Source organism: Monodelphis domestica, chromosome 1 (assembly GCF_027887165.1).
Source record: "Monodelphis domestica isolate mMonDom1 chromosome 1, mMonDom1.pri, whole genome shotgun sequence".
Lineage (NCBI taxonomy): Eukaryota > Metazoa > Chordata > Mammalia > Didelphimorphia > Didelphidae > Monodelphis > Monodelphis domestica.
The window spans coordinates 571,522,410-571,666,588 of record NC_077227.1 but is presented as its reverse complement, the minus strand read 5'-3'; the positions used below and the strand labels follow the sequence as shown (position 1 = coordinate 571,666,588).

The following is a 144,179-nucleotide window of genomic DNA, read 5'->3' as shown; positions in this document are numbered from 1 at the left end:
TCAACAGCATATGCAGTGAAATCTCACCAGAAGGATATTGGGACAGTTATCCATGAAAGAGACAGTTTTTGATCTCGTGTGTGTCTGACACATTCACAAAGGAAAGTGTCCATTGTTAACATAGCTCACCACCAGAAACAGATGGTATAGTCACTGCTTTCTACGTCCATAGCTCTTTTCTAATTCAGGAATACAGCTAATCACTAAGTCTGATGGCAAAAGGACACCTCCATAGACCAATGGCAGCTAAGTTCTCCTGGCTCATTTTGATGCCCCAATTCAACACTGCATTTCTGACAAAGAAACAAGCATCCATGGTCTGTGGCTGGAATTTCTGGTCCCGCAAGTTCCAGGTCAGTACTCATCATTGGGGAGAACTGGTCTTTGGAGAAGAAATAATGGAGAAGACTTTTTACAAAATTGTCTCTAAGTGATTTTAACAGGAAATACCTCTGAGTATCCTGAATTTTCTGCTTATTATCATTATAAAAACATTAGCTTACAAAACCAAACCTTAGAAGAACAATGGGTTTAACTTAGGCATCATGCATTCCATGCCAAAAGGAAGCTATTTCTTCAGCTTTTGACCAGTTGTTTATAGTAGTTTCTCTACATTTTCTATGTACTTCGTGTTCTATGAAGATTAGATTCCTATAAAGATCTGAAAACCCTTTCCCATAGAGTCCCTGGAACCATTCTTCATGGATTCAATATTGAAAGGGAATAGCTAAAGGTTGTCGTGGCCATCTTGTCACCTTGTTGTGTTGATTGTTTACACAACCCTCCACCAAAGTCCTCCTCTGGTTCCTCCTTTATCCCCATTTGGAGGTGACCCTGCGTTCTCAAAGGCAATTTCAGTGGAATATATATCCTAGTGGATCCTCTGAAGTTAGAAATTCTTCCAGTACAAGCCAGGTGGCAGACTGTGCATCTGTCACAAGACGCTTAGCCTAGCTGAGTTCAGAGAAGCTCATTGGAGGAGGCTGGCCATTAGCTGGTGAAATGTTTGGGTTGTGAGATCATTTGGTAAACTTTAAAGGTTGTAGAAATGAAAATTATTGTTATCAGGAATAACCCTGAAGGGAGAAATATGGAGAGATGCTACAATATGTCAAGTACAGTTGAAGAAGGGATTCCTTGTGGGTGAAGGGAATGGCAGTCCCACTGTTTTTGCCTTATTGAGGAAAATTATGGGTTGGTTGTGAATATAAAAATCCTGAGGTTTTTTTGTTTTTTAGATAGTTAGTTATTTTGTTTGTTTGTTTTTAAGCACCTGCTGGAAGAGTGTCCTTCCCCTCTCTGGTTTCTTTTACTCACTGATCTGATACAGCTTCCTTGGAAGAACATAAGAATGGATGTGGGAGTCAATTACCATCATTCAATGTACCATAAAGATAACCCTGAACACCATGACAATAAATCTAAACCAGAAAATAACCTTAAACTTGATCAGTCCCCTTGTTTTATAGATGTGAAAACTGTAATAACTTCCCAAAGGCCATATGGGTATTTTAAGGGTCAAGATCTGAGCCTAAGCCCTCCAACTCAAAACCAAATACTTTCCACTCTATAATCCTGCCTTGTCACTCTGGTACCTCTTGGAAATGAAATCATTGAGCTTTCACTTTCAATTAAATGCAAGCCAGAGTTATTATATCCATAACCTGGCTTTTGGTCATTGGTTTTCTCAAATCCTTTAGGGGAAAGAAGACTATTCTTGAAAGAGAAGACTATATTCCTATCCTTGATGTTCTCTTACTCTGTGACCTGGGCCAAGTATATAACCTCCCTTAGTCTCAAACTTCTCCTCTGTGAAATGGAGGCAAGAATATTTGCACCATCTTATAGGATTATTGTGAATAAGGTACTTGTTTGCAGCATTTCAGAGATGCTTGGGCGAGGTCCTGTAATAATTACTAAGTATTTATCTTGACTATTGCTCCTACGACCCTCTCTACACCTGTTAACAGATAGTAGGTTAATTCTTCTCATTTCTTTCAGTCCTTAAACTTTTGTGATTGACTTAAGTACTTAAATGGTGTCATAATGCCATTGATTTGGAAGTTCTTCCCAATGATGCAGACCATAACCATGAGATAACACTCTTGTCAACTCTGTTTACTCTCTCCTTGAAATCAACTTCAAGCTAGCTAATGGATACAACTAGAGGTTGATCTCAAAGGTTTGTTATCTCCTTCAGGAAAAACCATTACTCTGCCACCTCCCCACGTGCAAGGAGAGGCTGGATACATCTTCTACTTTTCCCAGACTGACCAGACTCCACAACCTCTCTTTGTGGTGCTGACATTGATGAGAAAACAAGGGTTTGTGGTCACTGATTTCTTTTAAAGAAAAGAGAGCAGACAACTCAGTGACAGGAGGGGAAGCCAAAGGGCAAATCAAATGGGCACCGTTTGTTGAATATAACAGTAACTAGTGCCAGTTGCTTTTGACAGAGGCAGAAAATTACTTTTCTGCTTGGATTCCTTCTCTTATCCTTAATCAATACAGCAAATACCCTCATATTGGTCTGCTGTTTGTCACCATCTATCTGAAGGAAAAAGCTGATGAGGGGCAAAACATCTGAGTCTTTGGCATCTACTCACATGGTGCTAAGGTAGAGGATGCCATATAAGCTCCTTCTTTACTTCTCTCTATCCAGAATTTTTCTCCCAGAATTCTACAGGCAAATCCCTTCATCTCTCAGTTCTGCATCAGTGTAGATGCATTCTGGGAAAGTGTCACACACCTGTTTGGCAATTTCCATGCAAATTTACATTATTACAAATTGACAATTGTATTACGACAGCAATGGCTTGAAGAAGTCTATGGTGAACATTATAAACAGTGAGTATAATTTTCCAATCTTGCCTTGTTCCAGTTTTGTTCAAAGCCAGATATTGTAGAATCTTGCCTTGCATTCCTATCTAAATAGGAGTTTCCCAGTGGGCAGTTTATGTGCTAAATTTTTATAGGTAATTAATGCGAAGAACCACATTTCATTTAACAGCATGTTCTGTACAGTTCAGAAACGTGCTTCACTGAGTTGTGGCCTAATCTCCTACATTAACCTGCACATGCACTCCCAGGGAGAACATTTCCATTGCCCCTTCTTTTTTCCTTTGGGGAAAGAGCCAATGGAAATGCTACCCCAGGGTATGCCTGCCTATTTGCCCAAACATGTATATCTGTGGTCACCTAGAACTTTGCCCAAAGAAAAAGTCTATTTTACTCCCAATCCCACTGGGAATAAGGTCATAAATGGTAGATTTATCCTAACCACCACCAAGTTTTCCTTTTAAATGACTAGACCTCAATAAGGATGGAAGCTTCCAGTTCAGAGAAAAAAAAAAACACACATAAGGATTTCTAGTCCACATCTGGCTGTATTATTTTGGGACTTCTCTACTATTCCCCAGGAAGTTTGTTATTGGGAAAACTTCATATTGCAATGTCCCATCAGCATTGGTACGCCATCAATACCCCCTTTCTCTCTGATTGGATGACGGGGCCATAAACTCCAAAACCATCACTTAAGGAACACACTCAGCTCAGATCTTATCTCTCACTTGGCTTTACCACTTTGGGGCTTCTCTTATTTCTCTATCATGTCCCCACTTCAAGTACCTATTCCTACTCTTTTTCAGCTTTCTTTTAACTATTGTCTTCCCCCATTTGATTGTAAGCTCCTTGAGTTCTCATTTTCCACCCCCAAATTTGTATCTTTCTTTTCTTTCCAAATTTATATCCTTAGCACTTACTACAAGAATTAATAAATATTTATTGATTGAATGAATGAATTCATTCTTGACATAGAAAGTCTGCCTGTCCCTCCCTGGATTGCTCCCTTTTTCATGCCCCTGGAACTGAAAGGTATCTTAGAGATTACCCAGTTCTATCTCCTCATTCTACAGATGAGAGAGATGAGGCCCCAAAAGGTGCATGACTTACCCAAAGTCACATAATTAGTCAGTAGGAAATCCGGATCTTCAACCCTTGGTCCCTGTACTCCATACATCCAATATTTCTTCCACTTCATCACATGAAAGCAGTCTTCGGTATCCAGGAAACTCACCTGACATAAGCTTAGTAGTATGTTTCCTAAATAAAGCTATCAAAGGAGTAGGTTGTGAGCCCAAGGCTGAGGCCCCAACTGTGTTGTTAGAAGCCATTTAAAATTCCAATTCTGTAGAATCTTGATTGTATAGCAGGACTCCACAGAAGGATAACCCTTGATATCTTCCTATTCACTTGACAAAAAAAAAAATTGAGTTCTAGATTCAGAGATACAACTGGGAATTGTATACTCCTGAGGTCCTGGCAATAGTGCGAGAGGGATAGTCATCTGAAATGCCAAATACAGGACAGATTCACCAAATTGAACAAAGATCACAAATGTCTGAGTGATAATAAAATCCTATCCAGAGTATTCTCAGAATGTTTAACAATTGGCATTCTAAAAAAGACCAAAAAGTATCCACAATACACTTTTAAGTTTAATTTATATTACTGACATTTTTCTCCATTACTTTTTTAAAATCTAGATGTTTGTTACATTAAAATACTTGGTTAACTGACTCCCTCTTTTTCTTCCACTAGAGAAGGCATCATCTGATAAAAAAATATATAAATATACATATTTATAAAACTTTGTCTTACTTATTTCTATTTATCAGTTCTTTCTCTGGAGGTGGACATATGTAAGTCATTCTTCAAACAATATTTATATATAATGTTCTCTTGGTTCTACTCATTTCATAATTTCATATAGGTCTTTCCATGTTTTTCCAAAGTTAACCTGCTTGTCATTTCTTATGCACAGTAGTAGTCCATCACAATCATATGCCCCAACTTGTTTAGCCATTCCCCAGTTGATGGGCATCCTTTCAATTTCCAGTTCTTTGCTACCACAAAGAGAGCTACTATAAATATTTTAGACTATCTAGACCTTTAACAAAACAATAATAAATCAAGCTCCTTAACTGTGGCCTTTGCCTGTCTCCAAGGCAATTTCTAGTGTGCTCACAGAGAAAATTTAACAATTGGCTCTCGAGAGCTATTTTCAGTACAACCTTGACCTGTCCTAATCTTAACAAATCCATTAGTTTGGAACCCAGAGAAGAATCTATATTTCTACCCTTCTGCCCCAGCAGCCCACACCAATGATATTTTCAATGCACCTTCTAAATACAATGTTAGCATTTTAAAAAATTGTTGTTGTTGTGAAGTCATTTCAGTTGTATCTGACTCTTCATGATCCCATTTGGGGTTTTCATGGCAGAGATCCTGGAGTGGATGGTCATTTCCTTCTGCAGCTCCTTTTACAGATGAGGAAATTGAGACAAACAGGATTCAGTGGCTTTCCCAGGATTACACAGGTAGTAAGTGTCTGAGGCCAGACTTGAACTCAGGAAGATGAATCTTCCTGCTTCCAGGATTGGCATTCCAATTACGAAGCCATCTAACTGACCCATTTAAAAAAACAACAACAACAGATCATTGGAGGCAGTTGGGTGGCTCAGTGGACTGAGAGCCAGGTTCAGAGATCCTGGGTCCTGGGTTCAAATATGGCCTCAGACACTTCCTAGCTGTGTGACCCTGGGCAAGTCACTTAACCTCCATTGCTAGTCCTTCCCACTTTTCTGTTTTAGAACTAATATACAGTATTGATTCTAAGATGGAAGGTAAGGGTTAAAAAACACACACATACAGATCATCATCAGTATGAATATTTCTGAAAGATCAATACATTTCTGAATGATAATCTAAGATTCCCTGGAGTGTAGAATCTCTGAGTTTAAAGGGACCTTCACATCATGCACACTCTCACACTCACTCATCGACCCCCTGTCTTTGGGTTCACTTACTCCCTCTCACCCCAGTTGCTCTCTTTTCCTGGTTAATAACTGCTGAGGGCTTGAAACCATGTCATTCTCATATATCATTAGGGCTCTGTGGCTGCTGATCTCAGATTCTGGAATACCCATGGCAAGGTCACTCAACCCAATAAGCTAGAAGGAGAGGGAACTAGGATTAAAGGCTGTAAGATCCTATTGTCTCTTGTATAGCACAGCTGAATCATGGGCTTCTGAGCTCTTCCTTGTTTCTGTTTCAGAAAGACATCATGGTGGGAGGGAGCCCCAGGATGATGTGGGTGATCCATGGGCCATTGTGACAGTCACCCTCCTCTAAATACACTCTAAGTACTTCCTATAGTGAAGATAACATTCTCGATCTACTTTGTCCAGACATGGGAACAGAGGATCTATCACTTCTCTCATTCTTCCTCTTTTGATCCAGCCCAAGATAGCATTGATGTTTTTGGTCTCCTCTTCATGTTATTGACCTAAGCAATGCTTGCAGACCACTAAGCCTCCCCCCGCCTGGGGCTTTTTCACATGAACTAGAGATGCTTCCTTTGCAAAAGTCCCCCTCAAAGAGAATCATGTGAAATACATATTCTTGCCATCAATCTACTTTTCACTGATATGACCTACCAATCCCTCATGTTGCTCCTGTTTTTCATCATTTACAAAGTGTGCCCATGTATATTTTTTCAACGAATGCTCATTAGTAGGAAGTAGACAGGACAGAGATTTATAGTCATTTATAGCTCAGACATAGTAGTTGACTTGTTCAAGATCCCACACAGAGTAAAATGGCAGAGTCAGGACTAGAACTAGTCTTCCATTTGAAGTTGGATCCTCTTTCCATGGAACACTGAGCTCTCTGACCCTTTACCATACTGGGCTGACTCTAGAAAAAGCAAGCAAGTGGATGCCCTCATGTCTATGACTTTGTTGAAGTAGATGCCTGTTTCCCATGTTAAGGTAATGGCCTTCCTGGCTTCAGACCTCTTGCCTATGCTTTGACTTTCCTTTTCTGTCTGCTCCTGTTGTCCTCTTTAAACTAGTGCCCAGAAAATTAAAATAGCAAGAGAATGTTAGCGAAGTAGCTTCCTTAGTATTGTTAGATAATGCTGTGTGGAATCCATAGCTCTAAGAGTCTGAAGGTTCTTCCCAAAGGTGACTTCGCTCCTCCTAATGTATTTTTTTTGTAAAGAGATGAAAAGTGCTATCTTGAATATTGCCAGGAGGTCTAACTAACATCAGGGAATGAGTGACCAATGATATGATTATTAATTCTTTTTTCTGGGTGATCACCATATTGCTCATGAAAAAAACCCTGTATCAAAGAGTGAAACTATTCATTCTTACCATAAACCCTAATGGTGGGAGTGGGAAACACAAGAATTAGAAAGTGAAGACATTTAGTCTTTTGAGGGTGAACTGTACCTGATTGGGATCTTCCCATGCAGCCCTACCCCTTTATTAAATACTATATCTTCATCCCACCCACCTACACCAAAGATGAACCACCCAGTGAAACTAAGAACACCAAAAGACTGCATGGATAAGAAGTGATAGGAATACCAAGAATCTAGGAGGGTTTCATGTGTGGCAAGTGGGGACAATTCAAAATCCAAATCTGGCTGAAACCAAGAAGCAGAAGAAGTGTCTCAAAAATTGAATTTGTTAGTTTGTTCAAATATTTGGATCATTCATAGATCAGTGATTTTATCAATATGGATATACCTCCTATGAACACAGGTCATAGCCCCTTCATGACTTGGCAGATGATTTCCAATCATTGCTGTGGCCAGCCATCTACAGATGAACCCCTTCACATTTATTTAATTAAGCTGATCTTTGGACAACAGATCAAATTCTCTACCTTTCCCTTAAATGCTAGGTTAGGCACATTTCCATTGCTGTGACTGAAAAAAAAATCCAAATCCATCCCCTGTTGGCCAAACTTTGGAGGACAAGTCTATCTCTGCACATAAGTTGGGATTTTAGTCAATAAACATTCAATGTCTGTCACTGAATATAGTCTAGAAGACTTTTCACTTTGATAAGACCTAGTAGAGCCTGGGATTTAATGATACAGCTGTAGAGAATCCAAGACCGTTCTGGTACCATGATGAAGATTTGTGAAAGAACTCCATTACTTTCTGTAATACAGATTTATTTTTAGATTTTTAGTATCTCATAAAGGACCAGCTAGAATGTTTTAAGCCATACAACTCAGTTTGCTAGTTGAAATTCAACCCGAAGTATTGCATATCTAAAGAAAGGATCACAAAAAGAGCAGGAGGACCAAAAATAACTCATTTTTAATTATATGCTGTCTTTCATTAAAGAGATTAAAGGGTTTGAAGGGTAGCACTTAATTCATCTCTATCATATCATAATATCACAGAGACCTTAGTATTACCCCGAAGGCCCAGACTAAAACAATTCACCCATGTCATAAAGCATGAGCACCCCAAGGCTGGGAATAGGGTGTACATCTGGATCTCTGGGAATGAAGCAATCAAGACTTCTTGTTGCTTCCCTATGCTGTATGGGTAATGCTGGGTCATTTAGTCACATGTGTATATATGTAATGTGATTATTTGGATTTGTATTGTTATAATACCTCCACTAAAATCCTTTAGTGCCTCATCAGTCATGAAGAAGATGACTCTGGGTTCTGGAAATCCAAATAACAGAAGCAGAAGCTCTGAAACATCCTACCAAATTGAGAAAGCTTCTTGTCCAGGCAGTGCATATGTATCAACAAAGGTCCCAAGTTGAGTATAGGATGAGATTCATCCCCAAAAGGTTGGCCACTCCCTGATGATTTTGTTTTTTAGCCACAACAAATGGGAAAGTGATTCACCTAGTCTTTGGCGGGGAAGGAGGAGGTACTGGTTTTTAGGTACCTGTAATTGTAGCTTTTTGCAAAGGCACATGTACACTATGGGGAACTAGGTGGTTCAGTAGGAAGAATGACAAGCTTGGAAACACAAAGGCTCAACTTTTGGACAGCTAGGTGGCATAGTGGATAGAGAGCCAGACCTGGAGTTAGGAGGACCTGGATTCAAATCTGGTCTTAAACAATGCCTAGCTGTGTGATCATGGGTAAGTCATTTAATCCTGTTTACTTAGTTCTTGCCCTTCTGTCTTAGAGTTGTTCCTAAGACAGAAGATAATTTTCTTTAAAAAAGGTTCAACTTCATGAGTTCAAATCTGGCCTCAGATATTACTAGCTTTGAGCAAGTCACTTAACCCTGTTTGCCTCAGTTTCCTCTGTAAAATGAGCTGGAGGAAGAAATGGCAAACCACTCCAGCATCTTTGCCAAGAGAACCCAAATGGTATCATGAAGAGTCAGACATGCCTGAAATGAATGAACAACAAAATGTACACTATAGTCTTTGTGCTTCATGCATTCTTGTGCTTTGCCTCTCTGTCTTTGCTCCTGCCATCCCTATCTCTCCTCTCATGCTCAAGTCCTCCCCACCTCCTCCTTCAGAAGGGCTCCAGATTACTCTAGACCAGCCTGGGCCCATCCCTTCCTTTAGGTTCTGGCTAAGGACGTGCCTTAGCTAATGGAAGGAGTGTTCCCTGCCTTTGCACTTGGGCAAAAATTGTTCCATATATCATTTTAATTTGATCAGATTCCTTAGTTATTTCTTAAACATCTGTCATCTCTTCCAAATAAGTGTAAATTCTTTGCTGACAGGGAACAAAGAATCCAAGTGCTGTGGTAGACAGAGTCCTGGATTGAGAGCCAGATTGAGGGTTCAAGCCTCAGTTCTGTTATTTATTACCTATGCCTCCTTGGGCAACGTCTTTTATAGGTCTTCGTCTCCTTATCTTTAAAATGAGGAATTTGGATTAGATGATCTCTAAGGTTCCTTCCTGCTCCCCTCCTATCTCTCTGGTGTTCTTATACTTTACTCTCCTCTTCCCACATACTCTGTGGTCCCATGACACTGGCCTCCTTGCTGTCCCTCAAACATGGCACTCCATCTCCAGACTCTGAGCACCTTCCCTGGCTCCCCCATGCCTGGAATGCTCTTCCTCCACATCTCTGCCTCCTGGCTTCCCTAACTTCTTTCCTACCTTCTACAGGACACCTTTCTCAACCCTTTCCCCTTAATTCTATTGCCTTCTTTCTGAGATGATCACCAGTTTATCCCTTTACATATCTTGTATGAGCATGGTTGTCTGCATGTTGTCTCTCCCATTAGGCTGTTTGCTTCCTGAGAGTAGGGACCATCTTCACAGTCCCAATACTTAAAACAGTGCCTAAAACCTTACTATTGTTGTTTCTCAGTCATCTAGCATACCAATACTGTCCACTGGGGTTTCTGTAGCAAAGATACTGAAGTGGTTTGCCATTTTCTTCTCCAGTGGATTAAGGCAAATGGAGATTAGGTTACACTTGCCCAGGGACACACAGCTAGTCAGTTTCTGTGGCTAGATTTGAATTCAGGTCTTCCTGACTCCAGACCCAATGCTCCATCTATTGAACCATTTAGCTGCCTCTACCCAGAACATAGTAGGTGTTTAATATTGACTGACTTCCATCTCTAGGACTTCTACACCTTCTTGTCATTGCCTTCAGCACTCAGGATCCCTCCCTTCTCTAAACACAGAGTTGGAGCTATTTGGAGAAAGAAATAAAGACTGAGTGATCAAGTGAAGTAAATGAAGGAATATTTTGTAAGTCACAAATACAATAAAACCCCTTTCTCTTCTGCTGCCCCTATGTTCTGTAGACATCAGCATTTCAGACATCAGCCCTTTAATCCTGAGCCAGAACCACTGAGGCATGATGCAACTGGATTGGAGGCAATCTGCCTCCATCCATTTCTTTGACCTCCCAACCACATGAAAAGCACTGGAAGATACAGTCAATCCCCAACCATTGGCTCAGATACACTTCCAGAGCCAAAAAGTAAGCCACGATGAGTATTTACAGGTATCTCCCTTAATTGTGTCAGAATCAACCAAAGGAAATTTGGACAATGTCAAAACCCTAAGGCATCATGGAAGTCAGACAACTTATTTCTGCAGCATTTTCAGGCTTCCAAACCTTTCTACCACAATGAACAAGTACTATTCTTCCCATTGTATGGAGGATGGGGATAAGCATTTATTAAGTACCTACTATGTGCCAGGCACTATGCTAAGAGATTTACACATATCTCATTTGATCCTTACAAGAACCCTTAGGGGTAGGTGTTATTGATGTTGTAATTTTATAATTGAGGAAACAGAGGCAGACAAAGGTTAAGTGACTTGTGTGGAACCACATAGCTATCAAGTAGCTGAGACTAAATTTGAACCCAAGTATTCCAGATTCCAAGGTCAGTGCTCTAACCACTGTACAACATAGCTACTTCACAAAGAAACTAGAGTTCAAAAAGTTTGTGATTTACCAATAGTTAATCACACAGCTAATAAATTTTGGGGCTGAGATTGGAATACAGGTCCTCTGATAGCAAATCCAATGTTCTTTCCACTATATTCTTCTTCTCCAAGGACAACAAGGGGTAAACCCAGGGGCAGCAAAGCAATCCGGTTGATAGAGGACTGGACCTTGAGTCAAGAAGACCAAAATTCAAATCTGGCCTCAGACACCTTCCTAGTTGTGAGACCCTGCTCAAGTCATTTAACCTCTGCCTGACTCAGTTTCCACATATGTAAAATGGAGATCATATATTACACCTACCTTTCAGGGTTATTGTGAGAATTAAATAACAAAGTGCTTTGTAAACTATAAATGCTATATAATAGTGTTATTATTACTATTATCTCTTTTCTGGTTCTGTTTCAATTCAAGTTTTCAAACCTTGGATTCCAGACCTGTTTGGTACATATAAGGCAGATGAGATTTTCTGACCCTCTGGAATCTCTGAGCCACGTTTAATGCCACAGATCAGTTTAGCCTTTAGGACTGAGGTGGTCTAATTGGGACAGAATAATAATGCTCAAACTGCTTTGGCTTCTGCCCCTTCTGCCCAGACTGTAGCTTGATATGGCCCACCTCCTGAATTTCTTTTTCTCCAAATCTGATCAATCACAAAGCTGGGCTGGAGATAAAGCAGAAAAGAAAAACTGCCCCCTTAAGACAGATAAAGCATTTAAGCTTTTACCATGCACCAGCCACTGTGTTAAACCCAGAGAAAGAAACATGAGTCAACAAAAAAGTCTTTACCCTCAAAGGACTTTCATTCTAATAAGAGAAGATAACACAGAAGGGAGATTAGAGGAGGGGAAGAGGAGATAGCACCTAAAAAGGAATGGGGCACAGTGAGGAGACTGCAGAAAGTAATGTAGACAACAAGGAGACCTCAGGAAGTCTTTAGCCCTTGTTTCAGACAAAATGCTTCTTGATTCACTGATTGATGACAATTTTCCAAAACTCAAGCTCAGCTACCATGTCCTTTCTCAGTTGACGGGCAGGACTAAGTTGGGATGGATCATGAAGGAGCTATGGGGATGAGAAGGAAGAGGATTTTATCAATTCAAGGACATGGAATGGAGACTGGAACCAAGAAGACCCAGGTTCAGTTTCTGCCTCTGACTTCTGCTGTCTGGTATCAGATGATTCACCACATGTCTCAGATCCCCCAGATAGTTCTTGTATTGATGCAGAATAGGTGCTGAGCTGTATTGGTAGAGGAGTTTTCTCATGGGACATTCCCTACATTAATTAAAGGTCAGGTTTTTAAAAAGTACAAGATCTCAGGGATGCTGGAATGAGCTCTAATTAACTTGAAATTCCAATTAAATTTTCTGTTAGATTTTTAGCAGGAGGCTTAACACCTCAGAAATCTGCAAAAGCTACAAATGAGAGCTTGATTTATTGTTTTCTTGATAGCCTAAACTTAAGAAAGTAAAGGAGAAGATGTTGATAAAGCAGATTAAACTTAAAAGTATTATGAAAATAAAATTTAAGAAAACAATGCACTATGTAAATGATAAGTTTTTCCAATTATCCTTATTACATTTCACTTTATTAAATTTGTCACATTGTTTCAGGCTAAAAAAAAATCAATCATTGTCTTGTATCCAGGCCTGGAGACGGGAAGTCCAAAGTTCAAATCTGGCCTCAGACAGTTCCTAGCTGTGTGATCCTGAGCAAGTTACTTAACTCCCATTGCCTAGCCCTTACCACTCTTCTGCCTTGGAACCAATATGTGGTATTGATTCTAAGGTGTAATGTAAGGGTTTATAGATAGATACAGATATAGATAAAGACATAGACAGACATAGATATAGACATAGATATATAGACATAGATATAGATAGTCCTTGGGAAGTCCTGTGATCAAATGTGACTTCAGATATTTCCCAGCTGTGTGACCCTGGGCAATTCTCTTAACCCCCTTTGCCTATCCCTTACCACTCTTCTGCCTTGGAATCAATACACAGTGTAGATTCCAAGATGGAAGGTGTTACAGTTAAAAGAGTGGTTGCCTTAAACTGTGACCGCAAAAATATGGTTTCAAGACTTTGAATTGCCAAAACTATAAAAATAATTTTTAGTATCTTGATTTTATATTAAAAAATAAAGTGGTCGCCATGGGAAAATTCCCAAATATTAAATATACCCAAGTCAGCTGGGTTTTATAGAGATTTTAATTAATACAAATTAAGGAATTAATGAAAGGGAGAGAGAGAATAAGAGGAAATAATGAGAAAAGGGCTAGGCCAGCCTAGGCCAGCCTAGGCTTTAGCCTTAAGGGAGAGATCAGTCAGTCTTTTATCAACTCACCACAAGATCCTTCCAAGCAAAACTCTAGTGTTCAAAGAGACCCTTCAGTTTAGCTCCTCAGCTCAACTATTCTGAACTCCCATTCAGAGGCCTTCTGACCTCCTTTTAAAGAGAATTTTCTCCTATGTCACCTCCCCTAAGTTTTCACATCTATCAATCACAGTAGACATTTTCCAAAGGACTGGTATAGTATAGTGGTAGTCTCTCGGTGATCGAGAATGACTATTGTCTTTGTGAAGTTTCATCTACGGTGTACCCTCATGTGGCTTTGGAGTCCAAAGGCTGAGGCGCACAGTTTGTGGCACATGGGGCATGGGACGCCAGTTGTTACAGGAGGTGCGGTTGTGGCCTGGTGTCGGCGTTCACGCGCAGCGGCAAGACGTCGACGTCGCTCATCTTCAAAGGTGGTGGCGGCATGGTGAATGTGGGTACGCCAGCTGCTTCTGACAGAGGCAGCGAGTTCTAGTTGCTTTGGTGTAATGCCAGCCCACTTCAAGTTGGACTTTAGCTGATCCTTGAATCTTTTCTTTGATCGACCTTGTTTCCTGAGTCCAGCTGACAGTTCACCATAGAATACCTGTCTTGGTATTCGCTGTGGGTCCATGCGGATGACGTGTCCAGACCATCATAGCTGGGTTTTGAGGACCAGGACTTCGATGCTGGTGGAGTTGGCTCTGTCGAGGACTTCCTGGTTGGTGATTCGGTTCTGCCATTGGATCCTCATGATTGACTGGAGGGAGCGTTGGTGGAATTGCTCCAACTGCTTCATGTGCTTCCGGTACAGTGTCCATGTCTCACAACGGTACAGGAGCGAGCTGAGGACCACTGCGTTGTACACTTTGAGCTTCGTCACAGTGCTTACACCGCTGTGTTAGAGGACTTTGCAGCGCAGCCGCCCAAGTGCCTGGCTGGCCTTTTGGATCCTGGCATTAATCTTGTGGTCTAGGGACCCGTCGTTGGCGATGGTGCTGCCCAGGTACTTGAAAGTGTTGACGTTAGAAAGCTGCGTGCCATTGATTGTAATGCACGGCTGGTTAGTTGGCCTCCCTGGTGCAGGGTGGAACAGCACCTCTGTTTTGCTGAGGCTGATAGTCAGGCCAAACAGTTTTGTTGCGGTGGAGAACCTGTCCACAATGGTTTGGAGATGATTTTCTTGGTGGGCCATGAGAGCACAGTCATCTGCAAAGAGAGCTTCCAGGATGAGTCTCTCTGTTGTCTTTGTTTTTGCAGTCAGGCGGCGAAGGTCGAATAGTGAGCCATCCAGTAGGTATTTGATGTAGACGCCCAGGTCTAGATCCATCACAGCATGTCATAATACTTGGGTGAAGTATAGGTTGAATAGTACCGCAGCGAGGACACAGCCTTGTTTCAAGCCATTGGAGATGTTGAAGTGATCGGAAGTCTCTCCACCAGATAGGACTTCCCCTGTCATGTCGACATGAAAGAGCTGGATCAGTTTGACGAATTTTGCTAGGCAACTGAGCTTGCTGAGGATCACCCACAATGCATCCCTGTTCACTGTGTCGAACGCCTTTGTCAAGTCTATGAAGACAATGTAGAGACTCAGGTTCTGTTCAAGGCACTTTTCCTGCATTTGCCTCACTATGAAGACCATGTCGATGGTGCTGCGATCTGGTCAGAAGCCACATTGTGATTCAGGCAGATTCTGTCATCTGAAACAGATGACAGGAGTCTGTTGAGTATAATATGGGCGAGGATCTTTCCAGCAGTGGAGAGTAGTGAGATGCCTCTGTAGTTGTCACAGGCTGCTCGTGCGCCTTTGTTCCTGTATAGGGCTACGATGGAGGCATCTCTGAGTTCTGGGGGCATGTCTTCCTCTTCCCATATGCTGGTCAGCACTATGTGGAATGCCTGGAGCACCTTTCCATTTAAGGCCTTGTACACCTCAGACAAAGGACTGACCATTCTTAATTCATACCTTCTTTAGTTCTCAACTAAAACTTCACAACTCTTTTGTTAAGCTTGTCCCTTGCAAGTTTGCAAGTTGCCTGACCTTCATAGGTACTTAGCACCTTTTTGTATTAGATCTAAAAATAGACTTAGCTTAAGGGCTTTTGACTCACTAAAAGTATGAGTTAAGTACTTTTTCATTGTTCAGTAAGGAGTTTACAACTTTATCTTCCCCTAAAGTATGCTTAAGTATGGGTGGAGTAATGTTAGAGTTCTCAAATTCCTGATCAAGTACCTTCATTGTTTAAAATGGGTTTAGCTTAATCAAATCTTCTGAAGTAGAGTCTGAGAAATTTTCATTCACAATTCTGAGAAATTTTAAGATTCACAAAGGTAAGGGTATATATATATACATATATATACATATACATATATACAGAGAGAGAGGAGAGAGAAGAGAGAGGAGAGAGAGAGAGAGAGGAGAGAGAGAGAGAGAGAGAGAGAGAGAGAGAGAGATGTAGATATAGATATGATCCTTGGGAAGTCCTGGGTTCAAATGTGACCTCAGTCACTTTCTAGTTATATGACCCTGGGCAAGTCCCTTAACACCCATGGCCTAGCCCTTACTACTCTTCTGCCTTAGAATGAAAACACAGTATTTGATTCTAAAATGGAATGTAAGGGATTTTTTAAGTATGTCTTGCATACATTGAAAGTCTATTCTTAAATTTTACCAGCACATCCTTGAATCATAACCACTCACCCAGTACCCCATTGACATTCCCTATTTTTTTATTTAAAACTCTTACCTTTTGTCTTAGAATCAATACGAAGTATTGGTTCCAAGGCAGAAGAACAATAAGGACTAGGCAATTGGGTTTGAATGACTTGCCCAGGGTCACAAAGCTTGAAAGTGTCCCAGATCAGATTTGAACCCAGAGTCTTCTGTCTCCAGGCTTGGCATTCTATCCACTGAGCCATCCGGCTGCCTGCACATTTTCCTTTAAAGATAAAATCAGCTGGCTTAAAAATCTGAACAGTAGTCCTATAGAAGAGGGATTAGCTGTGTTCTGCTTGTCCCCAAAGGGCAGAATTAGTCTCTCAAGGTAGAAACTGCAGAGAGATTTTGGTTCCAAAGTAAGGAAAATTTTCCTAATTAGAGCTCTAAGAGTAAATGAAATCCAGGGCAGTGTCAGCTAGAGATCTTCAAGACTGAATAGCCCCCTTGTGGGAGGAGGGATTACTGCCCAGAGAGCCTAGTTCTTGCTCTTGGATTCTGTGACATGTTTATAGTTCCCTCTGCTGGAAAAAGGGTCAAACAGCCTCATAGATTGTAAATTCCTCTCCTGTGTTACCAGTCACAAAACCACATCTTTATCTTTATAGTGGCAGTAATGCTCTACACAACACCTTGAACTTTTGGGGGGTACAGACTTGATTTCATCAGAGTGGGGTATCCCTCCACTAAGGCAGATCAGCATTTCCTCTATAACTTGTGGTCCTAGAGAGTTGCCTCTCCCAGAGATGAGGGGTAGCTAGGTGGTGCACTAGAGAGAGCATTAGGCTTGGAATCAGAAGAGTCATCTTTGTGATTTCAAATCTGAATCAGACACTAATTAACTGTGGGACCCTGGGCAAGTTGCCTAAGCCTGTTTGCCTCAGTTTCCTCAGTTGTAAAAATGAGCTAAAGTAGGAAATGGCAATCCACTCCAGTATCTTTGCCAAGAGAACCTCAAATGAAGTCATGAAAAGGCAGACACAATTGAAAAAGGATTCAACAAAAACATGTACTTACTAAAACATATGTCTGAAGAGTTTCCTGGGATGCTGAGAGGTTAAACCAATATGTATTATGGCAGTGGTTCTCAAAGTGTGATCTATGGACCCAAAGAGGTCCCCAGAAATCGTTGGGGCAATTCTTGATGTCAAAAATGTTTTCTGAATAATACAAAGATTGGGAGCAGTGAGGTGGCACAGTGGATAGGGTGTCAGACCTAGAGTTGGGAGGACCTATGTTCAAATTTAGCCTTAAACATTTCCTGGGTATATGATCCTGGCCAAGTCACTTAACCCTGATTGCCTAGCCTTTGCCACTCTTTAGTCTTACAATTAATACTAAGACAAATAGTAAGGGTTTAAAATAATAGTAATAGTAGTAATAATAATAATAATAATAATACTATCAACCCCATTTGTCTTTTTGATTCCCATTCTCTCCTAAGTGTATAAAGGAGTTTTTCAGAGGCTACTTGGTCTGTGAATTAAAGATTTAGCCAAAAAAAAAAAAGGGCAAACTGCATTAATAGCTCTTCTGTAGAATAGAACTTTTACCTTGCAAATGGATGAACCTGCAAGCCTGGCTGGACTTGCTACTTTGCTTTCTATTCATCTGGTATCAACTCCAACTAATCATCAAGATCTCATATAAGAATGCTTGGTGACAAACACAAGAGGTGCAGAAAGATTAACTTTTTGGAATCTCATGGTTTTTCCTGGGATAATTGTGTTGATATTTGCATGGATGGTATAGAAGCAGTGGTGGATAAAAACTGATGGCATCGAGGCAGTAACATACAAATGCAGTTGTCACTGTATTAAGTGCAGCAATAAATAGAGAGATAAATAGTTGGATGGATAGAACACTAGATAGATAGATAGATAGATAGATAGAGAGTTAGATAGATAGATAGAGATGGATGGATAGATAGATAGATAGATGATAGATAGACAGACAGACAGACAGATAGATAGAGAGTTAGATAGATAGATAGAGAGAGAGAGATGGATGGATAGATAGATAGATAGATAGATAGATAGATAGATAGATAGAGAGTTAGATAGATAGATAGAGATGGATGGATAGATAGATAGATAGATGATAGATAGACAGACAGACAGATAGATAGATAGATAGATAGATAGATAGATAGAGAGTTAGATAGATAGATAGAGAGAGAGATGGATGGATAGATAGATAGATAGATAGATAGATAGATAGATAGATAGATAGATAGATAGAGAGTTAGATAGATAGATAGAGATGGATGGATAGATAGATAGATAGATAGATAGATAGATAGAGAGTTAGATAGATAGATAGAGAGAGAGATGGATGGATAGATAGATAGATAAATAGATACATAGATACATAGAGATAGATACATAGAGATAGAGAGAGAGATGGAGAGAGAGAGAGAGATGACAGATAAATAGACAATAGATAGATTAGATAGACATATAGACGGATTAATAGACAGCAGGCAGATAGACTGATAGACAGACAGACAGAGAGAGGCAAAGAGAGAGGGGGGGGATGGCTAGATGAATAAACAAATGAATGACACATTTTTTAAAAGTTAGTTTCATTTAAGAATGTCCTGGATAGGGGCAGCTAGGCAGCTTAGTGGATAGAGTACCAGGCCTGCAGATAGGAGGTTGGTGACTTCAAATTTCCCAAGTGTAAGACCCTGGGTAAGTCACTTAACCCAAGTTGCCTACTCTTACCACTCTTCTGCCTTAGAACCAAGATTTACTATCAATTCCAAGACAGAAAATAAAGGTTTAAAAAAGAAAAAAATGTCCTGGATAAAGCAATAAAATTCTTAATATATTAAATCTTGACCCTTGAGTTCAAGTTTTTTTTAATATTTTATGTGATGAAATGATAAATATGCATAAAATATATAGTAAGTGCTTAATAGTTACTAATTGATTGATGATATTTGTTCTATAAACCTCCCATTCCTTACCACATTTACTCACAGCCAGAAGGAGGGTGGACTTGAATCCGAGACTTTTTGGTTCTGAAGCCAGGCCTCTCTCTACTACACCACACAGTCTCTCTAATTATATCACTATCATCATCATCACTTAGAAAGGAAGGAAAAAGATGAATAAACTGAGACCCAGAGAGATCAAGTGACTTCATCATGGTCACACAGCTAGTCAGTCTTGACTTCCATCCCAGTGGGAACTAGGTCAGTTCATCTGACTTCCCCTCAGAGGCAGCTAGGTGGTACAATGGATAAAACACTGGGTTGGGCATCAGGAAAACCTGAGTTCAAATCTAACCTCAGACCCTTACTAATTGTGTGATGTTGTATTTAATCTTTATTGTTTCAATTTCCTCAGCTATAAAATGGGGAAAACAATATCTATCTCTCAGGGTTGTTTTGAGAATCAAAAGCAGTAATATTCAGAGGTTTTTTTGGCAAAGACACAAGAAGATTGCCATTTCCTGCTCCAGCTCATTTTACAGATGAGGAACTGAGGAAAACAGGGTTAAGTGACTTGCCCAGGCTCACACAGCTACTAAGTGTCTGAGGCTGGATTTGAAGCTTCCTGATTTCAAGTCCAGGACTATCCAGTGGACCGGACCACCTGGCTGCCTTAGATAGAGTAGGTGCTTAAAATACTTGTTTCCTCTTTCTGTCAGATGCAGGAAGTTCTTCTGTAACATCCAGCAAATGAAATTATCCTGATTTCACTTGAATTCTTCTAGTAACAGAAAACTTGCACCTCGTAATATAAGATCTAGCTCCCACAATTCCATGAACTTCAACCCATCTTAATAAGGCTTGGTTTAAAGGCTCATCCTATTCTCCTGGTCACCTTCCTCTACACTCACATTCGTGTGTCAACATCTTTTCTAAAATATGGCGCCCAGCATTGAACCCAGGACTTCAGGCGTCAGTTCTTCCTTATTTGGGGCACTGCTTAGTTTTTTGCTTGCCAAGTCGTAGCATTGACTCATGCTGAGCTCGTCATCCTCTGGGCCCTTCAAGTCTTTTTCCTTTGAACTGCTACCAAGCTAATGCCAGTAAACTTGAGTTTATGTCCCTGAGCACATGACTTTACAATTGGCCTCATTAAATGTCATCTTATTAGTTTCCACCCACCCTTCCATTGTGCTGATTCTGAAATTCAACACACTAACTATCCCAGCTTTAGGTCATCCCCACTTCTAGCATTCTCCCATATTATATAAGAGGCGTTGGACTAAATAGTCTTTTCAAGACCCCAACATCTTTAAGATACTGTGGACCTGGGGTGGCTGGATATCTGAGTGGATTGAGAGTCAGGCCTAGATATGGGAGGTCCTAGGTTCAAATCTGGCCTCAGACACTTCCCAGCTGTGTGATCCTGGGCAAGTCCCTTGACCCCCATTGCCTAGCCCTTATCACTCTTCTGCCTTGGAGCCAATACACAGTGTGGACTCCAAGACAGAAGGTAAGTATTAAAAAAAAAAAAAAAGATACTCTGGACCTAAATGTGGCCTATAGAGGATTGAGGGGAAGCTATGTGGCTCAGTGGCTAGAGAGCCTCCCTAGGAATGGGAAGCCCTGAGTATCCTCCTGGCTCTAAAATCCAAAGATCCTATAAAAGCCATTCCTAAATGGGTAAATTTGCAATGCAATTTGATTTAAGTTAAACTGGGCCAACAGATAGAAATTCAGTCTCCATTACCAATACATGCACACACACACCTTTATTTTTGCCATTTCTCTTGGGCCTGTTCTTGCAAGCTCATTCCAATCATTGGCAAATATTGGGCATTGTATGCCCAGAAGAAACATTTAGCAACTATTTTAAAGAGTTCTGTATCCTCCTCCCTCCACCCCAAGAATTTCTAGGTCTAAAGGGGAATGGGGTTGGACCCTGTCTCCCTTTAGAAGGATGATGTCAAAGGCAGACACCAGAAGGGAAGAGCCCCAGGGTCAACTGACACTATCAAAACTTTCTGCAAATGCAAACAGGCCACCCTGCCAAAAGGTGAGTAGCATGGGTGTGGATCAGAAAAATTAAGGGGCAATTTCAGGCTCTCCCTCAGGCTCATGAGACCTTACAGGCTAAGACCCTAGATATGGGCATGGCTTCCTCAACTGCCAAGCCAACACTCCCCTTGGGCAAGCTCTCACTCCAGTAGGTACACCCATGATCTCTGGAGAGGAATCAACCTCCATATCTGAAATGTTCGACAGTGAAATGTCAACCAAAGGTCCCAGAGACCAACTCACTAATTGCTGGAGATGAGAGGCAAGTGATTATTTATCTGTGCACACCACAAGGTGGCAAGGTCGACTTACCCACATAGTAAGGAATGTGTGGTTCTTCAGATGAGCACAGAACATGGGTTTCAGAGACAACAGAAACCTGTGTTGGTCTGGGTTACTTAAATTCAATTCTCTGTATTTTGTCTTCTTGGTTCCCCCAGTTGGCCAGATCTCTTCCATATTTCAGGCCAGCATGTTGGCAACAATCCTGCTCAACTCTGTTCTAGATTCACATCATAGACTGGAATCCATTTCCCCTGATTCTCCCTGCTACTACCATCACTTTGGATTATATCTCCCAAGTTCATCTTCAAAATGGACTTCATGAGGCAGCTAGGTAGCTCAGTGGACAGAGTGCTAGTCTTAGGGATGAGAGGTCCTGGGTTCCAATTGAGCCTCAGATATTTCTAGCTATGTGAACCTGGCCAAGTCACTTAATCTCAAGTGCCTAATCCTTCTGTCTTGGAAATGATACCTAGTATTAATTATAAGACAAAGTAAAGATTAAAAAAAAGTGACTGCCAGTTGGCTACCATCTTATCTCCCAACACAACTTCAATTTTTCCCATGAGAAAGATTTCTGGAAAGTAGCCAAGGATGTGCTGGCAAGTCTTTAACAACCAGCTCTGGAGGAGAGGATGGGAAGCATACACAGGTTTAAATTTAATCTAAATTATTAATTCTCTCCATCATTTTCTTCAGTCTAGACATGTAACAAAATAATAAACAGAGCCCTAGTTTGTATTTGTTACTCTCTGAGGTGTAAATGATTGCCCTGAAAATTTAACAATAGTCTCAGGAATTGATTCAAGTACATCCATGAGCTGGCATCACATTCTGTTTTGTTGGGCAAAACAATGGGAAAAGTAGCATGAACATGGTTAGTCAGAGAAGGCAGCAATGCAAAAAATGATCTCTGACTTAGTAGAGATTATACTCCATTTGAGGAGGTGAAAATAAGAAAAATAAGAAATATAAAGAAAAATAAGGCAATGATTGAATAACACAAGATGGTGAAGAATCAGGAGCTAAATTCTGGAGCTAATGACATATGATAGGGAAATCCCAGCTTCCTGCTGTCCTGGGAGATGTTAATGACTCAAATAGCTTAACTAAAAAAGGTTTGAACCCAAGTTCATTCTAATCGCATTCTACAAGAATCCCACAAGTTTACAATTACTGAAGAGATAGAGACAGCTGTCTCTCTGGGGATGTGATTGAGGAATGTAGAACAAAAAAAGATAAAGCATGTAAGACTGAAAATCTCCATTATTTCCTGTTTGCTTTTCCTTTTAAGTATGGAACAAATTCAACATGTAACTTACTTCCCCCCACCCCCTTCTCTCTCTCTCTCTCTCTCTCTCTCTCTCTCTCTCTCTCTCTCTCTCTCTCTCTCTCTCTCTCTCTCTCTCTCTCTCTCTCTCTCTCCCCCTCCCTCCTTCCTCCCTCCTTCCTTCATTCTTTCCTCCCTTCTTTCCATAACTCTTACTTTCTGTCTTAGTAACTCTAAGACAGAAGAAAAAGGCTAGTCAATGGGGGGTTAAGTGACTTGTCTAGGGTCCCATAGCTAGAAAGTGTCTGAGGTCAAATTTGAACCCAAGTCCTCCCAGCTCCAGGCCATCCACTGAGCCACCGAGCTGCCCTCAACATGTAATTCAAAACTGTCCTACTTGTCTTTGTTTACTTGTGAGAAAGTAATTTAAAGATCATTTAGAGCACTGTTTTTGGAGTACAAAGGCAGGTAGTAACACAGTGGATAGAGTGTCAGGCTTGGAATCAGGAAGACAGAGTTCAAATCCAGACTCAGATACTTGCTAGCCATGTGACACTGGGCAAGTCACACCCTGTTTGCCTCAATTTCCTCATCTGTAAAATGAAATGGAGAAGGAAATGGCAAACCCCTCCAGCATCTTTGTAAGAAAACCCCAAATGGGACCACAGTGAGTCAAACCCAACTGAAAATGACTGAACAACAACACAAGATGGTGAAAAATCAGGAGCTAAATTCCACAACTGATGATAAATGATGGAGAAGTCTCAGCTTCCTGCTATCCTGGGGGATCCTAATGATTCAAAGATGCAAGTTGGAATCCTGACTCTTGTCACTCACTACCTGTGTGAGTTTGGGCAGATTATTTAACCTACTGAAGTTTCAGTTTCCTTAAAAAAGGTAAGATTTCCCTTAAGTTTTCTTAAATTATACATATATGTATAATTTTGTTGTTCAAATTAGGTCTACGGTGTTTATATATATATATATATATACACACATATATATATGTGTGTGTATATATAGATTATATAAAATACAATATAGAACAATATAGAAATACATACAATACATACAATATATTTATATAAATAATATATAACATATCTATATAATATAATAATCTATAATCTATAAATATATGTGTATCTAAACATCATAGACCTAATTTATCCACCAGGGGTCACTCCTGACCTGGCCTTTTTAATGTGTGCAGAGCCCAGGTCTTGGTAATCCCTACCACAATCTTTGGAGTTTGTCGTTTCTACTCAACACCGCTGGTGTTTAAGATCATGAAGTCCTTCTATAGTTCCTAGAGAGCTGCTACCTTTGTCCTAAACCTCATTAGTTTAGGGCAGCAGTTCTTACCTTTGAGTATGGAACTTAAACATATATATATATAGTTACATTGGTATATACACATAAATATGCATACAGATATAGATATAGATATAGATATAGACACAGAGAGAGAGAGACAGGTGGGTGTTTTCTTTATTTTATTGCACTTAAAAACTGAAAATGGGGTCCATAGACTTTAGCAGATTACCAAAGAGATTCATGACACACACAAAAAAAGATGAAGAACTCCATAGTCTAGGGACTATGGTTAGTGTTAATTTATTCCTTTATAATCTGGATTTAACCCCCTACCCAATAGGGAAATGTCATTCTTCTCCACGGTTGGCCATAGTTCAGTGAACACTAATCCCATGAGTGTAGCATAAAGGAATGTCATTCATAAGTATGACTTAACTAAATATAGTCTTTACTCATGGCAGAACCAAAGGAACAAAAAGAATACAATAAAAAGATATGAAAACAACTACCACGTGACCCCAGCTGCTTCCAGATCACGTTCTGTGAGCATACCCCCAATCCCGGAGTCCCCAGGCACAGTTTCCTGGCCCAGCCTCAGTCCTCCCCACGGGGAGCTGAAAGCATCCCAAATGTTGGATTTAACAAACATTCCTGTTTTCTTATTTGTGGGCCCAGTGACTTCTCCACTTAGAGCCTCCTAGATGGTCACAGTCAAATTAACAGAGCAGTTCCCAATGTCATGGCTGCTCTGCTCATGTATTTGTTACTTGCAGCAACTTCTGAATCTCTGTCCAGCTGCTGCTGGGCGCTTCTCTTCATCAGCTGAGCTGTAGAGATACTGATCGTGTTAGTTATCCTTAGGAGAGCGATGCAGTGTAATCAATAGGTGTTTCAAGGTCCAGGGAAAGTCAGATAAAGAGAGAACTCCTCTGACCCTTCTCCCTTCTTGACTTCGAAACACCAAACTGGACAACATTCATGCCATCCATTGTTCCTGTCGTTTGCACTCCGGGCTCCTCTGGTTTTTAGTTCCCTTTGGTCTTGGTTATTTTATGAGCTGGCATGGCCAGAGACAAAGGCCCAGGACTCACAACTCATTAGAAGTCTAGATAGAAGCAGAGATGTGCTAGAACCAGCTCGAGCTGGCTCTTGAAAGCTGATGGTCAAATTTTCATGTGAGCACTTGTAGCTTGGAAATTGCAAAATGTCATCAATGAGGGCTCCATTTATTGTTTCGTGGATTGTCTAGACTTAAGAGAAAATGTTAAGAAAGCAGAATAAACTTAAAAGTATTGTATGCATTTTTTTTTCTGAAGAGCTGGATGTTTAACATTTACCAGAATGCTCCTGGATATAAATCCTCTAAAGGAATGGTCTTACTCCAACATCTTCACTTTTGCAGATGAAAAAACTGAGGCCCATCAGTGTGAGCACCTTGTCCAAAGACATAATACTCACTGGCGGTGCTGGATGCAGGGCCTTCTTCTCCATCCAGGTACCTAGGGTTTTTACTTTTCACCTAAGTTGGGAACCTACCAAATTTTCAGCGCATCCCTAATAAGCCATAGCAATGAGGTCATCTGGAAGACAGTCCCTGCCCCAGGGCCTGCTGGGGTTGTGTTGTTTACATTTCCATGAAGGATATGTTCTAAGCTATTGGAAAATGGAGAATAAGAGGAATTGATGCAGAGATCTTTCCCCAAAGTGAAGCTTCTGTGGGGTGCCAAGTGGGACCTCCCCAAAGAAGCCAAGCCAGCTCCTGCTGCAGCACCCACTAATGCCCCCTGGGACACAGCTGTCTTTGCACCCAAGGAAGTGCTGCCATGTCCTCCAGGTGTTCCAAAGCTGCCCAGGTGGAGTCGACCCCTCGTTGCTAAGCCATATGGTCTTCTGGCTATTCCCATTCGAGGCCTTGGGGCACTGTTGATGGAGGCTACCATCAACATTGCCCCATAGCACCAAGCTGCAGGAGTCCATTTCATTCTCAAGAACCTGTAGAGAGACACCAGACACCAAAATGAGCCCTCAGATAAAGAATGATAGGGAGATCAGCTCAGGCCCTGCTCAATCTGTGTGGGATTAATGGGAGAAATAAGTCAATTTAAGAGAAATAACAAAGAAAGGAGAAACCAGAAACTTGACCATCAAAATCCAGAGGAAAAAAGTCACTCGGTCCAATAGGTAAATATGGTCACAAGATCATAATAACAAGGGATTTGGAGTCAGATGACTTGGAACTGAATCCTGGTTCTCGCTACCTGTTTGACTTTAAGCATATCATTAACATCTCAGGGACTTAATGTCCTTGTCTGTATTAGATAGGACCACGGACCTTTCACCTAATTACCAAAGAAAGATGCACATTCTCACAACAAGATTTGGGATGGTGAACTAATTATTCCCTCTGGCTACACAGAATATTTAGACCTGGAAGATATATTGGAAATGACAAAGATTTTAATCATGTTTGGTGGAGAAAGGAGTAAGTTTGTAAAGAGAGGGTTTGAATTCACATCTTGATTCTGCTACTTGCTACCCTCATGAATCTGGACAGGCACTTCTCTGAGCCTCAACTTCTGCCAAGTGAAGTCAGTGAAAAAAATAAAATGAAGGACTTGAACTAAAGGATCTCTAAAACCTCTGAGTTAAATTTATGATCATAGCTTCAAGCCCCCTTATTTTACAGGTGATGAAACTGTGAACTAAAGAGACATCTCCAATGTCATGAAGTTGACATTCAAAACTAAGTCTCGGGGCAGCTGGGTAGCTTAGTGGATTGAGAGGCAGGCCTAGAGATGGGAAGGTCCTCAGTTCAAATCTGGCCTCAGACACTTCCTAGCTGTGTGATGAAATAGAAAATGTAAACTGAGGAAATTATTTCTTGATGCAATGACTGCTGTACTCTGACTAGCTGTGCCTGGAGAACTGTTGGAGGGGAACCTGAGACTGCTTTTTTGTAATTTGAGGTAGGAATGAGAGATGCTGAGGGATGCTAGTACAGGGATGCTGCCACACAGGGAAACTGCTCTGGGGTTTGCTTACTAATCCCTACTGATGGCTGATGGATCAGTATATCTTTCTAAACTCCTCCCCCCTTCACTCCCTCCCTTCTCCAACCCTCTCCTTCCTGCCTCCCTTACCTCCCAGTTCTTCTTGAAGCCTTTGGCCTCTTCCCTTCCCCCTTGAGTAAACTATAAAGATACTCTTTTCTTTTCCTTTTTCAAGTCAATGGGTTTATTGGGATAACAGGATAGGAAACTGAGGTAAAAGGGATGAGGATGTCCCTAATATAAAATGAGGGAGAATTTGAGGGTTTGAGAAAGTAGTCCAGTCACAAACTGTGACTCTAAGACAGTTAGAGAGATGGGGGACAACAGCTGTTTAAAATCTTCTTTCTTCTTCACAAAGTCAGCAAGGTCTCTCAGCTTAACCCCAGAGAGAAAACAAAGTCCAAAGTCTCTCAGTTTCTCCTGGCCAGCTCAATTCTCAAAGAGACAACCAACTCTAAAGCCAAGTTTCTCCTTCTCTTCTCTGTGGCCAGAAACTCCCAACTGCCACTCCTGGGAACATTCCATTTGGAACCTTCCTCTTGATTGACAGACATGTTAGGTCCCCAGCTTGTTTCTTGCATCTTGGCTTATGAGTCCTCTTTCTCTCTTCATGCCTCTACCACAGTGACCCTGGGCAAGTCACTTAACCCTCATTGCCTAGCCCTTACCACTCTTTTGCCTTGGAACTAATACACAGTATTGATCCCAAGATGGAAGGTGAGGGTTTTAAAAAAACAAAAACAACTAAGTCCCCAGTATTTCAGACCCGCCCCCACCTCCTCTAGTGTTAGATTCAGTTCTGGGTACCATGTTTTAGGGCAGTTAGGATGGTGAAACAGGACTCTTATCTCTCCTCTCTCTATCTCTTTGTCTGTCTCTCTCTGTGTCTCTGTATCTCTCTGTGTCTCTTTGTCTCTTTTTCTCTCTCTCTCCATATATATACATATGTATATATATATATATTACTTTTACATTATTACAAATACTTTACAATAAAAAATCAGCTTTAAAAATTACATTTTCCTGGATTTGTCATTGTACAGTTTAAGCAAAAGAGTATGATACTTAAATATGAAGGTCATTCTCCAAATATCACAACAGAATACTTATGGACTCACTTCATCAAAATACACATATATGTATATATGTTTATTGATAAAATTTTCACAATTAACCAATAAAACACATCTACCTCTAAAAATACACACACACACACACACACACACACACACACACACACACACACATACCTTCACCTGTCTTAGAATGGATACTAAGTACCAATTCTAAGGCAGAAAAGCAGTACGGTGATTGGGGTTAAGTGATTTGTCCAGTGTCTTGAGGCCATTTTAATTTCTTGTACCATCTTCTGCTGGACCCACTCAACACTTGATATCTCTCTTTGCTCCTTCCCACCATCCATTGAGCCTCACCTTCTCCTCCCTGGGCATTACATTATTCCATGACAGGCACCTTGTCTTAGTTACAGCTGGTCTTCCACTCAAGTTATTTAACAACCACTAGAGATACTATGACTACAGCTCTTTTCCCAGGTCTTTAAGCTGCCATTGGCCCTGCGGCAGAAACACCACCTATTCTACCTAAGCTAAACCAGTTTTCCCCTTAAAAAGCAATGAAACCATCCTTGGAACTTAACTGATTCAGGGGACCAAGGTTCAAACCCCTGATACCATTCCCAGTCTCCTAAGCAAAGAAGCCCAGTGCAGAAGGAGTCAGGGCTCCTCAGCTTTAAGGGACTCCCTACTGCAATGCAAACTAGGCATGTCAACAGAGCAAATTTAGAGGTGATGGGAGCCAATCAATCTCCATCAGTGCTGTATCTTTATTGAATATCCTTCCCATGTTATTGTTAAAATAAGCTTGCTTTTAAATATTTAGTCTGACACTATTGTAAATTCTATTTTTACAGAAAAGTTTTTGTTTATTATAGATCAAAATGAAAACTGCAACATTTTGCAGAATTTGTCTTGATTTGGGCACTGTTTAAAAAGTAAACTGCCCAAAATAATAGTGCAATATTATGTATTTTGAAAAGAAAAGGTAATAAAGGGTGGAATTCTAATGTTTTTCCTATTACAAGTAATCCAATTAGTGTGTAACATAAAATGAAATAAAGTTATTGTTAACCTTGAAAAAAATAAGCTAGCTTTTGTAAAACATTGTATGAGTCAAAAATGTTTCTTTTCATACTTATCCTGAGCCTAAACCCCTGAACTAGCTTGAGTCAAGCCTGCCCTAGAAGAGCAGCCCACTGGGAAGCGTGATCAGTAATAAGCCTCTCATGAAAAGGATGAATCCTTTAAGCCTCCTTTTGTGTCCCAGTAGAGATGCTATCTTCTGGCCCACCTGCAACCTCAGTCTGCATGGAGTTCTCTGATTAGTAAGCAGTTCTGCTGCAGAGAGAGCTACCCTTAGCCTCAGCCAGCAGCCTCGTTTAATAGCTATAAAGCTTTCTTCAGTCTTCACCAGGAGCTATGAAGTTCTCTTTCCTTCAGACAGATTATACCAGAAGGTACCAGAAGCCAGAGGCCTAGGCTGAGGTCCAGCCTATGCTATAATCTTTTCCCTTTTTTTCAGTAATATTTTCCCCCCAATTACACATAGAAGCAATTTTTAACATTCGTTTTCTCACATTCGAGTTCCAAGTCCTCTCCCTGCCTCCCTCCTCTTTCCCCTCCCTGAGAAGGGAATTTGCCATAGATGATACATGTGCTGTCATGCAATATGTATTTCCATATTTATCATATTGTGGAAGAAGACCCACGTCCCTAAAAGAAAAAGCCCATAAAGAAAGTGGAGTGAAAAATGGAATGCTTCCATCTGCTTGCAGTCTCCATCCTCTCTTTCTCTGGCGGTAGATAGCATTTTTCATCATGAGTCCTCTGGGGCTATATGGCTGATAATAGGGAAGTCATTCCCAGGATCTCTTCTTAAAATTCCTCTGTTTTCATTCTTCTGTAAACTGCTACATTTTTAATCTTCGTCCTCTACTACTTGCCCGAGTCTCTCAGTCCAAATATCTCCTAACCTATGTATGGTCTGAATCTCTTTTAATTCTAACATCTGAACCCCCTGGTGGAGTTAAATCTCTCTAGGGCTCAACTTTCTCAAACAGGAAAGGGATCAGGAGACACTGTGTCAAGGAAACATCATCTGCTGCGGATCTTTGTCCTGGTTCTTTCCAGCAACACGTCCACAGCCTTGTGGGATTTTCAGGAATTGTGAGATTCTCAGGAATTCCTCCATATATGATATTAGCTGATCTTTCTGTTCTCTTCTAGCTCTTAGTTCAAGGATCATAGGGAGCCAGTTCTATGCTTAATAAGAGCATTTGTAAAGAGTTCCTTTAAGTACCAGATACAATTTAAAATATTTTAATTAAGATATGATTTAGAATGTAATTTTCAGAGGGAAGAGGCTTGGAGTAACAGAACTTGAATTAGGGAGAAACCTAGGCATGAATAGCATCTTTGCCATTAACAAAACATGTAACCTTGGGCAAGTCAATTAACCTCAATGAACTTCAGTTTTTTCACCTGTAATATATGGGTGGGGATAATATTTGCACTCTGAACCTTTGTTGTTGGAAAAGTGCTTTTTAAACTTTAAACTTGATTCTTCACTGGATCTGTGATCCCACTGGGATGTGTGTGTCCACCATACGTGATAAAATTATGCTTCTACTAAATATTATATTTTGTTAATAAAATGAGAGCTATTTGATGGCAATGACAGTGTAAATTACATATAGTAAGTTACATAGAGTAGGTAGTTAATAGATCAATCTAGTAACCATAATCATGTTGTTGTTTCATTCAAAACCATTTCTTTATTTGTTCTCCCCAAACCTTTGAAACCCTAAAGTAGCCAGGCTATGGAGAATTGGAGTGTCTCTTTCCTACAGTCTCCAAAGGAGTCAACAGTAGAGTTTCTCTGCATCCCTATTGTCTTTGGGGCAAAATACAAACGAATTAGCCAGTTAATAAAGACGACTTTCTGATGGGCTCCTTTCCAGACTTATTTTGCACCAGTCTTCCTTCAGAGATGCTTTACTCCAGCCACATTGGATTTTCTGGTGATTTTCCAAACACATCCCATCCTTTCTTAACCTTCCATCTTAGAATCAATACTATGTATTGGTTCTAACGCAGAAGAGCACTAAAGGTTAGGCAATAGGGGTTCAGTGGCTTGCCCAGGATCACACAGCTAAGAAGTATCTGAAGCTAGATTTGAAGCCAGGATCTCCCATCTCTATGGCCTGGCTCTCTCTATCCACTGATCCACCAAGCTGCACCCACGCCTCACTTTGGCCAATCCTTTCCTACTTTCACAGATTTGTACAGACCTTATCCTGTGTTTTGGTGCACCTCCGTCACACTTTCACCTGTTCCTACCATCTCCATTAAGCTTTTGTTCATCTTCCTTGCTGAAAGTGATGTCCCCCTTCTCAAATATAATTTGCACTCTTTTCGTATCTCTGGATCTCATCTTTGCCTCAATCATCCCTTTCTACTTTGGATCTTATTTGCATAATATATGTTCATGTAAACATGAGTACTCACTATTTGATATTTTCTGTGTTTGTTAATGTGTCCCTGTGAACCTCTTACTTTGTATGCAGTTCCCGTGGCAAGGAAAGTAATCAGCTACCCTATACCTGATGCTCAGATTGTGCCAGCCTTCATACTCCTTGATTGTACACTCCCCTTTCTGTTTTTCAGCACAATGCTTCGCACACAGTAAGATGGCAAGCAGATGTTTGTAGGATCGAATTTCTGCTCTTTTTTAAAAACACAGTTACTAATCAACACAGCGACTAATGAAGGTAACGGAAAACTGACAAAGCAACCAACCAACTCTTGGCTAAGAGGCTCATGGAGCAGATAAGTATTTTTTGATATGGCCAATGAATTTGTTTCACTTGACTCTGCACATTTTTTAAATGGTTTCATTTTTCTTTAATTGGCAAAGGATCCCTGGGAGGAAGTAAAAAATAGATTTTATTCATTGAAAAACTTAAGCTAATTTTTAAATACCTCAGGTACATGTCTACTTCAAGATGAAGTAATTCTACAACCATTTATAACAGCAAGAGAAGAGTTATTACAAGACCATTAAAAAAAGAAGAAAGAAAAGCAGAGTTAAATCTGTGGTTTTCCTATCTCCATTTTCCACTAAAGTGTGAAGAATTTAATGTCCTTTTTCTGGTATTGTGCTTTTTGAAAAAAAGGACTGTAGGGCTCTGCTGGATAACAATGTGGTTCTGGCAATGGTTGGTGACTTTGTAATGAACTGGAAAATGACCAAAGATACATAAGAAATCCGTGCCAAGTACCATTGGGTCAAGTATTGCATGTTAGCCCTCAAGTTAAAAGGGCTCTGGGTAAAGGGTATGTGATAATTAACCTTTTTTTCCCTAATAAGAAACCTGGGAAGGAGGAAATAGGTGGTGGGGGGAACACAGTCTTCAAGTACTTGCAGAACTGTCAAGCAGACGTGTAACTGAAGACTCATTCTACTTGCCCACAGGACAGAAGTAGGAATGATGAGTTGACTACTGGCTCTGACCTAAGCCCAAGAGGAAGACAGCCCTGGAAAGGTTTGCTATGGAGGAGAAAAGAAGGCTGGAGCACAAAGTCCTACCCAGGGAAGACAAGCCTGGGAAATAGTGTGGGATGGGGGTGTGGATAGAAAGGGCTACAGGGGTGGGGGAATTCCAGGTAACCAGAGAGCACTAAAAATCTTGAATGTCAGAGAGAAAGAGACATCCTTTTCCCCTCTTTTCGCAATTCTGGAAAAAGAGCATGTCAGGCATCAACCGGGAGAGATACATGTACCCCATAGGCACAGGCTGGCTAGCCAGGAAAAGAACCCTGAGGAAACAGGCCTGGTGCAGGGAAGGCATGTAGAATCAGGAGGCCTGTGTTTGAATCTCCATTCTATAACTCTGACAAGTCACTTCCCCTCTCTCTGTCTCCATTTCCACATACATAAAATAATTGTAAGGATTCCTGCATAATTTATTTCATTTGTCCCTCACAGCACCCTGTGCAATAGATACTATTATTATCCCAATTTTTCAGATGAAAGGACTGACTGAAAAGTAAAATGACTTGGCCAGGATTACACAGCTAAAAAGTTTAGACTGCCAGAAGATTTGACTTCAGATCTTCCCGACAAGCCCATTATTGAACCCATAGCACAACGTAGCCAGTGTAAAATAGAGATTTTACCACCTAAATTCTCTAGCTCACTGGTTTATTGGAAGGAATATAATATGTTCCTTAATATAAATAGTTAACAAATATTATTAGTAGCAATTAGTAGCACTTCCCATACCCTGATGATGGTCTTGAATTTCTATCTGTGACTACCTCCTTCTTTCTTCCCTTCCTCCCTCACCTCTTTCCCTTTCTCCCTCCCTTCCTCCCTTCCTTCCTTCTTTCTTTTCTTCCTTTCTTCCTTCTTTCCTTTCTTTTTTCCTTCCTTCCTTCCTTCCTTCTTTACTTCCTTTCATCCTTCCTTCCTTTCTTCCTTCCTTGCCTTCTTTCTTCCTTCCTTTCTTCCAGATCAAGGCTAATTCCATTGTTCTGTGAGGAGACCCTTCTATACCTCTGTTTCCTTCTTTATAAAATGCAGCAGTTGAACTAAATGATTTCTAATGTCCTTTACAGATCTATCAGTCCAAACAATACCACCACCACCCCCAGGTGTAAGGACATTGCAGGTTATCTACATACCTGCAACATCCAAGCCAGGCAAAACACTTTCTCTTTGAGAACCTACATTCCCAAGACCAGGAACAAAGATTGCTTCTTCCCTCTGGAGGGAGGAAGAGGGAAGGGGGAAAGGACTAGCTGGTGTGGCCTTTGCTCCAAATCCCCTCCCTTGCCTCCATTAGTCAAAGCTGGGATGATCTCGCAGCCCTGGACCCTCCTTGGCCAAATCTGAGCAAATTCAAGTTACTTACTGTACTTAGGACAAGTTGGACAGTAGATATGGCTCTTTTCAGCACACACATACAGAATCTGGCTAAGGAATTACTGAAGGCTGCAAGGTTCTTTGGGAAATGAGGTCATCTTCCCAGTAGAACAAGAGGATTGGATTTATTTATAATCACTTTACATACCTCTAAGTCCCCCATAACTGTGTGATTCTCTATGGGTCAGATGTATTCAAAGTCTTCTCAAGTTGTGCTGGAATTTAGAAGGCTGCTAGAAATTCTCTGATGATGTGAGGTCTCCCTACCATTATTTTTGTACCTGAAATAACACATATTTCTTCCTGAGCCTATCAACACAATGCCCAAAAGCAAAATGGCAGACTTAGTCGCGTAAATGGCAAATTTCTCATCTCTGCACCTCTACAAACAGCTTCCAAAAGGGGAGGATAGAACATTTACTTCTTATTGCTATAAGATGGCAAGGTGTTCAGACTAGATTCAGATTGTAGGATGTGGCTGAAAGAATGCTAAATTTGTAATTATGAGACTTGAATTCAAATCCCAGCTTTGCTACTAAGTAGCCTGTGTGACCTTGGATGAATAATAATTTTTTAAAATAATAATTAGCATTTACAAGGGACTTCTAGGGGGCACAGTGGATAGAAGGCCAGGTTTGGAATCAAGAAGACCCCTCTTCCTGAGTTCAAATCTGGCCTCAGACACTTTTTTCTATTTTATTTTATTTTACTTTTACATATTAATACAATTTTTAATCATTCTTTTCTGCTGTTTTCAGTCCATATTCTCTCCCTCCCTCCTTTTGTTCCTCGCTCCCCCTGAGACAGTAAGTAGTATGATACAAATAACATGTGCTATCATGTGATACATATTTCCATGTTCATCATGATATATTGCTTTTATAAGAAAAAAACTCATGAAGGAGGTGAGGTGAAAACTGGTCTGCTTCGATCTGCATTCAGACTGCATCAGTTCCTTCAGTGGTGGTGGGTCCCTTTCTTCATCATGGGCCTCTTGGAGTCATCTTGGATCCTTGCATTGTTAATAACAATTAAGTTATTCACAATTGATCATCATACATTATTGCTGCTACTGCATATGATTTTCTCCTGGTTCTGCTCACATTGACAGACTTTAGGACAAAAAGCCCCACAAACACCTGCATGGCAGAACACCAGGACTCTGTTCCTCAGCCTGTCATCTCCAAGACATACGCATAGCATGTACCTAACTGCACTCTGCATGGCTGAGCAGCAGAACTTTCTGTTCCTGAGGCCTGGACAAATGTATAACCAGATTTCAATTCTAAAAATCCTGTGAATTCAGCAAAAAGCATTTTTAAGCTCTTCTAATAGGCTAGGCTCGGTGCTTGTTGTGGGAGGACAACAGCCAGAACAAGACACAATCCCTGCCCCTCCAGAAGCTTACAAATCTGTTGGGAGGTTGCCACATCTTTACCAAATAAAGTATGCTATAAGGTCGAATGTTCTAGGGACAAAAGAGAAATCCAGGCCAAGTGTTTTACCATAGAGATGTAAAGCCAGCAATACTTCCCATAAGAGTAAAAAGGAATTGGAAAATGGTTAACAAAATAAGTAAAAATACAATGGAGCGTAGACAATGTTCATTTGTGTTTTTCTAATTCAATATGTGACTCACAGGGATTAGGGAGGTGACACCTGAGGTGGACACTGAACAAACACAGAGAAGAGGAGGATGCTTGCCAAGAAAGGGAGGGAGATTGCCAGATCTGTTTATCCAATCATTGTTTCTATCCCTAACCCCAGAACCACATCACCAACTGCCTATTGGATATTGAACAGGGTATCACATTGCTAACTCAAATATCCATTTTCCTGTCTCTCTTCCAAAAGTCTTTATTGCTGGTGGCACCATCATCCTTCCACCTCATCCAGTTTTCAACTTTAGTACCTTCCTTATTTCTCATTTTCACTCGCTCCACATATTTACTTCATTACAAAATCTCTTCATGTCTGTCTCTGTGATCTCTCTCACATACAACCCACATCACCTCTTTCCTAGACCTTAGCAATATCCCCTTAATTTCCTTCTCTAACTCAAGTCTCTCTCCTCTCCAATTCATCCTCCACAAAGTTGCCAAAGTGATTTTCCTAAGTAGCAGTCTGATCATGTCACTCCCCCACTCAATAAACTCCACTGACTCCCTATTACCTCTAAAATGGAACATTAACTCTTCTTGGGGCCCTTTGCAACCTGGCCTCAAACTATCTGTCTAGCCATATTACCCACTGCTCCTTTTCATCATTCCTATAGTTCAGACAGACTGATTTCCTTACTGGTCCTCATGTATGGCATATCTCCATGCCTTTGGACTACACTGCTCCCAACCTGGAATGTGGCATCTCCTCCCTGCTACTTCCCCAAATTCTAAATCATCTCACCTTTTACATGAGGTCTTTTCAAGCTCCCCAGTTCTTCCCCTCTTCCTTCCCCCTAAATCACCTATTTTGTACATCCCTCATATGTCCATGTTGTCTCACCTGAAAGAATGGAAGTTCAATGAAAGCAGGAACTCTTCCACTTTTGTATTTTTATCTCCAGTGCCTGGCACAAGGTAGGAGCCTGATGAATTCTTGTTGATTGTTTACTTGAGAAAGAATATATAAGGGTGGCTCAGTGGATAGAGAGTTAGGTCTGAAGTCAGGAGGACCTGGGTCCAAACTGGACCTCAAACACTTCCTGGCTGTGTGACCTGGGCAAGTCACTTAAACCCTGTTGCCTAGCCCTTATTGCTCTTCTGTCTTAGAACCTATTCTTAGTATCAATTCTAAGACAGAAGTTAAGGGCTGGATTTTTTGTTTTTAAAGAATAAATGAGTGTGAGGTTGAGTAACAGTAGATAGCTTAGTTTGTTCATTACAGTGTGTGAAGGAGCAGAATCAGAATGAGGATCCTGGCACTTTGGTTGCATTGCCACTAAATTTGGAAGGTGATGAATTTAGAAGGTTCATATTAAAATCAATGCTTCTCCCACTCCCATCCTGGCAAGGCAAGTGTCCAGGGGATGACTTAGGGATGGATATATTGGAGAGTAAAGGCAAAAGGAGAAGGACAGCCAACACCTGTGGGTCCTCCAGCAAAAAGGTTTTATTTGCCATTGACATCCCACCAGATCTTAAAGTCAGAGCTATTTTTTTTCTCTTTTATTAAGTACTCTATTACTCTAATACCTTAGGTGCCTGATACCACAGATACTCCTTAACAAGCACTTGGGTGGCAAGGTATCCAGCAGAGAATAAGTTTTATTTACATGATGAATACAGAAAAGATTTTCACTGAAACCCACAGTTGTATCACTCCTTTTCCAGTGAGTTTCTGGCTTTTCCACGAGGGCCAGTAGAGTCCAAGTAATTTATATTTCTCGAAGTTTCTAGCAATATGTTATGATGAACACAGCCCTAATGAATTATAGAAATGTAATTCAGATATTATAGAAATTAATTCATTTGGGCTACATTGGTAGTAACTGCTAGTAACTAGTCATTTAGTAGTCATTTTTTCAGGTTACAACCTTGGAAAAGATCCCAACAAAGAAGAAGGAACTCAAGATCACAAGAAAAGTTAAGCAACCTCCTGAGACATAGGCGAAGCTGTGGGGCTTTTACCATAGTCCTAAATAGGGCCTTTGGCACACAGCTTAGGCAGCTGTCCCTTCCACATGGTGGAGATTAGGGGCTACTCAATGTAAAAGATCTTGGTCCTGCCTTCATACCAGGGAAGACTTCTGCTTTTTTTCTTTTCTTTTTATGGGGTGTTTGGCATATGAAAGAACATTTATAGTATTAAAAGATAAGGTATGATGATGTTATACAATACTATACTTATAGTTTATGTATTTCTGAGTTTCTAAACTTTTTCTGGGTCATCTGCTGACCTTAGCGTGCTGTCTGCAGCTTCCACAAAACTCCTCCAAAATTCCCACTTCATTTCTTATGCTGACCAACAATAAATATATTGAAACCATGATGGGGAAAGTCACCATGTGGAAAGGATAACTGGAATGTCTGAAGGTCCAGAGTTCTGCTGCAGTGCCATTTCTGCCCAAAGAGTCTGTCGCTTCTTAGCTGAAGGAGCTTTGAGAGCAGAAGCAGAAGGAAGGGGCACTTTGAAAGAATATTCTACTAGTGGAAGAGAATTTCAGTAGGGAGAGATAGAGAATGAGGGTAGCACTTATAATAGTGGAAACATCTGAGCCCAATTCAAGGAACAGCTAAATTGTGTTCCATTCATCTGTGAATGCTCCAGAGTCTACATAGAAGATTGCATCTGACCAAGCACACTGTGAATGCTTATAAGGTCAAGAATCTCAGTGGTCCACGTAATACCCAATGAAATTGCGTGATGGCTGCGGGAAGGGTGAGAGGAGGGGAGAGAGGGAAATAATGGGATTCTTATAAGCAAGGAATAATGTTCTAAATTGACTAAATAAATTAATTTTTTTAAAAAAGAAAACTCCTGGGGCTAATTTGGTATGAGAAATTGAACAATAGATTTAGAATCAAAGCAATTTCTCAAATTATATTTCTTTTTTAAAAATTGTAACAAATGTTTATTTCTTCAGATTATGTCAATATGATTTCTTAATATTCATTTTCTGATATTTTGTGATACATGTTCTCTTCCTTCCTCCAAATCCTCCCCCATCCCCATAAAAGCAGTTACGATTTAGATTTTAAATATATTTTCATATAATGCATCTTTCCATGTTTGTCATATTGTGAAAAAAACACATATTGCTTAGACTAGAGAAAAATTCATGGAGGGAATAAAGAAAAAAAATATGATGTCTCAAAAAAAGGGAAAAAAAGAATCTCAGTGGTCACTCCTATATTGCAACAACTTGACTTCCTATTTTGGACCCTTAACAAGAGGTAACTGAGTGGCCAAAAGTATCTGGACCTAGGTCAAGGAAACTGGAACCCAGTATGGCCTCAGATATCTAGTAGCTGTGTGACCCTAAACAATTAGTTTCTATCTGCCTATATTATATACATATATACATATACACACCCTATAAACTATGAATCATAATAGCAATGGCATCACAGGGTTTGCAAAGCACTTAGCGCAGTGCCTGGCTGATAAGTAGTAAGTATTAACAAATGCCTATTCCATTCCCTTTAAGAAAGTTTCTTGATCTTATATATTTGTTTCAGTTCCTTCTCTATCTTAAATATTAGACTTATCTTAGATACTTGGTGTGAAGTTTTCCCCAATCTACAGCTTCCCTTCTCATTTTATTTGCATTGATTTTGTTTTTACAAATGCTTTTCAACTTCATATAATTGAAATTTTCTATTTTATCTTTTGTGATAACCTTTGTCCCTTGTTTGGTTAAGAATTCTTATTCCTAGGTTAGAAAGTTCTAATGACTTTTTTTTTAAGTAGGCCCTTACCTTCTGTCTTAGAATCCATACTGAGTATTGGTTCCAAGGCAGGAGAACAGTAAGGGCTGGGTAATTGAAGATAAATGACTAGCCCAGGATTGCATAGCTAGAAAATGTCTGAGGCCAGATTTAACCCAGTATTTCCCATCAACAGGCCTAGCACTTTATCTACTGAGCCAACTAGCTGCCCCTAGTTCTGATGAGTGCTTAAAGAATGTTTATCAGAAGCATATGAATTTGTTTTGTGCTGAAAAACAGAAACCTCAGAATAGAGTGATTAAAAATATCAACACCCAAGGAGTTCAATGGAAAAAGAAAAGAACATATATATTCCAAAATATATATTTTTATATATTATATTATATATATATATATATATAAATATAGCATCTATATAGCATCATATAGTGGTGGCAAAGAACTGGAAATTGAGGGAATACTTATCAATCGGGGGATGATGTAAGGACTGGTTGCAAGAGGAAAAGATAGAATTTTGCAAGAAAAATTACAATGGCTAAACAAATTGTGGCATATGATTGAGATGGAATACTACTGTGCCATAAGAAATAGTAAGCTAACTGATATTTTTTAAAACTTGGGAAGAACTACATGGGAAAATGAACATTGAAATGAGTAAAATCAAGACCACATTACACACAGCTACAGATTTACTACTTGAAGAATAACTTGTGAATGTTACCTCCAGAGAATGGACTGAAAAATGGAAATATAAAAGATATCATCTATATATACATATCTATCTCCCATATGATGCCTTCTATGATGCAGGAAGGGGGAAGGAGGTGCTGACACTTGTAAAATAAATTCTATTAATTAAAAATATATATACATATATACACATATAAAATAAAAGCTGTAAAAATGTCAACAGAGGGTTTACAAAGTGTTGCTAACTTGGAGAGAATCAAATACTGGCAGCACAACTACCAGAGGTGGAAGAAAAGTCTAAAAATCTAGTATAAACACTTCATTTTGAAGGGGAAGAAACTGAGATCCAGAGACAGGAAGTGCCTTGTTCAAGGTCATTTGAACAACTCTAATGAATAGCAGAGCCATGAGCTCAGGTCTAACACTCAGTGTGGTGTTCTTTCCATAATACTGAGTTGTTGATGAGAGCATGTATGTTACAGAGATGCTTAGCTTGCTGATTTTATTAGAGGTTTCCCTTAGGAATCTGAAGTTGTCGAAGAGTTCTTGGCACTCATTCTTTCCCATGAAGGGAAATATGGGTACCCAAGACATTTTCTCCATGAGAGCATCACTCACCAGCAAATACTGGCAGCCTTGGGACAAAATGGTGCACAAACTGACGATTGGTCATGTCACCACAATGGTTGGCAAGAAAGATGGAATCACAGAAAGCTTAAAAAAAAAGAAAACAAGTTAGAACAAATGGTTCACTGGAACTATTATTAATTCTCCACTACATAATATCCAGAGGCAGGTGTGCCAAAAGACTGCAGATGAATCACAGAATGGAAACTCATTAAAGTTGTCAACTCCATTCATGAAAGAGGATTGAGCCATTCAAGTGAGGTCATTTGACTGTCAAAGGGAACTCAACACTGATACAGAGAGTATGGGAGGAATGCCAGGTGGTAAGCCAAGGATTTGTCCTGAAGTCATATTTAAACAGCAAAAAGGAAATACAGAGTTTTTGTTTGTTTTATGGTTAAGGAAAACAACTAAAAACATTAAAGAATTAAGTAACTGTCTATGGATAAGTGGGGGAAGGTTTTTTTTCTTTTTTTCTGATGGACATAACACAAGAAATGGCCGTTTGATAGAGAGTGGTAGACCTAGATTGGTGTGTCTTGGTCTCAAATCCCAACACCTACAAACTGTGTGACCATGAGTCAGTCATTTTGGATACAGTGGAAAGTGTGCTGGAATTAAGTAGACCATCATGTCATCCACAAAGAGTGATAACTTGGTCTCCTCATTGCCAATTTTAATACCTTCAATTTCTTTTTCTTCTCTAATTGCTACTGCTAGTGTTTCTAGTACAATGTCAAATAATAGAGGTGATAATGGGCATCCTTGTTTCACTCCTGATCTTATTGGGAATGCATCTAGTTTATCCCCATTGCAGATGATATTAGTTGATGGTTTTAGATATATACTGTTTATTATTTTTAGGAACGACCCTTCTATTCCTATGCTTTCTAGTGTTTTTAATAGGAATGGGTGTTGCATTCTATGAAAGGCTTTTTCTGCATCTATTGAGATAATCATGTGGTTCTTGTTGGTTTGCTTGTTGATGTGGTCAATTATGTGGATGGTTTTCCTAATATTGAACCAGCCCTGCATCCCTGGTATAAATCCTACTTGATCATGGTGGATGACCCTTCTGATCACTTGCTGGAGTCTTTTTGCTAGTATCCTATTTAAGATTTTTGCATCTATATTCATTAGGGAGATTGGTCTATAATTTTCTTTCTCTGTTTTTGACCTGCCTGGTTTTGGAATCAGTACCATGTTTGTGTCATAAAAGGAATTTGGAAGAACTCCCTCTTTGCTTATTATGTCAAATAGTTTGTATAGTATTGGAGTTAGCTGTTCTCTGAATGTTTGGTAGAATTCACTGGTGAATCCATCAGGCCCTGGGGATTTTTTCTTAGGAAGTTCTTTGATGGCCTGTTGGATTTCTGTTTCTGATATGGGATTATTTAAGAAATCTATTTCTTCTTCTGTTAGTCTAGGCAGTTTGTATTTTTGTAGATATTCATCCATATCACCTAGGTTGGTATATTTATTGCCATATAGTTGGGCAAAGTAGTTTTTAATGATTGCCTTAAATTCCTCTTCGTTGGAGGTGAGATCCCCCTTTTCATCCTTGATGCTGTTAATTTGCCTTTCTTCTTTCCTTTTTTTAATTAGATTGACCAGTACTTTGTCTATTTTGTCTGTTTTTTCAAAGTACCAGCTTCTAGTCTTGTTTATTAGCTCAAGAGTTCTATCACTTTCGATTTTATTAATTTCTCCCTTAATTTTTAGGATCTCTAGTTTGGTTTTCTTCTGGGGATTTTTAATTTGCTCGTTCTCAAGTTTTTTGATTTGCATTTCCAATTCATTGTTCTCTGCCCTCCCTAATTTGTTAATACAGTATTTGAATTTTAAAACCAAGTTTCAATCCATTTAATGAATACCTCAGGACTCTGGGAGATCCAGGGGTTCTTCCCTAACAGAATAAAAAGTCATCCTCCCGTAGCTTCTCATGCTAACCACCCACCCCCAAAGTCCAACTCGTTATCAAACCAGAATCACACTGGGCCACTGAGGCATTCTCCACAAAGTGCTTTATTAAAACAAGACTAAATCATGTGCTTATGTGTTACATTAACATTCACTCTTTGTTCCCAACTGAGGCAATGTCAAATCTTGTGCTAAAATACAGAAAGTAAAATCAAAGCAATGTCACTTTATAAGTTTGGGCATCATCTTTGAGGGGCAAGTTACATACAGCTACATAAAAAAGACTTCACAAAGTTAAAAGGAGGAAGGAAAATCTTATCAATTACATGAGAGAAACCACTTCTAAGACAATTTTAGAAACACGAATGCCTGACGGTCCTGCTGGGAAGATTCCAGATTTGTGCTCACACACCTCTCCCCCACTTTACATCTCGTTTGCTTTACTTTCAGAGAAAAGGAAGTAACTCATTCAGTGTCACCACCTCCATGAATTATCTTCATTGCATCTGACCAAGCAAAGCTGCATAGAAAACCTTATTTAAAGCACTCACTTTCAATGAAGCTCTTTTCTTTTGTCAGAGACTTCAAAAAAAGTGACACTCTCTCCCCTTCACCAACCACTTTCCCACTCCCGGGAATCAGTGTCTGGTCATTGGGAAGCCCTGCCATGCTGCGCCATCATTCACAAATGGCACGTGTCTCCAAGGCTCTGGGATCTTTCCAGAAGGGAGCTATTCTCCATCCACTCCTGCACTCTCTGACCAGAGTCTTGATCCTCTGGCTCATTCTACCCACTCCACTGGAACTGTCAAGTCACAATGAGAAGATTAAGAAAATCCTTAATCCTTAAGAAAATTAACTTTGAGAACAGATTAGAATGTTTATGCCAAGAATGTTGTTTGCACTGATAGAACACAGTTTGAGTTACTAGGGCAAGAGTTTTGTTGTTGCTGCTGTTTGGTTGAGGAAAGGGAAAAAGATTTTCTCGTTGGCATCGAGGAGCCTTGGAGGAACAATTGTTCTCTCAGAGCCACGTTCTTAAAATGACTTAACAAACCAAACACCCCAGCCAAGTAACCCTTTCAGGGCCCCCAACCCTATTCCCCAGTATTTGTTCAATCTTAGTTGTCCACTGTTAACTAATGTGCACAAACTCCCCCTACACAAAGACAACTAATTCTGCTTTATGCTACCTGATCCCCTCAATGCCACCCCCACTGCCCCATTAAAAACTTGGTCATTCATGTCAAACCGCAGGCCCTCCCCTGTGACGTGAGCACAGATTAACACCATCATGTGCTTTTTCCCTCAACACCTGTGGAACTGGCCCCAGCCCCTGCTCTGCCATCCGAGCTCCAGATTTTATTCTTTTGATTTGATCAACCTATAAAACAAGCTGAATCCCTATTTTGAGAGAGAGAGGCAGACAGACAGACACAGAAAGAGAGACAGTGGAGAAAAAAGAGGGAGAAAAGAAATAAAGGGATTAAAAAAAAAACGACTTGCTTTTCATCTTAACCACATTTCAGGACTCCCAGCAAACAGCTGCAAAGCCCTACAAATCAGGTTAGCATTTCAAAGCATCAAAATCCACACGATACTGGTGGGAAAAGTTTAGGTCACCTTGCAGGACTCAAGACATCCCCCTTGCCATCTGTCAGTACCAAAGGCCCAATTTCCTATGGCCAGAACAAAATCGGGATGGAGCAAATGAAGTTTGTAGTACTGTGTTTATTCCTCTCTGCCTTTCATTTCAAGAAAGCCTATTTAGAATATTTGGGGAAATGGGAATGGGAAAGGGGAGATTTAGAATAACTTGGCCAACCAAAGGCTCTTTCTACAAGTCTCATTATCCTTCATAATGCTGCTGGTTGCACCTCAGGTTAAGACACAGAGATGCCAGATGGTCCCTAAGCCCGTCAGGAAATTCGATGATAAAACCACAAAGATGATTTTTTTTTCCCTAAAGGGAAAGGAGAGAAGGAGGAGACCCATCAGAGCTGGAGATTCTCATTTTGGATAATCATACTACATTCCAGGCAAATGGGTGAGAGCTGGGTGGCATAGTAGATAGATAGAGTGGACTTGGAGTTAGGGAAGCCCGAGTTCAAATTCTATCTCAGATCCTTATCAGCTGTTTGACTTTGGGAAGTCACCTCACTTCTTTCTGTCTCAGTTTCCTGCTTTGTAAAACAAGAATAATAGTAGCATCCACCTCCCAGGATTGTTGTTGTGAGGACCAAGAGATAATATATAAAAAGCCTTTTGTTAACCATGAAGTACAATATAAATGCTGGTTATTATAACATCTGTGGCAGTTTACAAATTAACTTTTGAATAACAATCTGCTTCTAATGGATCTCCCTACTTTGTTTTAATTAAAACGATGGCTAAAGGTTTAAAGTCTGGCAATTTTCTCTTTAAGAAACAAGTAACAATACTAGGGATTTCTCATCATTCCAATAATTCTGGTGAAAACTGATTCTGTGGAGAGGTCTTCTGCAGGAGGCACTAAATGACCTCAGTCCCTTCTGCTTCTAGGTCTATGATTCTTTGAGGAAGCCATGGTATAATGGAGAGATACCTCCAAAGGACAGAAGTCAAGTCCTAGCTCTGTTAGTTATTCTGTGTGACATCAGGCAAATCAGTTAACCCTCTCTGGGTCTCAGTTTGTTGTTATTGTTTAGCAGTGTCCAACTCTTTGTGAACCCATGAGTTTTCTTGGCAAGGATACCAGAGTGGTTTGCCATTTCATTCTCCTTTTTGCTCAGGCAATCAGAGGTTGGGTGACTTGCCTGGGGCCACATAGCTAGGAACTGGAACTCAGGTCTTCTTGACTCCAGACCCAGAGCCCTATCCATTGGGACACCAAGCTGCCTCCTGGGCTACAGAGGTTAAGTGACTCGCCCAAGGTCAAAAAGCTAGCAAGTGTCTGAGGCTGAATTTGAACTCCAGTCTTCCTGACTCTAGGGCCAGTGCTCATAAGCACAGAGCCACAGTCAACAAAAAGAGTGAGGTCAGGCTCATTGTGCTCCAAGGCTTGATCCTATCCTAAGTCCCGAGGTAACAACAAAAGTTCTAAACACAGAGGAGGTATCATTTTAAAATGTTGCCTTAGGAACACACAAATGACCTTATCCTTCTGGAAAAAGGCCAGGGAAGGATTTCCTTTTTATCACTAGAAGAAGGGGAGGGGGGAGGGGGGTAAGTCACCTGTCAATACTAATTAATGATTTTAAAAGAATGAAGCTTAAATCCTGAAACCTGTGGCCTCAGCTCAAAGCCCAAGTTGATCCCTGAGTGACAGGAGGCAAAACCATCTCTGGCTTCCTTCCTTTACTACACAAAGCAAATATGTTGCCCTCTACTTGGCGGGGAGGGGGGGGAGGTGGAGAATCCTGAAGGCCCCTCCTCACAAGAACATACTGTCCATTTAGCACAGAACAAGCTGTGGCTAAGAAACTGTGATATGGATAACACCCCACAAAGAAAATAGACCTCTGCTTTGCATGGAGATTAACCCTTGTCACTAAGCAGCAGGCTTTTCGCCAGTTTTAATAATGGAATGGAGGGGTGGGAGAAAGGACCCTGGATGACTAAAAAGAGTCCTTATTTGTTTATTATAAGCTCCTAGAAGATCTAAGGTACCACTTCACACCTTCTAGCATGGTACGTGTGCTAAACTTAGAGTCCAAGGATCTGGCTTCAAATCCTACATTGGTCATGGGAGCTTGGACAAGGTCACAATCTCTTTGGACCTCAGTCTCCTCATTAATGAAATGAGGGAATTGGACTTGATAGCCCTAACGGACACTCCTACTCTAAGTCTATAATTCTTTTAATCATCATAAGGGCAATTTCTCTAAGCTTGGTGACTTTGCATCCTATCTTGGTGGCGTAGGCACTGTTTATGATACCAGTGATCTCCAAAAAGGGCCTCAGATCTAGAAATTTCACAGAGGAACTGTGCTTAGTAGCACGCATCTTGTTCTAACCTCTTTATGTTCATGTGCACTCCTGAATAGTCTCCCTTATTTGCCTCATTATGGGTTTCAAGACCCTTCTAAAAACCCTGGTTAGAATCTAAAAGTTCTACTCAAGGAAATTAAACTTTGTCTCTAAAGCCCCTGCCCAGTTCTAACGTGAGCAAAGGAGCCTGGACTATTTTACAAGTCATGCTACTATCCCTTTGGAAACTTAAGAATTAGTGGAAGGTAGCATTTTACAGGAAACTGACAGTTCATGCTCTTAGTGAGAAGATAAGGATGTGCTGGTTTATTCTTGATTTACACAAAGACCCAGAAAATACTTTGGATTAATTGCAAGGAGAGATCATTATTTCCATATTAAGGGACACCACCATAATGCATTACATACATTTTTGTTTTCAGAAAGGTCAAACTTGCCCTTGTATAAATCAAAGACAACAAAGAAAACCAGAAATAGGGGTCACACCAATAATTGAATAGGGGCAACTGTATTACACATCTCTGTTTATCTCGGCTAAGTTCAGTCAGACACACTAGGAGTGCAGACACTGACTCGTTCCTTTCCAAAGGAATCCTGTAAAGGATGCTAGAGGTGATGGGTTCAAGGAACAAAATAAGACATTTTTCAGAACTAGCCAATATAGGAATTGGTTTTTCTTGACTCTGCTTATTTGTTACAAAGTTGTTGTTTTTTTAGTGGGGTGAGACTAGGAGGGACAGAAAAAATATTTTTAATTGAAAATTTTAAATTTAATTTAAAAGTTTGTTTCTTTGAGAAATCCTGCAAGAGTTTGTCCGTCAGTCAATTTTTGCATATCTATTAGGTCCTGATCTGAATTACTGTCATATTCAACAAGTAAGTGTGATGCCATGGAAAGAGGCATAGCTTTTGAGTCCTTAGACCTGGATTTTAATCCTGTTACTTGAGTGGCCTCAGTATTGCCCTCAGTGAGATAAAGAGACCAGATCATCTTTAAATGATGGTGACATCACTTAGAAAGAAAGCAACAGCAACCAGTGTCCCTGAACAACTAGTCCCTCTTCTAACTGAACTAATCCCTCAAGTGATGGATTATTTACTTGAGCCTGAATCTATCAGAATACACAATCTAAGTCTAAAGCAATCGCTTAGACTAGTTTCATGGCCAGTTGCTGGTGGTTTGGAATTTTTAAATTGCATGTGAAAATACTCTGAATCTTCAAAAAGACAATCCCCTCCCACCCCCACCAATCCCCACTTACACACACACAATCTCTCTCTCTTCTTCCACCTCTCCCAAACATACATTTAAGTGTCCTCTCCCCCAAATGCCTACACACATACACATACACACACACACATAAGAGCAAGTCCTCTAGACACCACAAATCAAAACTCTCTCCCAGAGACGGAAAAGAGGCAATGACTGAAGGGATCCAAGAGTCGTCTGCTGGTGTGTCTGCGTCCAGATCCAAGAAGAGGACGGTGACCTGGTAGAGGTTTTGTATCTAAAAAGTTCATAGTTGCAACAAGGGGTCCCTCCGGAGACCTCCATCCTTCTCCATTTCAGTATTTCTTCATGTAAACAAAGGCTTAAGACTCATCGATTTCCAGAAGTGCCATGATTGGACAGTTTAGATCGTGGCTGGGCTTTCGGCTATTTCCTCTAATCTCTGTTGGATCATTAATCGGAGCACTGTATATCTGGGGAAAGGAAAATGAAGCACTGGTAGTGAGCTCCCTGAAAAAAATGTAATTTCAACTAATTTTTAAAAAAACTCTTACCTCCTGTCCTAGAGCCAATATTCTAAGGAAAGAGAGCAGTAAGGGCTAAGTGACTGGGGTTGTGACTTGCCCAAGGTCACAGGGCTAGGTATCTGAGGCTAGATTTGAACCCGGGACCTCCCAATTCCAGGCCTGGCATTCTATCCACTATGCCACTTAGCTGCCCTTTTGAATGATTCTTAAGTCTCCAAGATCTAGTGGCATATTTTGAAATCATCCAGCCTCCTTTGCTAGGATCAGAACTAGAAAAGGAACCTTAGAAACAAAGTTTATTTCCATATATTGAAAAAAGAGTGCCAAATATGAGGTCTAAAGAGCCCTCAGGGTGAATCTTGCCTTTAACAATGACTTACTGGGAGGCTATGGACAAAATACTTCACTCTTTCTGAGCTCCAATTTCTCCATCTGTAAAATGAGAATAGCTATATTTGAACTGTCTGTTTCATAGGTGGTTGTGAGGAGGAAAATGCTTTATAAACCTTAAAGCACTGTGAAAAAAAAAGGCTCACCTAAACTCTCTTGGTCTTATTTTTTTTATCTGTAAAATAATAATAATAAAAACAGATAGCACACACATGCATATATCACTTTAGGGTACAAATATCTCTTCATCCTCACAACAATATTGGGAGGTAAATGCTATAATTACCCCGATTTTAGAGTTGAAGAAATTGAGGTAAACTGAAGCTAAGCAACTTGCCCAGCATCCCATAACTATTAAGCATCTTGGGCCACATTTGAATTCAGGTCTTCCTGACTCTGGAAAGTAAATTGGATATTTTTACCCATTTTTGTATCACAGTTCCCTATAGCTATTTGGAGAAGCCCATATCCTTCTTAGAATCCTATTTTTAAATGCATAAAATAAAATATGAGGATTACCAAGGAAACCATCTATGCTGGAATACAGTCAACAACAACAAAGACATTTTTAACTCTTAGAGCCAATACTATGGATTGGTTGTAAGGCAGAAGAGCAAGGCTTCCAAAAAGAGGTCCTGGACAACACTTGGAGAACCACCATTGGTCTAGGGCATCCCTTTGATGAAGACAACACTTTAAGATGTTAAAAACATGCCCTATTTCCATCAGTGTGGGTATCTATTCCCTCTCCCAATGCCATTATGGCAAATCAGTTGATCAATAGTCCTCTCTTAGTATCTCCTCTCTGACACACACTATCTAGGTACTACTAGGAACACTAGAATAAAAATTAATTAGTCCCTGCCCTTGAGAAGCCTATTTGTTTACTATCCCCACTAGAGCAAGATGGCACAGGGGATAGAACACTGGGCTTGGAATCAGGCAGATGCAGTTTCATGATCCAACCTCAGACATTTACTAACTCTGTGACCCTGGGCAAGTTACTTTACCCTGTTTGCCTCAATTCCTCACAGAGAAGGAAAAGGCAAACCCCTCCAGTATCTTTGCCAAGAAAACCCCAAAATGGTGTCCTGAAGAGTCGGGCACAACTGAAATGACTGAACAACAAGAGCTAAGCAGATATTTTTCAAGAGCTGCCATGACTTGAAAAAAAAAACATTTCTCTGTAGCTGGCAAGAGGATGAGCTCCTCACCCCTTTGATAACCTAGTCTTTGAGCAAACATATGGTCTGTGTCACAGGGCCCAAGATGAACCAGAAATAAACTAGGATGTTCCAGACAATCCAGTCTCACAGAGGTGACTCAGTCTTGGGAGGAATCAGCCCTGTTTGCTACTATGATCTTCATCCCAGCTTCTGCCTAACTGCTCATTAGGACAGCTTAACTCTTGGTTTCTGGAATTCCTGACTCAGCTGATATTCTCCCTTGTTCCCCTAAGATCTTTCTCCTCGTTACATTTTCCCTCACTCTCCCTTATTAATCATTCCAAGGAAAGAGACATTGCTGGGGGCTCACTTCCTTAATTAAAGCAGTCACAGACAAGAATGGACAAGAATATTTTTAGATGGGTACATGGGAGGCGGGAGGGGAAAATATATATTAAAAGCAGTCACTCATTTTTGACACAGATATATGCCAAAACCTGCATCCTTGGTCGGTGGCCCAGAAAATAAAGAAGGCCCATTTGAGAACCTGGAGGATTCAATGCTGGGCGGTAGAAGGGGAAGGGGAAGAAGAAGCAGCCCTAAGAAATTAAATGGGAGAATTTAAAATTAAGATGACACATGGGAGTTTTTGCATTTCAGTCTCTCCTCCCTGTCTGGAGATTCCAACTAGAGTTTGCAAAGGTCATCCATTACACAATTTAGATCTAAGAGACCCAGAGCCAAGAAGGTGCAGGGGCTAAAACTAAATAGACTAAAAACTAGCATAGGGTAGTGAAAAGGGTAGTGATCTCAGAGTCAGGAGATCTGAGTTCAAATTTGGGCTATGCTGTATTGCCCAGGAATTATTAAAAGAGCTGAAGGGGTTGGATGACCTCCAAAGTCCCTCCCAGCTCAAATCTATTATTTAGGATTCCAGGATCCTCTTGAGGAAGACCTTGAATACGCTGGAAAGATCTTCTGGGAAAGAAGCCAGGGACCCCCCTTGCACAGTCTGAGAAGACATGGTTGGGTTATGAAAGGAACATCTGCATACAAAGGGCACAAAGAGTGAGGGAAAAAAGCCTGTGTTTACTAGCTATGTGAACCTTGGCAAGTCACTTAATTTCTTTCTGCTTCAGCTTTCCCATCCATAAAATAAGGATTATAACAAAAGAGCCACCTCCCAAAATTCTTATGGGAAAAGTACTTGGCAAACTTCAACTAATATAATAATGAAAATTATTCTATAATTATGCCTAATTATAACCATGTTATAATATGATGATAATAAGTCTCCATGGGTGTGTTTTTCCTGTTGAGGACTGTCCTCAGACACCTCTATGCCTTTGTCACCTTTAGCACCTACTCTGGAATATATGGCCACAAGGAACAGAGTCAAAGCAGGCTATCATCCTGGAGGATCCAGGCACTCACTTTCGCATTAGTTTCTTCACTTCCCGGTCTTCTTCCTCTTTGAGTTTTTGAATGAAGCTCTTCAGGACTGGCATTTCAAATTTTATGTACTGGGCCACCTGTGTGGAGGGGTCAGAGACAAAGCAAGAAAGTCAGGGTAGGAAAGATGAGAGGGGATAGAAGGGGAGGAGGAGATAAGTCTGACAAGGAAAACTTCTCAGTTGACACATTAGCCCTAGGCTCCCCTCTGCCAACTTCCTCCCAGGACTTAAGCAAATTGCCTTAGCCTTCCTAATCCTCTTAGCACCTCTAAAAAAGCTGATTCAAGCTACTGCCCCTCCATTAAGCTGTCACAGACTCATTTTGTACCTTGTTTCCCTTCTGACTCTTTGACTCTAAAATGAAACCTCTTCATCCCACTCTTGCTCCCTGGGCTTTACAATCTTTGTTAAAATACAAACAAAGAGGGGGCAGCTGGGTAGCTCAGTGGATTGAGAGCCAGGCCTAGAGACAGGAGGTCCTGGGTTCAAATTTGGCCTCAGACACTTCTCAGTTGGGTGACCCTGTGCAAGTCACTTAACCCCCATTGCCTAGCCCTTATCACTCTTCTGCCTTAGAACCAATACACAGTATTGATTCCAAGAGGGAAGGTAAGGGTTTTTTAAAAAATAAATAAAAATAAAACACAAAGAGATAGCTATTCACATTAAGGAAACACTATGCCCCTCAAGCAGGTATGGCATAAGGGATGTGGGAAGGGGCAGTTAGGTGGCATATTGAATAGAGAGTCAGGCCTGTAGTCAGGAGGACCTGGGTTTAATCTGGCCTCAGATACCTCCTAGCTGCATGACCCTGGGCAAGTCACTTAACCCTCTTTGCCTAGCCCTTGTGCATTTTTGTCCCAGAGTTGATAGTAGAATTGAAAGTGAGGGTTTAAAAAAATTAAAAATTAAAAAAAGACAAGGAACATGGGACAACCCAATCATGTCCAAGTTCCCAGGAAGAATTCTAACACTTTGAAAGATCTATGATTTCCCATACAATTTAGAGATAGAAAGGATTTTAGAAATCATCCAGTTCAACCCCTTGATTTTATAGATGAGCAAAATGAGTCCTAAGGAGGGGAAGGAACTTGCCCCAGTTTGCATGGCAGAGGCTGAAAGCTGGCTCCTCTGCACTCTCTGAATCCAGTATTCTTTCCACTGTGATAACCACTCGCTCCCTCCGCTCAACTCCCTCCTCTCTCCACCCCAACCTTACTAGAAAATATGAGTTGCTCTGACCTAAAAATTCATCATCCTGTGGCCTGCCTGGTAATGAGCCTTTTAAAACTGAGCCAGGTTGGTCCTCCCATGGCAGACACCCATTCTATCCTGGGGCCCATAACTGAAGCTTGTCCCGAGATGGAGGGATTTGTCAGAGCTTCTGCCTTCCTAGCGCAGCCTTCCGGAGCCCACGGCCACCTCCATGCTACCATGAGGATATGGAAATGCAGGTCAGTGGAGTCCCCAATGGGTAGAGGAAGGAGAAGTGTACAAGTCAACATAAGGGAACTTTCTGCTTCCGAGGCTCAGCATGGACACCAGGGGGCAAAAGCTAACTATTTCTCAAAAGCATCTTCTTGAAGCAACCCCATAAACCGAATCAACATCACTCTGGATTCTTTCACTGGCTGTAATTAAGGAATGTTGTTCCTGTGCTGGCTGGGGGTCGCTGCTGTGAAGATGGCGCCAGTTCATCCTGCCACCAATAACCCAACACAGCCTCGGGAATCTTAGGTCGGTAGGATAAATAACACGCAAGCTGATTTCCACCCCGCCGGTTATCCACTGGGAGCTCGAGTGCTTCATAAACCTACAAGGGCGTTAGGAATAGACGGTCCACCCCCCCCCCCTCCAAAGCATCTGCCCAAAGGCATTTCAGCGATGATTTTGCCCCAAGGAGAATCACCAAATCCCTTGGGATGGGATCTTATGAGTCCAAGTCCCAGAGGAAGCAACGAGGTTTTGCAACGAAGGAAATCTGGAAAGCCTTAGAGGGTAACTGGTGCCAAAGGGTGAGACAAAGAAAAGTTGATGACATAGAAATACATGGAAAATAGGTACGGAGCCATCCTGGCTGGGTGGATGGCAAGATACATGCGTAATTTGTATCCTCTAGCCTCGGGGCTGTTCTCATGTGCAGGCACCAACCCCAACCCCAGAGAACCACCTGTGCTCTATTAATCCTGTGCAGCTGTGACAGGCTGCTGGACACATGGGGATGGCTGGTAATGCCAGCTTGCTAAAGAACAAATGACTTTTAAAAATACAATGCACTCTATACAAACACAGAGCATTATTTTTCTTTGGAGGGAGGAAAAACTCCTTGACCCTTCTCTCACTGTCTTTAAGTTCATTTACCCATCTTTAGTCAGGGGACGGTTTTATGCCCCAACACCCTTTGCTTTTTTCTCTCCATCTTTTTTTTTAACTCTTACCTTCTATTAAATAAAAATTTTCAATAAAAAAAACTCTTAACTTCTGCCATAGTTCAATTCTAAGACAAGAGAACAGCAAGGGCTAGGCAATTAGGATTAAGTGCTTGCCCAGGGTCAGACACCTAGGACAAGTCTAAGGCCAGATTTAAATCCAAGTCCTCCAGACTGCAGTCTTCATCTTTTTTTTTTCACTGACCACAGTGGTAGATGGGAATGGATTATTCTACTTTCCTTCCTAAAGCAATATAATGTGCTGAAAAGAAGCCTGACATTGAAACCCTATATTCAAATAGTGACTACAATTTATTATCTAGGTGACCCTGGGCAAGTAGTTTTTACTAATTTGTAAAATGAAGAAATTAGGCTTGTTAACCTCGAATATCCCATCCACTTTAGAAGTCTTTGATTCCAAGTTTCTTTTCCTTAGACGACTCTCCCATCTCATGTATTCACCCACCTGGTTCCCCCTTTTCTCTCTAGTCTTCAGTCCTGTGAGCTACCCAACTTGCAACTGCTTCAAGAATGGATGGAAGGAGGAGAGTCAGGGGAAAAAAAAGTCATTCCTCAGAACCCATGGATGCAAAAACTTGGGAAGGAAACAAGGCAACACAAGGTCAGGTGGCCTATCCAAAGGTAACTTACATCATAGGTGACCTCTTCCACTTGGTCCTTCTCCATGAGGAAGACTTTAGAGACCTGTTCACAGGGACCCTGGAGGATTCGGGCAATCAGGGGGTAATCTGTGACCTTGAGCTTCTGTTTCTCTGGAATAGATAATCATAGAAAAAGTCAATCCTCTGAACAGAAAGTTTCTCAGTTCAGTTCTACCCTTCTCCCACATTCACAGCTAACACTGACTCTATACTTAGGACAATCTGAACTGGAATCCAGCTTCAGGTATTTATTGGGTTACCCTAGGAAGCATGAGGCTCTCTCAGCCTCAGTTAACTCATCTGTAAAATGGGGATAATAATAGTACCAATTTCACAGTGTTATGAGAATCAAATGAAATCATATGTGCAAAATTCTTTGTAAATATGAAAGCACTGTATAAATGTTATCTATCAATATTAATAGCTAGGGTCAGTGGTCTGACTGCTAAGTAATAAAACTTTAAATTTCTGAGATTCCTTCCATTTATTCAGTGCAGTTTTATATGCATGAGATTGTTTTCATGTTGCCTTCCCCTGTAGATTACAAGGTCCTTGAAGGTAAGGGGCTCTTTTGGCCTCTTTTTGTAGCCCCAATACTTGGCCCGCTGGCTGGCACCCAACAAAAGTGCTTAATAACTGCTTGCTGACTTGATTTTTTAAACAATCATGTATGACCAAAGCTTCTTAGAAATGAAAGATCATCACCATCCAACCTTCTCAATGTACAGATGAGAAAACAGAAGCCAAAAAGTCAAGGATGGAGAGTTGGAATTCACACTCATGTCCTCTGACACCAAACCCAGAGTTTTCTCTCCTAGATCTCCTGCACTGTCATTGGTCAGTCATTTTCAAAGAGGACCAATGACAATGCAGGGTGATGTCTTGACTTGTGCTGCAACTGGATTTCAGTGAGGTAGAATTGCAGAAAGTTGTCAGGCTCCCTCTCTGTTCTGGGGTCACTGAAGTCCAATGGCAAGATAAAAGTCAGGATGGCCAGTGATGAACCAGGCAGAATGCAGTGGATGACTTTGGCACGTTAGATGTCTTACCAGGCTCTAAGCACTTCACAGAACCTGCTTCAGCCACCTTTGCAGTTGTTGGAACAAATTGTTCTCATTCACACTCTCCACCAGGGAAAGTCTTCATATGCTTGAGGTGGGCATCTCCCTAACTCATCAATAGGCTTGTGGTCCTCAACTTAGGTCAGCCTTTCTGCCGAGGTAGTCTTGCCATGGGGTGGCCACTGCACATGTTACAGCTTCTTGGAGCCACGGGTGAGAGTTGGATGAAAAGTGGACACCAAAAGTGAATGAGCAGCCCTTGGCAAGGTTTCACACCAGATGTGCTAGTCCTCCCTGAACAGCTTCCCATGCACACAGACACCCCACATCTCACTTAAATTACTAAAGCACTGTTGTCAGCACCTTAAAGGCCAGACTCTACTGGTGCTACCAGGGCTCAAAATGTTTCTAGAGCCAATCCTTCTTTGACAAGTGCCCTCAAAAAAAAAATGTGCAAGATACAAAAGTCAGTCCCAATACTTTATTTTTATTTATTTTTCAAACCTTTACCTTCTATCTTAGAATCAATACTATGTATTGGTTCTAAGGTAGAAGAGCAATAAGGGTTAGGCAAAGGGGATTAAATGACTTGTGCAGGGTCACACAGCTAGGAAGGGTCTGAGGTCAGATTTGAACCCAGAACCTCTGGCCTCCAAGCCTGGCTCTCTTTCCACTGAACCCTCACTTTCCTCCTCTTTTGAACAAGAGGAGGGAGGATCTTTGGGTCACAGACACATAGGGGATGTAAGGTGATGGTCATTAAGAGAGCTTGTCCTCCATGTTCCCTCTTCTCTCGCTGGTATTCTACTCTAGCAACCCTGGGTCACTATATGTCCAGGAGCCTAGGGTTTGGGGTGGCATCCCCAGCTGTGTCTCATAAGGGCTGCTTGTCTGGCTTAAATTCTTTTACCTCAGGAGTGACAGGGCCAGATGTACATACAAGAACAAAGCACTATTCAGGAGCTCAAAAGGAGAAGTCCTACTAAAGATTTAGATGTAATCTTATATTCAAAGTTATATTTTGGTAACAAGCAAAGTAATGGTATTTTTAAAAGGTAACTTGCAAATATTTTCAAACTTACCTCCACTAGTATGAACAATATATAAAGCAAATTCCTCGGCAGAATTTTCAATCTGGAATATTATCAAGACAGGTCATCAATCAATAAACACATATTTGTTAAGTGTCTATTATGTAGTGTTTTTTTTAAATGAGACCATCTGATTTTAATTCTCTCTTCTCCCATTCTCTTCACATCAAAAACCCTGGACATCATTGCCCACTTTCATCTTCCCAATTCCGACAAAGATGTATACTTGATCTCATCCGCTCTCATCTTCTTCAACAGAATATAACCTCAATCGTCTCCTCTCTCAAATCTTCAACCTCTTACAACCTTATACCTAGCAGAGTGGCCAGTGTGACAGTAAAGGAAAATAATAAATGTTGGAGGGGATGTGGCAAAATTGGGACACTAATACATTGCTGATGGAGTTGTGAATTGATCCAACCATTCTGGGAGGCGATTTAAAGCCTAAAGGGCTTTAAAAGAATGCATTGTATATGTCCAGGAGCAATTTCACTTTATACCCCAGAGAGATAAAAAATAAAATGGGAAAGGTTCTGTTTGTACAAAAATATTTATAGCCGCACTCTTTGTAGTAGCAAATAATTGGGAAAATTAGGGAATGTCCCTCAATTGGGGAATGGCTGAACAAATTGTGGCATATGATGGTGATGGAATACTACTGAGCTATAAGGAATGATGAACTGCTTGATTTCTAAAAGAGCTGGAAAGACCTCCAGGAACTGATGCAGAGTTAAATAAGCAGAACCAGGAGAACATGGTACAGTAACTGAAATATTATGAGACAACCAAATGTGATTGACTCTCCTACTAAAAGCAATGCAATGATCCAAGACAATGCTGAGGAACTTATGAGAAAAAATACTATCCACATTGAGAGAAAGAACTATGGGAGTAGAAATCCAGAAGAAAACATATGATTTATTACTTGTTTAAATGGCTATGTAATTTGAGGTTTTGGTTTTAAAAGATTACTCTATTACAAAAATGAATAATATGGAAATTAGATTTGAGTGATAATAAATGTATAATGCAATGAAATTGTTTGTAAACTCTGGGGGATGGGGAAGAGGGGAGGGAGGCAACAAGAATCATGTAACCATGGAAAAAATTAAAAATATAAAAGAACCCTTCAACCTCTACCTACTGACTGGTATTTTTTCTACTGCTTTCAAATATGCTCATCTTTAAAACCTCTACTTGATTCTGCCATCCCCTCAAGCTATTGTGCTACATTCCTCCTCTTATCCTTAGACACAATACTTGAAAAAGCTCTCTGAATTTGATGCTGCACTTCCTCTCCTCTCCCTCCTCAACTCTGCAATCTGGCTTACAATCTCATCACTCAACAGAAACTTAGTTATCAATGATTTTGTAATTGTCAAATCTGTTAGTCTTTTCTCTGTTTTCATCCTTTCTCAACCTCTCTGTTGAATTTAACACTGTTGCCTACCCCTTCTTTTCTCTGAGTTTCCATGTTTCTCCTGTATGGTCAATTGCTTCTCTAATCCCTATGTTGGCTCATCATTTATATGACACTGACTAAATGTGTATCTTTCCCTAAGATCCAGCTCTCTGTCTCTGTCTCTGTCTCTCTCTCTCTCTCTCTGTGTTTCTGTGTCTCTGTCTCTTTCTATCTATATCTTTCTCTCTCTGTCCTTCCGTCTCTTTCTCTATCTCTGTGTCTCCTCCTCCTCCTGAGTTTCCATGGATTTATCATCTCTATACAGATGATGTACAGATAAAGATACAGATATATGTGCCTGTATAGATCAATATCCATACATATATAGATACAGAAATAGATATAGATATATACACACACTGTCTTTCCCATGAAATTCATGCCTGAATCAATAGTTTCCTATTGAATATTTCAAAACGGATGTCTCAGAGACATTTCAAATTCAATTTGCCCCAAAATAAATGTGTTATTTTTTCAAGAGGCAATTAGAGGCACAGTGGATGGAGTCCTCTCCTCTTAGTCCTGTTCCTGACTTCCTCCTAACTTCAAAATCATGTCCCAGCTCTGGATGCCTTAATTCACTCTTTCGACTCTTTCCCCTCCTTTCAGCTCTCTCATGTGCTATCTTACACCCATCAGAACGTAAGCTCCTTGAGAACAGGACCCTGACATTCTTGGATTTATATTCCCAGAGCATAGCATAGTGCCTGGCACATAATAAATGATTAATAAATATATGTTTCTATTTTTCCTCTCCTTCCTTCCCATAATCACTTAGTTATTCTTGAAACCCTGAGGGGAGTAATCAATTATCTGAGCAAGGTCAGATTCAAACCCTGGAAGATGAATCTTTCTGAATCCAAGCCTGCTTATTCTATCTTCTGTGCCATCCAACTGACCTTTCCTCCTATATACTCCTTCCCTTTCCACTTCTAACTCTGGGTAAATAGTCAAAATTACCATTGCTTCTGGGAAGGGTGGATCAGCTGACTGACCTATATATAGATAATCATTGGGATGATGCGTTGATATATATAGATATATAGATAGATATATATATATATATCCCAATGATTATCCAAAACAAAACTCCCTTCTCCTATTTGTTTTGCCATCCTCCATCAAGGAGGCAAGCTCCTTGAGACAAGGGTTTGTTTGTCTTTCTTATTTGTATTCCCAGGGCTTAGCACAGTGCCTAGGACATGTTAAAAGAAGAGCTTTTTCATTCATTCATTCATTTCTTTCACAGGATAATAGTAAGGTAGGTGTTGGTTAAACCTTAAAGTGCCATAGAAATAGCTATGATTGGTTTTTATTTATATTTATATATATATTATTTATATTATAACCCCCTACAATGAAACAATGTATGGAATCAAGAAGACTCAAGTTCAAATCTGGATTCAGATACCTACTAGTGCATGACTCTAGCAAATAATATAACCTCTATTTGCCTCACTTTCCTAGTCTACAAAGTGGAACTCATGATAGCACCTCCCTCACAGAGTTGTGACCAAATGAGGTAATAATTATAAAACTCTTAGCACCGTGCTTGGCACATAGTAGGTGCTTAATAAATGATTGTCTTCTTATTTCTGGATTCGAGTGTAGAATCTCCATATCTTGACTCCCTAATCTTGTATACCCATGGATCCTACTTTCCCTGCCTTGAGGAGACCACTTGACTGTGGTCCAAGAGTATCTTTTGGCAAGCCTGGCCACTGCCATGTCAGTCACTAAAAATGATCCCATGAGCCTCCTTCCGCATACCTACCCTACGCTATTGGTGACCACTCTGAAGTGATTAGTCAGGACAGCTCTTGAAAGCAACTCACCTTAAATTTATTGAGTAGGAGCTTGAGGACTTGAGGCGTTGTCATGGTACTGTTAATCCTGACATTGGTGATGGAACCATAGGCTGGGGTGAACACAGATGTCTACAAGAGAAGAGCACAATATTGCAATTCTTGTTAGAGTCCAGTGATGGGGGAAGAAGAGGAAAGGGAAAGGAGGAAGGGGTACATAGAGGGTCTAGAATCCTGGAGGCAATGCTCTACTGATAAGGCTTTTCCTTAAGTCTCTCCTGGGCCAAGCCTGAGAGACATCATCAGAGCTAAAGGCAAAATGACTTCAAACTTTAAATGTTTTGGATACAGACAAAATGACTATTCATGAAAGCAGCTAGGCAGCACAGTGCCATGCCTGGAGTTGGGAGGACTTGGGTTTAAAGCTGACCTCAGAGACTTCATAGCTATGTGATCCTGGGCAAGTCACTTAACTCTGACTGTGTGGCCCTTGCCATTTTGTCTTAGAATTAATACTAAGACAGAAACGAAGAGCTTTTTTCAAATGGCTGTTCAGATTGCCATTTCTCCCTCTTGTATCAGCACAAGGGAAGGAATGTAAAGACTGGTTGACAGAGTTACTAAAGAGGCTACATTCAACTCTAGGAATCCAGATTCTCTATGTGGCTTGCTTTTTTTAGGAGCTCAGGGAAGCCCAAGAAACCCAAACTTTGCTACCTCTTCCCAGTAGTGTTTAGCTGTTTGGTGACTACCCCAGAAGGAAAAAAAAAATAGAGAGTGCTCTTCTCTTTGGGCTAGAAAACATAAAGTTCTGTGGCTCTTTACAGACAAATGGATTTCTTAGAGAGTGTTAGGGGCTGACTCTCTTATTCTGACTCATTTTCTCCTTCTCCACAATTGCTTTTTTTTTTCACTTTATCTCATGCAAGCCAATCCTATATGTGCCCCTCCATAAACTGCCTGTCTTGTAGAGGGATTAGCACAAGGGGATAATAAATTTTTCAAACTGTTTTTATAAAGCCTTAGTGATTTTTGAGGACACCTTACTAAATACACCCAACTCTTAGGAATTTGGAGACTTCTGTAAACACAGTTGCCAAAATGGCATCCTGGGCCAATTTCATGGTGGAAAGGATCTGAGTGGTAGCTCCTTCTGCTCCTCTCCAACCCACCAGTTCCAAATTCAGGAAGTCACTGTTACCTCCCTGAACTGCACTCTCCACGGACTCCATCCCCTTTTTTCCATCTGAGGGGACCATCCATTCCCAGCCCTGGGAATGCTACTACCCCTGGCTTAGGAGAAGCCACAGTTTCCTTCTCCCTGCCCTCATTTACTTTGTGGTTGTAGAAGTGGCCATTGATGGAGAAACGGTGCCGCTTGATACGCCGCTGATCACTAGGGGTGCGCACATTGCCCCGCCGCCGAACTCCAACGTCACTGTGTGTCCTCATCAGCTGAGGGGTGTCTTCTTGAAGGGGCTTCAGGTCTCTGGAACCTGAGAGGGAAGAATAAATTATGAGCCTCACTTAAGGATCTGGTCACACTGGAGGCCACCATCCTCACTCAGTGACAGCCCTTTGCTGGCCACAGGCTGCGTTTTCCAAGCGCCATACTTACAAGCATACATCCTAATAAAAACTACACTGATCACTCCTGGACATCTCCTTCTGTCAAAAATCTCAAGGAATTATGAAGGGATCACTCCTGCCTTCTCAACAGCCTCTCTGTAGGCAAGCTAGTGGGTGACACGTAGATAGAATACTGAACTCAAAGCCAGGAATACCAAAGTTCAAACCCTCAGCAGTCAACCTGTGAACCTGTGAAGCAGTGAACCCTCAGCAAGTCATTTAACTCGACCTCAGTTTCCTCATATATAAAATGGGAATAATAATAGCATCTACCTCAGAGTATTAGTTTAAGGATCTTTGTAAAGCACTATGTTAGTTATTATTATTTTTTACTAGCTTCCACAAAGGACAGGTGGTTGGCAAAGTGAATAGAGCACTGGTCTTGGAATCAGAAAGAATCATCTTCATGAATTCAAATATGACCTCAGGATTTACTAGCTTGTGTGACCCTCAAAAACTCATGTAATAAAGGGCAGCTGGGTACTCAATGGATTGAGAGCCAGGCCTAGAGATGGGAGGTCCTAGGTTCAAATCTGACCTCAGACACTTCCCAGCTGTGTGACCCTGGGCAAGTCACTTAGCCCCCATTGCCTAGCCCTTACCTCTCTTCTGACTTGGAACCGGTATGCAGTGTTGATTCTAATATAAAAGGTAAGGGTTAAAAAAAAAAAACTCATGTAATCCTGTTTGCCTCAGTTCCTTAACAATAAAAAGAGCTAGAGATGGAAATAGCAAACCACTCCAGTATCTTTGCCAAAAAAAAAAAAAAAATACAAATGGGGTCACTAAGAGACAGACAGGACTAAAAAACTGAATAACAACAACAGAAGCTTCTATGATCCTCTATGGCCACAATTCTCCTCCTACCTCTGTCTGTTTCTTCTGACCCCTGTGCTGAGACCTCTCCCTCCTGACCTTGAAATATGAGTGTCTTCTGTGGTTCTGGAGCTTAAATCAATTCTGGCATCTGTGGTCTGGCTCTAACCTATTTTTCCAGACTCATTTCAAACTATTTCCTTCCATAGCCAAGTTAGACGTGCCCTTTTCTGTCCTTTGCCCTTATTTATTCATTCCATTCCTTTTTTTATGAGATCTACCCTCCCCTTATGGAGACAGCGAGGTGGCACAGAGGATAGGGCACTGGGCTTGGAATCAGGCAGACCTGATTTCAAATGTAACCTCATATACATACTAGCTGTGTGTCCCTGGGCAAGTCACTTAACCTGTTTGCCTTAATCTGCTATTGACATTAAATCTTGCAGTGGCAAACTCTTGGGTAAATCACTTACTCTTGTGGAGCCCCAACCAACTCTCTAAAACTATGCATTTAGGAAAGATTATAGGGATAGTTGGGTGACTCAGTGGATAAAGAGTCAAGCAAAGAGAGGGGAGGTCCTGGGTTCAACTTGGACACTTCCTACCTGTGTGACCCTGGACAAGTCACTTAACCCTCACTGCCTAGCTCTTAATCACTCTTTTGCCTTAGAACCTATATGCAGTGTTGATTCTAAGATAAAAAGTAATGGTTTAAAAAACAAAAAAGCTCTTGCCAATCTGTCTTAGTAGAAATAGTTTCCTTATTGAGTCCTTGATAGACAATACCGCTGACCTAAACCAGAAAATTCAGGCGACTCTATTGAAAATCATAATAATATGGAAATGGGTTTTGAGCAATGATACATGTAAAACCCAGTGGAATTGCTCATTGGCTCTGGCAGTGGGGAGGGGGAAGGAGAGGGAAAGAACATGAATCATGTAACCACAGAAAAATCTTATAAAATAATTAATTAAATAAATAAATTTTTATTTAGAAAAAGAAAATTCAGGTGAGATATTAAAAGCTTCTCAATTAAAAGTCAGATAAATTCAATTCAAAGTAAGACAATCAAGCTATCATGTATATCATATACTTGAAAGACCACTAGAATAAGATCTGAGTTCAAATTCTGTCTTCAATACTTATTAACTGTGTGAGCACAAGTAATCAGGACTAGAGGATCTCTAAGATTTCTTCCAGCTCTAAGTCCTAGAACTTCATTAGAGTTCATGAATCTGACTTTGCTCTAACTTGGAGTCAATAGGATTCAACTTTTCATATCCTCCTTATCCCCAACCAATTGGGAACACTTCTTGTTGCTATTAATAATAGCTAGAAGTTTGAATTTGTCATCTCATTTGATCCTAATAACAACCCTATGATGTAGGTGTGCTATTATTGCCCTTTCCATTTTTACAGGTGAGAAACTAAGGCAGGCAAAGATTGAATGAAAAAGCTAGTAAGTTTCTGAGGCTGGATTTGAACTCAAATCTTGACTCCAAGTCTAGTGCTTCTTGTGCTGGGTTACCTAGTTGCCATTTTTCTGAGTTTACAGCTCCCAATGGTTCCCACAGAACAGCCAGTGAGATCCAGAAAAGGAGAGTGAGAGGGGATCTACAGGAAGAGTCCCATGTGGGACTAGTCTTACAAAGAGGCAAAGTTGTTCATGTGGCATGATGTAAAGGGCACCTTCCTTGATGACACCTCAAGGAAGCTGGTGCCAGACTGACTTCCTAACCCAGACTCTTAGGAACTCTCCACAGCTCTGAGTAACTGACTCTCATTAAATGGACAAGGATTTAGTCATTCCTTTATCTTAAGGAAGGTCTTTCTCTAAAGCCTGCTTTTTATTTATTTATTATGATTCAAAGTAGTTCCAAGACAGAACACATGCAAGGCCATTTCCAAATATAGTCAAGAGAAACTTAGGAACAAAGAGGTCCCTAACTAGGAGGAGAATATTGAGGAAGTCTGGGCAGAGGAGGAAAAGGGAAGGTGAAGAAGAGGGAAAGGGAATAAAAGGAAACCTCATTCATTCACTTCATAGAGTTCTTTAGAGTTAATCTGGAACCCACATGGTCATGGTACCTGTGAGAGCTAGAACCCCAGCCCCTTTCTGGCTTGGGGAATTCCTCTAAACTGTTCTCATCTCTACCCATCAAGGAACATTCACCATATGTTGCATTACATGGAACTTTTTGGACCTAGACTGAAAGCAGATGTGTTTGCTATGAGCCCATATGTGTGGCCCATCTTTCTTCCCTTGACCTCCCTGCTCATATTCAGTCCAAAGGCCATGGTCTACAAGCTGATCATAAGATCAGTGATTTAGAGCTACAAAGGGTATAAAAGGATATCTAAATCCACCCCCACACACACATACACTCAGTTTATGGGTGAAGAAATGGAAACCAAGAGAGGTAAAGTGGAGAAGGTCAAGGTGGCAGAACCAGGTTCAAAACCCAGGTCTTCAGACTTCAAGTTGTACCATTATCTGGCTTGTGTACATCTATCTCCAGAGGACAACCTGATAAATAGAAGTAAGACATACTTACATATATATATATATATGAATATGTATATGTAAATCTTTCTATCAAATGATGCCTTCTCTAGTGTGGGAAGGAAAGGGAATTTTAATGGAATAAACAAATTAATGAATGAATGAATGAATGACTTTAAAATTGAAGCAAGGCTGTCTCTTAAAACCATTTCTCCTCCCCCTACCCTTAGACAGAAGAATTTGAATCCATTATGCTATTTATTACAGATACGTGGCCTAATGCCTAGGAGTCTCTATTTTCCTCACTGGTAAAACTGAGGTAATTATTCCTGCTGTAGCCCCCTCGCTGAGTTGTTGTGAAGCCTGGAGAATTGCTTTAGTATAAATGAAAGAATTTTGGATTTGGAGTTGGGAGTCCTGGCTTTGAATCCCAGTCCAACTTCTACTTACTCTATGACTAGCAAAGCCAACAGTAAAATGAAAGAACTGAAGTAGACGAGTTCTTGGGTCTTTGTAGCTATGATTAAATGAGATCAGGCAGCCAAGCCTAGAGTCAAGAAGCCCTGAATTCAAATGTGACTTCAGCCACTTAAGAGCTTTGTGACTTTGGGCAAGTTACTAAACCTCTATTTGCTTCAGTTTTCTCATCTATAAATTGGGGATAATCAGAGCATCTACCTTCCAAGGTCATTCATTGTGAGATTCAAATGGAAAAAATAATTGTAAAATGCTTAGCACAATTTCTGGCACGTGGTAAGTACATAGAAATATTAGCTATTATTATTAACTGGGAGACCCTGGGCAAGTCCCTTAACCTCTGTTTACCTCAGTTTCCTTATCTGTAAAATGAGGGTAATAATAGCACCATTTTCCAGGGTATTTGTGAGGATCAAATGAGATAATAATTTTAAAGTTCTTAGCACAGTGCCTGGCACATAGTAAGTATTATATAAATGTTAGCTATTATTATATGTCAGTTCTTATTACTATCACTCATGATTCCCACAGATCTCCAGAATGAAGTGAGCCCATTCTCTCTCCACCAAAAAAAGGCTGCTGCTATTGGGGTTACGAAAAAGAACAGGGAGGAGAGGAGGTGGGGAGAGTGAATCAGTGATGGAACCCAGACACTACGACTCCCCACAGAATCCTACCACTTTAAGGGCAAGATTATCAAAGGTAGTCCCTCCAGTTCTCTCAAAGCCGGAGATTACTTATTTTTCCAACTAACTTGAGTCATACTGAGAAAAAAAATCAGGAAAACACACTTACATGAGAACTAGTATTACATGTCTTAATGGGCTTAGCCCCATGACGTCCCCTCCTCCTTTCCCCAGTCAAAATTTCACCTGTCAGGCTAAGCTCCTCTCACCTCCAGGGGTTGCATCTGTGTCTGTTATCTGAATATCTGGAATGGCAACGGGCTTCATTAAAGACCTAAGAGACAGAAAAACAGAGAATATGAGCTCGTCGATGGAATTATTTCACTTTTGTCTTTATTCCCCCTGGACCTGGCACACGGTAGGCACTTAATAAATGCTTGCCAAATGGAATAGAGAAGCCAGTTCAGCCCATAGCAAGGCAGCTGATGTTTGGTTCCTTCAGTTCCTTCAGTGGTGACAAATCACACTCTCTCTTACTGGCTCTCAGAGTGGTACCAGCATGTGGCAGGGAGTGGAGGGAACCTTCCTACTGGGTTGGCCCAACTCCCAACACCTGAGGATGAGGGCCACCTACATAAAAGACAAGGGGCTCTGGCACTCCGCATCTGCAACAATACAATTATCCATTTCATCAAACTCCAGGCCTGAGAACAAAATCAATTTGTTGCCTGTGGTAGAGACTCTGAGTCCATTTGGGTTGTGTTGTTTATTTGGGAAGATGCTAACAGAGCTGCTTTGTTCATCAGGATGACATCCTGGAGAGGTTTCATCTCTGTGGGATTAATAATGTGGCTATTGCTTTTTGGAATTAAAAAAAAAGCAACCTGGAAAAAAATTGAGACTTGTAGGGGTAAAAAGAATACAGACAAGCATCTGGTAGGTACAATCCTGCCTTTTCTGTTTCTCAGTCTCCTTTGAGACAAAGCCCACCCACAGGGCTGGAAGAAAAGGAAGGTGGGTACCAGACAGACTCTTGGTCACCTATGACCAGGTTAAGACAGGGACATACTGAGTCATCTCTCCCCAAAGTCACGGGGGAAATGGGAGAGAACTCAGAGCAACACATTCAAAATTATCAAGGAAGCTTAAAAAAAATAGGTCAGACCTGAAAATAAAAGATCATTTGGGGATATTTAAAGGGTGATCAGAAAGCACATATCTCATGTAGTCTAGGAAGATGAAATTTTTAAAAGGGAAAATTAAGGCTAAACCTATGAATTCCTTAGTAGTCCATAAGAGTCTACTGAAGCATATCTCCCATAAAGGAAATTTCTTGACTTCATTTCTATCTCACAAGAAGTAGTGGGTAAAGAGCATACACACTATAGGAGCTAGGGGGTGGGGGTGGGGGTGGAGGGTATTGCTCCGTGGAGAAGCAATACCAATGAGAGTGGTAGGTAGGGGCACAGGCTATATACCAAGGTTAATGCTTGTGATTGGGGGTGATAACAATTATGTTCCAAATCCCATGATGATGTCCTTTTCTTCTCTCCTTTCTCATATCATCCATACAAAGCCAGAGATGTTTTGGGATGGATCAAAGGATCATAGATTTATCAACCATGACCATAAAAGTCATCAAGTCTAAACATCCTTATTGTACTGAAAAGAAAACTGAAGGCAGAGAAACTGTGATTTGTACAAAGTCTATCAATTAACAAACATCCAAGGTGGGATTTGAATCTAGGACTTCCTGACTCCAAGTCAAACTTTCTTTTAAACCCTTACTTTCTGTCTTAAGAATCAATAATAATTATTGGTTCCAATGTAGAAGAGAGAAAAGGGTTAAGCAACTGGGGTTAAGTGACTTGCCCAGAGTTACAGAGTTAAGAAGTATCTGAGGTCACATTTGAACTCAGGACCACCTGTCTCTAGCCTGGCTCTTTATCTTTTGAGCCATCTAGCTGTCCCAGAGTTCCACTTCCTCATGTTGGGAATAGATCATAAGCGAGAACAGATAAAGTCAGGGTTAGGGAAAATCATTTCGATTTCTTGACTCCAAATCTAGCTTTCTATCCATTACCCCATGCTAGGAATGGACAGTGGAAAGAAAGAACTTATGATTTCAGAGTTAACATCTTTTCTTCCCCCTTACTCAAGCCTTTCACAGACACAGACACAGACACAGACACAGACACAGACCTAAACCCATCCCTTCCACTCCACGTACACACATACATAAAGGAGTAAGCATGGAGGGTCCCATCTCCTGAGAGGAGGGCTGGTAGAATACTAACCCATGAGCTCCCAGGTTGCAGCCAGAGTGCCAGGAGGAAGAGGAGGGAGGGGGCCTGATCCGTTCATTGTCATCCTGCATCTGCAAACGGATGGGTCGGCGCAATCCCCAGAAGATGTTCAATAATCCCTCCACAATGAACTCATCTTCTTCCTGCCCCAGGAAAGTAATGAGTTCATCAAAGCTTCAATGAGGTGTCCTTACCCTCTTGACCAAGTCATCTATGCCCTAAAGTCTCACTGACCTCAAATGGAAGTCAGACTCCATTCTCACTGAAAACAGAATGGATATGTCTTATGAGCCTCAGGGCCAGGGCAAAAGGGCCAAAGCAGAACTGAAAGTATATAGTAGATGAATCTATTGTGTTCATATGAGAGAAGAACAATTAGCCATCTCATGATTCTGGCCTCTAGTTTTATATTTGTATGATGGTTCTTTGTTAATTTAAGTAAGACCTGAGGACTGATTGATTAAAGGTGGCAGCCAAGGTCCCCATTTGGGAAGTTAATCATGTTTAGGGAAATTCGGTTAATTATCATTAATTCCTGTGTAGGAATGGTTTTCAGGAAGGCAGAACCTCTTAAATAAAAATATGTAAGTAGTCAACCTTCTCTTCTGAAAAACAAATCATACCCTAAACATTGAATCAGCTAACACATATATCCTCACTGCCTATGGTTAAACATTAGCCAGGGTCCCCTCCCTTCCAAGATCAAATCCCACCTCCTATGGTCATTTTTTTTCTGCACTTTCCTGGTGTGGGAGTAATCTCTCCCTCCAACAATCTTTCAATCCACTTTGTTGGTATCTGTGTGATGGCCTACTTTGTGTTACAAGCACAGTATTTCTGTAAATGTCCTCTTCCCCATTGGTTGATAAGCAATAGCCATGGATTTTGATTCAGTGTACTTCAGCTTAAATATTACATCTGCTATTTACTGTTAACATGGGCTTAGATAAGTCACTTCCCCCTCTCAAGGTCTATTTGCTCACCTTTAAAATGGGGTGTAGTACATGCTTGTTGTTCAGTTTTTTAGTTTTATCCAACTCTATGTGACCCCCATGGACTAAAGTCCATTAGATTTTCTTGGCAAAAATATTGGAGTGGTTTACTTATTTCCTCCTCCAGTGTGTTCCCACTTTAAAGATAGGGAACTGAGGCAAATAAAGGTTAAGTGACTTGCCCAGGGTCACACAGCTAGTGTCTGATGGTGGATTTGAACTCAGATCTTTCTGGCTTCAAGCCCTGTGCTCTGTCCACCTAGCCTCCCTACCTGTAGTATTTATTTGGGTTCAAATCCTACCTTTGATAACTACTACCTTCCAAGGCTCAGAAGGGAACCCTCATCCTTTCCCTTGGTAAACTTCCCAGAAATCCCCTCTCTCCAACATTCTGACTCCCTGTTGGTCAATCATCCCTTTTGCAATGTTCCATTTCCACTCTGTATTAAAATCTCCTCTTAACATCATCTAGGTCAGATTTGAATTCAGGAAGATGAATCTTCCTGACTTTAGGCCAGGCATTCTATCCAGCACACCACCAAGTATCTCCAAATGGGAATAACAACATCTTTACCACTATACCGACCCCATGAAGTTGTTTTTGTTTTACCCAAACCTATGATTTCACAGGATTGTTGCAAAGTCCAACAGCATAAAACTATGAAAAATATTCTATATACTTTAACGTGCTATATAAATATCAGTTGTTTTATTTTTGTTGCAGTTATAACAACTATGTTACTTTGTGCTTTTGAGATTTGCAAAGCACTTTACAAATATTTTCTCATTAGATCCTCACAACCACCCTAGAAGGTAGATCCTATTATTATCCCCATTTTACCAGTGAGGAAACTGAGGCATGCAGAAGTTAAGTGACTCTCCCAGGGCCACATAACTAGTAAGTGTCTAAGACAGGATTTGAATTCAAGTCTTTATGATTCCAAATCTCCACAACTTGTCCCCTGAGCCCCATAGCTACCTCATTCACTCTCCAACAAAGGGGCTGAACTAGAAAATCTCTAAGCTTCTTTCCAACTCTAGATCTTTTAAGCCTTGTCCTCAATGCTTCAAAGATATGGGACTTCTTTAGGTTGAGTCTTCATTCCCCTAACCCAGCTCACAAGTCTTCAATGATTTAGCAGATGAGTTTAAAAAAAGTTGCTGTGGCCAAATGATTCATTACCTTGTAGCTAAATTGGTGCTGAGCCTTTCTGCATTTATCTTGACTGGTCTTCAGATGACAGGCAGAGGATCTATTCCTGGACCTGTCCTCAAAGCCTTTCTAGCTACCAAAAGTTGACACTCAACTAGTGTGGCCTCTAAGAACCCAGGGTCACTTCCACACCATCAGGAGGCATTGATGTGGGGTTTTTATAGAAGCTAAATTTTTGAGTAGCACAGTGAACAGAGTGCTAGGTCTAAAGTAAGGAATACTCATCTTCATGAGTTTAAATCCAGCCTCAGACACTTATTATCTATGTCACTTGACCTTCTTTGCCTCAGTTCCTCATCTATAAAATGGTGGCACACTGGAAAAGGGAATGGCAAACCACTCCAGTATCTTTGACAAGAAAACCTCAAATGGGGTCTCAAAGAGTCAGACATGACTGAAATGACTGAATATGAACTTATGAAATAAAAGAAGTCAAATTATATTTATAATGTGTCTAGAATTAGCCTAGGGCTCAGAATCAGCAGAATTGGTAGTTGACTCATAGGGGAACACAAGGAAGGTACCCCACTGCCCAAAATTATCTTTCATAAGGTTGTCAGAGTGCCTAAAATTCTTTAATTACAAATTTATTTTTTCATATTAAAGGATCTGTTGTTTTTCAGTTATGTCTGACTCCTTGTGACTTACCTGTGGGGATTTCTTAGCAAAATACTGGAGAGGTTTGACATTTCTTTCCCCAATTCATTTTATAGATGAGAAAACTGAGGCAAACAAGGTTAAAGGACTTGTCTGGAGTTACACACCTAATACGTGTCTGAGGTCAAATTTGAGCTCAGGATTCCAGGCCTGGTATTCTATCCATTGTGCCACCTCACTTTCCCCTCTCACAGAATTTTAAGGTTTACAAAACACTTTCTTTACAACTCTGGGAACTGAGCTAAGTCTTATAATCCCATTTTATAGATTAGTAAACTAGGTGTCCCAAAGTATAATGTCCAGAGTGGCACAGCTAGTTAATGGCTGTATGCCACTAAAATAAAAGCAGGACATGATCCTAGGAGAATGTAAACTCCTTGAGAAAAGGAACTGTTTGTTCATGGTGATCTTTCCAGTTTGCATGGGCTTGATCATCTCCATGTAAATGATTTCCAGATTCTCTATATCCAGCCTTAAACTCACTCATTAGTTATAGTCTCACATTACTATCTGCTTCTTGGACAGCTCAAATTAGAGGTCACACTCAAAATGTCTGAAAACTTTCTACCTTTTCATTCTCCTTATATCTTATTCAACATCAGAAATTGATAGGATCTCACCAGGAGAAACAACATGAAAAAGGGATATTGTCATTGGCTGTGCCTATGTGTCCTAAGGATCATGGGATCTTCCCATTTGACTTGCCGCCAAGCTCTTCAATGTCTGTTGTCTCCTCGGTTAGAATATTGGATCCTTGAAAGGAAGGATTGTCTGATTTCTCTCCTCGTATCCTCAATGCCTTTCACATAGTAAATACTAAATAAATCCTTCCATCATCCAATGAAAGGGTAACTAAATAGATGCAGGTACTTTCAACACCCATTTTTCAGGACATAAAACTTAAATCTGGAAGCGATCTTACATTATCTCATCCAACCACCTCATTTTACCAATGAGGAAACTGAGACTCTAAGAAGGATTTGCCCAGAGTCACCCAGGGACTAAATAACAGCTAGGAGTTGAACATAGGGCTTTGGATTCTAAATATAATGCTCTTGACATTGTCCATCACTTATCCCTTTTGATCCATGCACTATGCCATCCCTTATTGGAGCCAGGTAATACTTCATTCTTCAAAGAAGTCCAAATCCTTCCAATTGTCTTTTATTAAGAAACTATTGTGTTGCAAGGTATGTTTTTCTGGGTACTGTGTTTTCTACCAAAGTAAACAATATCATATGACACCATCTTAGGATTTCTCACCTCTCGATGCCGGAGCTGCAAGTTCTGGCCCTCATAATATAAATTGTAGGTCTTCAGATGTACCAGAAGTTCATTTCTTTAAAGAAAGATAAAAGATACATGTGAGAAGGTTGTCAAATGTAATATAGTAGTAGTCACTGAAGAATTCTTTTTCTCGACTCCATCCCTGCTTCAGTTCAGTCTTTTGAGAAACAGGGTCAATGTCAGAGTTGAAAGGAACCCCTGGGGTCATCTGATACAATCCAAACCTGGATAAAAGTTCTGTCTACAACATCCCAACCAAGAGGTCACACTTCCAGCTTTTGCTTGAAGACCTCCAGGGAGGGGAAAAATCATTACCACCTGAGGCTATCCATCCCACCTTTGGAAAGGGTTCATTTTTAGAAAACTTTTCCTTAAACTATTCTCATTTGGGGGCTTAGGTATCTCATTTAGAAAACACAATAATAGCTATAATAATAATGAGCATTTTAAATATGTTAACTCATTTGATCCTTAGAACAACCCTGTGTGAGAGATACAATTATTATTCCCATTTTTACAGATGGGAAACTAAGGCTAAAAAGAAGTGAAGTCAATTGCCCAGGGTCACAGAACTAATATCAGAAGCAGGATTCATATCCAACAAAATCTAGAAGTGAGAGCCAAAAAGAGAACTTCCATTTAATATAACTCTAGACAATATAAAATACAATCTTCCTTTGCTTACTACAAAGACTACTTGCCAATATAGCCTAAAAATTAAATTAAAACAATTACAAAACACTTTTTACACAAATAAAGACAGATCTAAACAAATGGAAAACTTTAATTGCTCATCAAGCTAATATATTAAAAAATGACAATTCTACCTAAATAAATTTACTTATTTGGTGCCATACTAACCAAATTACCAAAAAATTATTTTGTAGAAAAAATAATAATGAAATTCTTTTGGAAGAACAAATGGTCAATAATATCAAGGGAATTAATGAAGAGGCAAGATTCAGATGTGATTTTTTTACTCCAAGTCCAGTGCTTTATCCACTGGGACATCCAGCTTCCTTATATTATTGTAATACTAATCAACTGAAGTATTTGTTGTAGAAATCTAGCAATAAAAATAATTTCATAACTGTTTAAAAATGTAATTTCATCTGGCCTCAGCCACTTCCTAGCTGTGTGACCCTGGGCAAGTCACTTGACCCCCATTGCCTAGCCCTTACCACTCTTCTGCCTTGGAGCCAATACACAGTATTGACTCCAAGACGGAAGGTAAGGGTTTTTTAAAAAAAAAAAATGTAATTTCATCAGGATCATAGCATCTAGAACTGGAAGAACCTGAGAGAAATTCAACCTCCTCATTTTACAGAGGAGGAAACAGAGATGCTAAATGATTTGCCCAAGGTTCCACAGTTAATAAGTTAATAAGTGCCAGAGATGGGATTCAAATCCACATCTCTTCTGACTACACTACCCTAAATCCCCAAAGGCAATAAATAACACACACAAGATTATAGGCTTCAAAGTGCCACTCTTTCCCCTTTTGTAATATTCCCCCTCCCCATTCTAGATTCTACTATCTATACAGTTTCATTGTCCGGAAGGATCTCTCCTGAACCACATAGCTGGACACGTGACTCACAGTTGACCTTCCCTAAATGCAGCACCTCTAGATAACAAGGATGATGGGTTTTTATTTTTAGGGTTTTTTGAAATTTGCAAAACACTTCCCATACATCATTTCATTTGATTCTGTGCTCTCTGTGGTTAAGGGGGGGGGGGGGAACAAACTATTTTAAGATTCTTTCATTGCTGTTGTCTGCTAATATTTCCTGAACTGAAGCTAATGTTGCAACTTTTTGAAAAAATCACTCTGCTGGCATTTCAATTATCTTTCCAAACTAATCTTTGCTTCTTTGTATCTTTCAAAGTTAGTAGAACTAAGTACATCTAGGATTCTCAGTGGTTAGAGTGCCAAGCCTGGAATTGGGAGGACCTGTGTTCAAATGTGGCCTCAGACACTTCCTAGCTGTATGACCTTGGTCAAGCCAATTAACCCCATTTGCCAGCCCTTGCCCTTCTGTCTCAGAGTTGTTACTAAAAAAGAAAGTGAGGGTTAAAAAAAATAGAACTGAAAAGAGATCAAGGCAACTTTACTTTCAAGTATCATCCATCAATAGTCAATCAATGATCCATAAGTATTTATTAAACACCTAATATGTTCTGGGAACTGTACAAAGTGCACCTGGCCAGCAAATTGCTTCTTGCCCTTGCTAAACTGTTTGTCATGAGGGAAGGTTCTATTGAATGGAAAGGCATCACTAGGAAAATGACAGTGATTTTAAAAAATTTACCTTCTTTACAGAAGTCTTATGAGCATATACACACACTATAATGAGTATCAACTCTGAGGAAGAAGAGCAGTAAGGGCTAGGCAGCTGTTGTTAGATGACTTGTCCAGGGTCATACATACAGTTACGTGTCTAAGGTCTAGTTTTATCTCAGGTCTTCCTGTCTCCAGGTCTAGCACTCTACCCACTGTGCAGCCAATCTGCCTCAGCTGGGCATCTAGGTAGGGTTTATGGCACAAGCATTTTTTTTAAATTTTACTTAATTGGTCAATTTAAAACATTTTCCCTTGATTACAAGAATCATATTCTTTCCCTCCCCTCCCCTCACCCTTTCCCATAGCCAATGTGCAATTCCACTAAGTTTTACATGTGTTCTTGATCAAAGCCTATTTCCATATTATTGATATTTGCACTAGGGTGATCCTTTAGAGTCTACAATCCCCAATCATATCCCCTCGACTCATGTAACCAAACAGTTGTTTTTCTTCTGTGTTTCTGCTCCCACAGTTTTTCCTCTGGATGTGGATAACATTCTTTCTCACAAGTTCCTCTGGATTATCCTGGATCATTGCATGGCTAATAGAAAAGTCCATAACATTTGATTGTACCACAGTATATCAGTCTCTGTGTACAATGTTCTCCTGGTTCTGCTCCTCTCACTCTGCATCAATTCTTGGAGGTTGTTCCAGTTCACATGGAATTCCTCCAGTTCATTATTCCTTTGAGCACAAAAATATCCCATCACCAACAGATACCCCAATTTGTTCAGCCATTCCCCAATTGATGGACACCCCCTCATTTTCCAATTTTTTGTATGGCACGAGTATTTTGATGATCTTTGTTGAGAAATTTGACTGCTTCACTACACAGCAGATGAAAACCCTCATCTGACACTGATTGATATTAACTGTCAATGTCTTCCCTACCTCATGTTTGGGGCCATCCCAGAGCTACTGAAGAGTTCCACCTCTGCATAGGAAAATTCCTTCAGAACATCTCTACCAGAATGTCCCCCAGCATAGAGTATAATATGTGCATAATATATAGTATATTATATACTTTATCTTCTATGTGATATAATATACCATATATAATATGCAAAACATGTGTATAATATATAGTGCATTGTAGAGAATATATTAGGTATATATTTATTATATATACGTTATATTATTATATATCTATATTATATTATCTAGTCACAGGACTAGCTATGTGACTCTGGGCAAGTCACTTAACCCTGTTTACCTCAGTTTTCTCATCTGTAGAGTGAACTGGAGAAGGAAATGGCAAACCACTTCATTATCTTGCCAAGAAAAATCCAAATGGGGTCACAAAGAGTCATACTCAAATGAGATGACTGAATAACAATAGATCATAGCATTGTTGATTAAGAGCTAGAAGGGATCTTAGACCACCTTGTATCCAACCCCTTCAGTTTTACAGATAAGAAAACCGAGATCCATAGAGTTTTTTTGTTTGTTTTTTAAACCCCTTTCCTTGTGGTGATACAATACTATTGTGCTGTAAGGAATGATGATCTGGAGGATTTCTATATGAACTGGGAGAAACTCAATAAACTGATGCAGAGTGAAATGAGCAGAACCAGAAGAACACTGTACACAGAAAGCAAAACATTGTGAAACAATCAAATGTAATCGATCTTGCTACTAGTAGCAATGCAACAAGCCAGGACACTCCGGAAGGGCTTATGAGAAAAAAAAGCTGTCCACATTGAGAAAAAGAACTATGGGAGTAGAAGTGTAAAAGAAAAACATATGACATCACTTATCACATGTATATATAAGGTATGTGATTTGAGGTTTACACTTTAAAAAGGCAATCAGGGTTAAGTGATTTACCCAGGGTCACTCAGCCAGGAAATGCCTGAGACCAGATTTGAAACCAGATTCAGGCTAATATTCTATCTACTGTACTACCTAACTTCCCTGATCCATAGAGGTTTAAATGATTTGGCCAGGGTCCCTCAGTTAGTGAGTGTCTCAAGTAGAATCTGAATCTAGATCTTCCTAACTTTAATTCCAGAGATGTACCCACTAGCCCATGATGCTAATCCAACTGCATAGAGACCCAGAGATATTACATGATTTGCCCAAGGGCTCAAAGCTGACCACCTACTTACTTGTGAATACTGAGGGCAGGGACTATGTTTTATCATGCTTTCTGAAACTAAGTTTAAGGGTAGAAAGCAGGGGGGAAACTTCAGTTTTCTCATCTAATTTTATCCTCTCAGTTCTGAGAACTGTTCTCTCCCTGTCACTTTCCCCCTCCACCTTCTTTCCCTCCTCCCTTCCCCTTCTCAAACTTCAAAGACATACAAGAGCAGGAATGAAGGTAAGAGGGCAGGGAAGCAAAGGGAACATGATCAGGGTGAGAATTTGCATTCCTTCCACCTTAAAACTCTGAGGCTACTGAATGAGGGGAAACAATCACAACCTGCCAGCTGAACAGTTTCCACTAGGGTTTGGATTCTGTTAAGTGATTGGTCTGGCTATCACAGGCCAATCAAAATGGAGACCTTATCATCAAAAAGCCTTCAAGCTTGCTATTTTCTCACCAGTTCTCAACAAATGTAGTGTATTTCAAAGACCAGCAACGTCTTCCAAGATGACTAGACACCAGGACTAGAGTCATCTGATCCAAGCCCCATCCACAAGGGTGACTTGAGGGAAACAGATTGACCTTGTCTCTGCTGAGGAAGGGAGACTACCAGCCAGTCAGCATTAGACTCACAATCCCAAGATAAGGTTTCTTCCTTTCCTCCTTGGACACTAACCCAGAGCAGCTACTTACTAACATGTTCAGGTCACATGCTCTCATGGCCCCATTTTCCTCATCTAGAAAAAACAAAGGAGGATGCCCTCCAAGAAGGTCTCTAATTATTCTATATCCTATGATCTTCTGATCCCCTACAAATGTTAGTCATGAGGAACTGAAAAGTCATAGTGAATTCCTGGGGCTCAGAAGGATTCGGATTCCTTTAAAATAGTAAGATTAAGTCTAGGTCTTTGAGTTTCATTTTGTATGGGCTTGGCCTTAATACTCAATCCGGTCCAACAAGCATTTATTAATCTACGTTTGTTCCTCTTGTGATTTGATCACATCAAATCTTTTTTCAAACATAGGATGCAAGTTTATTCAGCTGCCAATTCTTACACTTCAAGACCAGTAGGTTTGGGGCTATAGATGGGTAAAAAAGGAGAGGAAGGAGCATGGGTAACTTCCCCTTCCCATTTTCCCCCAGTTGTTTATATCCCAACCCATTGCTGTGTAGTTTAGAATTATATATGTATGTATGTATGATTCTGTCTCTATATGCATATATGTGAATATGTTTTCTCCTCTAATTGGTTATAGGCTCCTTTGAGGACAAAAATGTTCACTTCTGTAAGCCAGTCAGGATAGGCATCTAATAAATGCTTTGAAGATTGACTGATTTGGTTTTTAGGGTACTCTGATGTTTGCAAAGTGGTTTCTATTTTTCCCACAATTACCATTTTTAAGCCCTTACCTTCTGTCTTAGAATCAACACTGAGTATCAGTTTCAAGGCAGAAAGTCAGTAAAGGTTAGGCAATTAGGGTTAAGTGACTTGCTTAGTGCCATACAGTCAGGAAGTCGGGAAGTCTAAGGTCATATTTTAACTCAGGACTTCCCAGTGTTCAAGCCTTTACAGAGGAAGAAACCAAGCCTAGACATGAAAGTGACTTGCTCAGATTCACACAGTGACAAGTGGGATTCCAACCCAGCTTCCTGACCATTACATCACGCTGCTTTTTCAAATAGGGGAAGGGTCTAGTCTAGCAAGTAGGGAGTTAGTCATGAGCTAGTTCTTCTGGCTTTGAGAATAAACATCTTCAAACTTGTTGACAAAACCCATGAAGTCATAACTTAACTTAAAGTCAGCTTAAGCCTTCACACTTGGTACATCCCCATTTCTAGAGACTTTGGAACTAAGGGCAGGGTAGTGACCCATTAACTCAACCATAAGCCACTCCCTAAATTCCTAAATATATGACTATTCCTAAGAATGTGATCTGTCAGAAATTTTGGGAGCCTGGAGAGTCCAACAACATGGTAGAATGGAAGAAGCACTATCTTGGAGTCAGAAGAAAGTGAGTTTAAATTCTAACTCTGGTAACTACCAGTGTGACCTGGTCCACTCACTTTTCCCCACCCTCGTGCCTCAGTTTCTCCATTGGCAAAATGAGGTAGTTCTAAAATCACTGTGCTTCTCTACAAGTGAAATAGAGAGACAGAGGGAACACAGTTTCAGTCTACCAGGTCCAAGATGATCGCATGGCCAACATTCTAGGAAAAACTCATGTGGGAATTTGATCTGGCAACTGTTTCTGCAAAAGCTGTGCCCCAACTACCCTGTTCATCAACCACAGCTACTGAAGACCCAGAAAATAAAGTTCTCACCACCAAAAGTGGCACCATCTAATGATTCAACACCAGAAAGAGTGATTATATCCTCAGTAAAAATCATATTAAAGATGCATTACCCTGCCTAAATTTGTGACCCTGGGCAAGTTACTTAACCCCAATTACAAAGTCATTACCCTTTTCTGACTTGAAACTGACTCAGTATCATTTATAAGAGAAAAAGCAAGAGTTTAAAAAATATCTCTGCTCTGCCACTGTATCCTAAGAACTATGGGAGCTTTCCATCAGAGCAGAGCTGAAAGCAACTTGTGCTATCCTCCTCATTAAAACATAATATCCTTAGGGGCAGCTAGATGGCTCAGTGGATTGAGAACCAGCACTAGAAATGAGAAGTCCTAGGTTCTAATCTAGCATTAGGTACTTCCTAGCTATGTGACCCTGAGCAAGTCTGCCTTGGAACCAATACACAGTATTGACTCTAAAATGGAAGAGAAAGAAGAGAAGAAAGGAAGAGGAGGAGGAGAAGGAGAGCTCCTTGAGAACAAGGGCTGTCTTGCTTGATTATTTTCAGTCCCTATTCCTTAGCATAGTTCTTTGTATATAGTGCTTAATAAATATTCTTTCATTCGTCCATTTATTCATCTTTATTCCCTTCTAACTCTAAAGTCCCTTAAATTCTTAAATTTCTTAAATCAATTCTCATTATGTTCAGCTAGTTAAGGTGGGGAGAGAGAGCACCAGTCTAAACTGATGAAGTTGGAATATGGAATATTTTAAAACAAATATAATTTATTATTTCTGAGAATATACAATAACAAAAAGTAGCCTTCAAGAACAGATAAGAGTTGTCTAGAGGTTGCAGGATGGATAGAGCACTGAACCTGGAGTCAGGAAGATATGAGTTCAAATTCAGATTTAGACACTAGCTGTATGACCCTGGGCAAGCCACTTAACCTCTGTTTACCTTAATCCACTGGAGAAAGAAATGACAAATTATTTCAGTATCTTTGCCAAGAAAACTCAATAGACTATTGGTATGCTACTATAGTTCATGGAGTCATGAAGAGTCAAAAGGACTGAACAAAAACAACAAAAAAAAAGGGTTGCTACAACTACCTCATATAGTAAAGAGAATTCAGATTTCTATCATGCTTTCTGGTCTATGTATAGTAAATGATACTACATAAAAGAAGAAAAGCAGTCTCCTTACAACAACCATAAAAAGTAGACAAGATCAGTGGGAAGGGCAGTAGGAGGAAACAGAGGCTGAGAGAAGATAAAAAGTTCTCCTAGGGTTATCCAGCTATTGAGTGTCCAAAGTGAGACTGGAAACCAGAACTCTGGCTTTAAGCTCTATTGGCCTTTTTACTCACTATGACTGCTTTTCACAATTGTCTATCACGATTTATAATGGAGTGCTTCTAAAGAGTTTGTAATTACTTTACTCTCAAGTCCTCTAAACATTCCTTATCCCATCTTGCTTCCATTATAAATTTGCTTAGCAAAGCAAGTCCTCTGGCCACAAATTCTGAATTAATGAGACTTTAGGATATAATTTAGTATATAATCAAATAGAAATCCCAGGCCCATCCATTAGTATCTACCTAATTCAGGCATCCCCTTACCTGGTCAGAGAAACTAAAGAATCCCCTGGAATACAAATGTATGGAGAGGTTAGCTTTCTCAGAGCTTCCCTTTTCCAAAAGACCACACAGGCAGAGGACACTATAAAGTCATGGACTTGGGCAGAGAGTAGTTTTCAACTATGTAACTAGGTAAGTCAACTCTTTAAAGTGGGAATAACCATGTGAACTGGAATGATCTCCAGGAATTGATGCAGGGTAAAAGGAGCAGAGCCAGGAGAACATTGTACACAGAGACTGATACACTCTGGTACAATCAAATGTAATGGACTTCTCCATTAGTGGCAATGCAACAATCCAGGAAAACTCTGAGGAACTTATGACAAAGAACACTATCCACATCCAGAGAAAGAACTGTGGGAGTGGAAACACAAAAGAAAAGCAACTGCTGGATCACATGGGTTAATGAGGATATGACTGGGGATGTAGACTCTAAAGGATCACCCTGGTGCAAATATCAATAATATGGAAATAGGTCTTGATCAATGGCACATGTAAAACCCAGTGAAATTGCATGTTGTCTGGGGGGGGGGCATAAGAGGGGAAAGAACATGAATCATGTAACCATGAAAAAATATTCTTAATAAATAAAATTTTTCAATTAAAAAAATGGGAATAATAATACCTACACAAACTATTTTAAAAAGTCATGTTATAATATACTATATAACTGCTAAAGGGCTATAGAAGGGAGCTTATTATTGTGTCCTTCTTCTCCACCAATACCCCATAAGCCATAATTTTGAAATTAGAGACTTGAAGAATTCACAAAAATCCATCAATCAAAATTCTATGACTCTGCCTTTTTGCTGTTCATCCTTTCTTTCTAGGGAGGACCAGTGACATCATAGAATAATGTCTTTAATTGTTCATGAATTGGATGAAGTGAGGCAGAGTTACACAAAGTCATCAGCCTTACTCTTCCAGAATCGGCTAAATCCAATGGCAAGACAAAAGCTAGGATGACTGCCTTAAGATTCTCTATTAGTGCCAAGAAGAGAGCACTAGATTAGAAATTAAGAGTCCTAGATTCTAGTCTCATTTCTATAATTCAATTGGTAGGTTATCTTTGCAAATCACTCCCCTTCTCTGGGCCTCAGTTTCCTCATCTGTGAAATGTGGGGTTTGTATTAGATAATGTCTAAGTTCTTTTCAGTTCCAACATCCTATACTCATAGTTCTATTCTATATTCTTCCTCTTTCTTTTCCCTTTCTATCTTCTCAGGTCCTTTCCCAACTCTGATATGCTCTGGTTTTTAATGTTCCTTTCAAAGTTCTAACATTCTAAAGTTCTAACATCTCTTAATTAAGAGATGATCCAAAAGCTTTGTGTATGTATGTGTGCCTTTATATGTAGCCAAGTCCATAAATTGTAATACATTTTTCTCTCTAATTATTTCTACTTTCAGCTGATAAAAAAAACCCACAAAATTGCAGGCAAGGAAAAGAAGGAAAATGACTAATGATAGAATGCCTGTGGGAAAAGAGGCTTTCTGATGTACTGTGGGTAGAGTTGTGAATTGGTACAGCCATTACTAAAAGCAATTATGCTCCCAAAAATTATTAAATGATGCATGACTCAAGAGTATTTTGTTACACTTCAAGTCAAAGGTTACCAGCTTTTACAGTTAAGGAGCTACTGCACATACTTAAGATCATATTATTGGGGGAAGTAGGAGATTGGTATAAAAACCTTACCAGAACTTTCATGGAAACATATATATTTAGTACATATTATAGTCACTCAAGAATTCAATTACCAAGCTTCCCATTACCTCAGGAAGTACTACCCATTCTTTCAACAAATATTATAGGATTATAATCATTAGTGCTCGAAGGGATTTTAGAGATTCTATAAATTCAACTCTCCTGTTTCACAAATGAGGAAACTGAGTTCTGTATAGGGGAGATATTTGCCAAAGGTCACAGAGGTAATGCATGGATCTGGGATTTTCACAGAGGTAATGCATGGATATGGGATTTGAATTCAGGGACCCTAGCTCCAAGTCAAACATGCTATTAAATTTTAGAACTATACTATACATCTATGGATTAAATTCAGACATAAATTTAATTTTATACTCCTTTAAAAAAAACTTTCTTTTTACTTTACTTTTACTCTACTCCTTATAGAGGGCAATTCAGTACAAAAGAAATCCATTTTGAAATCCAGATGGAGATCTGGTTATCAGAGAATAGAAAAGATCTAAACACTGCAAAGTAGTTTTACTTATGATGTCCTTGTTTTGGTCCCTAATAACGGTGTTATGTTTAAACCCTAAAATCTGTGTTACACAACACTTTGCTCTGGGATGAAAGAAGGGGAATGTCCCTAAATTAAACAATACAGGTTATAGAAACTCAAAAATTCTTGAGAGTCATTGGGCTAGGCCATGAGAGCTTCTCTATCCAGTCCTACAACTTGATCCCCCATGAATGTCCATAATAACATTAATATGCTCTTCCCTCTGTGAGTTATAACAGGAAATCTTACTTGGAAATGTATTTATCTTGTCCACATGGGACCAGAGTGGTCTGGCTGCAGTAATCCATTCTCACTGCCTTCTTTCATTAGGAGGAGAGATCTACAGTCAAAAGAAAAAGAGAAAAATTAGTCTTAGGGTAGGTCCTGGGGATATATAAGCACACCTCCTTATTTCTGTTCTAAAAAGTCAAAAATGCCAACCAGGAAGACTGCTGATTCCAGTCGTACAAACTATTTCCCCTCATAATCATCCTCAGAGTCCTTCAGTATGGGTAAAAGAGTCAACCATGACTCCACTATGGTCTCTGTAATTCAACAAGTCTAGGAAAATGTTCAACAATTGGACATTGTTATGATACTTAGAGCTTCAATGAAATGATCTTCTAGAAGCTTGAGACCATGTAGGCATTCTTCTCAAAAAAAATTTTTTTTTCCAAAAGGAAATGTTCAGTAGACAGAAGAAGGAAATACCTAAAAATTTGCCCACCTTGAAGAATCTTGTTCGTTGTGGGAACTTTTTTTTTTTGAAAATTTTATTTAGTTAATTTAGAATATTTTTTCATGGTTACATGATTCATGTTCTTTCCCTCCCTTTTCCCCCACCCACTCCCATAGCCAACACAATTCCTCTGGGTTTTACAAGTGTCATTGATCAAGACCCATTTCCATATTACTGATAATTGTACTTGGGTAACCATTTAGAGTCTACATCCCCAATCATATCCCCATGAACCAATGTGATCAATCAGTTGTTTTTCTTCTGTGTTTCTACTCCCGTTGTGGAAACTTTTAAAGAATAATAATAGCTCATAGCTAACATTTACATAGCATCTATATTTGTGCCAAGTACTGTGCTAAGCATTTTACAATTATTTTCTCATTTGATTTTTACAACAATACTTGGAGATAGGGGCTATTATTAAACCTACTTTATAGATAAGGAAACTGAGGCAAACAGTGATTAAATGACTTTCCCAGGTCACACAGCTAGTGTATATCTAATGCTGGATTTGAAATCAGGTCTTCCTGACATGAGGGCCAGCCCTCAATTCACTGTGCCACAAAACTGTCCAGAATATGTTCAATGTTGTCTTTTAACTGGGGCAATTCAAAATTTTGTTATAGGGGCAACTAAGAAGCACAGTGGGTAGAGGGTCAGGCCTGGAGTTGGGAAGAAAGAGATTCAAATGTAACCTCAGACACTTCCTAGTTGTGTGATCCTCAGCAAGTCACTTGTTTACCTAGTCCTTGATGCTCTTCTATCTAGAACTGATGCCAAGACAGAAGGTAAGGATTAAAAAAATGTTGTAAGTTCATATCAAAAACATGTTGAATGAAAAATTAGGCTCCTAAGACAAAATATTTCCTGAAGAGAATTCCTATTTTCAGGATAAACTCAATAATTCAGTGGGAATTTAATTTTAAGCTAAGCTTGAATCTATCCCCTTTGTTGCCACTAGTCCCCCGAAGGAATTTTCAATCAGAGAATCATGGAAGCATAGGATTTAGACTTTAAAGAACTTTAAAGACCATCCCCACACATCACTGCCACAAGTACCCCCAGGTATCAATCAGAGTGTCATTATAGTTCTGGGAAGAATCCTGAAAGAACAATTGGTCCAGCCTCCTCATTTTACAGAAGGAGGGTGTAAGGTCACATGAGAAGTCAGTGATACAGCTATGTATAATTAAGTCTCCCACACTACAAACTGTGTAACCTTGAACAAAGTCCCCAGCCTCTCCAGTTGGCAGCTGCCCAAGCTATTCAATAAAAAGAATAAATCTAATGATCTCTAAGCTCTTGACCCTTGTAATTCAGGTTTCATTCTGAAATTTGGGGCTCTTACGGTCTTGTCCTTTCTATATTTATTAAGCTGCCTAGCTTGCTTCTTGATGTTCTAAATTCAACTGATTCTCTTTTACCATAGTTTCATAGATTTTAGAGCTGGAGGGAATTTGGAATCTATCTAGTCCAGCTTCACTTTTGTTTACAGTTAAAAAAAAATATGGGAAGAGTCAGGGAGGCCAAATGACTGGCACAACATCACAAAGAGAATCAGAAATAACTGGGGTTTACTGACCTCTTCTTCACAATAATAGGAAAAATCAGTATCAACATCCATAACCCCATAAATATATGTATACAGGTATACATAGCCTGGTGGCACAGTATACAGAGTGCCAGGCCTTGAGTCAAGAACTCATCTTCCTAATTTCAAATCCAGTCTCAGACACTTAGCAGCTGTGTGACCCTAGCAAGTCACTTAACCCTGTTTGCCTCAGTTTCCTCATCTATAAAATGAGCTGGATCAGGAAATGGCAAACCACTCCAGTATTTTTTGCCAAGAAAAATCCAAACAGTAGTTATGAAGAGTCAAAAATAAATGAAACAAGTCAATAACAATAACAACTTGTATATATAAGTGTACATATACACATACATACAAATATACATATATGAGTAAACACACATTTGGACAAATAAGTATGAGTCACAACAGATACTGAGACAAGTCTCCATTAAGATTAAGAAGGATAGAGGGCAGTTGGGTGGCTCAGTGTATTGAGAGCCATATGGAATGTCCTAGGTTCAGGTCTGGCCTCAGACACTTCCCAGCTGTGTGACCCTGGGCAAGTCACTTAACCCCCATTGCCTAGCCCTTACCACTCTTCTGCCTTGGAACCAATACACAGTATTGACTCCAAGACAGAAGGTAAGGGTTAAAAAAAAAAAGAATAAGAAGGATAGAATCAGAATGCTGATCAAAGCTACAATTTTTCATTTTATTTTCTTCATGGTTTTATATGTGTGTCTTCTTCATGTCTTCTTCAACAACAAATGAATATGGAAATATGTTTTTTCATGAGAGCACATATATAATCTATATCGAATTGCTTTCCATCTCAGGGATGAGAAAGGGAAGAAAGCAGAGTTTGGAAACACAAAATATTAGAAAAAATGTTTAAAACTAGCTTTTACATGTAATTGGGAAAAAATAAAATATTACTAAATTTAAGAAAAGTAAGAGAAAAGGAGTAAACATTTATGTAGCACCTACAATGTGCTAGACACTGCACTAAGCATTTCACAAATATTATCTTGTTTGATCCTCACAACATCCCTGCAAGATAGGTGCTGTTATTATCTCCATTTTACAGTTGTGGAAATTGAGGCAAACAAAGGTTTAAGACTTATCCAGGATCACTCAGTTAGTTAAGTGAGATTGGATTTATACCAAGATCTTCCTGATTCTGAGCTAAATACTGCCTCAAAGAGAAACCAGGTCATGGGTATATTTGACCTGAGCAGAAAGTTCTTTCTCATCTCCTGCTTTTCTGTAAGACCCTAGACTTAAAGCTGTATTTTAGAAGCCAACCAGTTTTTTTGTCATTTTTATTCATTCTACAGAAAGAGAAATTGAAGCCCAGAAAGTTGTGATTTTCACAACATACTATTAAGTGGCAGAGCTAGGGTTCAAAAGCACATCCTCTGACTTAAATCCATCCCTCTTTCCACTGAAGGAAAGCTGAAGCCAAAGAACAAAATTGCTAGTGAAGAAAAGAAAGAAAATGACAAATGCTGGAATGGCTGTGGGAAAAGAGGCTTTCTGATATACTGTTGGTAGAGTTTTGAATTGGTACAGCCATTACGAAAAGCAATTTTGCTCCCCCCAAAAAATTATTAAATGATGGATGCCCTTTGATCCAGTGATACCAGTAGGAAGGCTTTTTTACTCGAAAGAGATCATAAAAAGAAGAAAGGGTCCGATATGTACTATAAACACATACACACATCAGTTTTTTTCATAGTGTCAAAGAACTGGAAGCTAAAAGTACCCATCAAATGAGGAATGAAAACAAATTCTGTTGAACAGTACAAAAAGCAGCATTATTTAATTAGGGAAACTGAGTCACTAAGCAAAAACCTAGTGGCTACAAGTAGACAATCTAATATATGTGCAATGAGATGTGCCACAAAGCAGGTCTTCAATACAAGTAGACTTGAAAAATCAATTTGATTGTTTGACAATGTTCTTCTTTCTACAGTTATAATGCATTATAATAATCAACTATCAATCTATTATTTTTCAAGACTTATTTAGAGTTGGTGTTCTTAATTCAGGTCTATGGTATTTTAGTGTTATTGATTTCCTTTGTAATCTTATGTATTTTATTTTGGCATTTAAAAACTTATTTCTGAGATGAGTCCACAGGTTTCACCAGGACTGCCAAGGAGGTCTATAAAATGGAAAAGATTAAGAGCCAGTGTTTGGGGCAGCTCGTGGCTCAATGGATGGAGAACCAGGCCTGGAGAGGGGAGGTTCTGGGTACAAATCTGGCCTCACATACTTCCCAGCTGTGTGACCCTGGGCAGGTCACTTAACCCCCATTGCCTAGCCCTTACTGCTCTTCTGCCGTGGAACCAATACACAATACTGATTCTAAGACAGAAGGTAAGGGTTTAAAAAGAAGAAAAGAAATGAAAAAGAAAATCCTGGTGCATGGGAGAAAAGCTATTAGAATGGAGATGGGCAAATGTTTGCCTTTTCCAAAAATCAGGGAGATACTTTTCAAAACACCTTACTGGCAAGAATAGCATACTGATTCCTCAGGTGTGCTATGAAAATTAAGAATTAATATTATAGCAACATTGAAATCTTCACTCTCTTCTGAATGAAGACCTATCAGTATACTTTCAAAAGAACACAATAAAAACCAGGAATGTCCTGAATTCCCTTTAGAAGGCAGAACCAATATTGACATCAATGGAAGGAGTTTATGGTAGCCAAACCAGGAATATCTTTTTTGTTGACCAAATGAAAAGAATCATTCTTTTTGAAAAGAGTGGAGAGATTCAGGAAGCCATATTTCTCCAAGGGTATGTGCCCATATCATCATTTATCTCTTAGTTTAGAAATTCTAAGGACCCTAAATGACACTATAATTTATCTCGCCAAGGTTGGGTAATTTATCTTTTGCTTAACAATTACCCTATAATGCAAGCTGAACCACTTGAGGGGAGAAGACTGTTCTGATCTAGCCAGAGAAGGAATAAAGCCAATGTGAGCCTTTCTCCAAGCTGATGCTTATATACTTAATAAATAATGTGTCTGGCAGACCTGGAGAAAATGCAACAGTAGATTGTTTTTTCTCCCACACTAGAAAGCAGTTAGGATGAGTTAAGATCAAACAAGATGTTTGTAAAGGGCTTAGTACACTGAATGACATAGGGTAGGTGCTTAATAAATTATTGTTCTCTTCTTTCCCTTAGAAATCTTATATGGCTAAAGAGAAGCAATGAGATATTTTTTTTTAAAAAAGAGTAGGCTTAAAGTTAGAAAATAGGGGGGCAGTGGGGCAGCTAGGTAGCACAGTAGATAAAGAGGCAAGCCTGGAATCAAGAGGACCTGGGTTCAAATTTGACCTCAGATATTTCCTAACTGTGTAACCCTGGGCAAGTCACTTAATTTCCAATGCCTAACCCTTGCACCCTTCTGTCTTAGAGTTATTACTAAGGCAGAAAGTAAGAATTATTTTAATTAGAAAATAGATGTTCAAGGCCTAGCTCTGCCTCATCCAAAAATAAATCAGAAAGCATAAATATTGCTATTAAAATTTCTAGTGTGGCTTATTAAACAGATAGTTTATAAGCACTGGGGAGGTGGTAGCTTTTAGGAGCTGACATGAATTCACTACAAATAAATGATGACAAACTAACCATATTTTGTTTATGGATAAAGTTTTATCAAATCTGGCCTCAGACACTTCCCAGCTGTGTGATCCTGGGCAAGTCACTTGACCCCCATTGCCTAGCCCTTACCACTCTTCTGCCTTGGAACCAATACACAGTATTGAATCTAAGACGGAAGGTAAGAGTCTTTAAAAAAACATTTTTTTTAAGTTTTAGTCTGGTAGAAAGCAAAGTAGTATAGTGGTATTGAGACAGCTAAAGAGATATCAGTAGATAGAAAAATGGAATCCCCCACCACTGAATTCAGGACCAGAGTGTGGTAGAATGAAGCCTCGAGGTGGAGAGAGGGGATAGATTGGTTTCACTTTCTCTTTTCCTGGTAACCTCCACTCTGGTTGCCTTCAGAATCACAGGTTACTGTTCCCTCAGAGACTTGGTTGACATAAAATAGAAGACAGACAGCTTCTCCCTTCTCTGAGGAGAGAATGTAACTTTCCTCCCCCAAACTCCAAGTCTCCCTTCTTGGACACTATGAAGCAAGCGCTTGTTTTAATAAACAGTTATTTATTCTAAAGGAACACACAACAACTTTAGCAAAGTTGCAGGATACAAAATAAAAGTGCATAAGTCATCAGCATTTCTATATATCTCTAACCCATTTCAGCAGCAAGAATTAGAAAGAGAAATACCATTTAAAATCACCATAGACAATATAAAATACTTAGGAATCTATCTGCCAAGACAAACACAGGAACTATATGAACACAACTACAAAACACTCTCCACACAGTTAAAACTAGATCTAAACAATTGGAAAAACATTGATTGCTCATGGGTGGGACGAGCTAACATAATAAAAATGACAATCCTGCCCAAATTAATTTACTTATTTAGTGCCATACCCATTGAACCACCAAAAAAACTTCTTTACTGAATTAGAAAAAACCATAACTAAGTTCATTTGGAAGAACAAAAGATCAAGGATATCCAGGGAAATCATGAAAAAAAAATACAAAGGAAGGGGGCCTTGCAGTCCCAGATCTCAAACTATACTATAAAGCAGTGGTTATCAAAACAATTTGGTACTGGCTAAGAGACAGAAAGGAGGCTCAGTGGAATAGACTTGGGGTAAGTGACTTCAGCAAGACAGTTTATGACAAACCCAAAGACACCAGCTTTTGGGACAAAAATCCACTATTTGATTAAAACTGCTGGGAAAATTGGAAGACAGTGTGGGAGAAATTAGGTTTGGATCAGCACCTCACACCCTACACCAAGATAAATTCTGAATGGATGAATGACTTGAACATAAAGGAAACTATAAGTAAATTAGGTGAACACAGAATAGTATACATGTCAGACCTTTGGGAAGGGAAAGATTTTAAAACCAAGCAAGACATAGAAAGAGTCACAAAATGTAAAATAAATAATTTTGACTACATCAAATTAAAAAGCTTTTGTACAAACAAAACCAATGTAACTAAAATCAGAAGGGAAGCAACAAATTGGGAAACAATCTTCATAAAAACCTCTGACAAAGGTTTAATTACTCAAATTTACAAAGAGCTAAATCAATTGTAAAAAAAATCAAGCCATTCTCCAATTGATAAATGGGCAAGGGACATGAACAGGCAGTTTTCAGCCAAAGAAATCAAAACTATTAATAAGCAAATGAAAAAGTGTTCTACATCTCTTATAATCAGAGAGATGCAAATCAAAACAACTCTGAGGTATCACCTCACACCTAGCAGATTGGCTAACATGACAGCTATGGAAAGTAATGAATGCTGAAGGGGATGTGGCAAAGTAGAGACACTAATTCATTGCTGGGGGAGTTGTGAATTGATCCAACCATTCTGGAGGGCAATTTGGAACTATGCCCAAAGGGCGATAAAAGACTGTCTGCCCTTTGATCCAGCCATAGCACTGCTGGGTTTGTACCCCAAAGAGATAACAAGGAAAAAGACTTGTACAAGAATATTCATAGCTGCGCTCTTTGTGGTGGCCAAAAATTGGAAAATGAGGGGATGCTCTTCAATTGGGGAATGGCTGAACAAATTGTGGTATATGTTGGTGATGGAATACTATTGTGCTCAAAGGAATAATAAAGTGGAGGAATTCCATGGAGTCTGGAACAACCTCCAGGAAGTGATGCAGAGCGAAAGGAGCAGAACCAGGAGAACATTGTACACAGAGACTGATACACTGTGGTACAATCGAACATAACGGACTTCTCCATTAGTGTCAATGCAATGTCCCTGAACAATCTGTGGGGATCTAAAAAACACTATCCACAAGCAGAAGATAAACTGTGGGAGTAAAAACACCAATGAAAAGCAACTGCTTGACTACAGGGGTGGAGGGGATATGACTGAGGAGAGACTCTAAATGAACACTCTAATGCAAATACCAACAACATAGAAATGTGTTCGAATCAAGAACACATGTGATACCCAGTGGAATCGCACGTCGGAGAGGTGGGGGGAGGAAGGGGGGGGGAAGAAATTGATCTTTGTTTCCAATGAATAATGTTTGGAAATGACCAAATAAAATCATGTTTAAAAAAAAAATAAAGGAACACATGAAAGGTAGGGCAAATGAGTTGTGGGATAAGGCAATAGGAAGGTGGGAAATAGGAAGTCCCTAAATAACAATTGACCCTCTGGGGTCAGTTGTGAGAGCTGTCCTGACTCCTAGCTATCCTAGCTATGATATCAAATTCAAAGATGTCTAGAGGGATTGAGAGGAAATCTTCTTGTGGTGAATGGCTTTCTGGCAAAGTCCCATTCACTCTGGTTTGTCTTCATTGGATACTGGGTCAGTCTTCACAGGAGGATGCTCCAGGCTCAGAGGTTTGCTCAGATCAGCCTCCCTGGTGGGCTTCCCAAAGAGAAGTGAGTTCAACCTCTTGATCTTCTCAGTTCCTCTGTTTCTTCTCTGGAATTCTCTTTCCTTACTGCCCTTCCCCTGCTCAAGATGGTCTTCCAGCATGATGAGTCTGCTTTCCTCTTACAGAAGGCAGGAAAATTCAAGTTCAAATCTAGCCTCAGATCCTATCTCTGTGACCTTTGGCAAGTTTCTTAACCTCAGCCTGTCTTAGTTTCCTCAATTGTAAAATGAGATAATAGCACCTAAATACCAGGGTAGTTGTGAGGCTTAAAAGAGAAAATATTTTTTTAAGTGCTTCATACAGTGGCTGGAACATAGTAGACATTTAATAAATGTTTCCTCCCTTTCTTCCAGGCCATGAAAAGAAAAACAAATTTTGACAGCACCTTTGGATTAAAGCGGGTAGAAAAGCTAACAGCAACAACAATAAGCAAACAGGAAATTCTGTTGCATAATAATAATAATAACAGTAGTAGTTGTTGTAATAAAAATAACAACATTTCTATTTCTATGGAACCTTAAGGTTGCTTCACTATCTTTACAACTACCTAACATCCAGGTCATACAAATATACCCATTTTAGAGATGAGGAAATTGGCACTGAGAAAACTAAGTAGCTAACTCAGGGTCACAAAGCTAAAACTGGTAGAGTTATAATTGACTCAAAATTGGGTTTCCTGATTCATCTTTTCAATATATGAAAAATTCCTCCCTCACTTTCTCTATCCCCATTATGGCAATTTTCCCTGCTCAGAGTATTATTTCTCAAATCTCAAACATACACGGAGGAGGAAGGCTTATGAGAATGGGATGTAAATTGAGCCGGACACTTTGTCCTCAGCATTGCCTTTGTTTCAAGGGCTGCTGAGGCCCTCTCTCAGTCTGAGATTTAAAGCCCTCCTGGGCAGGGAGAAGATGAGGTACAACACCCAGGTTGCAATTAACCAGCCTGCTCTATGATTAATAGTGTTTACGGAGATTTCTTGTTTTCCCAAACATCTCCTAAGAATTGCTTATTGTCATTATTTGACTGAGGCAAGAAGCAATAATTATTACTTTGCCAAAGAGGGGGACATAGGGAAAAACTAGGGGAGTGTCTTGCCCATGGTCATTCAGCATCTAGCAGACAGGAATGAAACCCAGTGGTCAGAAGTATTAAGGACCTAATATATACAAAGCACCATGTGGAAATCCATGACTAAAATGGAAATTTATGAAACCATTGATCAGTTTAATCAAGGGGATAGAGGAACAAAAGAGAAGGATCAAGCCCAAGGAGTAAAGAAAAGACATAACTCAAGTTTGGGTTTTCTATAAATCTTTAGCATGAACCTTGTCAAAAGTCTTTTGAAAGTCTAAATAAATTACATCCACTGGTTCTCCTGCTGATTTAGCCCCTTCCAGGAATCCCAAGTCTGATTTCCCCTTACAGAAATTATACTGCCTTTCACTAAATAAATTACATTTACTTCAGCCCTGGGTGATTCTTCCCTTAATTATAATTTCTGCTAACTTGCCAAGAATGGAAATGAGACTCATTGGTCTACATTTCCCAGGATCTCCCCCCAGCAGTGCTTCTGAATGGAAGTCACGTTGACAAACTGCCAACACTCTGGAACAGTGACTGTTTGTAACAGGTTGCCCATTTTGGCCAAAAGTTCCCCATTTTCCACAGTTCCCTTGGAGCTCTTGGATGGATGCCATCTGGTCACAGTGATTTTATTCACATCTAGTTTGAGCAGCTGAATTTAGAACATCCTGTATGTTTACTGTGACTTGAATATATTCTATCTGCCTGGTCAAGAGGCACTATGGGAGTGGGAATCTGTGTAACATCATCAAATACCTTGGAAAACAATTAATTTCATCTCTATAATTCTTTCTGTCATTCCTGAATATATTCTGATGAGAGCATACGGTTCAGAGAGACAGGGGTCTGAGCCAGAAGAAACCTTAGTCATTCTAAGATTCTTAACTTACGTTCCATGAACTTGGTTTTTTAAAAAATATTTTGATAACTATCTTTCAGTATCATTGGTTTTCCTTTGTAATCCTATATATTTGATTTTGTGCATTTAAAAACATTATTCTGAGAAGAGGTCCAAAGGCTTTGCCAGACTGCCAAAGGGGTCTATGCCACAAAAAAGATTAAATAAACTTGACTTGATCCAAACTCTTCATTTTTCAAATAAGGAACTTTACAGGCTTCTCTTGTCCCATCTAGGCTCAGTGTATTGCTTTATCCTTACTCTCCAGATGAGACATAGCTCAATTATGGAGGGTAGAGAGTGAGAACACCAGGGTCAAAGGAAAAGCTCACTGGCTGGTCAACAACAGTTCATGGGACTATCAACTCTGTGTCACACACTCTTGAACTTCAGGAGAACAACTATCCTTCCCAGTTAGGACTTTCAGAAGGGAGAGGGGTAAGAGGCAAGAGGGAATAAGAGATAAAGGAATTCCAACCCTCAAGTCACTGACAAAATCCTTTCCTTGTTTCTCACAAGCTCTCTTCTTCCAGCATGGCTTCCCTCCACAGAGCTTCCCCAGGGATAACATATATCCCCATTGTGCAGATGCTCACCACTGGTCCAGAAACCCAGGTGTGACCTTTGAAGCCTTTCACAGAGACACACCCCAAGAAAACAACGCAGGCCAATTCCCCTCGAGTCCTAATGTTCCGCTTTCACCAATCCTGAGAGGAGATGGAGACAGAGAGTCTAATGGAAATCCTCCAAGTTAGACTGGAAAAACCCCATCCAAAAACAATTCTCTTCATAAGAAAAAAGCAGAACCCTCAGCTCAGCCACTAGCCCCTTTGTTTTCCCCAATAACCAATGTAGCTCTATCTCCCTAGGAATGGGGGAGCAAAGAGAGGGAGCTGCAGGCCGGTATAAAATATCCAAGTTCACCTGGCTCCATAGATCATAGGGAAGCACAGAAAGTTTCCGTTTTAACCTCAGCCTTCTCAAAACATTGGTATATGTCATGTAGTTTTCTTCCTAGTCAACCAATGGAAATCTTAAGTGTCATAGGAAGAATCTCTCAGATTCTGAGGGCTCCCGAGAATAAGGAAGGGCAAATCCCCAAATCAGACCTGGGCAATCTTGGACAAGAACAAATACAAAAAAAAATTCTTTCATACTCCATGGATTTCTTACATCTGACAGAAATAACTTGAATTAATACCCCAAAGAGCAAGGAATAGACCCATGGTGCATAAAGGGAATCCCAGGCCAAAGATGACCAAAAGATGGCACATGCTCAGGGAGTGCTGTAAAAGACATAGTGAAAAAAGCTTAAGATGAGAAAAAGAGATAGAGTTGGCCATTTGGTCAGAATTAAGACCATATGGAAAACCAATGGGACAAATGGCATATTCGTACTTATATTGCCTCACTTCAAGGATCCACTGTCGGGCTGAGATCAGTTGTCAAAGCAGACAACTCTGGACCTTAGCTAAGTTTTCTAATAATTGTTATGGCTGAAAAAATACATTATCCTAGAGTTAATCTGGTGAGACAACTCCCCTCCAGCAGTAGGACTAGCAACACTCACGCTCTGATGGCACAGTCATTAATAACATAGCACCAGTTCCACACAAGAAATAATGGAGGACATCCTTAGTTAAGGGGTGCAAATTGGTTACCCAAGAGATATTAAAATAACAGGAAGAATTCCAGCTAACATTTAAACAGCAATTTAAGGTTTACAAAGCACTTTACATATATTTTCTCATTTGGTTTTTACATCTCTGTGAAATAAGTAATATAATCCTCATTTTACAGATGAGGAAACTGAAGCTCAGAAAGATTAAGTAGAGGGTCACATAGTATCTGAGGCAAAATTTGAGTATTAGATAGATTGTCAGTTGAGGAGTTAAGTGAGAACATGGACAAAATTCCCACCCAGAGAAGCTATTGTGGGCTTGTAATCTGTGTTAGGTAGTGGTGGTAGAGCCCACACAGATAAAATCACAGGTCCATAAAAATACCAGTCTCCTTAACCGCAAAGGAATCATTTCTGGGTACAGAAGACCATTTCACAAATGCATTTCTCTTTTCTTCACATCACCGTAAAGTCTTGTTTTTCTAGGCTATGTGGCAGGAGCTGCAGCTGGGAAGTACTTCTCTTCCCCCACTAAAGATAGAAAAAATATGGGACAAAGAATGAGGGAGAAGGTAGAATAAAATACATCAAAGCTCCCTAGAAGGAAGAATGGAAGGGGGGAAACCTTGTTTTGTTTTGTGACAAAATGACTCTAGAAAGAAAAGTGAATGGATGTGACAGAGGTCTGAACTCAAGGAAAAGTGACAGGCTGAAGTGCTACTGAATCTTCTGGGGAAGTGCCCCAGGAGGTCTGGAATCTTGAGAAGTTAAAAGGTTCTGACTGAAGTCAGTTAGTTCTCTCAGCTTTGAGACAGGAAAGGAGAAGGTCTGACCAAGACTTGATCCTGGGGAAAGAATCATCTTTCTCTCCTGGTGACTGGACATCCTTCCTCCCCATCGATTCCCAACCAAAGTGGCCAGCTGGAGCTCCTGGTGGCCTGGGTCTGAACTGTTCTAGTTGGGCCAAGACCAGGGCTAGCCAAGCCTGACTCTCTCAGGGGGCCCAAGGGTGCCAAGGTCTGAAGGGGTAGTTAGAATAGGGACACCTTCCCCTCTTTCCTCACAAACTTTTCCTATAGCCATTTCCCTTTGTTATCCCCAACTGAATTAGTTTAGAATAAAGGTTGATGTCTTTCCCAAATTGACTTGAGTATGAGTGGGCCAGCTTGAGAGGAAGAATAATCTCCCTGATGAGGAAAGCTCTAGGCATTAGTAGTAGAGGAAGACAAGAGCCAGTTTTGGGGAGCAGCGATAGCTGAGGGAAGGTTGAAGGGGGAAACTACTCATTCCCCCTCTCCTCTCTCTTGGCCCATTTTAACATCAGCTGTCTCCCCTGGACCCTGCTTTGAGAGAGAAGATATTCATTCTTCCTCTCTCCTTTTACCATCAACCAATTCCTCTATTACATGGAGGACCCCATTGTTTGAGTCTTTGTCCAAAAGAACAGCCAACACTTATATACTGCTTTAATTTTCAAAGTGCTCTGCATGGATTATTCCATTTGGTCCTCATGGCAATCCTCCCTAAGGTGGGTTATGCAGTTATTATCAATCCCATTTTATAGATGAAGGAATGGAGGGTGATCATGATAAAGTGATAGATATAAGACTCGACTCCAAGTCACTTGGCTCCAAACTTTTCAAAATATTGTAGCTGTCTCCAGTCCATGAGGCCAGTATAAAGCCAATGGAATAATTTGAGAACAAAAAAAGGGAGAAGGAGGAAAATTTGCAAGGGGAAGCCTATTCAAAGAGGATTCTCAAAGCTTCCAAGGTATCAACACAGGCAAGAAAAAAAAAAAGTCAGCACTCAACATGATATCTCTAAAAGTAGGATTAGAAGAGGAACACACCTGTATTTTCACATCTTTTGAGAGAGCTTATATTACATTAAGACAGGTACATGATGAAAAAATAAATAAAAGAGAGTGCAAAAAAATAGAGACAGTGTCAAGAACATGGGATACATGTTCCCTTGTCTTTTGCCATGCCTCAGAACATATCAAGAGTTCTGTGGCTAATCTGAAGGACATCTTTTCTTTCCTTTTCTTTTTTTAAACTTTCCCTTCTGTCTCAGAATCAATGCTGTATTTTGAATCCAAGGCAGAAGAGCAGTAAGGGTTATATAATGGGAGTTAAGTGGCTTGCCCAAGGTCACCCAGCTGAGAAGTGTCTGAGGCCAAATTTGAACCCAGAACCTCTCATCTCTAGCCCTGGCCCTCAATCCACTGAGCCATCGAGCTGCCCCCCTCTCCCGAGTGATATATTTTTTGTAAGGACATTGAACAAGTTCATAGGATGCCAGCCAAGATGTTATGGAATCTCAAATCCATAAACCAAAGAAAGCAAGAATATTTCACCTAAAAAAAAAAAGATGATTTAGGGCGGAGAAAAGAAAGTTGGAGTCAGATTGTGAAGATAGTTGGCATAGACGGTCCTTTATAAGCTGACTCCAAATTTCTTTTTTTCTTTTTATTTAATTTAATCTTCATGTTTGTTTTTACTTCTCCCATCTTACTCTACATTCCAGCTAAATTGGGCAACTTGCTGATAATCTTCTTTCTCTTGTCACTTTACCTAGGTTGTCCCTCTTATTGGCAGTGCTTTCCCTCCCCACCCAAGCTTCTTCATCTTTGTTCCATTCAAGGATATTTGTGCCAAGGCCCTATATGAAGGCCTTTCCTGATGTCCCCAGTGATAAGAATCCTCCTTACCCACCCAGCCAAATTGCTTTTTTATGTGAGTTAGGGAGACCTGGATTCAAATCCCACTTCTGACAAGTACTGGCAGTGGAAGCAGAAGTTCATGCTTATAAATCCCCATACCACTGAAATCATGGATTGGATCTATCTGGATAAAGTTGCTAATATATATCATGAATATATATAAATATCTATATATATTTATTATAACTATACATTATATAATTGGTTATTAAACATGTGGTATGTTATATGTATGTTAAATGCATAATATTAGAGTGTTCATGTTATAATATAAATATTGTATCACATATATTTAGTAAAGGGGAAAACAGCAAAGTTCCTGGTCAGCTCTGGCTAGAGTACACACTATAGCATGCTGAATTTGAGGACAGACCCCTTTTCCAGGGAAAGGCGTGGTTCAACACTAAAGAGCTATTCACTCTGGGATGACCAAGCAAATCCTAGTTAATCCTTGGGTTCCCCCATCCCAATGCCTTTAAGGGGTTAGGAAGGAGACTATGTCAAAGAGAACTGACCACTAAGAAACTCATTCAAAGAATTTTTATAGAAATGTTCATAAGTAATCTCTCTCTGTGTGTCTACCTCTCTGTGTCGCTTTCTAGCTCTGTTGCTCTCTCTCTGTCTCTATTTCTCTTTTTCTCCCTCTCCTCTCTCTTCCTTTATCCCTTTTCTCTCTCTTTCTCTGTCCCTTCTCTCCTTTCCCCAATCCAGTCTGCCTGGTATGCCAGAACTCTACTAGCCTCTTCCTTTGAAGGACAGATAAATGGTGGCATATACTTTTTCTACCCTGGAAAAAGGCAGCAAACTGCTCTTATGTGGCTGCTAAAGCCAGGCTCAGTTAAGTGGGCTGTGCCAGAACCTTGGGCTCCTGGATGCCTTTTCTGCTTTGTATTTTCTTTCCTGAACAAAGCTGAAAAGCAATCCTGATTTGGATGTGTCTAGCCTTGGAAGCAGTCCCTCAAGTTCAAGAAGTCAGAGTAACTAAGTTTCTCAGTAGGACTTGAGAACATGTTTACATATCTACATTTCCCATCTCCAGTTACCTTACAAACATCCTGAATTGGATGTCCAGTAGACATGTCAAAAACTGAACTTATATCCCCCCAAAACCCTAGCCCCATTCCAAACTTCCTATTACTCTGGGGGATACTAGTATCCTCCCAGTCCCCAGGGCTCTTAACTAAGCATCGTCTTCAACTCCTCACTATTACTCCCCCTCCATATCCAATCTCTTGCCAAGGCTCCTTGTTTTTATCTTTGCTACATTTGTCAAATATTCTTCTCTCCTCGGACACTGCCACCACTCTAGTGCAAGTTCTTATCACCTCACTTTTGGATTATTGCAATAGCCTGCAGGTTGGTTGGGCTGCCTTGAATCTCTTCCCACTCCAGTTCATCCTCCGTTTAGCTACCAAGATTAATTTTCTAAGGCATAGGTTTTACCATGTCACCCTACTCAGTAAACTCCAGTGGCTCCCCCTATTGCCTCCAGGATCAAATACAAAATCCTCTGTTTTGTGTTCTAAGCCCTTTATAACCCAACTCCCCCCTCCTTTCCAGACTTCTGTTCCTAATTCTCTATCCAATCATCTTTAATTCAATGATACTGGCTATTCCACAAATAAATGCTCCATCTCTTTGCTCCAGGCATTTTCTTTGACTGTTCCCCTTGCCTGGAATGTTCTCTCTTCTCATTTCTGCCAACTACCTTCCCCAACTTCCTTTAAGTCCTAACTAAAATCTCATTTTTTACAGGAATCCTTTCCCAATGCATCATTTCTAATGCCATCATTATTATTTATTTTCCATTTCTCTTATATATAGCTTATATATATAGCTTATATATATATATATAGAATGGATTCTAAAATGGAAGGCAAGGGTTTAAAAAAAATGAACTGACAGAAGACTCTAACAAAGACTTAGAATAAACACTGTCTGGGGTCACTGGTAACAAGAACTACAAAAGCTGCAATTCCTAACTAGGGTTCCTTGATGAGGGAAAAGGCAAAGGGTGTTTACAACTTGAATACAAATTCTCAACACAAGTCATATAAACTTGGCCCTTCAAGGAAAAAGGCATCACAGATGGCCAACCACTCTCTCTCTCATTAATGGGGACAATAACAGGCTCCTGAAAGATATAGACTCATGACCAGCTGGGGATCTTACATCCTCCCCAACTGGGTCATCCCTTAAAAAGAGTCTGATTTTGTAATGGAGATAAAGAAATGTCCCAGAAATGTTTCTGAGCCACTAAGCCAAAGATGTGGTCTTATGTCCCACCCTCAACCCCAATGGCCTAATAGAAAGGTTTAACAGGACTTCAAAGGATTTACTGGGCCCTTCAAACTAGGATAATTAACTCCTTGACCTTTAAGAAGCTCATCAAGAAGTCCTACAATCCTCTCATAAGTTTTTGGCTCTTTAAACAGATTGGGGTTTGGGATGCTTGCTGGAGCTCCTTGTCTGGAAGCACTGGGTGGGTGTTCTTTCTTAAAGAAACCCAAACTTCTGTGACTAATTTTGTGCTGGGCGAAGGCAAAGTTGGCAGAAGCATCTGGGTGTGGACAAGAGAATTTTGCTTCAGATTAGAAAAGAACATGTGTGATAAAATAACTGAAGCCTGAGAATATCAAAAAGTTGGCCTGACCACCCATGAAATAAATACCAGGGACCACATCTTCCCATTCATCGAACTCTCATGTATTTTTTAACCCTTACCCTTTATCTTAGTATTAATTCTAAGACAGAAGAGTGATAAAGACTAGGCAGTTTAAATGACTTGCCCACCCCAGCTGAGAAGTGTCAGAAATCACATATGAACTGAAATCCTCCCAACTCTGGGCTATAACCACTATGCATACCTACCTGTCCCTTCTCATGCCTTTTAAAATACTGAAAGGCACAGTAGATGTTGATGCTCAAAGCAATTACCTCTAGCTAATAGCCCTTGGGATACATCAATGTTATGGATTCTTGACAAACCAGGTACTCTCAGGACCATGGATCATAATTCTAAGGCTTGGAGGGACTTTAGAGGCCATTTCCTCCAATGACTTCTTTTTTGAGATGAGGAAAATAAGGTCCAGGAAAGGCCAATGATTTGTCCAAGGTCACATGCTAATATATGGTAAATTACAGTCCATCCTTACCTATGTATTCATTTCTCTCACAGATGTGAAGCTGTATTGCTAAGAAGATTAGGGACAGCTAGGTAGTGCAATGAGTAGAGCACTGAACTTAGAAACAGAGACTCATCTTTACTGAGTTCAAATCCTACCTCAGACATTTACTAGCTGTGTAACTCCAGGCAAGTTAACTCAGTTTTACCAACAACATGGAAATAGGTTCTGATCAAGAACACATGTAATACCCAGTGGAATTGTGCATAGGCTATGGGAGGGGCGGAAGGAAAGGAGGGAGGAATAGAAAAATGATTTTTGTAACCAAGGAATAATGTTTGAAATTGACCAAATAAAAAAATAATGTTAAAAAAAAGTTAACTCAGTTTTCTCATCTGTAAAATGAGCTAAAGAAGGAAATGGCAAACCACTCCATCTTTGCCAAGAAAACCCCAAAAGTGAAGAGTCGGATGGGACTGAACTAACTCATCAACAACAAAAAAGATTATGACATCGAACCTTTCTTTAACTCTGCTATAAAATGATGGGTTTGAACTAGGAAGCTTTTCCAGTGGAATGTAAACTTTGCACAGAGAAGACTGTAATTAAACATCTCTTGAGTAACTGAGATGTTCAGGCTCTCATCACCTTTCACCTAGATGATGACAATACTCCCATAATTAATTTCCCTGACTCCAGTTCCTCTCCATTTTGATCCATCTGCTACACAGCTGCCAAAATGATGTTCTTCAAACACAGAACTGACCATGTCACTCATCTACTCAAAAAACATTCATTGGCTCACTGTCGCTTCTAGATCAAATACAACTTTCTTGGCTTAGCATTTTAAAGTCCTCCTCAAAAGGAATTGATCTTTCAAGTTCTATTTCACACACTTCACATCCTCTTGGACATTGTTGATCACCATTTTCTTGATAACTTTTCTCTCTAGGTTTTTGTCATTTTTCTCTCTCTGGTTCTCCAACGTGTTTGTCAAAGGGGACTAGTACCTCTGAGGAGGAGGCTTGCCATGTCCTTTTCAAGGCTACTCATTCACAGTGGGTGTCCACCTGTTCCCCCAACTCTCACCTGTGGCTCCAAGAAGCTACAGAATATGCAGTGGCCACATCCCAATAAAATTGTCTTGGTAGGGCTAAATCAGATTGAGAGTAACCGACAGACCTTAAACCCATTGGTGAGGTGGAAGATATCTACCCTAAGTATGTGAAGACTTCCCGTGGTGGCATGGGCAGATGGAACAGGCACAATGGAGTGTTTAGAGCTTGGTCAAACATTGAAGATGCCAAGGTCACCACTGCATCCAAAGCCATCACCAGTTATCCTAACTTTTGTCTTACCACTGGTCTTCAACTTTGGGCAACTCTGTCTCACTTAATCCAATTTATACTCTAGCCAAGACATCATCAAGATGTCACTGGTCCTTTTTGAAAATGAAGGATGGACAATAATACCTTATCTTTCTCCTTTGATGGCCTCTTCATCCAGGTCATACTTGTTAGTCATTGGAGTCCCTTAAGGCATGGTCTTGAGTCCTTATCTCTCTATTTCAATTGATGACCTCATCAGCTCCCAGGGATTCAATTATCATCTCTGTGTATCTAGAATATATATACTTATATAGCACTTTAGGGTTTGCAAAGGGCTTTACAAATATTATCTCATTTGATCCTCACAATTTTTGAAGGTAGATACTATTACTTTACCAATTTTATAGAGGAGGAAACTGAAGAAGACAATGACTTGCCCAAAGTTCCTGGGCTAGTAAGTATCTACAGCCATATTTGAACTCATATCTCTGTGACTGCAGTGTTAACCCAGTTGCCTACAGTGCAGGTTTACCCATGTCACCCTACCTTCTTTCCCCTATTCAATTAACCCATTGGTCAGAATTAAACCCTCTGTTGGACTCCTGAAGGCCTTCAAAATCTAGACCCTTTCCTCCCTTCCTAGTCCATTTAGAAGTGACTCTCCTCCACATACATTGTGATCTGGTCTTTTTACTGTTTCGCAGATATTCTATATCCTAACTTCACATTTTCACTGGTTGTCCCCCTGCCTAGAATCCTCTCCCTTTTTATCTCCATCTCCTGGCTTCCCTGACTTTTCTTCAAGTCCAAGCTAAAATTCCACCTTCCACAACAAGCCTTTCCGGACCCCCTACAATTAACTCCAATTGATCCAATATATCTATTGGTTGGACATAGTGACTTGCATATTCTTTTCTCCGTTCACCTGTGAACTCTTTGAGAGCAAGAACCTTTTTTGCCTTTCTTATTTTTTTTTTTAATTTACAGCACTTAGCACAATCCCTGGCATATAGAGGGTGCTTAATAAATATTTGCCATCTTGATCAGATTGCCGAAGGAGTCCATGAACCTTTAAAATGTCAAGGATCCCTAAAAGAGTTGTCTTGGAGGCCAAGAGGCTCATCCAAATAGTGTCAAAGGTGGGACTTGAACCCAGGGTTCCTGAATCTGAAACTATTTCCATTAATTACATTATGCTGCCCCATCTTACAAGCCAGTCAATAGTTAACATTTTGGAGACCAAGAGATTCATCCAACTTATGTCAAAGATGAGAATTGAACCCAGAGTTCCTGAATCTGAAGCCAATTCAATCCATTATATTATGCTGCCCTTTCTTGCACAGCCAATCAATAGCTAATATTTTTAAGTGTTTACTATGTATCCAACACTAGAAAAGACTTAACAAATGTTGGTTAAATTGAAACAAATTAAGGTCCCTTCATGTTCCAAGTCTGATTCTAACATTGAAAGAAAAGGGGAGAAAAGACAAAGGGAGATTTTTCTAGGGTCATTGAAAAGTTGTGCTATCATAACCCAAAGGACACAATTGAAACAAATACCTAGATTCTCTCCACTCCTAGGATTCTATAATCATAACCATAATCAATCTTAAAACAGAACTCCCCACCTCAGAAAAAAAAAGTATGATGTGATTATTCCTAATCCTATTCAAAGTACTTATTCATGCTGTGTTAGAGGGTCGGCTTCTTATAGCAAGTGTTTTTTACCCTGTTTGTAACCTCCATAGCATCAGGGAGTTTCTGTTCCTCATTCATTTTTTTCTCATTTCCTTGAAAAGAAGTTCTTTGATGGCCAGTACTTCCTGTTTATTGCCTTGCTACCAAGCTGCTCCCCAACTCATCTCTGATATCACATCCCCTTCTAAAGAGAACCCTACCCGTTCTTCCTTTTTTGGTGCTGTGGGGATGACAGACTTGCAGGTTCAGGTTGAGTCCAAGCACACCACCCTCTGCCTCATGACATCTCATAACACCCAGGATAGCTTCTAAGCCCAAATGATGCAACATGGGAGAAGAGGGGAGGAAGATTGTGGGGGGAGGGGGGGGGAGGGTGCTAGCCTAAGAGAGAATATTTGAATATATTATCAGTGCCTAATGAGAATTCATTTATTAAGTACTCAGTGGGCAGCTAGGAAGCACAGTGAATAGAGTCAAGCCTGGATACAGGAAAAAGACTCATCTTTCTGAGTTTAAATCTGGTCTCACACTTACTAGCTAGGTGACCCAGAGCAAGTCACTTAACCCTATTTACCTCAGTTTCCTCATCTGTAAATGAGGAGAGAAGCAAGTGGCAAACCACTCTAGTATCTTTGACAAGAGAACCCCAAATGGGATCATGAAGAGTTGGATACAACTCAACACCAAAGTACCTAATATGTGCCAGCCACTGGGGTAAGGAACATATAGACCTTACCCTTCCAGAGTTTTGACTATGGAGAAATAACATTTACAAAGATAAGCCAATACAAAATATCTACAATCAATTTTTGGTGTTTTGGGGGGAGGCAATAACAACTAGAGAGACTCAGAAAAGAGGCTTCATATCAGAGATGAACTTCAGTTCAAACTTGAAGAGTTGAAGATTCAAAGAGATTGAAGGTCAGGAGGGAGGGCATTGTAGATATGGGGGACTCAGCTTTGCAAAAGCAGAGGTGGGAATGTCTTGTGCCAGGAAAGGCGTGTTTGGCTGGAAAGTCAGATGCCAGAGGAAGAGTAACATGAGATCAGATTGGCAAGACAGATTGGAGCCATCCTGTGAATTGATAACTATCAATGTCTATCAAGAAGAAAGAAGTATGAACACTGGGGGTAATAAAAAAAAAACTATTGGCTTTTACATAGCACCTTAAAGTTTGCAAAATTCATGATGTTTTGTGTATATTATCTTATTTTAAAAGTTTTCTATGGTAGGTACCACAAGTTATTTAGGGGGCAGGGGAGGGAAAACAGGATCTTTTTGGTATAAAATGTAGAATTTGAACTCATCTTCCTGTTTAAGATACAAGCATTAATATCCCCACTTTACAGAGGGATAAGTTGAGGTTTCAGAAGTAAAGTGATTTGCCCATAGTCACACAGCTAATAACAGTAATGCTAAAAAATAATAGGGGGCAGCTAAGTGGCACAGTGGATTGAGAGCCAAGCCGAGAGATAAGAGGTACTGGGTTCAAATGTGGCCTCAGACACTTTCTAGCTATGTAACTCTCGGTGAGTCACTTAGCCCCCGTTGCCTAGCCCTTACCACTATTCTGCCTTGGAACTGACATACAGTACTGAATCTAAGACAAAAAGAAAAAAAGAAAAGAAAAGATTATCACTCAGATTAGCTATAGAGCCCTCAATGTGATCTGAGACTTGACAGAAGACAAAGGAACATGCCTCTCATGTTCTTGATGCTGTCATTATTTTATTTTATTTTTTTACTCTAAGACAGCAGGTAAGGGTTTAAAAAAAATAGCTGGCATTCATATAGCATTTTATGGCTGTAAAGGAGCTTTACATCTTTTTTCTCATTTGAACCATAAAACTCCCCTGTTAATAATAGATGCTATTATTGTCCCCACTTCACAGTTGTGGAAACTAAGAAGGGTTAAATGACTAATGCAACCAAGCACATGAATTAAGTGTCTGAGGTAAGATTTGAACTCAGTTCCAACTCTGACCCACAATCCCCTATGATACCCAAATTTAACTGACACCAAGTATAACATGCTTTCTCCTGCAAAGAGAAGTGCACCTCAGAACTCTTTCCCAGGCATTTATTCTCCTATCACAAATCTTTGGAGAATAGATACCACAATAGAAAAGGCACAAGACAGGATATGGGGTCCCCCTACCAACTCTATTCTTTACCAGCAAGTTCACTATAAATCCTCAAATTAATCTAAAGGCTAAAGAAAGGGGCTGTTTAGCCCCAGGGCTGCCACTCCTCACCCTATTCAAGAAATATTATTGTCATGTGGTTCCCCAAGAATAGAGTATTTCATTCTTCTACTTTTGATGTTCAGTCTTATCCAATTCTTCATGATCCCATTTGGAACTTTCTTGGCAAAGATATTAGAATGGCTTGCTATTTCTCTCTCTAACTCATTTTATAGATGAAGAAAATGAGGCAAAGAAACTGACTCATCCAGGGTCACCTAGCTAGTAAGTGTCTGAGGCCAGATTTGAACTCAGGAAGATGAGTCTTCTTGACTCCTGACCTGACATTCTATCCACTGTACCACCTAGTTGCCCACCTTCCTACTAGTAAGGGTGGGTGTGGAGAAATGCACAGGATGTTGTTGCTGATTGTGACTGCAGGACCAAACACCACTGGGAGCTTCAAAGACTACTTGTACCTGTTCTCCAGGCTGATGACTAATGCAGAGGAGAAGTAGCACCTTGGAATTTAAAGAATGTTCTTTTCATAGGAGTTCAAAGAACTTGACCCTACACTGCTCTTCATGTAACCTGAAAAGAGAGACTCCATTTTATAGACATTGAGGCATGGGAGCAATAACTTTTTTTCTCCTCAAGGTTATACCCGTGCTCTTCAGAACTCGAAACCCAGTTCTGTCTTCCCATCTGGTACTATTCTACTAGATTTCAGGATGCTAACTTTAGAAAAAGTTAGAAACATTTGAGAAGAGGGGCCGCTTGGTAGCACAGTGGATAGAGTACCAGGTCTGGAGTTGGGAAGATCAAAGCTGACCACAGATGGGATGGGATCCTGGGCAAGTCATTTAACCTCATTTGCCTCACCCTTGCCTTTCTGTCTTAGAGTCATTACTAAGAAAGAAAGTAAGGGTTTGTTTTAAGTATTTGAGTAGGACATATGTTCATTGGATCATAAGATCACACCTTCAGAACTGAAATGAAACAAAGGTCGCTTGTACAACTCTCTTGTTTTACAGATGGGGAAATGGAAACCCAGAGAACTAAAGGGACTCACCCAGGACAATCAATCCAGAAGCATTGATTAAGCATCTTTGTGCCAGGCACTGTGAATATAGACAAAAATAACAAGGTCCCTAACTTGAAGGAATTCACATTCAATTCAGGGAACACAAAGACAGAGATAGAATGTCATGTGTGTTGTTGTTGTTCACTTGTTCCAGACATGTTGGACTCTTAGTGACCTCCTTTGGAATTTTCTTAGCAAACACATTGGAATGGTTTGCCATTTCCATCTCCAGTTCATTTCATAGATGAGGAAACTAAGGCAAACGGGGTTATATGACTTGCCCAAGAACATCAAGCTGGTAAATGTCTGAGGTCACAGTTGAACTCAGGAAGAGGAGTCTTCCTGACTCTATGCCCAGTGCTTTCTCCATTATGCCATTTAGCTCCCCATGTCATATGTAAGAAATAGCAAGATCACATAGGTAGTAGGAGGCAGGACCTAGAATTTGAGCCCAAGTCCCCTGATTCCAAATTCATAACTTTTGTTTTGTGAAAAAGGCATACAGGATTTGACAAGTGAAGAAACTGAGGCACAGAGAGATCATGTGACAGTCTATCAATGTCAGAGTTGACAACAAGATCCAGAATAACATGGTAGAAAGAGCACTGGACTCAGAGTTAAGTTCAAATGGAGGTTCTGTCACTTTCTCATTATATGATTTTAGCAAGTCATTTCTTCTTTGAGAACCTCAGTTTCAGAATCATGGAATGTCACAGTTGGAAGGGACCTCAATCTAATCCAACTCACATTCAAGAAAGAACCCCATTTTGGACAGCTATTTGGAAATATGCCTAAAGTGCTTTTAAATTGTTCATATCTTTTGATCCTGTAGTGCCACTACGATGTCTGTATTCCAAACAAAGGGGAAAGGACCTATTTGTACAAAAATGTAGCAGGTCTTTTTATGGTGGCAAAGAATTGGAAACTGAGATGTCCATCAATTGGGGAATGGTTGAACAAGTTGTGGCATTTGATTGCAATGGAATACTACTGTGCTGTAAGAAATGATAAGCAAGATGATTTCAGAAAAACTTGGAAAGACCTACATGAACTGATGCAGAGTGAAGTGAGCAGAACCAGGATAACATTGCATACAGTAACAGCAATACTGTATGATGAACATTTATGACTGTTTTACCTATTCTTAGCAATACACTGATCTGAGACAGTACTCATGATGAAAAACACCATCCACCTCTAGAAAAAGAACTAATGGGGTCTGAAAGCAGACTGACACATTCTATACTCCATTTTATTTCTTCACTTTTCTTTTGTTCGCTCGAGTTCTCTTTCACAAAATGACTAATACAGAAAAATGTCTTACATTATTGCACATGAAAAATCTATATCAGAGTGTTTGCTGTCTCAGGAAAGAGGGAGGGGAAGGAAGGAAGGAAGGGGGAAGAATTTGGCTCAAACTCAAAAGAAAAACAAATCAATTTTTTTTCATGTAATTGAGGAAAAAATAAAATATCCCTAAACAAAAACTAAAACATACAACTAAAGAGCCACCTCCTACTTGTGAAGACTTTTTTGGATGTCCATAATTGTTGCCCCTTCTCTCAAACTGAAATTATATTGTATAGAAATACAAACAATTTTTGAACGTAAAACAAAAAGAAATAACCACCTCTCTCCCAACAACATACCCTTCAAGTGCAGCCTTTGTCTGGTCACTTCCAATGAAAAACTCCCTCTCTCCCTCCCAAGGGCACTCATTCCAACTCTGATTAGAAGGCTGGAGGAAGAAGCAAGAAACCTCCTCGCACAGTCTCCCCTTTAATAAAGGGCATAAAATGGTAGCCAGCTCTTCGTTTGTTACTTAGCTGTTTTGCTTGGTTTCAACTCCATCTTTATCTTCATCTTGCCTTCCCAGCCAGGTACCTTCTGGCACCCTTCCCTGTCCTACCCTCTTTCAGCTTCCCTTCTACATATTGTCTCCTCCAATCTTCTTAGATTATAAACTCATTGTGGGTAAGAACTGACTCCCTTTTTCTTATTTGTATCCCCAGCATTCAGCACAGGGATGCTTGGGAGATAAATTTGGCTGAGACCCACACTGTGGGGTTCTTTTTTTGGAGCTTGTGCTTTTGGTAATGTGCTGCAGGTGTGAGTCTCTGGCTCTCTTTGTTCTGCTCACTTGACTGAAAGAACCTTTTTTTCTTTTCCCTCTCTTTTGATTTATTAAAAATCTTATATATTTTAAATACTAGGAGTATTTTATTCATTTTTATTCCTACAAACCTCAAAAGACTTGTCATCCTTTAGTACTACAGAAGCAACATCACTTAGCACCCAGTGAGCAAGAATAATGAATATAGACCATTATCACCAGCATGCCTTCCTCCCACCTAAGAGTGTGTTTGCCCCATTTTTAGTTTGGGTACTTCTCCAAAGGGTGAAAAGTTTCCTAATTAAGAATCACTTTGTCTTCAATGGTAGGTATCACCTCCACTCCCTGGATCACTTGCTACAAGGCTTATGTGTATAAGAAATCAGCATGTTAACTACAAGTTAAATATCTGTTGTGTACCTAGCATTGTGCTAAGCACTAGAGATGTGAATAGAAGTAAAAAAAGGCAATACCTTACATTCTAATTACCTCCCATTCTAATGGGGAAGCTGAAAAAGTTGAGAAAGAGGAATAGGAAGGAAGGTGCTAAGTGGGGACATGGCAGTGAAGTCCCAAGAGTCAGAAGAAGAGCTAGGAAAGGAATGAAGGATGTGACTAGCCTATGTCAGCCTCAAAATGGAGGTTCCAGGAGGAACTCATCGATGGGAGAAGATGTTCCAGAGTGAGAAGTCTCAGAGGCTGAGGAAACTTAAGTTTCCTTGTCTGTATAAAGCCACTGAGGCACGGTGGTAAAGCCCAGAGAACCAGAGCCAGGAGAGGAAAACCTGCATCCTCTGAGAGTATCCCTGAGGGATGGCTCTAATTCCTAGGAGGAAGGCCAGCAGACAGGACAGAAGAATGGAATCACATCTGTAAAACCAACAACAGGGGTTCTGACCAATGATAAGGACTCAGGGAGTCCACAAAACCTCAGAGGGAAATAGCAAAGAAGACACTGAAAGCAAATCACAGCAGAATGTGGCAACCGTTCCAACAGGACATTCCAAGTAAAACCATTCAAGCAACATTCAGCCCTATCATTTGAAAGGGCTCCTTTCTCATTATGACCTAAATATATCTCCAAGCTGAGAAGGAGATTTAGCAGCCTAGTAGAGTGGAAAGAGTGCTGGATTTAAAGATCCAAGTCGGAGGTTAGCATCCCAGCTATGCCACATCCTAGGAGCATCACACTAGACACACTGGTTCATCATTCTGGGTATCAAAAGTGACAACCCTATAACATGCATGCTGCACAGATATGAACTATTTTCTCTGTAGGAACAGGTGAGGGGAGCCTAAAAAATCATGGTACACAGACATACTTCTGGTACTGAAAATTCCATTGCCTTCAGATTCAAAAGTAGAGCCTTGTAGGAGGCAGCTGGGTGGCTCAGTAAATTGAAGGCCAGATGTAGAGATGGAAGGGGGTAGGGAGGTGTCCTAGGTTCAAATCTGACCTCAGACATTTCCTAGCTATGTGACCCTGGGCAAGTCACTTAACCCCCATTGCCTAGCTCTTCTGCCTTGGAGCCAATATACAGTAAGGATTAAAAAAAAATGTAGAGCCTTGAAACCTATGCTGGAACATACGTTATAAATCAATATTGTGTTATATCAAGTCTCCAGTCCAAATAGTCCATAGCTTTGTGAAAAGGGCTTATTTGAAGCATCTAAATAGTTTGCTTCGTTTTCTAGAGTGAATGAAAGAGGTCAGAAAGAGGAAGCAAAAACGGTTTCCTTTTTGCTTTTGCAAGCTGATAGGCCCCTCCCTTACAGAGTTTTACAATATTATAGATAGAAGGGAGTTCAAAAAAGACCAGAAGTATCTAACACATGGCCCTGGATACTACTGAAGGCTGCTCAAACCTGATTAAAATGTAATTGGGAAATATTTTACAAAATAAATTAAAAATGTCATAAAACAGAGATAATTTTAACAAGCTGTTTTCCTACTCCCACAATGATCCTTATGTGTGGTTTAATGACCCTTATTTCCATTTGAGCTTGGCACCACTGATCTAGTGATATCACCTCTTTCATTTTATAAAGAAGAAAACTGAGGCCCCTAGAAAGGGAAATGACTTCCCCAAAGTCACACAATAAGTTACTAGTGACTCTAGGACTAGAATCCAGATTTCCTGACTCTCAGGTCAGGGTTCTTTTTACCATACTTCATTGACCAAATCTAGACGAAGGATTTTGCTTCAAATTAGGGGACTTAAAGCAATGGGAAGGTACCCAACCCAAGATCACATTCTTTGCTAAAGATTTTCTATAATCAATAAGTATTAACCTATAATTGCTGACATTAAGTTAACTAGAAGACCAACAAGCCATGGACCTTAATTTCTCCTGGACCATAGTTTTCTTAGCTGTAGAATGAAAAAGTTGGAGTTAATGATCAATAATATCTTTTCCAACTACAAATCCCATGATGTCATATTTTTATTATCATTCTTTTATTTATCTAGTTTTGTTTTATTTTCAATTGATTTCTTTTCAACCAACAAGGATTTGGGGGGCATATTTTTTTAAGATAATCTTGGCCTCTGTGCCAAGTGATTGGAGTTCCTGTGGGCATGCCTTCTACATCAGTCTCCCCCCTCCAGAACATAACTCCTAACGTGAAAAGTTGAGCCAACCTTTCATCCCTGGTGATTACAGACTCCAGCGCCCCAAATCCCCAGATGACAGAGGAACTATTGGAGTCAGATGACATCCATGTTTACACAGGCCTGGGGTGCCCGTCTTCCCTCCTGGACCCACCCTCCGTATCCTTCACAGGAACATACAAGGAAGACTCATTGTAAACAAAACCAATAACTACCCAGCTTGTGGTGGTGACCCATTTCTAAAGGACTTCTTCGTCCAAGCCATAAAAAAGGGAAACGTTTTGTTGTTGCTGCTGCTGCTGCTTTTGTTCTTCTAAAGTGACAATGTCTTCCTGGCTTCCTCTGGGCAGGGTAGCTGTCTGGGCTGCAATACAGGTGACTGGGGAAGACCAATCAGCCATCCATCAACCCTGCAATGGTTTTAAAGACTATCAGCCCTAGGATGCCCATTATCACTGCTATTATTTAACATTGTACTAGAAACACTAGTAGTAGCAATTAGAGAAGAAAAAGAAATTGAAGGCATTAAAATAGGCAATGAGGAGACCAAGTTATCACTCTTTGCGGATGACATGATGGTCTACTTAAAGAATCCTAGAGAATCAACCAAAAAGCTAGTTGAAATAATCAACAACTTTATCAAAGTTGCAGGATACAAAAATAAAGCCACATAAGTCATAAGCATTTCTATATTTCTCCAACACATCTCAGTAGCAAGAATTAGAAAGAGAAATTCCATTTAAAATCACCCTAGAAAATATAAAATACTTGGGAATATATCTGCCAAGACAAACACAAGAACTATATGAACACAACTACAAAACACTCCACACATTTAAACCTAGATCTAAACAACTGGAAAAACATTAACTGCTCATAGGTAGGACAAACTAACATAATAAAAATGACCACCCTACCCAAACTTATTTACTTATCTAGTGCCACACCCATCGAACTACCCATCAAACTACCAAAAAACTTTTTTACTGAATTAGAAAAAATTATAACAAAGTTCATTTGGAAAAACAAAAGATATCCAGGATATCAAGGATATCCAGGGAAATAATGGGGGGAAAAAAAGCAAATTAAGGTGGCCTTACAGTCCCAGATCTCAAACTATATTATAAAGCAGTGGTTATCAAAACAATTTGGTACTGGCTAAGAGACAGAAAGGAGGCTCAGTGGAATAGACTTAGGGTAAGTGACTTCAGCAAGACAGTTTATGACAAACCCAAAGACACCAGCTTTTGGGACAAAAATCCACTATTTGATAAAAACTGCTGGGAAAATTGGAAGACAGTGTGGGAGAAATTGGGTTTGGATCAGCACCTCACACCCTACACCAAGATAAATTCCGAATGGGTGAATGACTTGAACATAAAGAAGGAAACTATAAGTAAATTAGGTGAACACAGAATAGTATACATGTCAGACCTTTGGGAAGGGAAAGATTTTAAAACCAAGCAAGACTTAGAAAGAGTCACAAAATGTAAAATAAATAATTTTGACTACATCAAATTAAAAAGTTTTTGTACAAACAAAACCAATGTAACTAAAATCAGAAGGGAAGCAACAAACTAGGAAACAATCTTCATAAAAACCTCTGACAAAGGTTTAATTACTCAAATTTACAAAGAGCTAAATCAATTGTACAAAAAATCAAGCCATTCTCCAACTGATAAATGGGCAAAGGACATAAACAGGCAGTTTTCAGCCAAAGAAATCAAAACTATTAATAAGCACATGAAAAAGTGCTCTACATCTCTTATAATCAGAAAGATGCAAATCAAAACAACTCTGAGGTATCACCTCACACTTAGCAGATTGGCTAACATGACAGCTATGGAAAGTAATGAATGCTGGAGGGGATGTGGCAAAGTAGGGACATTAATTCATTGCTGGTGGAGCTGTGAACTGACCAACCATTCTGGAGGGCAATTTGGAACTATGCCCAAAGGGCAATAAAAGACTGTCTGCCCTTTGATCCAGCCATAGCACTGCTGGGTTTGTACTCCAAAGAGATAATAAGGAAAAAGACTGGTAGAAGAATATTCATAGCTGCGCGCTTTGTGGTGGCCAAAACTTGGAAAATGAGGGGATGCCCTTCATTTGGGGAATGGCTGAACAAACTGTGGTATATGTTGGTGATGGAATACTATTGTGCTCAAAGGAATAATAAAGTGGAAGAATTCCATGGAGTCTGGAACAACCTCCAGGAAGTGATGCAGAGCGAAAGGAGCAGAGCAAGGAAAACGTACACAGAGACTGATACACTGTGGTACAATCGAATGTAATGGACTTCTCCATTTGTGGCAATGCAGTGATCCTGAACAACCCAGAGAGATCTATGAGAAAGAACTGTGGGAGCAGAAACACTGAAGAAAAACAACTGCTTGATTACATGGGTCAATGGGATATGATTGGGGATGTAGACCCTAAATGAACATCCTAGTGTAAACAACATGGAAATAGATACTGATCAAGGACACATGGAATACCCAGTAGAATTGCACATCGGCAACAGGAAGGGTGGGGGGAGGGGAGGGAGAGATAGAATATGAATTTTGTAACCAAGGAATAATGTTTAAAATTGACCAAATAAGATAAAATTTAATTTAATTTAATTTTTAAAAAGACTATCAGCCCTGCTGCTCCAGGAACAAGCCAGCATTCAAGGCTGGCAAGGGTGCTAAGGGATGGCTCTTTACACACAAGAGGGAGGCTAAGCCCTGTGGGAGTGGCCTCAAGGGAGTCACAGAATGTTAGAGCTAAGAGTGACTATAAACATCATATAACTCGGTCTCCTCCTTAGCAGGTTTATCACATAATATTCAATTAATCAATAAGTATCTATCAAGAAACTGGTATGTGCTTCTTTCTGGGCTAGGCACTGGAGATACAAAGACAAAAATAAAACCGATGGTCCTTGCCCTCAAGGGGTTTACATTCTTTCAGGAGAACCAACTCTGATCCCTATAAGTATATTCAAAATTTATACAAGGTAATTTTAAGGTGGAGGGAAGCACTAACTGCTGGGAATAGGGAGGATCAACAAAGGTACAGCTTGAGCTGAGCTTTGAATGAAACTATAGATTTTTAAGAGACAAAGATGAGAAGGAACTATATCATGGGCATGGGGGAGAGTCAGCACCAAGGCATAGAGATAGAGGTTATTCAGAGTTTTTTCAGTCACATCCAACTCTTTTTGACCCCATTTGGGGCTTTGTTGGCAAAAATACTGGCGTGGTTTGCCATTTCCTTCTCCAGATTATTTTATAGATGAGGAAACTAAGGCAAACAGGGTTAAGCGACTTGCTCAGGGTCACTCATCTAGTAAGAATCTGAGGCTAGATTTTAACTCAGGAAAATGAATCTTCCTGACTTGAGGCTCTGCACTCTATTTCCTGCCCAACCAAACTGTCCCAATAGAAAGACAAGATAGAAGATGAAATTTGCATACAAAGAATAACAAAAAAGCCAATTCAATTGGATTGAGGGATGTATTAAAGGAAGAAAGGTTTATGAGTGGAGGTCCATGCCCCAGCCTGAGATTCAGCTCCACCACTAGCTACTGTCCAAAAAGATCCAAGCCTAAAGGCTCTCTTTTCTAAAGTGCTCTACAGTTTACAAAGCACTAACCTCACAGAAACCCTATGAGGTAGATAGTGCAACTATTATTAGCTCCATTGTATGGAAGAGAAAACTGAGGTCCTTAGTGACTTGTCCAGGGTTTCACAGCTAGTAAATGTTAGAGCTGAGATTTGAGCCAGCTCGCCTTTTAGATTCATAAACTTAGAAATGGAAGGGACCTCAAGGCTCACCTTTATAGGACCCCAGATCCAAAGCTAAAAGAGAACTTGGAAGCTGTTGAGTTTAACCCATTCTTACAAATGAAGAAACTGAGGCCCACGTCTTGTCCAAAGTCTCACAGAAAGTATCAGAGGTGGAATTTAAGACGGAGCCTTCTGCCTCCAGAATCTGTCAGGATTCCTCTGACTGCCACGAAGCCTCCTCTCAGACGCCAAGCCTGGCTCTCTTTCCACTATACCTGTGGTTTTCCCCCACCCAGAATCAACCAAGATGAAGTCTTTTTCAGAAATGTCCCAGAGAACTTTGGGAAAATGTTCTCTATGCAAGGAATTGGAACAGCAAACAAAACAGCTGCTGTGCCTTGGGCTAACAAAGTCTTCACATACTAATTCCTGTACTCATCCTTTTCTTGCCCAGCCTCTGCAGAGAAACTATGAAAGCACCAAACTCTCCCAAATGCAAGGGCCTAGCTGCGGCACTACGGCCCTCATGCCACTTAAGCAATAGGTAGGTGGGCAACAAATAGGATAAATAAGGAGAAGAGAGAGCAGGAAGGCAGGGACCCAAGAGCTTTAGGTCCAATTCCCTCCTTTTCCAAAGGAGGAAACCAAGGAAGCAAAAGGCCCAAAGTCACAGAAAGATTCGCCCAACATCACAGCCAATAGCAACAAAGCTGAGATTGGAACCCAGGGCTCTCTGCACTTTAGCACGCTGCCCTCCGAGTACTTCTCCTTATCCTGCTGCCTTCAATGATCAACTTAATCGGAATCCACTTAGATAAAGGGAGATGCCCTGGGATACCCCAAGAGTCTTGCCCTTTAGAGGCAGCCCTGTGTTGCTTTCTCCTTCCCATTATCTCCAGGGCCTAGACCAAATCATAAAGCCTCAGGATGCAAAAGTCTGTTATGTGCCAAGCTCACAGCTGTCATATCTAGGCTTCCTGGAGATGGCCATACTTCTAATTGTTCTCCTCTCAAAACATGGGACAAGAAGCCATTCTCTATTGGGAGACATCTTTCTCTACAATCAATACAGAATGAGTTAAACAAGGGAAGGAAGGAAGGAAGGAAGGAAGGAAGGAAGGAAGGAAGGAAGGAAGGAAGGAAGGAAGGAAGGAAGGAAGGAAGGAAGGAAGGAAGGAAGGAAGGAAGGAAGGAAGGAAGGAAGGAAGGAAGGAAGGAAGGAAGGAAGGAAGGAAGGAAGGAAGGAAGGAAGGAAGGAAGGAAGGAAGGAAGGAAGGAAGGAAGGAAGAAAGGAAGGAAGGGAGAGACTGCTTGCCTAGGAAACCTAAATGTCCAAGTCTCTATACTGGGAAAGGCTGTACTCCCTATCCAGATACCATCTGGGAAAGTCTTAGAGCAAGAAACTCTACCCATCCTTACTTCATGTTTCTCTGTTCATTTGAGATCTCACTCTTTTTGGACGCCTCTGGTTGAGTTCCCTAAAAGGAAAGGAATGAAGCCCACTGAAAACAAAAATCAAGCTGAAGGCCTAGATGTGCAAAAGAATTCTGCATGGGTTATGACACCTTTTTTTGTTATTTTATTTTATTTTAGTAAGGCCTAAAGCTTTAGTGAGAGTGGCAAAAGGAAATTGCATAGCTAGGCCCTGAAGAATGACATCTCTACCATCTCAGTTCTCATCCTCTAAAAGTTTTTATTTAAATATTTATGTTATGACTAGAAGCCATGAAAGGGAAAAATGATTAGCAAATCCATTGGTTAAGATCCAAATTATACTTCTTTGGTGAAAGTTATTCACTTAAGGTTTTCGACATATGTTCCTCATTTAAGCCATACAATAGCCCTAGGAGGTAAGGGCTCTTATTTTCCCCATTTTGCAGATAAAGAAACTGAGGCTGAGGGAAGTTAAGTGTCTTACCCAGGGTCTAAAGCAGGATTCAAACTCAGATCTTCCTGATTCCAACTCCCTCTCTCTATCCATGGTACTGCTTAGCTGTCTTATTAAGATAAAAGAAAACCTTATGCTGTAATGAGATAATCAATAAGAACTCTACTAACTCTAAATCTTGCATTCATCCTGCATTCATATAAGTATCATTATATAAGAATATTTACTGAATATAAGTTCCTGCTGCCAAATGCAAGTTTTACCAAATTCAGACACATTGCTCAGTTGTTTCAGACATATCCAACTCTTCATGATCCCATTTGGGGTTTTTTTGGCAAAGATACTAAAGTATTTTACAAATGAAGAAACTGAGGCAAACAGGGTTAAGTGACTTGCCCAGGATCATACAACTAGTAAGTGTCTTGAGGCCAAATTTGAACTCAGGTTTTCCTGAGGTCAGTACAGGATAAGCTGAAAGATAAAATGTAAACATTCTCTATTACATTATTATTCAGTGAATAAAATACTGGACCTCTGGAGTCAGAACAACTCGAGTTCACATTGGGCAAGAACACCCCAAATAGGATCATGAAGAATGAGACAGGACTGAGATGACTGAACTATAATTTCTTATTTTAACACAGTTGTTTGCATATTGTTTTCTCACCCCCTAATCTGTTAACTCCCTGAGAGCAGGAACTATCTTTTGCCTTGTTTTGTCTCTAACACTTGGTCCAGTCCTTGGCACATAGTTGGCATCATGGGTAATATCTTTTGACTCAAGTATAAATTGCATTTTAAGAGAGGCGGAGTTTCACAGAGTCATCAGTCTCACTCTGTCGTCAGTGTCCAGTGGCAAGCCACTTCAAGATGCAGTAGATGGCTGTGGCACCTTTGGTGTCTAACCAAGGTCCAAGTGCTCCAGAGCACCTGTTTCCCCCATGGCCTTCTTGACCATTAGAACAAATCTGCCCCTTCTGCCCAGAAGAAGCCTTGCCCCCAACCTGCGTTAGCCCACCTGCTAAATGCTAAACAGCTTGGGCTGATGATTTACTGCTGTGCATGCTACAGCTTCTTAGAGCCACAGTGAGAGCTGGGTGGCAGTAAACACCAAAGGGGGATGAGCAGTCCTGAAAAGGACTCAGCAAGCCCTCACACCAAAGGTACTAGTCCTCCCTGAACACCCCATACACCCCCTGGCACTTAGTAGGCACTCATGAGTGCCTTGTTGCCTAGCAAAGTTGTTAATTACTTTTTGTTTATCTATGCTTTAATATGATTTATTTAGAAGCCCAATAACTAAGGGAACTGGCAAAGCAAAAAAAAACCTGGTGCCAGAGAGAGCCCATGGGCTTCCTCAGTAGATCTAAACCTAGAAACAGGGAAAATAGGAGGAGGAGGAAGAAATGGGCTGTTCCTTCCATAGCAACTACACAAGTCTTTCTATTTTGGCAGGACCATCTCAAATTCAACAAGCATGCCTTTGAAGCTCCCAGGGTCACCTCCACCCTCAGGACAAGGAACCAGGAGAGGACTTTAGAGGAGATATCTAAATAATAATAATAATCATTTAATTATAAGCTACCTAAATGGTAACATATAATAAACATTGCCCCTCCTACCTCCAAAACAAATAAAATAAAGTTGTCCCATTCCTATCACACAGAGAGGTGAAAATATAATTCCAAAAACCCTTCTGAGAATTCTGAGATCCAGATTCCAGTCTTGGTTCTGTCTCAATGTGAGGTGAGTATATGAGAGCCTTCTAGGCTTCAGTTTCCCCATTTGTAAAATGAAGGAATTGGATTAAAATCCCTTCCTCCTCTAAACTTCTGTTGTTCTATCACAGTTCTTGCTCTCAAAAGAAGGTTTATGATGTTGCCCAATTGGCTGAATTTAAATTATAGGTCTTTTTTAACCCTACCTGTCCTCATTAGTATCATTTATTTTCATGGCAACCCTATCTCTCCAGGAATAAATGACTGTCATCCAAGTGCCTAGTGAAGTAAATGTACCAGACATTTAATAAAAAAAATGAAAAACTTAAAAGTGTATAGACAAGCCCCCTCATTTTTTGGATGAAGAAATGGTTTTAGAGAAGTGATAGGACTTACCCAAGATCACACAGCTAGTGAGAGGCAGGGCCAATATTCAAATTGAAACATAGTATGCTTCCTACTAAATTGTATTGCCTTCTAGCTTGCCCAGAGTGACAATTCAATCCAGTATGACCAATATTCATTAAGCATCTGCTATGTACAAAGTAGTAAGTAGTACAGATAGAGCGCTGGGCTTGGCTTCAGGAAGACTTGTCTCGGACACTTATTAGCTGTGTAACCTTGGACAAGTTCCTTAAACTTTTGTTTGCCTTAACCCACTAGAAAAGAAAATGGTGAACCACTCTAATATCTTTGTCCAGAAAACTCTGTGGCCAAGTCATTGAACCCCAATGACTTTAAAAGGCCAAAGCTCTTATCCGCTAGTATCTCACTAGTATTCTAGTATCTGGTAATCATTAGTATTCTAGTATTTGGCCTCAGACATTTTCTAAATGTGTGAGCCTGTGCAAATCACTTAGCCCTGTTTGCCTCAGTTTCCTCATCTGTAAAATGATCTGGAGAAGGAAATGACCAACCACTCTAATATTTTGCCCAAAAAAAACCCCAAAACCACAAAACCCAAATGGAGTCAGGAAGAGTTGGACATGAAAAATGACCAACCAATAACAAGTCTCACAATTTTAGTCAAATATCTATAAGTACATACAAACTCAACATCACAGACCTGGGGTTTGGAAGAAAAAAAAAAACTTAGGAAGTCATTCAGTCCAATTTTCTTACTTTGCAAAGGAGGAACCTGAAGTCCAGAAAGATTTAAGTGACCTGTCCATGGCAGAGTCAAGATTTGAACCCAGGTTCCATGACTCTAATTAGAGTGCTCATTCCACTATACAAAGCCTGTCAGAGCTTGGCTAGCTAGAAGATTAGTGCCAGGGGTCCACCTCCTGTTAAAACTTCAGGCCTACTCTGGAAACCAAGAGTGATAAGTTTCAGAGAACAAAATGATTTCTTCACTTCAGCAAAATACAAGCAACACAAAATAAAAACCTTCACTTAAAATTAGATTTTTTATAAGTCAGGCACACAGAAACAAAGAGAAGAAAGAAACAAGAGAACTGCCCCTGCCCGTCCTGCCTCCACTTCTAAAAGAAGCCACATAATTGTTTCCTCTCACCAGCCTGGAATGGACAATCAAGAGTTTAACTCCCACATCCAGATAAGGGAGATGTTTGGCCCAAAAGCCTTGACAACAAACTCGGGATTGTGGGGGCTAGCTAGGGTTTCTTCCTCCCTCCAAGGGCTTTGAAAGGAAAAGATTAATGAAATGTAATCTATTCTAATTCTAAGGCACAACTAGAAAGGCTCAATTTGCTGCCCCCAAGATCTTTTATTCCACCTTGTGAATGGGATCAGAGTGATGTAGAGCAGGAAAAAAAAATATCCACTTAGAAATCCTGTATCCTAGCTCCTCATTTTAAGCTCACAGAAAGGGGAAGTGATTAGTAAGGCCATATATTTAATATAAAGAACGGAGAAACAGGATTGAAAACTAGGGCCTCTGACTTCAAATCTTGGGTACTTTCCACTATACTGCACTGTCCCTAGAAGCCCAGCTCACTGCACCTGCCACCCCATTGGAAGGTTTCAAAGGGAAAGAGCCTAGACTCCCACCAAGGAAGTACAGTTTTCGGGACCTCGAGGGAGGACCTCCCATGGGCGCAACTCAAACCCAATAGCACCTTTAAAAGAGAGATCAAACACTCCCACCTCATTTTACAGGAGAGGGAACTGAGGCCTGAAGCAGTGAAGTGCCTAGGGTCACCCAAGGTAGCAGCGCTACAGTCACACAATGCTCCACTCCCTTGCATTTGGGGATGGGGGGAAGAGAATAGGAGAGATGGAGGGGATGTGCCTACAAAGATGGAGCTGGGATGCCAAAGTTTGAGAGACAGAGACCTCGTCGCGGGCTGCATTGAGGACCAGGGATGGTTCGCTGGGGCTGAGCGCAGGAGATCCGCTGCGAAGGACTGGAGCCCAGAGCCCAGCTTCACGCGTGCACGGGAACACGAAGAGACACACGCCGAGACAGTCCGACACAGACACACAGAGCACCAAGACAAGAGGAAGGGGAAGAGAGAGCAGGGCTGCCAGGGCAGCCAAAGGGGAAGGAGGATCAAAGACCGCTTTACCGTGCGCCCCAGGGCTAGCAGGGGCAACCTTGGGGTCGCGGGGCTACCCCTGGGGGACAGCCCTTGCGGACTTCACTCCGGTCCACGCGGCAGCCGTCTCCTCCTCGGCAGGTCCAGCCCATCAGTCCCCGGGAGGGCTCGCGGGCCAGCTTCGGGGAGACAGAGGAGGGAGGATCTCACCAGCCGCCGGGGCCACCGCCCTCCCCCGCTTCCACCCTCCCTGATTGTTGGAGCCCCCAGCTCCAATCCAGCCACGGCAGGCCTCTGTCTTCTGCAGCCCCATTGGCTAGGCGGCCCCTCGCCTCCCCGCCCCCTTTTCTTTCCACTCTCCCCCTCCCCAGGGGGGGAACGGGAGGCGGGGCTTCTCCCCTCCCTCTCAGACAATGCTGAGCCTCTGTAGTGGTGGCTCAGGCGCTCGCAGAACATCCACCCGTTGGATTGTCATCCTAGACATCTTTGCTTTGCTTTTCTTTTTTTCCTGGGGGCGCGGGGAACGGCTAGTGGTTTGGGAAGATGAGTTGAGTTGGGCTGGGCTGAACGCCCCTTTGAAGGCGCAGCTGTCTAGGTATTGGGCTGCCCTACGGCGACCTTCTTGTTTGGGGGGACAACTAAGGGTCGGGAGAGGAAGGAAGACTCCACAGAATGTTAGAGCTGTAAAGGACCTTAATCTTAATCGAGCAATTAGCATTTGGTTAGCTCCTGCTGAAGGTCAGGGACTGTGCCAGGCACCCGGGATACTTCAAGGAGTATACATGGAGGAGAGGCAGGGTCCCTACCCACTTCATCCATAAATACATGCATACACATTCACATACATGCATGTATGTGTGTATAGATAAGTCTGAAAAAATACAAGATCATAGGATCACTGATGCCGAACTGGAAGAGACCTCAAAAGTCATTCTAATCCCGCCCTCTCAAGATGAGGAAGCTGGGGCCCAGGGAAGTGACTTGCCCAAAAGTCACAAAGCTTGTGCCAGAGACAAGATGAGAGCCTAGGTCTTCTGAGTCTACAGCCAATGAATGCTTTTTCCAGCGTGTTAAAGTCACAGGTTCAAGTAGTCCTACACCCTCTCTACCCCCAACCCCAACTCCCCTCCCCTAATGGGAATCTAAAGATTTATAGCTCTAAGGGAGGGACCTTACAGGTCATCTAGTGTAACACTAACCATACAGTCCAACTAATCTTTCATTCTCTCACTCCAAAATTCAGCCAGTTCAGTTGCTATTTTTTTCCCTGCATGGTATCCCTTAGAATCGCCCCCCCCCCTTCTCTCCATTCCTACTACCATAATTCCAGTTCAGATCTATTCTAATCATTAGTTATCAAGCTTTTAAGTCCATGATATGTATCAAGTACTATGCTAACCACTGGAAGTTTTTGTTTTTTTAAAAAGCAAAAGTGGGGAGGGACAGTTAAGTGGCTCAGTAGATTAAAAGTGAGGTCTAAGAATGGGAAGTCCTGAGTTCAAATTTGACCTCAGACATTTCCTAGCTAGGTGACCCTGGGAAAGTCATTAAACCCCATTGCCTAGCCATTACTGCTTTTCTGCCTTGGAAGCAAATACACAGTATTGATCCTAAGATGGAAGGTAAGGATTTTTTTTTAAAGGCAAAAGTCGCTCCTGTTCTCAAAGAATTTATATTCTAATGAGGGAGAAACAACATGTAAATACCAGATACATAGAGAGGAGATAGAATCACTATAGAAGATCATGAGATCATAGATTTAAACCATCATCAAGCCCAACCCGCTCATTCTTTAGCTAAGAAAACAGGTTAAATGGCTTGTGTGTGGTCATCAAATTAGCTAAAGGCTTCAAACTCAAGTCTTCCTGGCTGAATTCAGAACTTTTCCCATTATACCATAGTGCCTACACTAATAGTTAGCATTTATGTAGTGTTTTAAGGTTCACAAAGTAAATTGCAAATGTTACCTCATTGTATCTTTACACAACCACCTTGGGAAATAGGAAATAGGCACTATTTTTATCTCTATTTTAAAGATGAGGAAACTGAGGCTGAGACAAGTTAAGTGACTTGCCTAGGGTTACTAAGAAAGAACTTGAGCTAAAGTCTTCATATCTATCTACTACATCACTTCTCTGCCTGTTTCCAACTACTCTCACATGGACTGCTTTCCAGTCATCTCTCATCTATCATAAGCTCATATATCTAGGGTTAGAAAGGATTCCAGATCCTAGGTAGACTAATTTCTGGATTTTACAAATAGCACCACCCTGATCCCAAATCTTAGACCAAGTCCCATGGGGGAGGGGCTATAAAGCAGAAGCAGGGCTAAAAGTGTAATCTTATTCTTTGTCAATGAGCTGTCCATGGCATCATTCTCACACACACAAAACATTGTCTCTGCTCTAATGAAAGTTAAAAAATTAGTTAAGGAAGCAAACTTAATAGACATCAAGCACTGGAGGAACATTTTCTGTATGGGATTACAAATCTTTTCTTTCCCAGCATGCAGCTGGTGCTGCGGGTCTTTCTTTCTCCCTTTTCTAGATGTTTAAGGAAATGTAACAGTTAAAATTTAGGAATATGGGGAGACTGAGGCAGGTAGAAATTAGTTTCTCTCTGCAAGGAGTATTATATTTTTTTAGAGGTTTACTAAGGATTAAGGATTAAAGAATATACAAGTAAGAAACATGTGCCTAGGCCAGAGGCCTAGGCAAAATAACCTCACATCATGGAAGATACGCATCTGCTCCAAAACGGAAGTCCAAAAGAGAGAAAAGAGAGCCAAAAACCTTTGCCACCAGCTTAAATCCTTCCTCGATCTCGCCCACCTCAGAATTCCATGAGATTACAAAGTCTTTTGGGGAAGTGGAGCAAAGGCTTGTGGGGATTGTAGTCCTGTATTCGAGTCTATTTTTTACATAAGTAAACCCAGGGAACTTAAATAATTTTGCTCAGTTGTTCATCAGAAACAGAAATGGCACCAGATGGAGAAAAGACATATCTTTTCATTTCTCTCTTCCCTTTCCACCTTCCCCCCAATCCCTGGGGCTCAGCAGACAGGATGTGTGGCTGTTATCAGGAGAAAGACCACCCAGGCATTGGAGAGAAAGGATGCATGTGGTACCAAAAATCACTGTGCATCAACCAGGAATTGGTGGGGAGAGACCTGCTCTTAAGGTTCAAACTTCCAACCCCCTGGATGACCTGTTGGATGTGACACCAGAGTCTGTAGAACCAGTCTACAGAAGAAGGCTTCTGAAGAACAGTAGTCGTATCATTATAAACTTAGAGCCAGAAAAAGAATTTAATTAAGTCTAACCCTCATTTTGCAATCAAGGAAACAAATAACCATAGAGGTTAATTGACTTGACCAAGTTCACAAAATCACTAAATGGTAGATCTAGGATTCAAACCCATGTCACAACCAGGATTTTAATAATAATAATAATAATAATAATAATAACTACTATTTATGGAGCACTTTTCCTGTATTTTCTCATTTGAGTTTTTCGATGAATTTAGGAAATAATTGTAATTATAATCCCCATTTTACATATGAGCAAGATGAAGGAGTTAAAGGAATTGTCCAGAGTCTGTGAATTTCAAAACTACTCAACCCTGTTCAAACTATTCTTTAGAGGATGGGATTTGGCTATTTCCTGATCAATAATAATAGAGATACTTGGAATGACAGAATCAGGTCTTGGAAACTACAATCTCCACCCTACTCAAGGTAACAGGATTTAGGAAGGGCTGCAGCAAAGCTCAAGATTTAATTATTTCAGAAAATGGCCTTCAACAGACATGTGCAAAGGGGACAGACCTCTGGGTGGTCCTGGGTGAAGCTAGAGCCACCATTGGCACAGGGGAGACACAGGAAGTGAGGTAGAGGACAGCTGAGGAGTCTGGGGACTTCCTGTGTGAAGGAGAGGAGGTAGTTGGTGCCTGGTGCTTGGAGTGGAGGCCCTGAGACTGTTTCTCCATTTTGGTCACGTGAGTGATAGGGACTGATCTCTTTTCTTTGCCTCAGCTATCCAAGGCCTTGGGCCTTTGGCTCAGCTTAAGCAGAGGGGGTATTTAAGCCCTATTCCCTTCTCTCCCCTTTCTCTCTCTCTTCCCTTTCTCTCTGTCTCTCTCTCTGTCTCTCTCTATCTCTGTCTCTGTCTCTGTCTCTCTCTCACTCTCACTCTCTCTCTCTCTCTCTCTCTCTCTCTCTCTCTCTCTCTCTCTCTCTCTCTCATACCTTTCTTCCTCCTGCTAGTAATTAAAAAAAACTCCATAAAAGGTTGACATTTCAGGGCAGTTAATGGGACAAGGATGTGGGACAGAAGCCTCTAATGAACAAATAATAGTCACATAGCTCTTGGATCAGAAGGCATAGGGATGTCTGAAGAAATAGTCCAGATTACATTGCAGAATGAGATAAAATTATAGCAAAGTCCATAAAGGAGGGTAGGTAGAGACCAGAAGTACAATCAAACCCAAGAAAGGTTGATTGGGTATCAGGTGAGCAAAAAGATATTCTAAGATAAGTTCCAATTTGTCAGTGAATGAGCACACTCATTTTAACCTTAGATTGGGGTAGGGGAGGTGTCCCATTTCACCTTATTCTGAATTCTATGTAGCTGAAGAATTTTTACTTTGCTACTCCTCCCAACTTCAATAGCATCCCTGGAATCTAAGCTGAAGTGAACAGATCTTGTGGGTCCTGGAGCAGAGAATTGAAAAGCAGAATATTAGGAAAATCAATCTTGCAGTAGCCAGCAGGATGGACTAAGACTTATACCCTGCTGTTAGGGAAGGGAGGAGAGTGTAACTTGTGCAAAGGTTGCTGACCTGAGAAAAAAACTGAGGGTTGTAGGGAATTGAAGTAACAATGAGTAAAATGAACAGAATTTGAGTTTGTGAGGCATAAAAATGGACAGGATGATAAAAGCTTATAAATAGATAAAAAATTTCTGAATTCATGATATGGAGTTGTAACTCTTGTGGGTGATACAAAGTTTAAGGGTATGATCAGCTCTGTGTGCTATGGTAGAGTATAAAAGTAGATCATAGGAAGTAAGGAAAATTGAGGAACTGTATTTGAAAGAGCATTAATGTATAAGTTTAAGTCCCCTAGTATTAATGCGGGGGCTGAGAGAAAGTGAGAGAAATATTATGAACCATAAGTCTGAATTCATTGAGGAAGGAAGAAAGATGCCTTGGGAGGGAGGGGAGAGGTCAACAAAAAATGGCCACCAAAATCTGGATTAGATGATACATATGAATAGCATATGGATAGATTAAATGTTGCTTTAAGGCTTATTAGCTATTACATGAAGCACAAACTGTTTTCTGGGCATGACATGGCATACAATTGTGGATTCTAACAGAAACTTCCCTTTAGGATACTTGGGATGTGCATTTATCTGGGCATAGGGCTGGTTCTAGCCAAAACCAATCTCTAGGCCTTCACTGGGCACATGTCCATTTTTAGTCTCTAATTCAATAGCTTCTCCTTAATCCATTCACCTAAAGATATCCCATTATCACTATTCTAATCTACAGAAAGATGGGAGGGAGGGAGGGAGGAAGGGAGGGAGGGAAGAAGGGAGGGAGGGAGGGAGGAAGGAAGGAAGGAAAGAAAGAAAGAAGGAAGGAAGGAAGGAAGGAAGGAAGGAAGGAAGGAAGGAAGGAAGGAAGGAAGGAAGGAAGGAAGGAAGGAAGGAAGGAAGGAAGGAAGGAAGGAAGGAAGGAAGGAAGGAAGGAAGGAAGGAAGGAAGGAAGGAAGGAAGGAAGACTATGGAGAACACAAAGAAGCAGAATAATTTAATGTAATGCAGTAGGCAACAGGGTGCTTTTCAGATTCTTGAACAAAGGAGTGGCAGTATATACACTGTCTTTTTAAAAAATTCCTACCTTCTGTCTTATTATCACTTCTAAGACAGAAGAGCAGCAAAGGCTAGGCAGTTGGGATCAAGTAACTTGCCCAGAATCACACAGCTAAGAAGTATCTGAGGCCACATTTGAACCCAGGTCCTCCCAACACCAGATCTGGTATTCTCTCCACTGTGCTACCTAGCATCCCCTAATATACATTGTGTTTTAAGAAGATTAATATGGCAGGAGTACTTGAGGTTACCGTTCAGTGGTCCTGGCCACTTCATCTGCCAGTCTCATATTAAGCCTTCTTTCTAATCATAGACTGGAATTCTTTAATCCATGTTAAAGGAATTTCATGCAATAGCAAATGGGGAATGAGGTATTTTTTGGCAAGGATTCCTTCTGTGCACACTTAACATGGAAGTTTGAGACATCATCTCTGTCCTCAAGGAATTTATAATTTGGTGGGGAGGTCAGACATAAGGAAAAATTAAATGGCAAAATGTTGTCTGTCTTAGAGCGAATCTGGAGAGGAGCCCAAAGGCCCAGAAAAGACAAAAGGGAGTTAGGACAGGCAATAATCAATGCAAGCAGAACCACCACCAGTAGCAGTTGTCTCTGATCCAATGCTTCCCTCAGGTCTCCTGTTTGTGTCCCACCTTGATTCCCAACTGGTAAGAAATGAATAAGAATTGGCCTCTACCCTGTTGTAGTAAAGAGAGAACTATGTAAGTCAGAAGACCAAGATTCTCATGCCAGCTGTTTACAACTTCCTATGGGCAAATCAGTTTCCAATCTGTAACAAGGGGGATACTAGCACCTGCCTCACTAGGGTTGTGAGGATAAAATGAGATAATATGTGAAGTTCTTTGCAAATCTTAAAACACTACATAAATGCTAGTTGTTGTTATTGTCACATTAAGTAGTTTTTCAGGCACATCTGATTTTTTGTGACCCATTTGGGGTTTACTTGGCAAAGATTCTGAAGTGGTTTGTCATTTCCTTCTCCAGTTCATTTTATAGATGAGGAAACCGAGGCACACAGGGTTAAGTGACTTGTCCAGGGTCATATAACTAGTGTCTGAGGTCAGATTCGAGTTCAAGTCTTTCTGACTCAAGACCTCAAACTCTATCCATAGTGCTATCTTGGGGCCCACTGTTATTATTGTTATCATAAATGTTAAACCTCTGCAGATCATTTGCAAAATGATGGGGATGGACTAGTGTACTAGTGGGGGATCAGGAACTAAAGTTTGAAAGGTCTAAGGGGGGGGGGGCAGATAAAAAGAAGCATTACTTCCTCCCTTAGGTAGAAATACACAAGGAAAGGTAAGAGATTTGATGGAGGTCCAGAGCTGAGAAGTAAGGAGGAAATCCCCGTCAGTCTCTGGTTTCTGACTTCTTCCCTTGATTGATATTGTCCTGATCCCTTTAGCACATTAGATGAATAAGATGTTCAGTTTCTTCTGGATTAATAAGATCTATTTATTCTTTGTAATATTTAGGAATGGTAGAGTTTAGGGTAGAGGAAAATTAGGAATCCCTAATTGCTATTTTATCCTAAATTCCCCTCAGGGTTTGAGGGCTCAGGTCTGGGGACTTCAGTCCCTGGTGAGATTGTGAAGTCAGGCTGATGGATTTTCCTGATCTAGAAGGATGTACAGTTGTATAAGAGGGCAATTGCAAATCTTCTTGGGTGGATAGTCTCTTCTGTTCCCCAAAGGGAAAAAATCTCTATCCACCACTGAGGAAGGATTTGTTGAAATAACATCATGCAGAAAGAGGATAGAATTTTGATGTCAATGGGGGATGGGGCTAGAACCACTAGCCAAGAAAAGGAGATGAGCAGTTGAAGAGGGAGTTCTTCTCTTTTTTGTGACATGAAGTCTTTGTCTTCTAGTAAAGTCTATGAATCCCTTTTCAGAAAAAAGTAAAAAAATAATACATAGAATTATAAAATAAATAACATTTATATCATTATCAAAATATTTCTCTTAAAATTAAATTTAAAAATTCCATGGACCCCTGAGTTAGATGATCTCTAAAGTCCTTCTGAGGCAATGGTGTGCTCATAAATGTTTAACAAACAGCTGAGGGGGAGGGGATGGAGAAACACATACACACTCCTCCCCCCCGCCCCGTGATGTTTAATTGTTTCCTCTTACCTATAAAAATTTGTTGGCGTTCATTTTTTAACATTTTGAGTTCCACATTCTCTTCTTCCTTCCCTTACTTCCTCTGTCCCTGAGACATTAAGCAATTATTCGGTTACTCTTGTCCTATCATACAAAATATATTTCCATATTCGTCGTGTTGTGGGAGAAGATGCGCACACACACACACAGAGACACACACATATAACATGAAGAAAATAAAGTGAAGGATGGTCTGCTTCAATCTGCATTCAGATACCATCAGTTCTTTCTCTGGAGGTGGATAGCATTTTTCATCATAAGCACTTAACTATTGTCTTCGATCATTGTATAGCGGAGAATAGCTAAGACATTCACAGTTGTTCATCATGCAGCATTGCTATTCCTTTATATAATGTTCTTCTGCACACAGCACACTCTTAAATTTAATCTGCATCAGTAATGTTCTCCCCATCACTTTCTTAAGTCTAGACAAAGGAACAAAACACCAAAAGCCCTGACTCGTTGTAGTTGCAGATTTCTGCGGTGTAGACCTTCACACTGGAAATTTAAGTCGGTTCCCCTGAGCCAGTTCAAGTTAGCTCTAGTACCTCCTTGCTCCCAGGTTTAAGTCCCATAAGGATGCTTTACCTGATCCTCTCCAACACACGCCCATCAACGTGATCCCACCTTCCTTTGCTCTCTCCACAAAGTGCTACAAGGGATAGAGCCTGGAGCCTGGGGTCAGCAAGACTCAAGTCTGAAGTGCTCTTGCTAGTTATGCGACCCTGAGCAAGTTACTTAAGTTCTCTCTGTCTTAGTTTCCTCAAACAGCAATATGCACAGAATAATAACGCCTACCTCACAGGGTCGTTGAGAGGACCAAGTGAGAGAACAGTTATAAAGTACTTAGCACAGTGCCTGGCACACAATAGATACTTCATAAATTGTTGTTTTCTTCCTTCTAAATTAATACCAAATTGATTTTACTACCATACAGGGCTATATCCATGAACAAGAAGCCATGTAGCATGGACAATTTCTAGTAGGTCCTGCCATGCTAGAAATGTCTCCAATGAGATCCCAACAAAATACAGGGTCTATTATATAAGCATGTACTTGGTAAGTACAAAAAAGCTCACTGGGGTAACAACGTGGCTCAGTGAATAGAGACCCAGTCCTGGAGACAAGAGGTTCTGGGTTCAAATCTGGCATCATATTTGAGACACCTACCTATGTGACCTTGGGCAAGTCACTTAATCCCGATTGACTGCCCTTACTGCTCTTCTCCCTTGGAACCAATACTTAGTATCAATTCTAAGACAAAGTTCATCATCAGTGACTGCCCACCAGGCTATAATATCTAGGTTGGGAAGAGATGTCCAATCCCATTCATGTTAAAGATGACAAAAGGGACTACTAGTAAAGTTAAGTGACTTGTCCAAGATCATTCAAGTAGTAAGTCATACATAAATAATGAATTTATTGACAATGAAAATCCGTGAAACAGAGAAACCATTTTAAGTGACCCTTAGTCCTCCAGGGTTCTTTTCTAGTCAATGCATAAAATGGCAGAAAAGGCAATAGAAGGTGCTAAGAATCACACAATTGTGGGGTTTTTATTTAAGCCTATAAATATTAACTTAGCTGTTAATATACTTTATTTAAATGAGAGGTTCTTGTCCTACAATCAACAAACTGTCAAACTCCTAGAGAAACTGAATTATATTAATACTGACATTCTCACTTCAAATTACACCAAAGGATATTTGAAAAATGACACTTGAATGAAAGGATGATTCACAGGTTCTCCTTGAAGAGGCAAATAAAGGAATTGGAAGAAGTGCTTTCATCATGTGTCTAAAGGCAACAAGACCTCATTTCATGAGGTCATTGCTTACCTTGCATCACCAGTGCTCAGAATGAGCATGAGCAAAAAGACTCATGATAACAACAGTAGCTCATACATCACTCTCTGTTGCAGAGAATAAGAACTACCTTCCAGGCCAAGTCCATATATTCTATAATGCTTGGTAACTTCCTTGCAAAAAAGTTTATAGGGGAAATGCTAATATATACATATTTCATAAAATATAAAAATATAATATAAATATTTTATAAATGCATGTATAATGTATTATTAAAATATTTGTTAGTATATCTGACTATATCTGCATATGTGTCCATATATGTAAGGGTTAAAATTATGGTTGAGACTCAATGTAATAATTATATTTGGTTGTCAAGGATTTTTTAAAAATGTTCTCCCTGTTGTGGATATGACAGGCAACACAAGTTTAAAATATAAACTCATTTATAAAATTTTATGGGACAAGACAATGGAAGATTATGAATTATATTGCCTCCTGAAACAGCTAGAAGAGGTAGAGTAAAAAATGTGTTTGCAGAATGTTTCACACGAGACACAGCCAAGTCAAATAATCTCTTAAGATGAAATTTCAAGGAAGGCAATGGGCAAAAAACCATAATGCCAATAGCTCTATAACAAACGATTTTCTCCAATAATAGTTAAATCATCACATTTTCATCCCAGCATCTTTGTCCTCAATGTGGTATATGTATGGGGAAGTGGAAATGGCTCAAATGAAGATGAAGATGAAAATGGAAAGAGCAGCTGAATTTAACTCAGAATATCCAAAACAAATCTGTGCTGGATGTGACATAATTTCTAGGGTACTGAGAGGTGAATCCTCCAAATATCTAAAAGAGTGGGAAGCTAGGTGGCTCAGTGGATTGAGAACCAGAGCTAGAGACAGGAAGTTCTGGGTTAAATCTGGTCTCAGACACTTTCCAGTTGTGTGAACCTGGGTACTTCTCTTCTGCCATATTGATTCTGAGATAGGAGAGTTAAAAAAAAAAACTTTAAAAGAATGTAGTGAATGATTAGAAAGAAATCACAGATTTCATTACTGATATAAAAGCAATTGAAATGGCATTGATAACTATAGATTTATATGCTTACTTTCTAGGAAAGAAGGAAGGAAGGAAGGAAGGAAGGAAGGAAAGAAGGAAGGAAGGAAGGAAGGAAGGAAGGAAGGAAGGAAGGAAGGAAGGAAGGAAGGAAGGAAGGAAGGAAGGAAGGAAGGAAGGAAGGAAGGAAGGAAGGAAGGAAGGAAGGAAGGAAGGAAGGAAGGAAGGAAGGAAGGAAGGAAGGAAGGAATTATTTAGTACTTACTGTATGTCAGGCACATCATAATGAATTATATACTTTTCAGGATGACTCAATGGAAATATAAGGGACAAAAGACATTTCCTGGCTATGGGACCCTGGGCAAATTGCTTAACCTCCAATGCCTAGCTTTTACTGCTCTTCTGCCTTGGAACCAATCACAGTATTGATTCTGAAAACAGAAGGTAAAGTTGCTTTTTTTTAATTCAAACATATTTTATTTTTCCAAATATATTTAGTAATCATTTTCAACATACATTTTTTAAACTTATAAGATTTAAACTGTCCCCATCCTTCCCTTCCCTCCCCCCTTTCCTAGACAGTAAGCAATTTGATTTGTGTTACATATGTATTATCAGGCAAAACATAATTCCATGTTGGTCATTGTTGTAAGAGAATACTCATGTAAAACCAAAACCCTGAAATAAAACCACGAATAGACTAATGTGAAAAATTCTTATGCTTTGATTAGCATTCCAACTTTGACAGTTACTTCTCTGGAGGGGGATAAGATTCTTTGTCATGAGTCTTTCAGAATTGTCCTGGATCATTGTATTGCTGATAGTAGCTACATCTTTCACAGTTGATCATCATACAATATTGCTGTTACTGTATACAATGTTCTCCTGGTTCTGCTTATTTTGCTTTGCTGAATTGTTCATGTAGGTCTTTGCAGCTTTTAAAAAAAAATCTTCCCACTCATTGTTTCATCACCCACAATTTGTTCAATCATTCACCAACTGATAGGCATCCCTTCAATTTCCAATTCTTTACCAGGAAGGTCAAAGTCTTAAAAAGGAAAAAAAATAAATATAAGGGATATACAGGCTTTTGCAAACAATTCTATACAACATACCACATCAGTACAGTTTACTGGAAAGAGCCCAAGATTTGGAATCTGAGGTCCTGAGCTTGAAACTCAGTTTTTCTAGACCTGATTGTCATCATTTGTAAAATGAAAACGTGGTACTAGATGGTTTCTAAAATCCTTTAGGACCAATTAGTTTCATAATCTTAAATCTAATTTCTCTCCCACATGATATCCCTTCTGATATTGATATTTAAAGAAATTTATTATATCAACAAACATTCAATTCATGCCTTTGTTGCTATCCAGTCATTTCAATCATGCCCTACTCTTTATGACTTAATTTGGGTTTTCTTGACAAAGACACAAGAGTGGTTTGCCATATCCTTCTCCGGCTCATTTTATAGATGAGGAAACTAAAGGAAACAGGACTAAGTGACACAGCTAGTAAAAGTCTGAAGTAAGATTTGAACTCAGGAAAATGAATCTTCCTGACTCCAGGCCTGATACTCTATCCATCTAGCTGCTTAGCATATGCTAAACAACGGCAATATAAAAAAAGGTAATCCCTCTTTTTGAGGGGTTTGAATTCTAATGTGGGAGGAAAATATATAAATAATTAGGTGCAGACAAGATGTATAAAGTTGACAGAAGGAAATCTCTTTCTTCCTCCAAGTCTTCTCTTCTCCAGACTAAACATCCTTATTTCCTTTAACGAGTCCTTATAGGAAATTATCTCAAGACTTCTGACAGTCCTGGTCAGTCTTCAGCTTTTTAATGGATGCCCTTCCTAATGTAGTACCCAGAATTATTCACAAATTTCAGATATAGTATCAATCAGGGCAAACTTCAAAGGAACGATAGCCTCTCCGTGGACCCTCCTAGAGAATCATGAAAGTAGAAAGGAATTAAAGACTAGGCTAATTTCTATGAGAATCCCTTTTACATCTCTGACTGTTGATCACAGGAATTTCTGATTTAGAGCTGAAGGAACTTTAGTTAAAGAACATATTAACCTTTTCACTTTGTTTGCAGAAAAAAACAAGATTAGAGAAATGACTTAACAGAGGTCACACAGACAGTACATAGCAGATCTACAGGAATCGAGCCCCAGGAGCTCTGATTCAAAATCCAGAATTGTTTTCATTGTTAATTGTTTCTTAAGGACTTGCTATATGCCAGACACAGAAGATGAAAAAAAAAAAGTGTTCCCAGAGAGTTTATATTCTCTCAGCAAAGACATATTATGCATACTTAAACACATATAATATAATTACATAAATACAACATTGGAGAGGTTGATTCAAACTTCATGTAGATGATGGAACTCTAGTTGAATTTATTTTTTTTAAACCGTTACCTTCCATCTTGGAGTCAATACTGTGTATTGGCTCCAAAGCAGAAGAGTGAGAAGGGCTACGCAATGGGGGTCAAGTGACTTGCCCAGGGTCACACAGCTGGGAAGTGTCTGAGGACAGATTTGAACCTTGGACCTCTGGTCTCTAAGCCTAGCTCTCAATCCACTGAGCTACCCAGCTGCCCCCCCCCCCCCCGGTTGATAGAATGTTGTAATGAAATAATGTTGTAAGAAGTGAAGATAAGAAGAAAATATGCTCATGCATAGAGGGATGGAGTTGAAGAATAGCCTGAGCAAAGGCAGGGAGGTGGGACATGGAGAGGAACAGCAAAAAGACTAGTAGAGCTCATGAAAGGGATTGATTATTAAGTATTAAATCTGGAAAGGTGGTTTGGAAAGGCCTTAAATGCCAAGCAGAGAATTTTGTGTTTGTTGTTCAATTGTTTTTCAGTAATGACTCCGTATGAAAACCCATTTGGGTTTTCTTGACAAAGAATAATGAAGTTGCTTGCTTTTTTTTTTCTCCAGTTCATTTTACAGGTGAAGAAACTAAGGCAAATGGAATTAAATGACTTGCCTAGGATCACATAGCTAGTGTCTAAGTTCAGATTTGAACTCATAAAGATTCAGTCTTCTGATTCCAAGCCCAGTGCTCTATCCACTGCACCACCTGTTTGACCCTAGAAGTATTAAGGAACCAAAAGAGTTTGATGAACAGAATTAAATGGTGAAAAAATTCAATGCCTGTTGTAGCATAAGACTCTTCTCATATCCATCTGTCCTGACTGATACTTATCAAAGTTGTGGACTTTGCTGGGGGAAATTGGAGAAGGGAGGTTGGGGACCAAGTTTGGATGAATCATTCAGATAGTAGCCTCACATGGCAGCATGGTTAACTCTGGCACAAGAACCCTTTAGTCACCCAAGACCTTGGTTTGGGGGTTTGTCACTGGGGTTCATTCAAGATTTTGGGATGAGTCTCTCTCTCTGTCTCTCTGTCTCTGTATGTCTGACTGTCTCTCGCTGCCTGTCTCTGTCTCTCTGTCTCTCTCTACCTCTGTCTGTCTCTGTATGTCTGACTGTCTCTCGCTGCCTGTCTCTGTCTCTCTGTCACTCTGTCTCTCTCTCTACCTCTGTCTGTCTCTGTATATCTGACTGTCTCTCGCTGCCTGTCTCTCGCTGCCTGTCTGTCTCTCTGCCTCTGTGTCTCTCTCTCTGTCTCTTTGTGTCACTCTGTCTCTCTGCCTCTTTCTGTCTCTGTATGTCTGATTGTCTCTCGCTGCCTGTCTCTGTCTCTCTGCCTCTGTCTCTCTGCCTCTCTCTGTCTCTGTATATCTGATTGTCTCTCGCTGCCTGTCTCTGTCTCTCTGCCTCTGTCTCTCTGCCTCTCTCTGTCTCTGTATATCTGATTGTCTCTTGCTGCCTGTCTCTGTCTCTCTGCCTCTGTGTCTCTCTCTGCCTCTCTCTGCTTCTGTCTCTTTCTGTCTCTCTGTCTGTGTGTGTGTGTGTCATATCTGTCTCTGTTTGTGTGTCATGTCTGTCTCTGTTTCTCTCTGTCTCTTTCTGTGTGTGTGTGATGTCTGTCTCTGTTTCTCTCTGTCTCTTTCTGTCTGTCTGTCTCTCCAAGTTAGGAGAGAGAGGTTTTGAACAAGTTACACAAAATCATCCAAAAGACACTGGACCAGAGACAGACCCAGCATGTAGCTCCTGGCTACCATGCCTGGTTTGTTTTGTTTTTGTTTTGTTTCAGGATAGGCAACTCAGAAACACTCTACACTGTACTTTGTTCTCCTCTACCCCTAAGTGTTCTGGGACCAACTGTAGCTCTCCTTCCCCCATATATGGCCTTTGTCCAACAGCAGGATTTTGAGAACAAACTAATCTTTCCTTTCCCAAGGTAGAAAAAGCAAACTCCTTACAGGGAAACAAGGAGTTCAGCAAGGGGTTCTGGGTTGTGTGGCACAATCCCATTCAGAACTGCTTCCTTTTTTAATTCTTACTTTCTGTCTTAGTAACAACTCCAAAACACAAGGGCAAGGGTTAGGTTAAGTGACTTGCCCAGGGTCACATAGCTAGGAAGTGTCTGAGGTCAAATTTGAACCCAGGTGTGACACTCTATCCAGTGTACCACCTAACTGCCCCCAGACCTTTTTTTCTTGAAGAGGATTTTCTGTAAGAACCAAGCTTGTCTTCAGGGGGTAAAGAGAGAATAAGAGGCAACCTAAGCAAAGGGACTTGTCAGTTGAGATGATATACTCTCCTTACCACACTCAGTTAGGATGACCTCCAGATACAATGAAAGTGTTGAATCTGCCCCTTAGTCTTGAGCAACTGACTTCTCTGAATCTCAAATGCCTTCTTTTTATAATGAGAAAATTGGGCTAGGTCTGGGTTCTGCAAGCCTCTGACCGTTCATGAAAGTCTTACCTCCCAATTCCCCTGCGTTAACTGAGACAAAAGTTTATTATCTTCATTCCCACAACCTACTGAGTTGTTCTGCCAAGAAGCCCCTCCTATGGGCCAGCCAAATAGCCCCCACGCCTTCCTGCTGGGTCCTTGATTAAGAACAGTCCTCAGCTGCTTGGGTCTTCCAGTTCCCTTTAACCATTTCCTGGTTAAAACAAGGAGAGTTTTTCTAGTCTTTAGCAGGTTGGCATCATCATGAAAGCACATTCTCTTCCTACTACCCTTAGGTAGGATTATCTGCACACACAACATCAATCGACAGAAAAGGCACTGGATCTGACACTTATCCTAAGACTGGATTTGGACTCAGGGGAGAGACAGACAGACAGACAGACAGACAGACAGACAGACAGACAGAGACAGAGAGAGAGACAGAGAGAGACAGAGAGAGAGAGAGAGAGAGAGAGAGAGAGAGAGAGAGAGAGAGAGAGAGAGAGAGAGAGAGAGGCAGAGAGACAGAGACAGAGAGAGACAGAGAGAGACAGAGAGAGAGAGAGAGAGAGAGAGAGAGAGAGAGAGAGAGAGAGAGAGAGAGAGGCAGAGAGACAGAGAGAGAGAGATCCTTTTAAGATCCTTTTAGCAGTCTGGTAAAGCCTCTGGACTAGTTCTAAGAATAATGTCTTTAATTAAAAGGAGATGCTAAATTTCAATTAAAAGCCAATGAAAATAGTAGATAGCCAGGTAGCTCAGTGGATTGAGAGCCAGGCCTAGAGACAGGAGGTTCTAGATTCAAATGTGGCTTCAGACACTGCCTAGCTGTGTGACCCTGGGCAAGTTACCCCCATTGCCTAGCCCTTACCACTCTTCTGCCTTGGAACCAATACACAGTATGGATTCCAAGGTGGAAGATAAGGGTTAAAAAAAAAAGTTAGTGAAAATAAAGTCATTTTTCTCCATCCAAATTCAGATACCCAAATACATACATACATGTGTTAACACACACACACACACAAATACCCTGAAGCTTATCCATGAACTTCTTGAGGCTCCAGGGACCCCAAGTTAAATGATCTCTAAGATTTCTTTTAGCTGATATATATATATATATATATATATATATATATATATATATATATATATATATATATATATATATATTCTCTGATCCTTTGCATTGAAATCCCTTTCACAATTTGGAACTATATGCAAAGGGCTATAAAACTATGCATACCCTTTGATCCAGTAATACCACTAATAGGTCTGTATCCCAAAGAAATAATAAAAAGGAGGAAAGGACCTACTTTGTACAAAAATATTAACTGCAGCTCTTTTGTAGTGGCAAAGAATTGGAAATTGAGAGAGAAATTGAGTCCACCAGTTGGGGAATGGCTGAACAAACTATGGTACATGTTGGTGATGGAATACTATTGTGTTATAAGGAATAATAAACAAGATTGTTTCAGAAAAAGCTGGAAAGATCTGCAGGAACGGATGCAGAGCAAAATAAGCAGAACTGTGAGAACATTGTTTACAATAACAGCAATATTGTGTAACCATCATCAGTGAGAACTTGGCCACTCTCGGCAATGCACTGATCTGGGACAATCCTGAAAGACTTATGACGGAAAATGCTATCGACCTCCAGGGAAAGAACTTTTGGAGTCATCTTTCACATCAGTGTATCCTTGGTTTTATTCCGGGGGTTGGTTATATACGAGTTTGCTCTTACAACAGTGACCAGTACGGAAATGTGTTTTACATGACAATAAAAAAATGTAAAAAAAAAAACTTAAGCCCTTTCAAAGTAACATAAAAATTAAGCAACCCATTAATTTAGTACAAACTATGTAACAAAGTTTGTAGGGCACACAAAGCCAAAGAAGGATTTAAAGCAATTCAATTCTGCAAACATTTATTAAGTGCCCATTATGTGCAGCCCATAGTTCCTCTTCTAGGCACTGCGTGAGATTTAAGGTATATAAGAAATTGTACCTTATGCATATACAAATTCAATTTGTAATCTATACTTGCATAAAGATCTCCTGGAAGAAGTTCATAATATTTTAGAGCTTTAAACAATCAATTCATTGAGGTCATTCAATCTTTTCAGTCCTGTCTGACCCTCTGTGGGCTTTTCTTGGCAAAGATACTGAAGTGGTTTGTCATTTCCTTCTTCAGCTCATTCTACAGATGAGGAAACTGAGGCAAACAGGTTTAAGTGATTTGTCCAGAGTCACACAGCTAATGTGTCAAGAGACCAGATCTGAACCCAGGAAGATGAGTCTTCCTATCTCCAAGACCAGCGCTCTATCCACTGAGCCAACTATTTGCCCTTAAAGTCATTTTACCTAATACATAAATTCAATTGTAACATAAAAAGCCCTAAGGACCTCTTTGAAGAAGCTCTTTAATATTCTGGAGCTTTATGCAATCAGTACAATATCAACCACAAATCAAGCATTTGGAATACCCCAACCATATTTAAAGAATCTTTCTTCCAAAAGAAATAGAATTTGCTATGTCTCAATATTGGGATGCATGCGAAAAGTGTGGAATTATGGAGGAAAGGATAAAGAAAATAAGCATCTGGTAAGCTTCATTCTTATCTAAAATGGACAAAGGAAGGCTGAACATGCATACACATATAGTTTTGTGTAGAAATAATACAAACTAAACAAAATCAAAACATAAGGAAAAAACAAGTAGAGAGGAAAGCAATCAAACAGGATAATATTGGGAAGGGAATATCTGCAAGTCAAACAAACTTCCTGATCCTGGCTCATGGAATAAAAATTAAGAAAAAAGAACTAGAACTAAGCTAGAAAGGGGCACCTTATGTTGCCTCTTATCCACATGGGGAATAACTGAACAAAGTGTGGTATAGGAACATTCTAGAATATCATTGTCACATAAAACATAACTAAAGAGAGTATTTCAGAGAATCCTGGGTAGTGGGAACTAACAAAGTTTTGTGTAAAAATGTGAGTAGTGTATTTTGTGTAGTAAAGTAAGAATAATTTAGACAAAGAGACCAGTAGGGTTTTAAAAAAATAGACTTCAAAGATTTAAGGACTTCTCAATGCTATGACCATCCATGGACCTATGATGAAGCATGATAGCCACCTCCCAACAAAGAGGTGCTGGATACAAGGTATATATGGCCACTGTACAGATTTGTTTTGCTTAATTATGTTTATTTGTTTCAAGGGCTGCCAGGAGCCATCAAAGACTATGCTGTTTGACATGGTCATACATGGAAACTGGGGCAGGAAGGATGGAAACATCCACTGAAACACCCCCCCTACTTAGTGACTTTCCTTATTAACATCCCCTTATTATTGAAATTGCTATGATTACTATTCTTACTTAGCCTCAGGAAAAATAGATGAGAGCAATATGCTTTCAGGGTTAATACAGATGTCTCACTATGTCCTCCTAGAATATTATCAGGAGATCCCACTTGCAAAATTAAACCTAAGGATTCTTATATACCCACTTAGATAGGACCCTCTTTTCTAAGCAAAAAAACTTCTGGCAAATCTGTGCTCTGAATTCCCTAACCTATATCTGGGCCATGTTGATTCTACCCTCTGACCCTGCACTTAGCAACAATGTTTTGTTGACTATCTCCTTAGACTTTGTATCTGTTGTTAGGTTCTATGGAAACATGTATGTTGAAAATAAAACTGTGTGCCAAGTAGATGTGTGATCATGAGAGTATAAAATAAAGCCAAGCCTTAGTCAAGGTTGAGCAGTTTATCCTGTGAAACCTGTACTGCTGGTTGAATAGAATGCCATGTCCCATTCATCATTCCGCCAACACCATCCCACCTCCAAGACTCCCCTGTGGGAGTCCACAGCAAAGGGTGTTTATTTTACTTAACTTTCTTCCAACCTTTCTCTCTCTTTTTTTAAAAAACCCTTACCTTCTGCCTTAGAACCAATACTAAGTATTTCTTACAAGGTAGAAGAGGAGTCTTCCTGATTCCAGGACCAGCACTTTATCCTCTGTACCATGAGCTATGCCCACAATCCATGCATGTATGTGTGTAGAGTTGATAGGCAAGACAGGAGTTTAGCCATCCTGAGCCCAACAATGTTTTTTATCTTATTTTATAATAAAAATAATAATATTAAAATATAATAAAAATAAAAAATAAAATATAATCAAAAACTTGTCTCCCATATATATCTTAAGGTGGTACAAGATTCACTGATAACAGTAAACACAAAAATAACTCCCTATGCGATAGTCATTCTTCTAGGCAAGGTCCAGAAAAAAATTTAATTTAAAAAGTTTTTCTGAAACCCTTACCTTCTATCTTAGAATCAATATTAAATGAAAGTTCTGAGGCAGGAGAGCAATAAGGACTAAGCAATTAGGGTTAAGTGACTTGTCCAGGGTCATATAGCTAGGAAATGTCTAAGGGCAGATATTTGAACCAAGGACCTCCCATTTCTAGACCTGGCTCTCCACTGAGACATCTAACTATCCCACATGTGTCACATTCAAAACTGTCCTGCTTGTTTGTACTTCCTTCTCAATTTATGCTCCAGTTTCTTTCAGTATCTTTGCCAAGAGAACCTCAGATGGAGCACAAAAATTGGACATGACTAAAAAACAACTGAACAATGCATGAACTAGGCAAGTGTGGACCTTGGAAAATTCTATGACTGTGAATATGGTCTTTGGATTCCATGACTCCTTACGTCTTCACATTAGAACCTTAGAATCACTTAAAGCTTAGCTTTCACTCATGTCTGTTGTAAGGGTTGGGAAAGGAGTAGAAAAGTTCTCAGTGAACAGTGTAGACCCAGTATAGGACAGCTATTCATACCATTATGCCCAAACAATTCCTCCTGGGTCCAAGTCTTCTGTCAAGCCAGGTCAGAGGTTGTACTCATCCCTGTGCCAATGGTCCTCTTATTCTAGGAGAGCCATCATAGTAAGCAGGAACTTCTAAAATACAGCAGTCATTGTGTGATTACTGGAATAGGAGACCCTATGTTTCAAACTCACAATGTTACCTCTAGGACTGGAAATGTCCATTTCAAGATCACTCAGGCACCTATTCTAAGGAAATGAACACAAAGCAAAAGAATTTTAGAGTTTTTAAGTCAAGCCTTAAGCTTCTCTAGACCAACATACATACTGGTTGCCCTCTGGAAGACTACCAGTCCCTTTCCTACTCCTGCAGGAAAGGAATTCAAAAGTCCTGACCCCTCAGCAGAGAAGAAAAGAGAGCACTAAAGAGAAAAATTGCTCCCCTGAAGGTCCATTGAGTTGGCCAATGCTTATCATGGTGCCTAGACCATTTGTTGGTGTTATTCAGTAATTTTTAGTCATGACCCAATTTGGGGTTTTCTTGGCAAAGATACTGGAGTGTTTTGCCATTTCCTTCTCCAGCTCTTTCAGTTGCAAATTCTCTCTCAAATAACTTCTCCTACCCCCTTAAAGCTAGAAGGGAGAGTGAAAGAGAAAGACCCAAGGAACCCAAGGCTTGCAGTGTTATCACAAAGTAGTTAAGTCCTTCAGATGTCTATCAGCCTTTATCTTTCCTGAAGACATTACTGAGAACTTAATTCCAATTATTTCTAGAACACATAGAAAGACTAAAGTATGGACAGCATAACATGGCAGAGATCAAGTAAAGTTTGTTGGTCCTTCTAATGCCAAGTCTTAACCTGAACAAAAAGATTCTATCCCATGCCTACTACATAGTCCCTCTCCATTTTTCTTTGTTTTCCTTTAAGGCTCAGTTCATGTATCACCCTGAAGCCTTCCTTGATCTTCCCAGCTAAAAGTGGTCTCTCACTGCTCAGTTTTTCCTGGGGCACTTTGGTCTCTCTTTTGCTCTCTTTTGGATTGTATTGCACACATGTTGTGTGCAAGATAAAGACCCCTAAGCCCCTTAAAGGCAGATGCTAGATCATTTTTCTTTGTATGTCTTTGTTTTTTTTTGCATTTTCAAGTCCAGATACAATGTCTTTTTTCTAATTAATGTTCCTCAGATTGAACTGAAGAACATCATCTA

The 144,179-nt window shown here is 40.2% G+C and overlaps 1 protein-coding gene across 2 annotated transcripts; it reads right to left on the bottom strand.

Annotated features, from left to right (window-relative positions):
- Window positions 1-42,932: 42,932 nt before the first annotated feature.
- Window positions 42,933-122,853, bottom strand: RASSF2 (Ras association domain family member 2). 2 transcript variants are annotated; one of them, XM_007476286.3, is made up of 11 exons: window positions 122,181-122,853; window positions 83,454-83,544; window positions 72,576-72,651; window positions 68,442-68,593; window positions 66,414-66,478; window positions 61,428-61,588; window positions 60,123-60,224; window positions 56,817-56,868; window positions 54,663-54,784; window positions 51,563-51,660; window positions 42,933-48,518 (listed from the first exon to the last, which is right to left on the bottom strand). In XM_007476286.3, exons 2-11 carry the CDS (start codon window positions 83,510-83,512, stop codon window positions 48,449-48,451), a joined length of 957 nt encoding a protein of 318 aa, XP_007476348.1. In that variant the 5' UTR covers window positions 83,513-83,544; window positions 122,181-122,853; the 3' UTR covers window positions 42,933-48,448. The 2 variants fall into 2 exon arrangements, with proteins under 2 accessions (XP_007476348.1, XP_007476347.1); XM_007476285.3 differs by having other exon boundaries at window positions 122,414-122,853.
- Window positions 122,854-144,179: the final 21,326 nt, after the last annotated feature.

Excerpts from the sequence above, each read along its gene's own strand:
- RASSF2 (XM_007476286.3), bottom strand. The coding sequence starts at position 83,512 with ATGGATTACTGCAGCCAGACCACTCTGGTCCCATGTGGACAAGATAAA. Across the intron at positions 72,652-83,453 it reads CAAGATAAATACATTTCCAA|AAATGAACTTCTGGTACATC; the intron begins GTAAGATTTCCT and ends CTTTCTTTAAAG. Across the intron at positions 56,869-60,122 it reads TCCTACTCAATAAATTTAAG|ATTGAAAATTCTGCCGAGGA; the intron begins GTGAGTTGCTTT and ends ATAATATTCCAG.